Below are 121,896 nucleotides of genomic sequence, written 5' to 3'. Positions count from 1 at the left end.
TTTCCAAATGGATGAAAATTTATTTATTTTAAGGAGAAAAGATACATACTATTTATTAATGAGTACAGGGAAAAATAAGCAATATGGGAGCCACATGCAAGTCTGAACCTCTTTAAATGGTCTATAATTACATAAACAGCTGAAGTTTTTCACCAATATAAACGTCATGGATACTCATCCTACCACATCAAGTATTTAGCCCTTTGGATGTAGAATGTGCTTTCCATGGTGGGTAATTAGATCTATTTTAAAACCCAGGCTCAAAAACAAAACCAACAAGTCTTGTCCATTGGAGATTTTAATATATTTATTTGAAAACCAAGTTCTGTGAAAGAGCACACTAAATAGTCATACATCTTCTTTTCAACCAAAGACTTGGAGTCGAGGTTCTTCAGGTCAGCACAGAGGCAATGATACATGCATTGAGTAGCAGATCTCAGAAGAACTTCCATTTAGGCATTTCCAATATGAGCCTGGAGAGTTGTCCTCAGATGAGCAAATGAGATCCTGGAAAGGGGAAGGGATGGTGGTAGAAGCAGGCATTATTCTTAAAAAAAAAAAAAAAAAAAAAATTTTTTTTTTTTTTTTAAACTTCTAGCTGTTGAATCTAAAATCAGCCCCCAAACCTTCTACTGTGGTTCTAGTATGACAGTTTGTTCCAAGATAACAGTTTTAAAATTCCTAACACATGAAATATTCTTATCCTTTGAAAAAGTAAGAATAATTCAGTTTCCAGCTATATACCTCTAAGTCATTCTATAGGTAACTGCCTGAAAACACACCCTCAGTGAGGTATTATGAAAAGCTGAAGGGGCTACCCTGAGTCAACTCAATTCTGTGATGGAGATAAGAGATCATCACATGTACTCTGTCTCGTGGTACGTGGGTTAAGTTTAGCTGCAAGACAATTTAAAAAAGCAAGCTTAGGAGGCAGAGAAGTTAATATAAATCTCCTTTTTAATGCTCACTCTTCTGAAGCATGACTATTTTTCCTACTATAGCAGAGTATTAGCCTTAATATTTGGAGATTTCTATAAAGTCTTCATTAATTGCTTGTCAATGTGTAACACTGACCATGCTATATTTGCAACCAGGCCTTCAAATGTATTTTTAAATTTTGTCATTCTGTAATAAATGACACTATCCTTAAAGAGTAGAATAAGAATAGGTTAGTGGAATTAGAGAAACTTGATTACATGTCATTCATATAAATGTCTTCAAATACATGTTGACTATTAGAAAGAAATGAAGGAATTAAGAATGATAATTTCATGTAGGTTATTCCAATCTTCCAAAACAAAAGACCCTCTTTGACACTGGCATAACCACATTTTTCGGCTGGACAAAGCTTTGGGATACAGTGTAATTGACACCAAAGTTCCTATAAGTAGTAAGTCTTACATAAATCAAATGTTTAATAGCTCCACTGAATAAACAGATATTAAAGTTTTAGTGCCAACAGTATTGCCAAAAGAGTCAGAAAGAAGAATCAGTGAGAAGTCTCTACCTGTGCTACTCAAAAGTGTGGTCTATGGACCAATGTTGGCTCACGAACTATGACTGGTCCACAATAAGAATGTACCAAAATGTACAGCAATTCCATCACTAAGCAAACTATGCAGTTCAGCTGGCTATTTTTTCAATAGTTTTTGTGGCTAAAAGAAGGTACTGATGGGCTGGGGTTGTGGCTCAGTGGTAGAGGGCTTGCCTAGCAGGTGTGAAGCACTGGGTTCAATCCCCAGCACCACATATAAATAAATGAAATAAAGGTATTGTGTCCATCTGCAAACCCCTCCCCCTCCAAAAAAATGAGAAGTACTGAGTAGATTCACATTCTGGAACGACCTCTATATTTCCTTATGGACCTATAAAAATAGTGTGCAGACCAGCTGCTATGAATGACAGAGGTAGAATACTAGACAGTAGAATCAAAGAAAGAAAAAGGGAGTTTGTGGTTATGTATGCAGAAAGGGGCTGAAATGGGGGAAGTTTTCTTATTGTTTAGGTCAACAAGGACTAAACACAAAAAAGGAAAAAGTGAAACAGTGTCCTTGCACAAAACATTTGTAAAGTCTTGACAAAGCGGTTTCCCCTCATAAGTATAATTTTGTCAAACGCTCACCTCTGGTTCTTAATCATCAATATATTCAAATGGTTCTGGGGGTTCTGGCTCTTGCTCCTCTTCCTCAATTTTTGGGCCGTGTGCTGCCACAGGTTCCACTAGCTCTTCAATGTCCTCACTGGTGTCCTTCAGAATGATGATGCCTCCAATAGAGAGCTGTAAACACAGGAGCGAAGCAGCATAAGCTATACTGATATTTCAAGATGTTCCAGAGTCCAAACTTGGTAAATGTACCTTAAACGATTTGGAACGATACTAGGATAAAGGTAACCATGACCTATAAGGAGTACTGGTAAGTATAACCCAGTGTCTCTGGATGGCATAACACATACTTGCTGCACATGGGTGCTGTATCCCGATTAACAACAGAACCTCCCAGCCACAGGGTCGACTCCTAGCAGAACACTTAATGTCCCAGTATGTCATTCTAATGCCTTCCTAATCAAGAGAGTGTTCTTATAGGAATTGGAGCATCTGGGATCTACTTGGGGTGCTGGGGGAGTACAAATGTGGCAAACCACTCAGTCACTCTGGGCCATGGGCTGGAAGATGGCTATTCTCTCTCTTGCCATCTCCCATGCAGTAGAAACAGTCTGGAAAATAACAATTTTTAAATAACAATATTTATCACTTTTGTAATAATATCCCCTGTGATTTCATTTCTGTGATAGGCCCTTTCTATGTATTATTTTCATTACCCCAAAGATATATTACTTAGGCTATCCAGAGAAAAAGTGAAATAGAAACCTTAAAGTATTTAAAACTTTATCAGAGATAAAGTTTTGAAAAATTCTGTAGAATTACTTTTTAGTGCTTTAAACTTTCATTAAAGATGCATAATTATTTTTAAAACAGCATTGGGAAGAGATTTAGTTTGTATGCTTATGAAGTACTCAATATTCTGTAAATAAATGTAATGAATACTATGCTTTATGTTGGAAATTTCACTTCATTGTTGAATACACTGTTACCATCTTTCCAGGTCAGAAAATACCTTTAAAAATCACTTTTAATGACAAGAAAAAAAAGAAAGAAAAAAAGGAAAGAAAAGATATTCTTGGACCAGTAGCATTGTTATTACCTAGGAGGTTGCTAAAATGCAGAAAAGGTGGCCCCACTCTGGATGATCAGAATTAGTATTTTAACAAGATCCCCAGTTGATACTGAACACACTGAAGTTTGAAAAAGATCCTAGTTTAATCTACACTATTTGTGAGATGTACACATTTTGGACAAAGAATCTATAAATGAAAAGCCAAAATTTTCTCCAGCCATTACAGATATCACAGACATCCAGGTGTTTTCATATAAACCTACAAATCCCTGTAACGTAAGCCAAGGAAAAACCAAATAGGAAACAAAAAGAAAGTAGGCTGTCGCAGTGATTCTATTAAGCCTCTCTCAATGTATTAGCAAAAGATAAATTCAAACACCCAACTATTACCCATCTCTGGTGTGCTCATCTTATTCCATTTGCTTGCCTGTGTCAAAGGAAATGGAAAGCTGCTCTCTCTAATTAAATCGGTCAACAGTGGCAAGGCACATCTGGAAAAAGCATATTTCTACCAAAGCACATTACTGGGAAGGAAAAGAAGCATGAGCACATTTGTCAAATGATTCACATATGTATGAACATCTCTGCAGCTGAACCTAATCTGATTTTTACTCACCAGGACCCTGCCCTGCCATGCTATAAAACTGATTGTGCCTTCATGAATCTCTAAACTACTTCCCTTCTCCCCAAACACACATCTACACACATTAATCTAATCTACAACTTTCTCTCTTAAAGAAGTTTGCTTTCCTTGTCAGGCCCAGTGGCACATGCCAGTAATGCCAGCAGCTTAGGAGGCTGAGGCAGGAGGATCATGAGTTAAAAAGGTCAACCTCAGCAGTTTAGAGGGGCCCTAAGCAACTCAGCTCTAAATAAAATATAAAAAATGGCTGGGGGCTAGGGATATAGCTCAGTCGGTAGAATGCTTGCCTTGCAAGCACAAGGTCCTGGGTTCAATCCCCAGCACCGCAAAAAACAAACAAACAAACAAAAGAAAACAAAACAAAAAATGGCTGGGAATGTGCCCCTGGATTCAATCCCTGGGACAAAAAAAAGGGGCGGGGGGGGGGGCTGGGATGTAGCTCAGTGGTAGGGTACTTGTCCTAGCATGGGTAGACGCCATAGGTTCAATCCCTTATACTACCAAAAAAGACAAAAATTTGCTTTTCTTGAAAACAATCCTCCTGTTCAAATCCTCAGTCTAAAACTGTACTTGAATCTCCTAATGGACCCAATGGAGATAAATCTTCTATTAAACAGAAGAAAACACCCATGTTCATAAGAAAACTTTCTATTTTTTGGAAATAATATAGCCTCCAGGTTATTACTACTAATTCAGGCTTGCTAGGAATGAAATAATTTGACTCAAATCCTGCAATATAATCAACATATTATACTGTTGAGATTTATTAACACTCTATATATTGCTAAGGAAGTTCACTGTCTTTAAGCAGAAAACAAGATATTCTGTTCTCTGGGAACACTAATGACAGTAAAAGACACAGGCCAGGGACACTTCCTGCTGCCAAGGGTTCCACTCTTGCTTTAAGATGCAGAGGGAGCAGAGTAGGAATGCTTCTCTATTTTCAAAATGATAGCTGCCTATTTCAAATGAACCTCCTGAGAAGGGTCTGAGGAACCTGTCACTGAGTGTGGGGGGTGAGTCACTGGGCACCCCTTTCTTCATTGTTCTTACTATGAACTTTTTTTTTAAACTGAGATATGATTCACACAACATAAAATTCACTTTCAAAGTGTTCAACTCAGTACAGTCATGGACTTGCATGACCACTTCCACTATCTAATTCACAAAACCCCAAAACCACGTACCAGAAACCCTGCACCTGTTAGCAGCCACCTTCCATTTTCTTCTCCTAGACCCTGGCAACCACTTATTCCTCTCTACAGATCTGCCTATTCTGAACATTTCTTTTTCTTCTTTTAAAAATATTTTTAGTTGTACATGGACATAATATCTCTATTTATTTATTTTTATGTGGTGCTGAGGATTGAACCCGGTGCCTCATGCGTGCAAGGCAAGTGCTCTACCCACCCCCAGCCCTGAACATTTCTTATAAAAAGAATCATACAATATGTGGCCTTGACCTCTGATGTTTGGCTTCTTTCACTTAGCATGTTTTCCACGTTTACATACACCACAGCATGTATCAGTATGTTTTTCTTTTTTAATGGCTGAATAATATTCTAGTCATATATCACATTATTCACTCATCAGTTGATGAACATTTGAGCTGTTTTTATTTTTTGGTTAATATCAAAGTGTTGACATAAACATTATTGTATACATTATAATATGGATGTACTTTTCTATTTCTTGCATATTTTTTAAATTGGGGCATTAATAGAGTTTTTATTTCACTTGGGTATATTCCTAGGAATGAACTGCTGGGTCATATGGTAAGATTACTTTTACTTTTTGAGAAACTGCCAAACTGCCTTCCACAGTGGATATAATAGTTAAAATTCCCATATGCCTGCAAACAACTGTTACTGCCTACCTTTTTTTTTTTTTTTTAAATGGGTATGATGTGGTATTTTCATTGTGGTTTTGATTTGCATTTCTATAATGACTAGTGATGTTGAACATCTTTTTACTTACTTATTGGTCACTTGTGCACTTTGCAGCAGAGAAATTTTTAATTGGAGGGCTGATGATGCAGATCAGTGTAGTTTGCTTAACGTGCAAAGCTCTAGATTTATCCATAGGTCCACACACGCACAGTTTTTAATATGATGAAGTTAAATTCATTCTTTTTTTCCCTCTTTTCTTTGATTTGCTTGTGCCTTAGATACACACAGGTCAATCAATCATACCTCATCTAAAAATCTGAACTACTCCTAAATCTGACTAAGTGATACAAGTGGGAAATTCCATACTTGATCACATGTGATAGGTTGCACTCAAAAAGCGGGAGTGCTTAAAATATTGTCTAAAAATTACCTTTAGGCTATAGGTATAAGGTGTATATGGAAAAAAAATTTGTTTAGATTTGAGTCTCATGTCCAAGACATTTCATTATGTATATGCAAATATTACAAAATCCAAAACACTCTTTCCAAGATTTTGGAAAGGGATAGTCAACCTGTGTCTAAAGTTATGAAAATTCTTTTTTTTCCCTTAAAGGTTTTATACTTTTAGCTCTTTGTTTCATTTAGTTAATTTTTGTGTACGATATGAGGGGTTCAACTTCATTCTTTCACACGTGGTTAGAAAATTGTCCCAGTATCATTTCTTGGGGGGAAAAAAACCCTTTCCTTATTGAATGATCTTACTACTCTTGTCAAAATAAACCAACCAACCAATGAACCATAAATGCATGAGTTTATTTCTGGATCCTCAATTAAATTCTATTGCTTTATATGTCTATTCTCATACCTATTACACATGTCTTGAGTACTGTTCTTTTGTACAAAGGTTTAAAACTGGGAAATGTAATTCTTCCAATATTGTTCTTTTTCAAGATTCCTTGGCTATTCTGGATTTCTTATATTTCCATATGAATTTTAGAATTAGCTGGTCCATTTCTGTAAAAATGATAGCTGAGAATTTGACTAGGATGTATTGAATCTATAGGTCAAACTGAGAATTTTCCCTTACCCCCAGCACTGGCATGGAACCCAGGGGTGCTTTAGCGTGAGTTACATTCCCAGTCCTTTTTATTTTGAGACAAGGACTCACTATGCTGCTGAGGCTGGCCTTGAACTTGCAACCCTCCCGCTTCAGCCTCTGGAGTCAGTGGGCATACAGGCATGTGCCACCACACCTGGAAAACTGACTACTGATATCCTTTAATCAATGAGTATGGGTGATCAGTCTACAATTTTCTTTGTCTGATTTTATTATCAAGGTATAACAGCCTCATAAAATGAGCTCCTATTCTATTTTTAAAAACAGTTTGTGAAAGACTGGAATTTTTTTTTTTTTTGTTTTTAAACACTTGGTAGACTTCCCTGGTGAGCTCTCTATCCTTGAACTTTTCTGATTTCTTTCTTTCTTTCTTTTTTTTTCTTTTGTGGTACTGGGATGGAACTCAGGCCCTTGTACTTGCAAGGCAAGCACTCTACCAGCTGAGCTATCTCCCCAGTTCTCATTTCTATTAACATCTTTGTTATAGGTATACTCAGATTTTCCATTTCTTCTTGAGTCATTTTTTGTAGTGTCTATCTCTAGGAATTTGAGAATTTCATGTAGGCTATCAAATTTGTTGATATGCAGTTGTTCCTTTGTTATGACTCTTTTTTTCTCCTATCTGATTAAAAGACTTCTACACAGAACAGTGATTATAAATAAATTGGTCACCATACCTCGCTTCTCATTTCTTTTAAATATTTTTTTCCTTATAATTCTAACTTCTTTACTTTTCAAAACGAAGTCTTACTCTATTGCCCAGGTTGGCCAAGTGATCCTCCTGCCTCAACCTTCAGAGTAGGTGCGGCTACAGGTGTGAACCACTGCACCAGCTCCTTATAGTCTTTTTATTTCTGTAGGGCTGGTTGTAATGCCCCTTTTCCTTCCTGATTGTAGTAAGAAAAAAAAAAAAGAAAGAAAGAAAGAAAGAAAGAACTTTTTGTTTTGTCAGTGTTTCATTAATTTCTGCTCTAATATTTATCTCATCATCTTCCTTCTGCTGGATTTTGGTTTAAATACTAGTTCTTTTTCTAGTTTCTTAAGGGGGAGAGTTATTTCTTTTGAGATCCATCCACCTTTCTCCTTTCTCCTTCTTTTTCTTTTTTTGGTAGTGGGGACTGAACCTGGGGCACTGAGTCCCAGCCCCAGCCCCCTTTTTTGCCCCAGCCTCCCGAGTCTCTGGGATTACAGGCGGGTGCCACCACACCTCCCTTCTCATTTCTTTTAATTAAGAAAAAAATTTTTTTTCCTTTTCAGACAGGGTCTTACTATGTTGCTCAGGCTAGCCTAGAATTCCTGAGTTCAAGTGATCTTCCTGCCTCAATCTCTTGAGTAGCTGGGCAAAATCTTTCTATTCACTGTGTATTATTATTACTATTTTGGACTTCCTTGAACTTGCCATCCTCTGTCCTCAGTCTCCCAAGCTGCTGGGATTGCATCATGCCTGTCTCATTGTTATTTTACTTTATATTTCTGAATAATTTTCTTAGAGTCGTAAGATTAAAATTACCATCTCTAGTATAACTAAAACCAATTTAAAGTTAACAGTATACAAAAACTTTTTGCTCCTAGTCATGTTCCCCTATTCCTTTGTGTTATTATTATAGTGAAAATTACACCTTTACATATTGTTTACACTTTACGACCAATTTGTTTATAATCACTGTTCTGTGTAGAAGTCTTTTAAATCAGAAAGAAGAAAAAAAAGTTACAACAGAAAAATGCATTTATAGCATCTCTCATATCTACCTATTTAGTTATATTTACTAGTTTTCTATTTTTTCACGTGGATATCAGTTATTGTCTAATGTCCTTTCAAACCAGCTCAAAGGGTTCCCTTTATTCATACAAAGAGGACTGCCTACAACAAATTTTGTTTTTGTTCATCTGAGGATATCTTAATTTCTCCTTAATTTCTGAAGGATAGTTTTTCTGTATATGCAATTCTTGGCTGAATCTTTTTCTTTCAGTACTTTGATATGTCATGCCAGGCTCTTCTGGTTGCTATGGTTTCTGATGATAAATCAGTTGCTTCTCTCTTGCTGCTTTAAAGATTCTATGGTTTTCAACAGTTTGGTTATGATGTGTGTAGGTGTGGATCTCTTGAGTTTATCATTTAGAACTGATTGAGACGAATGAGAAAACTAGATTTTCATCAAAACTAGATTTTCATCAAAATGCTCTCAGATATTTCTTCAAATATTCTTCTGCCCTTTTCTCCATCTTCTCTTTCTTGACTTCCAGTTAAGTGTGTTAGTGTGCTTCATAGTGTTCCACAGGCCTCTGAGGCTCTGTTAATTTTGCTTTGTTTTTAATTTTAGGTCATTCTTCAGAGGAGATAATCTCAACTGACCTGTCTTTGAGCTTGTCATTCTTTATTCTACATACTCAAATCTTCTGTTGAGCCTCTCTAGGAAATTTCTCATTATAGTTATTCCATTTCGTTCTAAAATTTCTACTTGGTTATTTTTGTAATTTCTACTTCTTCAATGACATTACTTGTAAAACATCGTTCTTATATTTTCTTTTACTTCTTTAGACACAGTTCCTCCAGTTTTTTTTTTAACACATTTAAAATAGTTGGTTTCTTCTACTTATGTCTAGGCTTCTTAGGGGCAGGTTTTATTTACCGTCATTACTGTGCTATATTTGTTTCTTTACATTTTTTATAAATTTTTGTTAAACACCAAACATTTAAAATAACATAGCAACTCAAGAAAATAGTATGTCTGGTTCTATAATCTATGTTCCTAATTATTATGTTATATTAGGAACTTCTACAGCACAAGTCAGTGGTAGAAGAGAGGAAGAATTTGTAGGGTTACACAGAGGGGGAAAAATACATTTCCTCCCAAATGTATATGAAATGGGGGAAAATGTTCTCTCTTTTGCTAAAAGGAAGTTTTTTAGTACTAGTAAACTTGATTTCTTGGCTCCATAACTCGGGTTTCAAGCAGATGATATCTGTTTCTTGATTGTTCACTGTCTAGCGCCTACCATCCACCATTTTCCTGCTGTTTGCCTGTCCATCACCCTGCCTTTCACCTACTCATCACTCACCACCCAAGGTTCACCTCCCCATCGTCTGACAGCAGTCAGCAGACTGACCACAGACCACCAGTAGAGCACCAGCTGCCTGCTGTTGCCTGGAAGTTCACTGTCACAGTACCTGCAGGTTGGTTACACGTGGCTGCCGCCATTTTGAGACAACAGCCAGGACATTTAGGAACCCTGGCCGAACTGATTGAGCCCTGACTCCAGGATCCCTCAGCCCGACCTATCACTCCCTGCCTCCGGGGCCCTAACATTGACTGACTGCTCCCTGCCACCAGGATCCCCAGACCGACTGACTGAGCCCTACCACCAGGACCCCCAGACCGACTGGTTGCACCCCACCTCCAGGACCTCCAGCTGACCATGCCCACACCCCGAGCTGCAGCTCCCCATTTGCCAACACATTTGGAAGCCAGAGTGGCCATCTTGGATAATCCTGGAAGCTGTATCTCCCTCCCATCTTTAGATGGGGCAAATCCCATTCTGAGATGCCTGCTGGAGACTGGAAGCTCATTGTAAGAAAAGGTTTTCAAAACCTATGGGTCACTATAAGCCTATAAACTGCAATACCCCAGATCTGCACTGCTAGAGGGGAAGATACATGAACAACATGAAAAAACTGATCCAAACAAATCTAGATTCTATATTAATAGAATCCAGTGACAGTATGATAGAAGAAATGTCAGAAAAGGACTTCAGATTATACGTGATTAAGATGATTCATGAAGCAAAGGATGAGATAAGAGAGCAAATGCAGGCAATGAATGATCATACCAATAAGCAGTTGAAAGAGCAACTGCAGGACACAAAAGATCATTTCAACAAAGAGAGATTCTCAAAAGAAAAAAAACAAAACAAATCCTTGAAATGAAGGAAACAATAAACCAAATAAAAACTCAGTGGAAAGCATCACCAACAGACTAGATCACTTGGAAGACAGAACCTCAGACAATGAAGACAAAATATTTAATTTTGAAAATAAAGTTGCCCAAACAGAGAAGATGGTAAGAAATCATGAACGAAAACTGCAAGAACTTTTGGGCATCATGAAAAGACCAAATTTAAGAATTATTGGGATTGAGGAAGGCACAGAGATACAAACCAAAGGAATGAACAACCTATTCAATGAAATTGAATATTTTCCAAGTCTGAAAAATGAAATGGAAAATCAAATACAAGAGCTTACAGAATACCAAATGCACAAAATTACAACAGATCCACACCAAGGCACATTATAATGAAAATGCCTAACATACAAAATAAAGATAGGATTTTGAAGGCTGCGAGAGGAAAGTATCAGATTACGTATAAGGGGAAATCAATACAGATATCAGCAGATTTCTCAGGCCAGACTCTAAAAGCTAGAAGGGCCTGGAACAACATATTTCAAGCTCTGAAAGAACATGGTTGCCAACCAAGAATCCTATACCCAGCAAAACTAACCTTCAGATTTTAAGAAAAAAGAAAATCCTTCCATGATAAACAAAAGTTAAAAGAATTTACAAATAGAAAGCCTGCGCTACAGAATATTCTCAACAAAATACTCCATGAGGAGGAAATGAAAAACAACAATGTGGGTCAGCAAAGGGAGGAACTACCTTAAAGGAAAATCTATTTAAAGGAGAAACCAAGCCAAGTTAAAAACCAAAAATAAGCCCAAATGACTGGGAATACAAATCATATCTCAATAATAACCCTGAATGTTAATGGCCTAAACTCCTCAATCAAAAGACATAGACTGGCAGAATGGATTACAAAGAAAGACCCAACAATATGCTGCCTTCAAGAGACTCATCTCATAGAAAAAGACATCCACGGACTAAAGGTGAAAGGATTGGAAAAAACCTAGCACACACACGGACTCAGTAAAAAAGTGGGGGTTTCCTCCTTATTTCAGATAAAGTGGACTCTGAGCCAAAGTTAGTCAGAAGAGATAAAGAAGGACATTTCATACTGCTTAAGGGAACCATAAATCAGGAAGACATAACAATCGTAAATATTTATGACCCAAACAATGGTGCATCCATGTACATCAAATAAATCCTTCTCAATTTCAGGAATCAAATAGACCACAACACAATAATTCTGGGTGACTTTAACAAACCACTGTCACCACTGGATAGATCTTCCAAACAAAAACTAAACAAAGAAACCATAGGACTCAATAACACAATCAATAACCTAGGCTTAACAGACATATATAGACTTTCCAATCCATCAACGAGTGGATTCACTTTCTTAGCAGCACATGGATCCTTCTTGAAAACAGACCATATGTTATGCCACAAAGCAGCCCTTAGTAAATACAAAAAAATAGAGATACTACCTTGTGTTCTATCAGATCATAATGAAATGAAATTAGAAATCAATGACAAAATAAAAAACAGAAATTACTCCAACACCTGGAGACTAAATAATATGCTACTGAATGAAACACGGATAACAGAAAATATCAGGGAGGAGATAAAAAAATTCTTAGCAGTAAACTTGCATTCTCTTTCAACGTTCTGTTGTCCTAGAGATAATATTCCACTGACTTCTCCAGCTAATAGCCATTGATAACTTACTGGTTTGAAAGGCTGGTATCTACAGGTCTCTGGCATGGTTAGGACTTTCAGCTGGGCAGGCATCACTCGAGCTGGGTTATCCAATAACTGGAAGTTTGGCTCAGGTTCTTTTTTCTTCTCTTTTTCTTCTTTTTTCTCTGCCTCGTCCTAAGGGGGAGAGGGCAAAGCAGTTCAACAGAGGCTTACTTCTGTTCCACATCACTGAGTAATGTTTACTGATCAACTATTAGGGGCAAAAGGTAGTGGCAGACATAATGAAAATAAAACTAAAATGATACCAGATTCAGATGAGGGAGGGGGAAACTCTGCTTGGGGGTGAGAATGGTTATTTAACTTGGGTTAAGAGGGTCTATATATTTATTTATTTTTTGGGTACCAGGGACTGAACTCAGGGCACTTGATCACTGAGTCACATCCCCAGCTCTTCTTTGTATTTTATTTAGAGACAGGGTCTCACAGAGTTGCTTGGCGCCTCGCTTTTGCTGAGGTTGGCTTTAAACTCACGATCTACCTGCCTCAGCCTCCTGAGTCCTTGGCATTACAGGCATGTGTCACCTGGCCCGGTGAGAGGGTCTATGTAATATTTAAACACATGATAACTGTTTGTCTGAAAGGGCCTTTTTGTCTCCTACCAGTCTCATTTTCTGCTGAATAATTCTACTCTTTTCTTCAAAACCTATTTTAATTGTCATTTTCTCTAGGAACTCTTTCCTGATTTGTATGCGTACCATCTTTCTAAAAATAGGTAAGGTTTCTAGAGTTTTGTAAGTAAGAGTATATAATTCTATATGCTGGAATCAGGATGATTATTTGAAAGAAGTTAAGAGTGAAGATAATAATGTTCAACTAAGGAAAAATCTGGACCACAGATGACCACCTACCACTTCCATTTTCTCCTCTTCCTTTTTTTCCTTCTCTTTTTCCTTCTTTTTAGCTTTGGCAGTGATAGATAATACAGCAGTGGAAACCTGGAGAAAGTGAACGGGGTAAACTGTTGTGATCTTCCCTACATACAAACATATAAGCCCAAAGAGAACTCTCCTATAATAATTTCCTATTACCTGGTGGTAAGTATTAAAAAGAACAAAATACGAGAGAATAAATGGGAAAAGCAAGGAGGACATTTATTAGCATAACTTACTAGGATTGTCACCAGGTGACTCATTAGCTCCTGGAGGTGATATCCATCATAATTCTATTTTTTTCTAATCTATTTCTTATCTTGGATATGAATTTGCTGTTACGTATTTCTGAAAGCGATCTGGATTGTTCTTGCTTTAAAGGGAAAATACTGGAAAACATAAAAATTTCCTCCAGTCCAGCTTTTTTTTAGACCCAAAATGTGGGGGTGCAGGGAGATATGAGATAGTTGATGAAACAAAATGTTGTCCAAAGACTATTCACCACCTGTCACCCTCAAATGTGTGAATTACAGTTATTCCTACTTACATACAAAATTTATGGCAAATAATCAACAAGTGGCTAATCGGAAACATCATTCTGAAACAAAGGACTTTCATATATACAATGTGTCATGAAAGGATAATTGTGCTCTGTAAAACTTGACAGGCAAATGCAACTCACTAAATACACTGTTATTTAACATGTTATCAATGAGTGTCTGCATACACCATTGGTAAAAAGTATAAACTGGTGACATCCATTTTGAAAGCAAATTTTAACCAATACCTATAAAAATAAATAGGTTGCTTTTGATCATGCAATTTGACATCTAAGATTTAAACCAACAGATTTACTTGCACAAGTACACAAGTATCATACACAAATCTTTCATCCTAGCCTCATCTGTATAGTGACAAATTATAAATAACCTTAATGGGATATCAAATAAAGAACTATAAAACAACTGGCACATACATAAAGGCATTGCTCTGGAGCTTTGGAAAAAAATGAAATCTTTATATATTGAAAGTATTATATATTGTTAAAGTGAAAACAATAAGCTATAGAACTGCATGTAGAGAACAATCCCATTTGTTGTATAAATAAGTTCTGAATGTGCAGAGAAAACCTTCATAGGATTCACAAGTTGTGACTCTCGAGGACTTGACTCTTGAGATGGGACTTGGATGACCAAGAGAAGCAAAGAGTTTTTTATCTTTTTGTGTAATGTTAGACTTTAACATGTTACTTTAAAAACATAAATCATTTTTTAAAAAACCCAGCTGAAATACTCATGTCCTCTATATGAACAAACGCTACTCAAAGGAAAAAAGACTTACCTTTTCTTTTTCTTTTTCTTTTGGTACTTCCAGAGGGGCAGGGTATGCAAATGTGGATGGTTTACAGTTGGATTTATATTGAACTTTTGGCATCTGAAGGAAAAAGAGAACATTTTGCCCCCTCCATTAAAAAAAATCATTATTAAGATTTAAGTATTCTGTCTTTAACAAGCATACAGGTGCTAAGGGAGATCAGAGTTTTCATATAGATTAAACATTCAATTATAAAACTAGTCAATGTTGTCACCTTTCTGAAAGATGTCTGTTTTCTTTTACTGAGTTAGTTTTTGGGTGCTTCTACAGAATTATCTGCAGTTTCCAGTATGTTCCTAAAGCTCTGTGCCTTCTTTCCTGACATCCTGCCCTGCTTCAGTGGGTCAAGTCCTAATCATGTTATTTCCTCGGTAAAGGGTTCCGCCACCAAACTTTAACCTCCCCATCTTGCGCAGCACTGACAACTAATCCAAGTCTATACAGAAGTTTCCACACCATGTAATCATGCCTTATAAAAGTCTAACATGTGCCTAATGGCAAGTTAGCTTCATATTACCTACGGAGCAGATTTAAAGTTCTCTAGCCTGCATTTTTCTCTATTACCTAATTTGTATCAGTGGAAAATGGCAATGAGCACCATGTTTACAAGGATAAGGAACCTTATCTTTACCACTGTAAAGAACGAAAACAGAGCCAGGTGTGCTGGTATAGGCCTATGATCCCAGCAGCTCTAGAGGCTGAGGCAGGAGAATTACAGTAGGCCAGGCTCAGCAATTTAGCAAGATCTCAAAAAAAAAAAAAAAAAAAAAAAAAAGGACTGGGGACCTCGGCTCAGTGGTAAAGAGCCCCTAGTTTCAATGCCCAGTACAAAAAAAGATTACATCGGATGTGTAATTACAATGTTCAAAGTTAGAGATTGGGAAACCAAAATATTCTTGTTTTGAGAAAAAAAAAAATTCACAATGTTTATGAATGTACTTTTAGTACCGAAACACTTGCTGAAGGATAATTGGCTATACGGCCATGCTAAAAAATCAATACAATGAACACTCAGTCATTTTTAGCCTAAAAAATTTCCACTCTGAAAATTTAATGGAACATTTTAACAACAGTGATGACCAGATGTCAGTTGTTTAAAGGTCAAAAGCCCTTGCCCTTTAAAGAAGAACAAGATGAATCATCAGGTCACAGGACTGGGGAAAGACCCAAATACAAACCCAATTAGAAATATGATTAAAAAATGTGATGACGAAGCATGAAGAACCTTAAGTCTTTGACCTGTTTCGTTTTGTCTGATTCCAGATTCCACACCGTTGGTCTCATTTTCTGCCACTACCAAAGGGACAGCCTCCTATTTTGCTTTTCCTTGTACTATAATTCTTTCTTCCATCTGTCAGTCTAGTGTCACATAAATCTGAAACGTATTTGGCTCAATCCTTCACTTCTTATTATTAAAAATTTAGGTTAGGTCCTTATTCTTCCTTGCCCAGATTATTGCAAGAGCATTGTAATAGGTTTCCACTGATTCCAGAATGATCTTCCTTCCTTCCCCTTTCTCTTACACCACTGGGGATTGAACTCAAGAGTTTCACACATGCTTGGCAAGCACTCTGCTGCTGAGCTGTGTCCCCAGGCCTCAGAAAGAGCTTTCTAAAATGCAAGCCTCATGTCATTTATCTGTATGAAATCCTCTGATAGCACCTGCAGCCTTTATTAAACCAATCACTCAGGGGTTTATAAAGCCTCTTCATATTTTTGTATTAAGACCCCTCTAACATTTGATTTTTAAAACTCCTTCTGACACACTCCACTCAATGCAGTAATGACTCAACTTGAAGGGAAGACATGCTACAGATGAGATCCTAACTCATCTTTAAAATTTCACAGAAACCCTTACTGAGTGGGTGGTAGATATGAATAGGATACACTACAAAGCTGAGGTTTCAAAAACTTACCTTTAAGTCCTTGTTAAGGCCAATGACACAGGTAGGGGTATAAGCCAATGACAGAAAGTGTGAAAGAGGAAACCAGAACCAGAACTGGGTAAAGACAAGGACACCGACCACAGAAGGCATATGAGTGTGCCCAGTCCTGGACTGTAGAGAGATTGTGACATTATGACCACCTGTGGGGGGAAAAAAGAGAAATCATGAATAGCAATCCAGTAGGGCAATACTTCTAACTATTGCACTAGGGAAGCATCTGATAATTATTTTAAGGCATGGTTCATATAATCTAGAATTATGAGCTATCTGAGGGTCTTCAAGACTGGAAGTGTTATACTTTAACTGAACACAGGGCAAATCTAGAACTTCTTTTTCTACAGGCAGAGGTTTTCTGAAAAGTAATCCTGAGCTGGGTGTGGTGGCACAAACTTGTAATTCTGATAACTCAGGAGGCTGAGGCTGGAAGATGGCAAGTTTGAGGCCAACCTCAACAATTTAAGACCCTATCTCAAAAACAAAAACACCTACCACTTGTGAAAAACAAAAATAAAACAACACAGAACTGAGATGCAAATCTTTTAGTATGCGTAACACATGCTATAAAAATGGGACTTGTCTGTGCTTACTCAGGATCCTAATTTGATTTCCAGTGCCAGATTCCTGTTGTTTACAAGTCACGACTCTTAATCTCAGCATTAAACCAAACCGCATTTAATTACATGTAATTTTTATAAAAATCAAGATCCTACTGTTCAACCAAATAACTGGGATTGTGTTAATGTCACTGGGATTATAGGAATGTGCCACTACCCACAGCTTTTTTAAAAAAAGACATACTTAAAAATTTTGGGTTGTGCTCACTTGTAATCCCAGCAGCGCTGGAGGCTGAGGCCCGACGATCACAAATTCAAAGCCAGCCTCAGCAACTTAGCGAGGCTCTAAGCAATTTAGCAAGACCCTTTCTCAAAATAAAAAATAAAAAGGGTTGGGGATGTAGTTAAGTGGTTAAGTGTCCCCTGGGTTTAATACCATGTACAAGAAAAAAAAAAAAAAAAAACTTTTGGTATTCTATAGTTACATACATTTATTATCTGCTTATATTCTCCTTACTCTTCCCCATATTCACTGAATGCTTACTCTATATTGAGAAATGTGCACAAAACTAGAAATGATCTTGAGGACCCTTTGTTCTAGTGCAAGAGACAGATAATTTAAAATAAGGCAAATGCATTGTGACAACTATAAACTGGTGCTAGTGAGAACACAGCTAACCTGGTACCTGCCTGGGGAGGGGTGGACAGGATAGAGGAGAGGGAAAGGCTGCGTGGAGGGTGTGCTGTTTGACCTGAGACTTGAAGCCTTAGTTCAGTGAAATCCACTTTCTTCGGATTCAGAGACTAAACTAGATTTTTGTTCTAACATCTGAGACTTTATCTTATTGATTGTAATACCAGCTTAACAGAATTCAACAATAAAACTTCTTAATCTCAATCCCTGAAGGGACCACAGCAAGTAAGGTCTCATAAACTTCAACTTCATTCCCTGGAAGGTGTCCTCTCCAGATCTTCTCTACCTTGCCTAACTTTACTGAGGCAGTGATTAGGACTGCAATTTTTCTAATGCAGTTATAGCATGTTTTAGGTTGGCCTCAAACTTGTGATCCTTCTGTCTTGGCCTCCTAAGTCATTGTTACAGGCATGCACCACTGAGGCTGCACCTCCCTCAAATTCTTAATAAATAACTACTACAGAAAAGCCAGGAAAAATCTGTAGTGTTGAATGAACAAGTCAAGGGTTGTAGTCTAAAAAACAAACTTCAAAAAGTGGCAGCTAAAAGAAAAAAGTTTAGAGTAGTAAAATGTAACTTCTAAATCCTGATTTAAAACTCATTACCAAAAGAAGTTAATTTGAAAAGGCTATGTATTGTATGAATCCAACTACATGATAGTCTGGGAAAGGAAAAATTACAGATTCAGGGCTGGGGATAGAGCTCAGTGATACAGTGCTTGCCTAAGAGTGCACAAGGTGCTGGGCTCGATCCTCAATACAATGACAACCATACAACAAAACAAAACAAAAACCTCCTATGAATACAGTTCAGTTAGACAGTTTGAACATTCAGGAGGTAAATAACATGGTAGCTAGAGTTAGTAGTGTACTGTATGCTTGAAAATTGCTAACAGAATAGACCTTAAATACTCTCATGTGAAGCAATGAATGTTAGCTTGATTAAACTGTTGTATAACATGTACGTATCAAAACATGTGAGGGCTGGGGTTGTCTCAGTGGTAGAGTGCTTGCCTAGCATGTGTGAGGCACTGGATTTGATCTTCACCACTACATCTAAATAAATAAATAAATAAAATAAAGGTCCATCAACAACTAAAAAAATTATATGTCTATATATAAAATCGTGATTACCTTTGCAAATATGCAATATTTGCAAATATGCAATTTCTATTTCCCAACTATATCTTAATAAAAATAAAATTTTAAAAAAGATAAAGCATGAAAAGGGGACATTAATTTTGTTTCCACAGATATTGAAAAAAATAAGAGGATATTATGAAAAGTTTTCTCTCAATAAATTCTAAACTGTATTTAAAAATAAGGGATGGGAGCATAGCTCAGTTTAAGAGCAAGGCCTGAGTTCTACCCCCAGTACTGAATGAATGAATAAATACTGAAACAAAACAAACCAGAACTACAGAGACAATTAAAAAGGTCAGTGGTTACCAGGGGGCAGTGGGAAGAGATGAATAGGTGGAGCACAGGGATTTTTCAGGAAGTGAAACTACTCTATATGGTATTATTATCATAGATACATGTCATTAAACATTGTTGAAATCCACAAAGTATGTATAACACAAAGAGTGAACTCTAACGAAAACTAGGGACTTCAGTCAATAATAAGGCATCAATACCGATCCAGCAATTATAGCACATACATCCCACTAAATGGAATAAGGGAAACTGGAAAGGGACATGGGGACATATGGAGAACTGTACTTTTTGTTCAAATTTTTCTGTAACCCACAAATTAAAACAAAATAATTAAAAATTAATTGCCAAAAAAAAAATTGCTGATAAAACCCAGACAATTAAGTGTTGAGACTTGGTAAAACTAACTCAGGAATGAAAAAGTAACAATAAAAGAAATGGTGGTAAACACCAAATCCATTAAAATATAGAACTTAAGACCATGTACAACTATAAGAATTATGATTTCTGAGAACAATATAAATATAATAAAAAAATATTGGTAGGCAGTAAAGAATGAGGAAAAATTATGAGATATTAATATCTTCAATTTTATATGTGAGAATCAATACTATGTTGAATTCAGCTGCAAGGAAATGTGTGTAAATTAAAGAGAGAAAAAGAAGTTCACTTCTATATTAAAAGCTTAAGCAGAAAACTTTTCTTAGGGAAAAAAGAAAAAACAAACAACAAACAAACACCATTGGACAAAGTGATTAAAAGAGTGGAATATTTGTTTCAATAATTAGAAAAAGCACCACAGTCCTAAGACAAAAGCAAATAATAAAGAGTAAAAATAAAGAATTTAGGGGGAAAATGGTAGAATCAGCGCATATGTTTTAAAAAAATCTGATTAATCTAATTAACAAAAAGAAAATAAACCAAATTAGAAAAGAAATGATTGTTTAAAAAAGACCATATATGAGATTATCAAAAATTAGAAAAGAACTCTGAAAACTGTGATATGATAAAAACATTCTCAGTAAGCAAAAAACCCAAGAAATTAGCAACATAAAATTAAGATAATTTTATCAAAAAATTATCCTTCCAAATCTCCTTCAGTACAAATATATACACATTCCTAGGTGATTGAGAAAAGAATAGACATAATAAATATGGCTAAGGGCTGGGAATAGCCCTCAGTGACCCTGGATTCAATCAATACTCAGTACCAAAAAACACTCCAAAGCAAACAAATCCCACAAACATGGCTGTTTTAATTAGAAGAAACATAGGTGGCTAATATGAAAAAGTGATTCCTTAATAAAAGAACTGCTACCAAAATCCTGAGATGCTTTAACTTACCTTTCAAATTAACAAAAAATTACTAAAAAGGATATAAGAAAAACAATTACATGTTAATGTACTTCATAAGTAGGTATATGCTCTCAGTCTAAGGTGCTAATGGACACTATCTTTTGAAACAAGCCATAGTATAATGGTGAAAAATGTGAATTCTAGAGACAGATTTGCAAAGTGTGCTGAGTATTTATTAGGCAAATATTCCATGTATCTTATTTTTAGGAATGATTCTGGCTGGTAAAATCTGTCTAAAACATAATCTTTTTTTCAAATATTTTTCGATGTTCAATTATGTGTGAAATGCAGACTCCAATTTTCTTCAGAAATAATTTGCCTCAGACTAAATTCCTAGTGTCACATAGCTACATTTGAAATCAATCAATCAATCAATCAATCAATCAATCAATCAATCAGTCAGTCAATCGGTCTGGAAGATTTAAAACCAGTTACCTGCATCCAGTATGCCCTGGGCCAGAATAGCGCCAAACTTGGCCATGACATCATCATGTTTATCATTGATGACTTTGGAATACAGCTGTCTGAACTGATTCACCTAAAGAAGCAAGAAAAACAATTATCTAATTTTATTAATTTGCTGTGCCATGCTAGAGAAGTCAATAAATTGCTGAAATGATAATGAGCTTTCAGTTGCACAACACTGGGAAAAAGAGAAGGAAATGGACCAGACTTGAGGCTGTGAACACTTTCCTGCTAGAAACCATGGGTGCTATGACGTCTCTGCTATGGTATGGAGCACTGGTTCTGTTTTCAATCCTCATTCCACAGTGGATGAATCAGGCTCAAGGGATTGCTGAACGCAATTTCGTTCTGTACCACTTTTAGTCAACAGGCCTAAACAGTCCAAGCGAACATTAGAGCTTTCATTGCACTTTGAATCACAACTATGCTGTTTACATCAACCCTGAAGATTTCCTAACAGGCACAGTCCTTCAGTTCCATCTTAAAGTGAACCACCCCTCACCAAGGCTGTGTGAGGTAGATGTATTTACATAGTCAGTAAAGATTTTCTTTATGCACACTTTAGTTTTCTGAAGACTTGTCAGAATCGGCACTCTTATCAAAAGGCACATACCAAAATAGAAAATGTGCTGACTCATGTACACTAAGATTACTGGTCTTTTTGTTTTGCTTCTTTATGTTTTTCTGCATTGTCTAAAATTAATATGGATTACTTTTATAATTAAATTAATATTTATAAAAAATCTTTATAAATAAAGTAAGTGATTCCTTTAAATCTGTTTGGGTGGCAATAAGGAAACTATTTTATGCTTCTTCATGTCTAGTACTTCTTTGTATTCCCAACAGTGCTTTTCTCAAATGGTAGGCCCCCAGGAAAAAGCCAGTTTGTACAAAAGCACAGGATCATGGAGCTCCCCATATCTGCCCAAAGCAGGAAATACCAAATTTGAGTTTCCTAATATAATGACTTTATCTGCATTACACATTTTTTTCAGAATCTCTTCCCCTCTTCCTCTGTCTTGGTTTGAGAGGCCACACTGTGATAAAGTGACAGAGTAACAGAACCAGACAACCCTGGCTTATGAATATTTCTGTTCTTATAAGCTTCTTGAGTAAATTACTAGCTTTTATGAGCTTTAGTTCTTCATCTGTAAGGGGATTATAGCATCTATCTTTCCTGACTCTTATAAAGACTATGTAACATATGTCATGTGATATGTAAAAGGTATGTCAAAGTTCAGTAAGCATGCATGTGTCTTCCAAATGGGGTCAGAATCCTACCAGTCCTCCTTCCTCTTTTTTTTCTTCCCCCTAGTACTAGGATTGAATCTAGAGCCTCTTGCACGCTCTACAACTGAGCAACATCCACGGTTCTTTTTATTTTATTTTGAGATGGGGTCCCACTAAGTTGCCAGGCTTGGGATCCTATTGCCTTAGCCTCCTGAGTTGCTGTAATTACAAGCCTGAGTCACTATGCCTGGCCACTAATCCTTCTCAACTATTGTCTCTACAATCTCAATACTGCTAACAAAATTATGTTCCTTAAACACAGTTCTCATTTTTTATTCATAGTCTATGAAAAAATTTAATAGTGAAAATAATGAACTAGCTGTCACTATCTAGCATGTGATCATTTTAAAGTCAATTCTCTAAGCCTTAACTTTATAAAACCCAGCATGATTAAATCATCACAAAATTCCCTTCTTGCTTTAAAAATCCTGAAGTTTGATGCCTTTGTTCTGGTTCAACAGGTCAAATTCCTTTGATTCTGAACCTATTTTAGATGAACACTTACATTACCTTATATAGGATGGAAATTTTATGTGCTAAAGGTTTATGAAATATTTCATGAACTTATAAAAAGAAACACGGGACAAAGCACTATATGTACATTACAGAGGAGAATCTGAATAGAAAATTGCACCCACAACAATAGGAAAACATTCAGTAAAATTAAAAAATGGATTTTTAAGTAAATGCAAACATATAATAGATTCATTCAGTTAATATTAATTCTTTTAAAAAGCTAGTTTTTGGTTATCATTAATAGATTCATTTTTGTTAGGTGCAGTGGAGCATGCCTGTAATCCCAGTGGCTTGGGAGGCTGAGGCAGGAGGATAGTGAGTTTTGTGAGTTCAAAGCCACCTCAGTGACTCTGTGAAGCCTTAAACAACTTAGCACAACCCTGTCTTTAAATAAAAAATTTTAAAAAGGTGGGGCTGGGGTGGGGATATGCCCCTGGGTTCAATCTCTGGTACAAAAAAAGGAAATCATTTTATTTATTTATTTTTATTATTATAGTTCTTGGTAAAGAATCATTACTTTAGTTGAGTAGGACAGTGTCTTAAATTTGGAAGACAAGTTAAATCACCTAGTTTACTCCCTCTGTTTAGATAAGGTGAATAACTTGCTTGCTGCCCATTACAATTAACTAGTGGCATGGTTTTCTAACTCAATTTCATTAACAGTATGCCCTCCCCACAAATGAAAATAATTTGTAGGAAAAAATAATATTAACTTTCCATTTTATAATATGATAAACTCAAAAAGGCAATTAAAATCAGCCTACTCTGTGATCCAAGTGTGCAACTGTACACGAATTTACCTTCGCTAAAATCATGTATTTTAAATATCTGTCATATTCTAAACTCTATATAATAAATGCTGCTGGGGAAAAATTCTACTCCTAGATGTTAGGGAGATAAGTTCTTTAGTGTCATTTTTGATGAATCATGATGGTCCACAAAAACCTAATCTATCCAAACCACAATTCATTTTAGAACAGCAGAAGCTTACCAAGCTTGGCTAACATAATCTTACTTCCAAAAATGGTACCTGTTAATGGTGGGAGAAGCTTCCCTAGGGCAGAAAGAAGGCCAGATGATCTCAGACAAGGGGGAGCACCAGATCCCTCCCTTACGTTGTAATTTTTAAGTCTAATTTTATACATGGTACTTAATATGCATCTGTTCAAATAACTGCGAGAGGTGAGTTTCAATTTAATAAGAAAAACAAGATAGATGCGTCATAAAGAGGAAAGTTGGGTTCCTGAGAGAACACAATACTAAGAACCTACAAAAAGATACTATTCTAGTTAAATGTGAACCTCTAAGAGCTTTCTAAATTGGGTTTGTAACAATGCAGGGGTGTGTGCATGTTCCTGAGTCTATGTTTGTGTGAGTCAGGGAAAACTTATAAGCAAAGCAAAGATTTACTGCAATTACTGAAACTAAGGCCACAGTGTGTAGAGCTAAGTGTTAGGGATGTGACATACAATACTGATTATACAAAAACATTTCCTTTGAATTTTCTTCCATTGTGAATCTCACAAAATATCTATGAAATTTCTCTTCTGGATTCCTTTCACGGCAGGGTATGGCAGGGGCATCACTTCTGGTGAAGTTAATGCAAGATCTCTGCTTCTTAGCGGTTTCCACTTTATTTCATGAACTGCTTTGCAAATCTCCAAGTAGGACTCCAGAGACTTGAGAATTTACTTCTCTACAGAGATTAACAGCTTTTCCTTTTGGACAAAATATGCCAAACCACCCTCAAGAATATCAATTTGGTCTTGTTGGCAACTATCAGATAAAGCAAAGATGGTATAAATGGTAGTCTAAGAGGTTCTTTATCATTTGCTTAATAACAGAAAACAATGAAATAGAGCTTAAACTTTAGCCAAGTAACAGCTTTACTCTAGGGATAGTGTTTATTGAAACGACGTTTCAATTTTACACCATCATACATAGTTTTGCCTTCATAGTCAGAGGTGTACAGATTTACATTTGCTTCCCCAGTTTATGTTAATGGCATGGTTATATCAACTCACTTCAGCATTCCTAATCAGTACCCAAGATTCTGATACAACCTGAAGATAGGAATGTGCCCCATGACCAGCTAAGGTCAATCTACTTAAAAAGTCCAATATAACTTGGATAGAACCCTGGGCCTCATGCACCCTAGGCCAGTGCTCTACCACTGAGAGACACCCCTAGCCCTCTTTCACTTTTTCTAAATGTGAAACTTAAGATTCAAATGCTTTTTCAAACTAAACGGTCTACCTGCAAAGGATTCTGACATTGTTGGCATCTGGGTTATAAATGCAAAAAAAAAATCAATGAAATCCTACAATAAGGATGGGAAGATAGTAAAACATTTGTTGATGATATAAGTAACTTGAAAGCAACACATGAGATCAAAGTGAAAAACTATCTCCCTCTGACTGAGAAGGTGCAATCCATGGCCTAAACTTGCTTGTTTAATGACATTCCTTGTTGGACAACCTCCAAAAGTTCAACGGCAGATCAAAAGCAGATATAAAAGCTACCCATAGCTGCTGTATTTACAAAGAAAAAATGTGGTCTGTGTTTAGAAAGGTGCTTATGTTCTAGAAGATAACAGTATATTAAGCAGTATATTATATATTAGAAAAACAGGATGAGAGGTCACACTCTGAATAATATAATTTTTAGAAGTCTTTGAAAATGATTTTGAGTGACGTAGAAGCACTGGATAAATGAAACAAAAATCATGGGAACTGCTTAGAAACTGAAATTTATTTTTAAAAGTTCTATAAAGTTAGAATGAATAACCAATGCAGTTCTGGATATTTCTCTTTTCTATCTCTCCAAACTTAATATGCTGAAATGAGGTTCTGTATCTGCTTGATGAGGCAGAAAACAGAAAGGCAATTGCTTATTTCTGTTACCAATTTTTAAACTTTCTCATATACAGGCAGAACACAAGGTTGTTAATGCTCTAACTTTTAAGTTAGCATAGTTCTATTTAACATATCAAACATGGTAATTTTAGTACATGCAAATAAGTTAAATGCATTTTCTGTTTTAAGACAATGAGAAGTTTTGGCTGAAGTAACAGGATACGTTAAATATCGAACACTAATATGAAGTCTATAAGACTGCCATGAGGAAACTTTTAAATAGATTTCTTAAAATCTGTTATGGAGTCACCTGAAGAGGGTTTCCTAGGGGAAGCTGGATGGTGAATCTTTCTTCCACATTCTAAGTCTAGAGAAAGGGGCTTCAGAGGGGGCACGCAGAGTACTCAATACTTCAGGCGTCACTCAACACTGGAGTCTGACATAAAGTGAGAGGCACCAGCACCAACAGCCTAACACATTCCCACCCATAAGAAGGGCAAAATACACAAGTGTTTCTATAGAGCAGAAGGTATCAAGTGAGAAAGAAAGCCATCTTGCAGCTATCTGAAACCCTGCCCAAGAGGATCACCCTGGGGGGTAAAGACAGTCCACAGAGAATATGAACATATTTTATTTATTTATTTTTTGGTACTGAGGCTTGAACCCCCAGCATTATTTTTACCACTTATCCACGCCTTTAATCCTTTCTATTCTTTATTTTAAGACAGGTTCTTATAAAGTTGCTGAGGTTGGCCTCCCAAGTCACTGGGATTACAGGTGTGCACCACTACGTCTGGCTTGGATATACTTATTTTTAAACTGAGATTATGTGTACTGAATAAAGTGACACTAGGATTTTTTATAATCCTAGAAGGATGGATCAAAAAAGTCATGGACTGACTGAATTTGCATCCTGTGTCAGAGTAACGAGTCATCCCACTGAAAAAAATTTTAAAGGACAGTGAGAGGCTGTGACTTCAGTATTTACCATATTTGCACTTAAAATGTCCTTAAAGGAAAGCAAGTCACTAAAGAAAGCCCAAACCAGCTCTTTTCCTTTTCCAGAGAATTTGTTTGCTCACCTTTGGACAAGTGATTTCAGTCTGCTGGATCATGATGAGAGCAGAAGCTATGAGAGCCCCTTGTCTCACATAGTTCACAGGGTCATTTGTCATTGGTTCTAGCAAATTAATTGCTTCCTGAAAGCATTAAAAACAACAACTTTAAGTTGATATAGTCAGGTTTTCAAATTAATATCAATCTAAGTCAGTATTTTCATCCAACAGGATAGTAAATTTAAGACTACCTGAACAAAATAATTTAGAACTGAGTGTCTTTACATTTCAACAAAATTGATCATAAGTGAAAAGAAAGTTTTAAAACCTGAATGTTCTCTTCTTGAGGCAAACAAATTGTAAAGAAATTATGAGAAACATTATTTAGAGAAAATGGCACTAACATTTGTTACAGTACCTACTATTTTTCAGGCACAGTACTAGATATTTAATATATTTCATATCATATAATCCAACTAAAAACAAACGAACCAACAAACAAAAAAACCCCAACCAACACAAACCAATATTTATGAACAAAGAAATTGAGAGTTTCAAATGTTAGGCAACTTGCCCAAAGTTGCAAGTATCAAACCCAGGCCAGTATGGCTCCAAAATGTGTATTATGTATATAGTCGACCTCCTTCAAATACTAATATCTTATATGAAAGGTAGCAACTTAGATGCTTTTTACATGACCTAATTTTAAAAATTAAATCAAAGCAAACAACACAAATAAAAAAGATTTTACTTAGAATGATTAAACAAATTAAATAGACCAGAATGGATTCCATAATACTCCACAAGACCAACGGTAATGGGATTTTCCAAACTGTTTACCAATATTTCCCTAATAATATAATCATCAGAATACTGATTTTATGGAAAAAATAAATAAATAAAAAGAAAAGAGATCCGTGGGTTAAATAAGTGGATGCCATGTATCACCCCCTCTTGAAGATTCAAAATGTATACATGTATCAAAGGCTCTAGGCATGTACATTTCACAAGGCTGGAGCATACCTTATAATCAAGAAACCACACATTTCTCTCAGCATTTGTCCACTGTACTTGATCAAGAACTCAACTGCCTCATACAACTCCTATTTACACCCTTCCATGTGGGAACTGACACTTTGCAATGTAAAGTCTCTTTCTATAAGGTCCTAATATAGGAATAAATCTGGAAGGACCAGCGAAATGGGTTTACGCAATTATTAAACTTATATCTTAATTCAGAATGTTACTTTTCAAGTATCCTTCATTCTAAGACCAAAAAAAAAAAAAGACTAAATTTAATCCTTGTTTTAAGAATGACTTTAGATCTTCCACATGTAGACTTACGTATTTTTAAAAACGGAGCTCTTAACAAATAATAAAAAATATATACCAGAGATGTGTATTCTTTCTCCCCACTTCACTGAAAAATATGATTGCATTGTACAGAGGAATGTTTTCAAACATATATGGCTGATATTCTTTGTGATAAAAATATAATTAAATTTCTGAAGTACAAGTTATATCATAACTTGGCTTCTGAGTTGTGTAATACAAATTCAAAGGCATATTTGTAATAAACTGATGTTTCAGGTTTTTAATAAACAAAAATAATTGAATACCAAATCCCAGTCAGATATGTACTGGTACCTAGACCACATAAATTATCTAGAAATAAAGCAGACTTGGTCAGGATGAGTAATAAAATTTTTTTATTGAATTAACATGTCAGATGCCATGTTTCAAAGAACATTTGCTCCTAAATAGCATATTAAGTTTAGAAAAATCTGGAATGAAAAAAAATCTAATTTACATTTAACTTATGAGGCCTGACATAAATGTCAACTAAAGACCTGAGAGGTAAAATACTTAGTAAAATTCACATCCACTCAAATGTTCTAGAAAGTAATTTGACAACATCAGCAAGAATCTGATTTCTAGGAATCTATTCCAACTAGTCCAAGACACAGGTAAAACAAATAAACAAACAAAACCCTGTTGATTAAGCCATGAATTTCTTTATGAATGTCATGATTCAACATCTTGCCTAACCCAACTCTTTATTTTGTAACTCTTGAGAGGAATTAGCAAATACCAGGTTACCTACTAAGCTTGGAGGTGGGAAGAGTTGGGGACATATCTCAGTGGTAGAATGCCTGCCTAATAAGTACAAGGTCCTGGCTTTAATTTCTAGCACCCTGGGGGGTGGGATGGCGGGTAGATGAGAAACAGAAGTAGTATAAATAAATGATTTGCTTAAAACAGAAACATTATCAAATGAATGGATTTTGTTGGTTTCATATAAGAAACTTGATTTCCATAATACAAATTAAACACAGAAAATAATCAGAGCGGTTCTTTTCTTTCTTCTTTTTTTAAAGAAATCAATGATTTCATATATATTTGAAATTCAGTGTCACATCATGTGACAGTTTGTTCTTAGGTGGCTTTGTTCAATCCTGAATAGCAAAGTGAGGAAGTACTGGAAGGCTTTGTGAGGCAAGTTCAGTCATACAGCTCACACTACACTTGTGTTTTTACAGCTGTTGCATAAACTTTCCTGCAAGGCAAAACAGTCTGGCGCCAGGAAAGGACTGACCCCATTGGCTCTGAGTTTTACCTTGTTTCCTGTACCAGCGCAGCAGATCCCCAGGGCCATTGCAGCTCCATAGCGCACATGAGGGTTGTAACTCTCTGACAACAAAGAAACAACACTCGGACACTGTTCAGGGGTCCTGAAGAGAAACAGAGAAAATAAAGTCAGTGTTATAGGTAACATATTATAAATCAAAGCAAAAGAATTTTAACCAAGTTTTTTTTTTTTTTTTTTTTTTTAAAGTCAGGGAAACAATAGATATTTAACAAAAAACTGCAGAATTAAAAATCTCCCACAGGATTCTAATTACTAATAGGAGAAATTAATTTTCCATGTTCAGAGAATGTGTACAAAGAAAGAAGACCATTCCAGGGACTCCTCAACCACAGTTCTGCATTCCAGCCATTCCCAGGTGCCCTTCAAGGAGGGGAGCAGCCACGTGGAAGATAGCACCCGGATCTACAGCCACTTTCCTATTTCCTAGTCACTCCACATTTTGTACCAGCAGACAACAGTCATTTACAGAGACTCCTAGACGTTTCCAGAGCTTCATGAAATATTTAAATAACCCAGTATTACTCTAGTTCCAGACCAAACTGGTAAGTAAGCCTTAGTAATGAGGAAATTCTGACATTTCTTTTTTTTGCCTTTAGGAATTTTTTGTTGATAAAAATAGAGAAAAAAAAAATTATTTTTCATCTCTCCATGTTTGCAGCAAAGACAAAACAGTTCAAACCTGATTAATGAAGTATTTGACCTCATCTTTTACAAAATTCTCATGCCAGTGGCTATCCTTGCTAAGCTGCAGGACTAGATTAATAATGAGAAGAGAGTGGCAGAGCAGTGCCTGGAAGGTGGTAACATTGTGATCTTCAACCAGGGGTATCTACATGCATGCTCAGTCACGAAAATTCATCAAGCCGTAGGCTAATGATTTTGTGCACATTTCTGGGTGTGTATTAAGCATTGATAAAAAAGTATTCTTTTAAGACTATCCTGTTATAAATAAAAATAATTATTATCACAAACCAATTCATATCTAAAATTCTAAACTGGGCACTGTCCTCTAACCTCAAATTCTAATTTCAGTAGAATAGTGCCAGGTTTACGAAAGTCAGGTCTAGTAAATGAACACTGTGATGTGAGGGAAGGCTGGATTGCTTCCACCCACATGAGCCTGTCACTTGTAAGTCTTCTCTGCCTGATCATGCTTCCTTGTGCAAGTAATATTAATACAAACAATATGGGAAAACAGTATGGTGAAACAAAAAGTAATGTTATAGGAAACAGAGGAACTCAGTTCTAACTATGGCTTTGCTAATTTGTTGGTAATATGACATCAGGCAAGTCACTTTGGTTTTCTTTATAATTAGAGAGAGATTTTCTCGATTATTTTGCAGGAATAATACAAAAGTGGGTGAGCAAATAACTGAAAATATAGTAATAACACAAGCTTTCAAGTTAATGCATAATGAGATAAATAAAACTTATGTATCTAAAACCATGTTCCATTTCCTGTTTTGTCTCTAAACAGTTGTGCCATTTTAGACAAGGTTTAATCAATCAAACACTTTGGAGGTATCTTTCCTTATCCAAAAGAAGAAATGGGACTAGAAGCTCTCTCTAAAGTCTGTTCCAACTTTTCAAATGTATGGTTTATAATAATGAATCAATTATTACAAATTTAAATCAATGTCTGCTATTACAAAGACAATTTTTCCTCAATGAGTAACATTTCTGTGAACTAAAAATGAAATTTAAAATGGTATTGTGCCAAAGAGGAGGTTGGAGAGTTATTCTACAACTTATAGTTGATACCACCTTCATTTAACTTTTATTTTCACTTCTATTAGCCTAAGAACTTAAAGCTCTTCCCATAATTTGACACCCAAATCCTTTGACAAAGTCACATATTTTACTGTGTCTTCAATGTTTTTTTCATTTCCTATAAATTACTAGCATAGTATTAAGTACTATTGATAAAATAAATTTTATTACTTAGTAAAAGGTAAAGAGTCAAACTAAATTCATATTTAGACTTAACCAGCACATATTTTCTAATAATTAAAGATCTAATAATTAAACACTGGGAAATATGTCAAACTCTCTCCTATTTTTGTTTTCCCTTCAATTTATAATTCAGCTAGATAATCACTAGAAAGAATTAACATATCTGTGAGTACTCTTCATAAGGGCTGGCTGAGTGTTCTTAGTTTTATTTAAGTAATTTGAAGTTTAGAGAAGGAAGATCGTATAAAGGGCTCAGGAAGATCTCATAGGTGAGCTCTGTTCTGGGACTTGAAGAACAGGTATGATTCAGTAGCAGAAAGAAAAATGTCATGGATAAAGGAAGGAACACTGGAAGATGAGAAGCAAGCCTGAGGAAAAGTGAGTAGATGAACCATATTGTTTTTTTGTAGAGGATTAATGGGATGTGACATTAGAAATAAAATATGAGGAATACTGGCACAATACGAGAAGCACGATAGTACCTAACCTTTCAACCCTTCCTTTACTTTGTCAAATTCAGATTTCATTCCAGGTAGTGTGTCACTTACTAGCCGCTCCCCCGCCCCCCAATATTCTACTCTTTCCTATCCCCTGCCTGTGCTTATGCTACAACCTGTTTAGTCTTCTTAATTCTAGACTCTTAAAATCCCATCCATGTAAAAGTTTGGTCTAAGTGACAGCACAGGTATGCCTTATGGGTATACCTGCCCTAGCAGGCTAGTTGTTCTGAAGACCAAATGAGATAATGTATATGAAATATCTTTTAAAACTGTAAAGTCCTAGACAAACATACTATTTGTAGCACCCTCTGTATCTTTAAGACCTCACAGTTGGTCTAGTTGATTATGTGTTACAGTGCTTATTACGTACAAGGTAGTGGGTTTAGACAATAACAAACGTTTGGAAAAACTGGGTCCTGGCTTAAACTCCCTCAGGATTTAAGTGTGTGATTATCTACCAATCAGCTGATATACTGGTTCCAAATCACTTTTTGGATCAGAGTCATGCCCCCTTTCCAAATGTACAGGTAAACATAATTTTGGAAGTTTTTTGGAAGTCTAATTTTTAAATATAACATGAGGCAATGCATCCTTTAAGGTTTTAAAATCTAGTTCACATAGCATCTTGTAAAGAAAACGAAAAAACTACCAACCTTATTACTCTTGAACATTATTATCAGTAGGTACAAAATTGCAGGTCTAACAAGTAAAAACATTACTTAATCCCAAGTATATAATTCAGGTGTGTATATATGTGTGGTTTTGTTTTGTTTTACTTTGTCTTATGATACTGGGGTTCAGATCCAGTGTCTTACACATACTAGATAAGCACTCTACTACTAAGGTATACCCACAGTCCTGTAATTAAGCTTCAATGAAAAGAGCTGTAATTTTTTGCTTTAAATAAAAAAATGAAACACACTGAAATAAGTAAATTCTGATTTGTTATTTCAATAAAATTTCTTGGCTTGCAGCTAATAGCCATGTTTCCAATGTTATTATTCATCCAAAACTTCCACAGAGTAGGGACTGGGCAAGACCATGTGCACAAATCACTGATGTTATTATTCAACCATAAACTGCACATAAGAGTTCCTTTCTTTCAACATACTGGCTTTTTACTGCTGTTTCTTTTTTTTCTTTTCTTTTTTTTTTTAGGGTGCTGGGGATCGAACCCAGGGCCTTGTGCTTACAAGGCAAGCACTCTACCGACTGAGCTATCTCCCCAGCCTCTTACTGCTGTTTCTTTAAGAATATTTTGTGCAACTTCTACAATAAGTCGTACTAATAAGTCAAGATGTTTCTAAGAACCCCCCAACATCTGTCTTCACTAATGGAGATTGCAGCAGAAACACCGTTCTTTGTAGGGCCATCACAAAGGGAACATCTGAGGCTGAAAACTTAATTCAGGTAGAATTATGCATTTATAATCCTCATTAGGTAAGGGCCACAGGGTCATAAGATTGACACAACACACAGAAGAAGACACCCACCCCTGGTTAAATCCCCTGTACAACAGATTCCAAATAATCTAAGCAAAATTCTGAATTTCTAAGTGCTCATAGAATGTCTTTAACCAAATATACCAGATACCTCAGTCAACATACAGAATCCCATACAGAAAGAGGGGCCAGAAGGGCACCCATCCCCTAAACTGCCTCTCCTCCCGTAGTGACTATTCATCCACACAAAAATTCCATTCTCTCCCTCTCTACACCTAATCAGCCAGCAAGTCAAGTGAAACCCTTAAATCTTAGTTCTGTTTCCACTGTCTTGTTTCAGGCGCTGATTACCTCTCACTGGAATTAAAACAGCAATTCCTTAAATAATCTGTCTCCTTTTGCTTTTCAGTTTGTTGTGCTAGAAAGAAAACAGGCTTAAAATCAGAAAGATCTAGATTCCAATTCTAGTACAGTCATTTATTAGCAGGGTGACAAGCACTAAATCTCTAAGCCTTCACTGGTTTATCAACAGGACAAGATCGGCTCCATTTTTTGAATGCTGAGGAGAGCTGGGGGCGATGCAGAGTAAACCACTAGGCTGTAACCAGTGAAACCTAATGTATGGTCAGCAATTGGCTTTGGATCAGAATAAGGAATTTGTCTATTAATATGCTATAGCCCCCCCTTTTTTTTTCCTTTTTAAAGGACAGGGCAAAGATTCTTTCAAAACAATATAAAATAGGTTGCATATTAAACCTTGAAAGCTAGCTAAATTTAGGAATCCAACTTTCACATTTCAACTTTTTAGGGAGCTAATGGCACACAAAACACCAACTTACCCCTTGGCTGCAGCAGGAGCAGGATATTCCAGGAAAAACTGACTCACAGGAAAGAGCTTATTCTAGAAGTTACCTTAGAATTTAATTTTCCTTATAATTTTCACTTGCTAAGAATTATATTAAAGCCAAGCGTGGTGCACACGCCTACAATCCCATAATTGGGAAGCTACAGCAGGAGAAGCACCGGTTTGAGGCCACTTGGGTGACTGTGAGACCCTGTCTCAAAATAAAAATAAAAAAGGGCTGGGAGTAACACACACATACACACTTATATTGAGAATATATAAAATATCCTAATACTATTCTTAAACCAACCAAAGAACTCAAGGTCTTTTCTTTAGAAGAAACAATACCTGAAAGACAACAGAACTTAAATTTGGATTTTATTTTCCAAAGGACATCAACAATTTCATAAAATTTAGAAAAGTTTTGCCTGGAAACATAAATACTAGAGCTTAATGTAGAGCTTTACCTAGTTGATTGCAGTAAAGACTAAATAGCTTGTGAGGCAATAAGTTGAAGTGTATTTTAAAGAACCTGTCAGCTTCTCAATTCAGTAACAGTTACAATTCTCAGCACATTCTTTAGAAAAAACAAGTGTTAAGAAATGACAAATTCTTTAATAGATTAGCTCAGACATTCATTCTCTTCAAGAATACAGTAAAACCATAATATTCTTATATGTTTATTTCAGTTTTACCAGGCAGCTCCACAAAGACAGAGAAATCTTTCTAAGTAATGACTGGAATGCAAGCATTCACTGAAAGCAAAACTTGTGCACATTGATCTTTATGCTTACGTATATACACAGACATACAATGTATGTATGAAGTTTTTAGATCAACAGTTAATAAAAACAAGTAGACCTATGTGTACTGCCAGCCTTGCCCCTTAATACATAAGCAAACAGCGAGAGAAAAATGGAAACCGAATTCCTGATCCAATTAGCAGTTTACCAGAAAGAAAAACAACACACATTAAACTACACATAGAAATGCAACCACTGAAATCTATAGTGGGAAACTAAGCAGGAATAGTGGCCTGGTTTCTTTAGGAAATAAAATGCAAGGAGAAAAAAGAAATAAGAAGAAACAAAGAAAGGAAAAGAGGAGAAAGGGAAAGGAAAAGAGGGCAAAGCAAGAGAAGGAGAACCACAGATTAAAGACACTACATTTTTAGTAGTAGTCTATTAGGCATTCTTTCAGTTATTTTAGATAATTTTGACAGTCCCTAAATCTCAGCTTTTCTACATAAACATTGGACTCTTATATAACGTCACAAAATATTCCTCTGGTTTGTTATAATACCCTTGGATAAGCATTTATTAACAAAGCATTTAAATGGCTAATCTCTGACCAACAATAAGAGCTTATTCCTATGTTTCCACGAACGTATTTACAAAAATAAATATCTAGGGCTAGGGATGTAGCTTAGTGGAAGAGTGCTTGCCTAGCATTCACGTGGCCCTGAGTTCAATCTCCGGCACTGAAAATAAATAAAAATAAAATAAAATGTCTAGAAATGGTCAAGACACAAGAAAAAAAAGTGGATTTTATTTTAAGGCAGGAGAGAGAAGATGGAAATCATTCCTTGAGAAATCATTTCACATATCTTTGATACACTGAATTTAAAAGTATATTTACACAATTATAAATTTGTTGACTATTTATTTTCAACAATGGAGCTACATGTTGAGAATTTAGGAACTTTTCTTGTTCTATTTTATTCTCTGACTGGTTTTTAAAGGTGCTGAGATACTGTTTTTGAATTTTGTGTTCATCACAAGATGCATAAAATTATTTTCAAATGAGTAACTGAAAAAGAAAACAATTTTCTTCCCAAATATATTTTGTTCCATATGACTTCATATCCTAAGCCATTACTACTTACAAGTTTTTACTTATTAGTGTAGCATTAACTGAATACATATCACATACCATAAGGAGAGAAAAAAGAAAACAATACTGTGCCATAAACCTTTCAAATTTAGTATTATCTTTTAGTACTTTTAGTACTTTTTAGTACTTCTTTTTTAGCATCCTCCTGAAATTGAGGAACTAAAATTAGTATAGCTTTAGGCAAACTTTCAGCACATTTCCAAAAAGATTAATTCTTTTCAGGTGCTGTGAAAATTGGGGGGTGGGGGGTGTCTCAAAGTGAGAAGGTAGATTTACAAGCTTTATAGAATAAAGAAATTGCTACTAAACCATAATAAAAAATATGGTTCTTAAAAATCTTAGAACATATACCTAGACAGAGAAATCTATGATATTCAAAAAATTATTGCATCATTAGTACATTTTCCCCCATTTCTAATCAGCAAACCAAGAAGTCTTGTAGTATGAGCAGGATGCCATCAATTTACTGCAATTTATTAAAACTTCATTGCTTAAAAAAAAAAGAAAAAAAAAACTTTATTGCTATTTCCTTGATTTTATAATGGTTCCAAACATACTTTGCTACTCAGAAAAGTTCGATTCATTTCTGATATTTAAGTGTTCTGATGATATAAGTTCACTTCTAATATCTGATTCCTAGAGACAAGCAGAGTGTCGAGCAAATCTACCCCTAAAGACATTGGGCTACTTCATGGTCATCAACTGTAATTCCAGCTATAAAAATTCTTCTGATGAAAGGACATCACCACTGCACAACATCAGGCTGGCAGTGGCAGTGGAGACGGCAACCTGCACCACTGAGATAGGCTGCTATTGCCAGAGAGCAGCACAGGGTAGTTTGACCTCCGGCACAACCGACTGACTTTGCCTCACCTGACTCAGAGCGGCCTCCCAGGTTACATTTGCCAAAAATATTTAAAGGCAAAGACTGTTACAGCAGTCTGGGAAACAACAGATTGAGAAAGGAGGTATGTGGAGTACCAAGGGCACACCAGCAGAATCGAGAATACCATATGTGTGACCAAGACACATGTTCAGAAAAGGCCTAAGAAACCTTAACTTTCACCGTAGGCTCAGTATAAGCAGTAGGTGAAGGCTAAGGCTAAGGCTAAGGCAGAGTGGCAAATGACTTGCCCCAACTCTGGGTCAATTTGCAAAAACTGGAAGAGTATGCAAAGACTGAAGAGTGTTTTTTTTTTTTTTTCTTGTCATCAAGATGTTTTAAGGAACCTGTCAAAACACCAGCTCATCACTAAGTTAATATTAAGAACATGGACTACAGTTCACATGAGACAAAGAATACAGGTTTTATAAAAATACTTTAGAAAGTCATTAGGCTGCAATGCAAAAGTACCACTAACAAAAGGGAGAACCTGCCTTCCCAAGTTACCACATTATAATGTTTACAATGTCCAAATTTCAACACAAAATTCTGAGGCATATGAAGAAATAAAATATGGTCCATTCACAGCAAAAAAGGAATTAACAGAAATTGTGCCTGAAGAAGCCCAGCACTGGACCTAAGTCAACTATCTAAATATAAATATATTCAAAGAGCTGAAGGAAAGCAGGGGCAAATAACTAAAGAAAATGGGAGAACAAATACAAAATTACCAATAAAGAGATAGAAATTATAAAAAAAAGATCAAGTCAGGTACAGTGGAGCACATCTATCACCCCAGTGTCTGGGGAGGCTGAGGCAGGAGGATTTCAAGTTCAAAGCCGGCCTCAGCAACTTAGCAAGGCCCTAAGCAACTCAGAGAGACCCTGTCTTTAAATAAAATATTGAAAAGGACTGGGAATGTGGCTCAGTGGTTAAGTGCCTCTGGGTTCAATCCCCAGTACCAAAAAGATCAAACAAATTCTGAAACTTCAAAGTACAAGTGACATGAAAAATTCACTAGAGGGGGTTCAATAGCAAAACTACAGAGAAGGCAGTGAATTTGAAGATAGGTCAATTGAAATTATTCAGTCTAAGAAGCAGAAGGAAAAAAAGAATGAAGAAAAAAGAACAGAACCTAAGAGACCCAAGGGATATCATGAAGTACACCAGCAATAAGCATAATGAGTCTTAGAAGGAGAGAAGAGACAGAGGCCAGAGAACACTGGAAGAAATGATGACCAAAAACGCCTCAAATTTTGATTAAAGACAAGAAGTTCAACAAACTCCCAGCAGGAAAATCTCAAAAGAGATCAGAGAACAAAAAGGACAAAGTTTACATTCTAACAGGAAACAGACAATAAATAATAAATACATAAATAATTAAGTTTGTAGCGTTCTAAGGAGAGAACAACAAAACAAAACCGGAGAGCAAGGTACGGGGAGAAGAGCGTGGCAGAAAGTCACTGCGCGGTGTTGATTAGGTGGGGGGAGCAGGCATCCACGAGAGCAGACGCCAAGCAAAGCAGCAGCGAGGAAGAGAAGACAGGCGAGTGGTCTTCCGGAGAAGCCGCTAGGTGAATGCAAGAGCTCACGAAAGGCCCAAGGCCCGGAGTGGGAGCTCGCGTGTCTGGGGAGCAGCAAGGAGGCCGAAGGTTGAGGGGAGTGAGGGAGGGGAAGCTGTCGGAGAGGAGGGTTGTATCGTGGGGGTTTGTTGGTCAGACTAGGAATCTGGGCTTTTACAATGAGTAAAAAGAAGAGCCATAAGAGGATCCTGAGAAACAATGCTGTGATCCGACCTGTTTAAAAAGGGCCCTTTTGGCTTCCACATGAAAACGCAGGGTAAAGGTAGAGGAAGACCAGTTGAGAAGATGCTTGAGAAACAGCCAAGAAACGATGCTCGGGTAAGGTGGTAGTAGGGGGAGGGAAAGAGTTTGAATTTGGTATACATTTTTAAAGTAGAATCAACAGAATTTCCTGATGGATAAACACAGGATGTGAGAGAAAGAGACTCACAGGATGCAACTGCCATTAACTGATGTAAAGAGATTATGAGAAGAGCAGAAGTTCAATTTTGGACATTTTGAGTTTGAGATGTTCTTTAGAAATACTGAGTATTCCATTAAGTCCCAGGCTTTCAATTCTGCAAATATTTTAATTAAACGGACACAGGTACATTAAAACGAATTGGAAATCATAATATAGAGCTTATATATGTTATGTTAATGTATATACTGTTGTCACACTATTATGTAATTACATTATATATTATATACTGTATTTAAGTTTTTCCCACATCTAGTACCACGGGATAAAATGGGTTAAACATTACAGTGAAGGAAAGGTCTGGGCTAGGGATACAAATTTGGGAGTTTCAGTAGATGGTACTTGAAGCTATAAAAGTAGATATAACCAAGTACAGACAGAAAGAAAAAGTGATCAAAAAATAAGTCCCAAAGGAACTCCAACAATGAGGAGATAAAACAGAACAAACAAAGACGACTATGAAGAAACAGCCCAGGGGGAAGAGGAAGAGGAAATGCCCAACTGGATCAAACACTGATATGACATACACAGAGCAGGTTATGTCGTCCTTCTACACATGCAGAAATTAAAGTCCAGAGAAATTAAGAAAGTTGTCTAAAATCTCCTAAGCTTTAGGTATGTTGCTTGTCACACTTCATGACCCAGACCTAAGTCACGGGCTGGAAATAGCTCTAGGAGTTTTCTTCAGCAAGTTGATGGAAACATACAAAAGTGAACGAAAATGAAGAAAAAGATGAAATTAACTAAGGACAGGAACCTGGGGGCGGGGAATCTGCATATTAAGAGAATATAATAAGTGTCAGAAAAAATTCTATAAGAAAGACAAAGAGCCAGGACAGGGTATCTCTGAAACCCAAAGAAGATCGAGTTTTCAGAAACTGCTTAGTCAACAAATGCTGAACACTGCATATCATCAACTGGTGTTAGTGACTTTCTAAGAGTTGTTTAGTGCATAAAATTGTATTTTAAGAGTTATAGACTATGTGTGTGGTAAAAAGAGAAGACAGGCAATTCTCTAAAGATGTTTGGTGAGAAGGAAGGAGACTTAGGCATCAGGAAAGAGTTTCATTTTTATTAACTGGAAACCTGAAGCCTGCCAAAAAGAAGCTAGAGCTGAGGGAGGGTATGGATTCTCTGTGAGAAGAAGAGAATACCTTCTTCAGCAAGACTGCAAAAAGTTGAATCGAGAACCAAAGAATGATAACACGACCTCAAAGAAGAAGATGGATTAAAACAAAAAACAAAACCCAACTTTTTTTTTTTTAATCAGGGATTGAACCCAGAGGCACTTAACCAGAGCTACATTCTAGCCCTTTTATTTATTTATTTATTTATTTATTTATTTATTTATTTATTTATTTATTTATTTATTTATTTATTTATTTATTTATTTATTTATTTGCGGTGCTGGGGATCAAACCCAGGGCCTTGTGCTTGCAAGGCAAGCACTCTACCGACTGAGCTATCTCCCCAGCCCACTCCTAGCCCTTTTAAATATTTTATTTAGAGACAGGGTCTCACTAGGTTGCTTAGGGCCTAAGTTGCTGAGGCTGGATTTGAACTTGTGATCCTCCTGCTTTAGCCTCCCAAGCTGCTGGGATCACAGGCATGAGACACTGCGCCCAGTAAAACCCAATATTTTGAAGAGAAGGAAATGAAAGATGATAGAGTTTGTTTCAGATTTGTCTGTTTCCTCAAAATAAAAGGCAAAGTCAGTTATCAGGGAGAAGAGTGAATAAAGGAGCTTAAGAACAACAGATCAGGTTTGGAAGTGCTATTACCATTTTGGTTCTTTCACTGATCTGGTCAAAGAGAGTGGGGGGAAAGAGGAAGGAATCAAAAGGAAGCTGAGAAATTTGAGATGTGCTGTGAATCCTACTGAAAGGAGCTACCTGGTTTGCACCATCCTTGCAAAAAATTATAAATTACACGAGGGCAGAAAATCCTGTTTACTACTATACATCCCTGAGCATATGACACTCAACTAACACTTCACAAATGAATGAGTGTTCAATGGACACAACCCATGATATTAAAAATTCCTTAATGATTAATGTTTGATGAATATTATTATTGGTACTGGGGACTGAACACAGGATCTTATGCATGCCAGGCAAGCTCTTTACAACTGAGCTACATTCCCAGCCCTCTATTTTTTACTGAGACAGGGTCTCAATAAGTTAACCAGGCTGGCCTACACTTGGGATTCTTCTGCCTCCTCATCCTCCCAAGTAGCTGGGATTACAGGAGAGTGCCACCATGCACAATTTAAAAGCTTTTATTCTGAATAGACCTATGGGTCTGTACTTTTTAATTCTTTTTTTTTTTTTTCAGTTGATCCTATTTGATATTATCAAAGTACTTGTCCACCTTTTAATTTGTTTCACTAATCTGGAGTATGCAGAGAAACATAACTTATTAAAATTGTCTCAAATGAATTTATCAGAAAATTCTTTTGTACCATTTAGATTTACTTCCATGTGTAAATGTTATATTCCTTAAAGGGCACAGGAGAAACAACTGTGTGTGGGCATGGAGAGTACATAAAATACTTACGAATATGGACTTACAGGTTGTCTTTTACTTAAAGTGCATGGGGTTGCACAGCACAGGCTTAGTTATTTGCCAGCTCATCTACCCTTTTATATTATGCTCTCTTTCTGACTCTCAGCTGTTTCTGATACACTTGAGACTGCCAAATAAGTGGCTGTTCTAACTAGTTATATTCTTTAGCCATTAAACCAATTTAAAAATGCAAAAATTAAAAATACGAAGCAATGAAGGCTTTCATACAAGTCTTTTCACTGAATATAATGGTGCTGCTATTTCCAATTTGACATTATTTTCTTTTGTAGACCACTACCTGCCTGCATAAGCAGATATCAAATTGTGATCCAGAGTAAAGCAGTGTTTAAAAACATTTTTTGTATTTCTGAATAGAAGTTGTCACATTAGAATCCATCTGATTGCTTGTTATTTCATGTTTTAATCTAGAATTCTAAACAAGTATTTTTTCTAAAATACTGAATTTTTAAAAAGCATCAAACACTGAAAAACTTGTGAAGTTCTCAGAACTGAAATAAACTAAATATCGTCCAATGACTTTCTTTTATATATGTGTGTGTGTGTGTGTGTGTATAATATTTTAGTTGTAGGTGGACACAATACCTTTACTTTATTTTTATGAGGTGCTGAGGATAAAACAACCCAGGGCCTCATGTGTGCCAGGCAAGCACTCTACCCGAGCCACAACCACAATGACTTCCAATACAAGCTATGGAGTAAAAATTTCAAACAGCAAAAGGGTACAAATGTCATCACTGATCTAGAAGTAATTAAATTATTTAAAATTCTGAGTGCTCTATGATGATCTTTTAAAAAGGAAATATTTAAAAAAAAGGAAATATTGAAAATGTTAATATATTAAGCTAGTCTCACTGTTTGGAGAAAGCTTAAATAGCATACTATTAAGATTTATATGCCAATTTTCTGAAATAAAGCAGAAATATATCTTTATTACATATTATACTTTCCCCAATGTGAAATTCATGAGAGAAAAGCAGCCAATGAACCAACTCTCAAATTCAGAGGCTATTTAAAAATGAGCAGTGACAAAGTTTCTGCCAAAACCTATGTATACATGTGGAATTCAGATCTTTCTGTGCTCTTCTATATAAGGTTACAACCAGAGCAAATTAATTGTGTTCCACAGCAAAGGCTCAAGAGCTGGATAAGAATCTTGTTTTACTGCTAGAAATGAGAACTGTGGAAATCACCATAAGGCTACCAGGATAGAATCTTCATAGAGTAAAAGCTCTAGATTTTTTCCTCCAATGGGGAAAACAGCCCAGGCTTAATCCTAAACAAAACCATCTTAAGCTAAAATAACAGAGTTTATTATAGTCCCCCAAATATCAGAGCTCTTAAGAATATAGCTTGAATAAGGGTTATGAACTGGGTTGACACGCTTGCTTAACTGGCAGTTTTATGAATCACAGTAAATGTTGCCATGCTCTAAAAATGAATGTATCAAAGAGGAAATAACCTCCCTGGCATGCTTACAGCTATACAACACACTTGTTTCACTGCCTGCAAGCTCCAGTGCTGGAGGCTCAAAATAAGTCAATGGGAGGAGAATTCAGTCACAGCAACAAGTGCTGAACAGATGCTGAACAGACACATACTTGGGAAAGCCACAAGCAAATGAGAGGTATGTATTTACAGATAAATATGAAATTAATCTAAGGGGCTTTGTTGTTTTTTTACTTCATCTATAAGGACTCCCATAATCTTTTTTTTCTATTCAGGTGTTTAAAAACCAAAATGAAAAATTTACTAATATTAAAGGGGGAGATTTTTAACATGGGATTTGAAAATTTAATGAACAAATATCTTAATCTTGGTATTTGCCTCCTTTTCTCAAGGAACTGGGAAGGTTAAGGAAAAAAATTAGTACTTAAAACAACAAAAAGAACTGGTTCAAATTTGACAAACTTAGTGATTAAATTTAAAAATACTTGTTGCAGGAGCATGCTATGAAAGATAAAAATTTTAAAAGCAATTACTTGAATCCTATTAATATTTTTCCCTTTTCTCAAACAAAAGGGATCCATAATGCTTATAAAACTGACGTTTAAATCAGCACTAAGATAAACCCAATAAGACAACTCCATTGCATGTAAGGATTTCTAGCTGATGAATCATGTATTTTGACCTTTTGGCTTAGGGTCTTCCTAGGTGGGTGGCCAGTGTGTAGTCAAAATTCTATTTAGAACTATTTAGTGCTTTGACTTCTATACATTTTCTAAAGCACAAGGGTCAGAAAACACCTAGGTTTTTATTACAAATCACTGAAAAATTAATGCATCTCCTCTATCATGAACTTTGAGGCAAGTCAAGAATTTAATATTTTTATGGGAACTGACTGTATTGTCACAAAAGCACAATGGTCCTATTGAGAAGGGAGGGCTAGTTACTAAGTTCAAGTGTTTCCACTGCTTTTTGGAAATAATATAATCTACATATCTGTGTCTAGGGGGATCTCTCTGGCAATCAAGTTAAAATGCAACTCTACAACGGCAGCAAAAAATAAATAAAAAATAAAAAAGAAACCAATAGTATATTTTTTTCCCAGCTATTGGTATCTTCCACTGAGCCTTCTGAAATCTAAGCTCTAGGAAATACTAAAAGTTGGAGGTCTTAACTACAAACATGGACAGATGTGTGTTCACTCTCATCTTAAGAAAACTTCAATTTGTTTTTAAAGGAAGGAAACAATTTTGGCTCTGCTTGGTCTGGGTACGTGTACGGTGCCTTAAAGAAGTAGATGACCAGCTTAGCTACTGACCATGCTGAGCACTGTCCAGAATTGGATCGAATCACAGAAAAACAGTGAATGGCTCTCTCTTATAGAATGTCTGAGCAAAGCAGAATTCCTGAGCACGATCTGCAGAGTTTATTTGATCGCTTAATTTCTTCTAACCAGTCTGGATTACAGACAAAATCAATACCAGAGGAAATGAAACAGATTGTCGAAGAACAGGGAAATAAACTGCACTGGGCAGCTCTTCTGATACTCATGGTGATAATCCCCACAATTGGTGGAAACGTCCTTGTTATTCTGGCTGTTTCACTGGAGAAAAAGCTGCAGTATGCTACCAATTACTTTCTAATGTCCTTGGCAGTGGCTGATTTGTTGGTTGGATTATTCGTGATGCCAATCGCCCTCTTGACAATAATGTTTGGTAAGTATTTCACTTTGTTCCTGCCATCAAACCACAGAACTAGAACATACTATTAGAGAACTGGACAGTCATTTTATCCTGATTTTCCTGAAATAAAAGATGGACTTGGACTATTTAAGGAAATGGCTCAGAGTGTCCCAAGAGATAATCCATCTGTTTAATTTTTTATGATATCTGACCATCTGTGTTCTTAATAGATTTCTAATTTAATAAAGTAAGTGGACCAAAACCTGAGTTATTGCGATAATAATATAGTTTGATACTGAAATCTCTGCTGTAATAAAAAAGATAATTACATTAAAATAGACATGATAGTTTTTGATTTATGCTTATCATCTCTAGTCATAAAATCTGGGTGAACACAAAGTTCAGTGTCAGCATCAAAAGAATTTAATGTAATCAACAGTTGGCAAAAACTGATATTCTATTCATAAATTGCTTAAGAAAAATGATTATTTGTAGCAGATATGGCTTCTAAGAATTATATTTACTTACATAGTGAATATACACATTTCAGATTATAAAAGAAAACTTTATTATGCTAGAATGTACTAATTTATTAAATTAGATGGTAAAGAAAAACTTCTGTTTCAACTATAAGTAATAATAGATAGATATCTAAAATTAAGTACTGATGCCCCAAATATTATAGGATGGTGACGGGTTTAAATTTCCTGTTGTAAATCAACACATACCCAGGCTTTAAAGTAAATCAAAAAAATTTTGATACAGGACAAGCAATAATGAATAAGGTTCTACTGTCTTAATCAGATTTTCAAATCATTAGTACTTTCTATCTATCCCCATATCTTCTATAAATTTGTAATCTTTGGAATAATCTACTGCTATGTGTAACCATAAAAAATAATTAAGAAATCTTACTCTCATGGAGAACCTAAGCAATCTTATTTCTGGAAAGTTTTAAAGAAATAAAGTATTTAGGACTATATAAAATATATATACATGCAATTAAAGATCACACAGGCAAAGGATTCAAACTTTTATTTCCATACTCATAATAGTAGCTTCAAGGATAAAACCATACTCTCTATAAATGGTGCTTTGCTGGGCATTCAGAAAATGTCAAAATGCTTATTTCAGGCTACCATAAAAGTTAATTGAGGGGCTGGAGTTGTGGCTCAGTGGTAGAGTGCTTGCCTAGTATGTGTGAGGCACTGGATTCAATTCTCAGTACCACATATAAATAAATGAATAAAATAAAGGTCCATCAACGTCTAAAAAAAATTTTAAAAAGTTACATGGTTAAAAAAAGTTAATTGATATGATGAATAAATGAGATATGCAGAAGTGAATTTTAATTTATAATAGAAAAAGTTTCACAACATGAAAGTGAGCTAACAAAAAAGTTGATAATCCTTATATTCTATATAATAACACAGCAACTAAAAAATTTGTTTTTATCTAAAATTTTGATGCCCACCATACTCTTAGTAATAAATCAAACATACTTTATCATATTTCAAATACATATTTAAAAATATGTTGAATATCTTTGTATTTGTCTCAATTATGATGTATATTTAACAGTATTTCATTTTTCAAAATGTTTGCTTATTTTTAGCTATAAAACAAAAGTTCCAAACACTTTTACTATTAATTAGTTGTACAGTGAGTGGAACTAGTAGATATTTTAAAAAGTAAACTAATCACTGAACTTAACTATTTTAAACATTATTGTACTAATTCATTATTTACAACTCTATTACCATGAGAATGTGTATGAGGAGGATTGGGGGTGTAGCTCAGTGGCAGAGTGCTGGGACTAGCATATGTCTGGCCCAGTATGGCCAAAAAATACGAGGAAATGCATGCGGCCCTCTAAAAGCTTCCAAGGATACATTCATAAATCAGAAACTGTACATACTACAAATGGGGACCTGATTTCAAATAATAGGATTTTTTAATTTTTTTCAAACAATAGGATATTAGTACAGCTTTTTCCATGTTGATAAATACTAAAACTTTCTAAACTAATGCATTTACAAAAATTTGTGATAACTTATGCCTAAAAAAATAGTTTAAAAAAGTGATTCTTGTGTCCTTATACTGAAGGATATTTTACTCAACCACTGATTTGTATAATATTTGATTACATACTTTTTGAGTTTCTATTTTACCAAGATCATTTATGACAACTTTGGCACAACACTGTCTTTCAAACAGGTAATGCTAGATTTTCCTTCTACTTCTTCCTGAGAACACTGGATTATATCTTTACAGCTCTAGTTTTTCACTATTTGTCCATGATTCCTAAAAACTGTGGTCACAACTCAGTAGCTCATAACATAAAGTCTAAAAATATGTTAGAAATACTTGGGCAGCCAAAAAACCAAAAAACAGAATACCTTGTACAGATATGAAAAAAGAATGTTCACAGTTAAGAACTTCTCAAAACTTTTCCTTCTCTTCTGTCAAGTAAATGATTTAAAATACGAAGGGAGAATACAGCATTCATTCACTCATTACTTAATACAGCATCAGCTTTAACCACGACTCATGACCTATAAGTTGCAACGGGATCTATGGAACAGCTGAAAAGCTGTGTATAAAATGGCTGAAAGATGAGCGCTTCTGAAGTGACACCCTACAGTCTGAATTCTAGTTCTGTGCTGATCAAGGCAAACCAGTTAATATCTCAGTTCTATCAACTTGTCTGTAAAACGGGTGTGCAGAATTTTACATTGCAGGTGAGACTGTCAAGTAGCCTACTACAATCACTAGTAATTAGCGGGTAGAAGCACAGCATGCCAATTAAATGTGATTAAGATGCGAGTCTAACCAGAGATGATGAAAGACAGTCAGTTATTTAATTATACAGTGAAATGCTCCTCTGCCCAATTCTAAAGTAGTGGAACAAAGCAACTAAAAGCATTTCTTTTTGTAAGTGGAAGTTTTAAAAAGCTAAGAAAAACTGCTCATTAAGTATTAAATTACTTCAAACATTTAAAACATTATCATATTAGACATCTAACCCCAGATGTCACATAAACTCAGATGCATTGGAAAAGCAACAATGGAACAAAACAGAAGCTTTGTAACAATAATATAAGCACTCCTTTCCAGAAGACAGAGAAGCATCAGACTTCCTGAGATTTAAAAAAAAAAAATGTATAGTGAAAACTGTACTTCTTAAAGTTATTTAGGACTGTCCTGCTCTAATAAAGTCAAATAAACTTTGTACCTCTGTGAACTCTGTAGACACAGAGCTTTGGGAATGGCTTTTTAAAATAGAACCTTTTATGTCATCCAAAGGGAAATGTTTTATTCCCCAGATTAAAAGATGATACTAATTATTTTCTGAACAAATGATAAAATTTGGCTTTCCAAACTAAAAATTTGCCCAAAGGTTAGGCAGACTTCAGATAAAATCGGTCTGTCTCATAATGACACAGAGTTTCTGATTAAAAAACGTCAGGTTTTTATTCTAATTTAAAAAGTAAGCAAAACAACAAGAATATGCCCCACCCCCACAAGCAAACAAACAAAAAATCTACATGGCCAATTGTAATAAATATATATTATTTATATTTCTGTGACATAACAAATAGCACTTAGAATTCATAGTAAAAGGCATATCTTCATGACAAATTTAGAAAAAAACCCCACGTCCTCATCTAGTTCCCTACCTCCTGCCAGTTTAGCTTTAAGGTAAATCAGATGCACTGTACTCTTGTTACAGCAAGCAGAAAGACAAATATACTTATTTTATACTAAGGAAATGGCTTGTTTCTCAGTGGCAATGTTTTCATAGTTGGGTTATTTTGCTAGTTTCTGTCAAATAACAGTATTAACAGTTAACATTCACTGAGAGGAGTGCTTTCTTTATACCATATAGTTCTAAATAGTCCACACGTATTATTGCAATGAATCTCAACCCTAAAAACCCTTTGAAGCAATCCTATTAAGCAGGTATTATATTATTTTACAGAGGTCATAGGAATCGAGGGGTAACTAATTTGTCCAAGATCATTAAAAAAGTGGCAGAGATATGACATGAAGCTAGAAGGACTGATTCTAGAATGCACACTCAACCTCTATTGCTCTACTTTCTCAAACACAAATGAGAAATTCTACCAGTCAAAACTGTCATTGCCTGGTATACAGAGCCAGCATTTATATCTTAACTATATCTAACAGGAGGGCTACAGAATTTAGTTTTAGGAACAAGGCAGAACTCGGTATTTTTTTCAGGTAAAGTTATATTTCATATTGGGTATAGAATATTTAGGTCTCAACAAAAACTTGTATGAATTCTTGAGATGACTGTCTCTCTTCTTTTCTGAGGAAGGTATCAGACCTAGACTCACGCCTATGAAGTTGTTGGACCTTGTCTGGGAGACAGATACTTAAGAAAATGAGTGACAATTCTACCACCGCTTATGTATGGTGGTATTTAAAGTACACAGTCTTCAAATTAAATGCCAAAACATGTGTGCTAATATTATTTAGTTAATTAAGTAATTAACAGTCCATAAGCTAAGACCCATCTAAAATTCATTTTGCTTCTTTAATAGCAGCTCCTATAATATTTAGCCTATAATTATTTCAGGCACCCACAGAAATGATATTATTCAAACCTTACTGAAATGAATTCCTCTGAGTTTAATTTAGAAGCAGTGGAGGAGGAATGCCAGAACATGGAATTTTTCAGAGAAATCACGTTTTCTTTTTATGAGACAGTCAGTACTATATAATTTAAATATTTTCTTTCTTAGTTTTTGAGCCAAATTTAGAGCCTCAGAACAGCAATATTTAGTCTTTGCACCTGACAACTTATTTCCCTTAGACTGACTCTTAGATTTTTCTCATTTTCTTTGAATTTAAATCTGTGAAAGTGTCACTTGGTCACCTCAAATTTTAAGCAATGTTCAAGTGTTTTTGGAAATGAGTTGGTCTTAATACATTAAACAAATAAATGTAATCATAAATCCTTAAGACAAATTAAAATTTCTAAGAAAAATAAAAGTTTTAGAATGAACTTCCTCACTATACCAATTTAACCTTTATTCAGTTTTTCTCTGACCTTGAGTCTTCCAAATTAATACTAACTGAAAAGCAATTTTAGAATGAAAGTATCTGAACCAGTAAAAGTCTCTTTACAAAATAAGAATGTGTAGAACTGTTTTTAATTTCTAGAGATAAAATCCAGGGCCTAGGCAAGCACTCTACCACTTTATCCAGTTTCCTTTTTGTGCTTTTTATAAAAGGTTTCTATTAATTTAATAAATTTATCTATTACTTTTATGTTAGTTTCATTAGAAAACAATCTACCATTAATATTCATAAAACTTGGAATCTTAAAGATCTACCTCTCCCTAGTCTTAAAAACCCAGAGTCTCATTCTTTCTTAAAGAAAATTCTGTGTCCCATGTCATTATTTTTACTGTTAACAAAAAAGCACTAATAAAATTTCAATGGTCTGTGTATACTTTTAATCCTCCTTCAAATTTGGAGTTTTCAAATAAATTGATCCTATTCAAGAGTGAGGCTAACAAAGCTTCATAAGCTTAATTAAATCAGCACCAAAAAAACTTTCCTTCTTGACCCACAATTAGGAATATGTGGGTCAGATAGTTAAATTCCAAAGACATGTACATTTTATGAGTTCTCTCATTATGGTTTCCCACTCAAGGCTATAAGATTTATGACTAGAATTTTCTAGACCTTAATCTTCAAAAATACAGTACTTGCTGGGCACAGTGGCACATGCCTGTAATCCCAGCAACTCAGAAGTCTGAGCAAGGCACATGCCTGTAATCCCCGCAACTCAGAAGTCTGAGCAAGGAGGATTATAAGTTAGAGGACAGTCTCAGAAACTTAGCAAGACCCTATCTCAAAATAAAAAAATAAAAATGGCTGGGAATGCAGCTCAGTGGTAAAGTGCCCTTGGGTTCAATCCCCAGTAGATGGAGAAAAAAAAGTATAAGTCCATGATTAGAATAGCTAATACCAAGTTTAAATTATTAGGAAATCATTTTAAAAGATGATAAAGAATATGTGCTCAAGGATACAACACAATAATTTTCTGCCTTTTTAATCATAACTATGATCAGTATCTCTGATTACAGATTTTGAATGTATAGGCTGGGGTGTAGCTCAGGGGTAGAGGGCTTGGATGAGTGAGGCCCTGGATTCTTTCCTAGCACCACACACACAAAGACTTGAGGATTTTTCTATTTCCTCCTTAGAGTCCTAAATCTACAACTTCAGATCAGCTTAGAATGTATCTGTATCCTCACTTTAGTTTTCATTACAAAACTCAATTGTAGGTGACTCTTTGCATTCTACTTGACTGTTAGTTTGCTTTTAAGTTTATTTCAAAGAATGCAATGCTGCATTTGTCCAAGGGCTTTTTCCACTACTGTCAGAAAACCTGAATGCTATAGCCGAGGAGAAAAGGTGCTTAGGTTGTCTATGAAGAGTTTTCTCTGCTACACTTAATTTCTTTGTTTATTTTGAAAGTACTCCTATAAATTCCTTTTTATGAGGCTTTCTGAGTACCTATCCTGCACCAGCAAAGCCAGGTGCATCTTCTAAGACGGATACAACCTCTCCCAGAAAGTTATTTCTAAATCGTACTTTGCATAAAAATCACCTGGGGACCTGATTTAATCAAAGGGTCTAAGAAAGTATGTGTGGGATAAGACCCAAGAGCTTGCATTTCTAGTAAATTCCCAGATGATGACCACCTTCATTCACTCAACTGAAGAGCACACTCTGAGTAGTAAGGTTATAAAGAACATTTTCAATTTAAGTTTCGATAAAGAATTGTACTTTGTCCCCACACCCATATTCAAAGACTTAATTGTATCCAAAGATACTATTCTGCAAAATCAGTAATACCTCAAAGGTTGTATCCAGGCTCAATGAGTTTATAATTTACCACCAATATCCTTTCCATCCCCAATTCAACAGGTGGAATAGGAAAAGTTCATTTATATATAATAATTTACTTAATAGCATGAATGACAACTCCTTCCTCCTGATGCTTCAATTTCTTTTTAAGTTGTTGCTGAACATGGAACCAAGTACCAAGCAATCACTTACTCTTTTTAAACAAAATTCATAGTGACTTTGTAATTTTTTTCTTAAAACTATTTTAATATTCCTACACCAACTCTGGAAACAGAAGGCACTAAAAGTGGGTTTGCTACCTTTTTCTCCAAATATTTTTCACTGAGATCCTACTTGACTCTTGAAAACACCACATCTAAAAGCTCTTTCCCTAAAGAATAGTGGCTTTTTTGGGGGGGGTCTGGGATTCTCATCTTTCTCCATCACTGAGCTCTTTTATTTTAAAAAGTTCAGGGGGTGGAGGGTGCAGCTCAGTGGTACAGCACTTGCCTAGCATGCACAAGGCCCTGGGTTCAATCCTCAGCACCACAAAAACAAAAAGAAAATTCACAACTGAAAAGTCTCCTGATGATCAATAATTCTGAAACTCCTGAGAAGGTTATCTTGGTCTTTCTTTAATTACCCCATCACTTTCTGCCTGTCAAAGTTAGATACACTTGGAATAACCAGGAGAAGAAAAGTAGTTTACATTTTATCAGTGGACATATCAAAGCATAAAAGAAGCATAATCTCATATGCATGACATCTGTTTTCTACACTAAAATCTATATATATCTTTATGTGTGTGTTTGTAAAATGCATTCTAACTGAAATATCCTAGGGAGATCCTAAAATAAATTTTAGTAATTTTGAAACTGTAAACATGTATACAGTGGGTGTATATATAACACATAATGCATTAAATCTGAACACATATGGATATTTGTGGAAGTAAATTTATTGAAAGACTATGAAGAATATTTAATATTACTTTCAAGAAATTTTTAGTACTTCTAAAGTGCTTAAAACTATAGTTCTACACAATAAATGTTTGAAAATTTAAATAAATGTTTTAAAATTGTTAGATTAGTACTATGTCTGACCCTAAAATTTTCCTGTTAAGCCATTAAGTCTCCATCTCCAGTGCCTAGAGTAAATGAAGGCAAGCAGAAGGATAACAATTTGCTTTCCTTCAGGATAATGTGAAGTTATTCTTTTTTCAGTCTTTCTTAAAGCACTATTTCTGTCAAAAGGAAAAAAATCACCCCACTTAAATATTTCCCAAATGAGTTTACTATAAACAAGGCCATGCAGCAGGTTATTGCCAGAAATGAGCCAAAAAGCCAGGCCTCAAGGAGACTCTCGTTCATATAGGCTTTTTGGACATATATTGCATACTCAATATGGTAAAATAATTTCTTTTTATACAAGAGCAACTGAAAAATAACTTTATTTGAATAGTAAGGCTAAGTTCCAGTTGCAATGTATACATTTTTGAAAGGTCACAAATGGAACTGACAAGAGAGCAAAGGTCAGAAAATGCTAACTGCTACTGACTTAGAAAAAGGATTATAATTATTACATAAAATAGCAAATATATTTAAAAGGTTCCATCTATAGAAATAATGTATTTAGTATTATTATCTCACAACTGGAAGTTAAACATTATCTTGTAGTGGTTAAGTCATAAAATTTCAGGTAAACAAAAAAGGCTGAAAAATACGTATCACTTAGAGAAGAAACCATAAACTGAAAGTTGCCATACAGAAAAAATACTGTTCTTTCTTTCTTCCAGAGGCTATGTGGCCCCTCCCACTTGTTCTGTGTCCTGCCTGGTTATTTCTTGATGTTCTCTTTTCAACTGCATCCATCATGCACCTCTGTGCCATTTCAGTGGATCGTTACATAGCCATCAAAAAGCCAATCCAGGCCAATCAATATAACTCCAGAGCTACTGCGTTCATCAAGATTACAGTGGTGTGGTTAATTTCAATAGGTATGTGGGGAATGCCAAGGTATGGGTGGCATATATGGCCTTTGGTTCCCTTTGGATAGGAGAATGCCAGGTCTGGTAGGCCAGGAAACAGCACGAGAGGTCAAGGCAGACTACCGATGTACCAACACAAGGTGCTTACTTCATTACACTCATCATTCAGTGTCTAAACCCTACCATCAGTAAAAACTGAAGAAGTAGCAAAGTTCATGTCTTAAGAAAGAACAAACTCCACAGTGTTTACTGAGGTGTCATCCTGTTTGATTCTGAAGTGAAGGAAGGCTGTCTTCATGTTTGTCAACACGTCATTAAGGCCTAGCTAGCAAGAGGAATCCCATGATCACATTAAGATAACAAAAAATGAGATTATCTTAAATCACATCTAAGAAGATAAATAGGAAAAGAGAAAAAACAACCAACTCAAACATTTTGCAAGTAGGTAGCAGAGATCATAAATTCATCTTAGAAGCCAATATTTCAATATATGTATAGATTAGAGGCAGTTAAATGTCTGCTTTAGTGTTTTAAATGTGTTTAAAAGGTTTTAGATTAAAAAATGTTGGGCTGGGGAGATAGGTCAGCTGGTAAAACTGCTTGCCTCACAAGCACAAGGCCCTGAGTTCGATCCCCAGTACTGCAAAAAAAAAAAAAAAGTTTAACTAGTGTTCAGAAATGACATAGAAAGAAGTCACATTTCTTCTAAACTATTATGACTGTGCTCACCTTTAATGCTCAAATATCACTCCTATAATGGACTATTTTGGCACAAAGTAGAACATACGTTACTCAAAACTCTTGTTAATCAGAAAAACAAGCATATTTGCAACAAATACAATGCTCTGATCAGCAGACTCATGCTTCCTAGAAAAACATCTTAGAAGAGGAAAAAAATTAAGAGACAATGCTAAAAGGCAGGCAAGAAAATGATATTACTTCTTTGTAATCAGAGTAAGAACGTGCAAAAAATCAAGAAAGTAGGACAATGAAATTGACTTATATATTCCTGAAGTAAGGTACTAGAGTCAAAACTCTTGAAAAATTTGGAGGTAAATTCAAGGAGCGCTACTGCTATGGCATGGGAAGAAAGTAGGGTTAAGGAAAAGTCTATTCGGAATGGAGAGATCTGCAAGCAGCAAGAAAAGGCCAGGTTAAGGGGCAGAGGCTGATGGATAGAGCAGAACAGCAACTCTATACCTTTGAAAAAGAGCTAGAGAAAGAGGAGGATAGGAGATAACGGGTGATAAATAACAACTTTGAAGTGGAAAAAAAAAAAAAAAAACCTAGTCATTCATTTCAAATGACTTTTTTTTTTTTTTTTTAACTCACTGCAGAGTGAACCAGAAAGAGAGTGAATGAGGTTTGTGTGTTGGGGTGGGTTGGGGGGAGGGAGAGGACAGAAGCAAAGAAAAGAGAAGTGAAGCCTTTGTGAAGAATTAAAACATTTGACACTGAAATGTGACCAAATCAATGTGGTAAACAGCCTGTTGGTTAGAAGTGGTATCTAAACATAGTCTGGATAACATGAATACATAAACTGATCAAATTTCAACTGAGTGTCTATAATGACCTAGGTACTAAGAATATATGGCAAATAAGAAAAAGAATCCCTACAGTCAAGGAAGGTAGATCTATAAACAAAATACAAAATGATATAAAGTATGCAGGAGAAAAAGGAAGACTCCAGATTTATAGATTTGGAAAAGATCTTAGAAATCCGTCTTCCTTTTGTAGGTACACAAAGAGGAACCCAAAAGTTTTTTAAACAGTTGGCTTAAGGACTTTTATAGTTTTTCAGCACCAACGCCAAAATCAATGCTCCTTTTGCTTCTTCACCCTCTGCCTTGTAGAACCAATCACAATTTAGTAACTTTGAAAAAAGAAATCACAGATGACAGGAGAAGTTCAGTTTCAGAATCCTATGAAGTAGCTGGAGAGAGCTCACTTTCTTCTTTTGAATTTACAGTTATCCTAGTGGTATGGTTTGAACATGTCTCCCAAACTTCACTTGTTGGAAGTTTAATCTCAATAGTGTTGAAGAGATGATGAGATCATGAAGGCTCTGTCTTCATGAACGCTTAAAGCCATTAGGGGAGTGGGTTCATCCTTATAAAGGATGAGTTTGGCCCCTCTCTTGCTCTCTCTCTCTCTCTCCCCCATGTGATTGATACCTTCCACCATGTTATGATGTAGTAAGAAGACCCTCATGAGAAGCAGTCCCTGGATCTTGGACTTCTTAACCTAAGAACCGTGAGCCAAATAAACTTCATTATAAATTATCCAGTCTGTGGCATTCTGTTATAACAGCATAAAATGAACTAAAACACCTAAGTAAGACCTAGAATCAGTAAGTACAAAAGAGGGTAAGGGTATATAAAGTGTCAGTGAAAATTCAAAAGTTATTGCTCAACAAGCTGGACAGGAAGATAATGTAAGCCTTGATGGGTGGGTCACTGGAATGTGAAAATAGAGGACAGGCAGACTATTCGTGAAGATAATGTAAAGAGCAGCTTTCCAACAAGAAGCATAGAAGGATAAGAAGGAACTGATCAGAACTCATGATTTTTGATATGGGATCATTTTAAGTGAAGTCATAGATAGCTTCAGGAGTACAAATTATTACAGTTGAGTTCAAGATATAAAATGAAGGTGTTAGAAGGATGATCAATGGAATGAAGTCATGGAAGATGATGGAAGGAGAGCAAAAAAGAGGAAGACTATGGCAAGGTAGTAAAACCTTTAAGAGATGGACAAACATCCTGGAAGCTAGTCAGTGACCAGGATGGAAAAAAGAGTGGGATAAGTCAATTTAATAGACTTTAAAAGGGAAATGTTTGGGGGAAGAAAGAATAGTAGAATGATGACCCTGAACTAACATGGCAGAGGAGGAGTCCGCAAACTTTTTCTTAAAAAGTCAAGAAAGTAAATAATTCAGGCATGCAGATTCTATGTGGTTTCTTTAACAGCTACTCTGCTGTAGTACCACAAAAGCAGCCACGGACAATACACTAATAAATGGGTGTGGCTGTGTTCCAAAGAAACTTTTACAAAAACAGAATGTGAGCCAATTTTTCAAGCTGTAATATGCCGACTACTAGAACAGGATAAGTACAGAATCTCCTGAACGTGCGGGAAAGCAGACACTACAGCTGCATCACTAGAAAGGGTCTGAGGGAAATGTTCTTGTCAGGGGCTCACTGTCTACCATTAAAATGATGGGCAGATAATGGAGTGCTTTTGAATTCATATAACACAAAGCAAAAGATCAATTCAGACATTTAAAAAATATCTACTTCAAGGGGAAAAGATTAAGTCTAACCTTGTATTACCAATTTTCCAATAAGCTACTTCACTAAGCAACATCATATTTAAATACCCACTTCTTGATATTTAAAATATTAAGAAATTCATGTGAGGTACATTTTATTATTATTAGAGGAACTCTAAATCTTGAAAAATAAATTTCACAATTCACATGCTCTCAAATTAAATACCATTTTTTTTAAAAGAAAAATAAGCCCTTTAGTTTTACCGAAGAAGTTAAAAGGAAAGGACTGAAAGACATTCATGACTATACAAAGATTAAACTGCCTGTGTTAAATGAACCTCAAAGATAATAAGTAAAATGGATATCTATTGAGAATTAAGAAACTGAACAGCTGGCTGAAGTCCCTCTAGCTCAGCTATCCTGAATATTAAAAGCAGTTTCTCTTCTGAATTTCTTTTCCTTAACCTAGAACAGATCAAAAATAAAAAATAGGGGCTAGAGTTGTAGCTTAGTGGTAGAGTGCTAGCCTGGCATGTGTGAGGCCCTGGGTTTGAATCTCAGCAACACATATAAATAAAAAAAATAAAAATGACCCACTGACAACTAAAAAAGAAAAAAAAATTAAATAAATAAATAGCTTATGAAAACACAGAATGAAGACATCCTCTACTTTATATGGACATATTAAGCTTTAGAAATGCTCTCATTATAAACCTGAAATTACTAACCAATCTCTTTGTTTAAAGACAGCAGATTTGCTTATTTAGGTTCTGTCAAAAGCTCCATTGATACAATGCCTTGATAGATTCTATACTGTGTGTCCCAGGAAGTACAATGTATGAACCAGCATAAAGTTACAAGGATAAAATCTGAAAGGACCTGATCCAAGAGTTACAGTTTATAAAAATGACTCAATTTATCTCATTTCCTCTTCCATAGGCATTGCCATTCCAATACCCATTAAAGGCATAGACACTGATTCGTATAATCCAAACAATATTACCTGTGAGCTGACAAAGGAACGTTTTGGCAACTTCATGCTCTTTGGCTCCATGGCTGCCTTCTTCACACCTCTTGCCATCATGATTGTCACCTATTTTCTCACTATCCATGCTTTACGGAGGAAAGCTTACTTGGTCAAAAACAAGCCACCTCAACGCCTAACATGGCTAACTGTGTCCACAGTTTTCCAAAGGGACGAAACACCTTGCTCATCACCTGAAAAGGTGGCAATGCTGCATGGTTCTCGTCAGGACAAGACTGTGCCCAACTCAAGTGATGAAACACTTATGCGACGGATGTCCACAGTTGGAAAAAAGTCAGCACAAACAATTTCCAATGAACAAAGAGCTTCAAAGGTCCTTGGAATTGTGTTTTTCCTCTTTTTGCTTATGTGGTGTCCCTTTTTTATTACAAATATTACTTTAGCTTTGTGTGATTCCTGTAACCAGACTACTCTTAAAATGCTCCTAGAGATATTTGTGTGGATAGGCTACATTTCTTCAGGGGTAAATCCTCTTGTCTACACCCTCTTCAATAAGACATTTCGGGATGCATTTGGCAGATACATCACCTGCAATTACCAGGCTACAAAGTCAGTAAAAACTCTAAGAAAATGCTCTGGTAAGATCTACTTTCGGAATGCGATGACAGAGAACTCTAAATTTTTCATGAAACATGGAATTCGAAATGGGATTAGTCCTGCCATGTACCAGAGCCCAATGAGGCTCCGAAGTTCAACCATTCAGTCTTCATCAATCATTCTACTGGATACACTCCTCCTCACTGAAAATGAAGGCGACAAAACTGAAGAGCAAGTCAGTTACGTATAGCAGAACTCACAGGTTTCACCTGACATAACGATAAGGAAGGTGACGAACAAGACGTGAGTGCACCAAGAATTAGATAAAGAAGAATTCATGTCATATATCAAATCATTTCTTTAAACTAAGAATTAAGTGTTAAGATGATCTAAATTTCCTTATTTGGACAAAATTACTACATAAAAAAATAATTCTGTACAGCTACAAACAAAAATAATCTAGCACTCTGGTTAAATGTTGCGGTTTTCAAATGAAGTAAAATAAGTCAATAAACTTCAGACTTAAAAAAAAATGTCAAATTGACATTTATTTGGTTCCTAATAGTAAGCAAAGTTGTGTTAAGAATGAAATCTAACAAACAAGCACAGCCCTGCCTTCAAGGCCTTAAAGCAAAAGGCAGAATCAAAAGCAACAGGAACAAGAGATAAAGATAAGTGTATAAAATAATGATCATATCTGGAGGTGAGTTAAGAGTGCCATTTAAAGCATAGTTTAGTTACATGTAGTCAGAATTTTTGTTTAATCAGAAACTGTTTTGAAGGAAGATAAAGGGAGGGCAGTAGTCAGATATCACATAAAGCAGCAGAACTGCTGTTAAATGACAGTAGCAGGCATCTAAATCAGTAGAGGTGGGTCTACTGGAAGAGGAGGAGAAAGTAAATTAAATTGCTCTTGGGTGTCTGGATCATGTTATACTTCTTGAAAGTATTAGTGGACACACACAAACTGGAACCATGGGACCTCGATCTGGGATTTAACAGTAAGTGAGCTTATAAACTGAGATCACCACCGCTGCCTGTGTTTGCCCAATGATGCAGTTGAAATTTCATCAATCCTTTCCACGCCACTTACTGAACAGCTGATTTAATTTAGAAATATTAATTTTTTGAATCTCAGGTTTCTTACCTACATTTTGTGTAAATTCTCATGATAAGATGAATAAATAGCAGACTCTCAGTAAATGGTAGCTAATTCAATCTGTTTACTTTTGATTTTTTTTATGCTACCTATAAATGGCAAACAAATTTAGTTGAGTAGACCAGCAGTGAAAACAGTCCCTGCTTCAGCTTTTCCATTTAAAGCTGATTCATATTCATGCCTCAGCCTACAGCTCAGTCACTGACTTGGTTTAGGATAATGACTTCAAGAAATGTGTTGACCGTGGAGAATCTAAGCATGAGTAAACCAGGCATATATTCTGCCAGTGACAGAATCCTTTCCTAGAACATAGATCTAACACAGATCTTGATCTATTACCTTTACTTATGGGTTCTACATAATCTGCTAAGATAAGTACATCTTACAAATTTAGCTCTTAAATCAAAGCTAGAGGCACTGTTCTCTATTTAAGATTTTTCAGCAATATTAAAGATAGGTTACCTAAGATAAGAAGCAAAATAATTTCATTCCCAAAAAAAATCCCATAAATCTGTTAATGAAATCATTCTAGTCTTACCAGAATATTCCACAAATTGAAATACAACTCCAATATCAACTATTTCTGAAAAAAGCGCAATATAACTTCAAATTTTTACTACTTTGATATATATCTGGTCTTTCCATTTTATGAATACTTTAAAGAAATCTATAATTTGAAAGAAAATTCAGCAAACATCCCTAAGGTAACAAAGGGATTTTACCTCGTAACTTACAGTCAAAGGGTAAGACTACAGCTGTCTAAAATAATTTTGAAAAAAAGCTTTCATTCTATTCCATATTACTGTCAGTTAATGGAGAAGGAAAAACAAAGGCATAGGAAAAAGACAGAAAAAGACAAAAATAAAGAAAAAGTTAATAGGGTTCTGACTGAAAGGCATGGTGAACAAATCCCAGATCTATCATGAGACTATTTAGAATCTCAGTTCTATCATTTAGCTCCATGACACTAGAAATGAACTATTTTGGAATTCAATTTCCTTATATTTTTTAAAAAAGCAGAATATTTACTGACTTTTAAGCTTCTTCCATCATTACTCTTAGGAAAACAGTACTAAACTCAAATTTAAAGAACCAACTTTAACTCCAGTCCTTAAATTGAATTCATTTACTTTTCTTCAACTTTAAGTTTTAGAAAAGATCATACTTAAATCACTTCCAGTTCCTACTTCTTGAGAGGGAGTTTGGCAGTTCTAGCAGGAGAATGCAGCTACTCATATACCCTTGACCCAAGAAAGATCCTCTTCTTTGGGGAAAGCTGTCCTCTTGGACAGAGCATGCAGCGTTGGGAGGAATGCATAAGGAGCTGTGAGGGAGGAAAGGAACACCCACCTAATCAGCCAGATCAGCTGGATCCACCCTGGTGATCAGTGGGGTGACAGATGTCATAGCCAGAATGTCCTTACATCCTCTAGCTTCTACTTCTTAAAGAACCATATTATGAAGAGAGAACTCAGAAAGGTCCCTTTGAAGTAGCATGCTCATTAACAATTCATTAGCTGGATCTGACTATCCTAGTAATAGCAGAAAGCGTGGTAAAGTCTAAGAACAGCTCATGGGAGACATCTGCTGCTGAAACTGGGAATTCAGTACATGTGTGAGGTATGGGAAATTCAAGGGCAGAAATGAATTTTGATAATCTGGGAGAAGCACTGTTGAATTAAAAGGGAAGTTTCATAAAGCCCATCAATTTCCCATATGCCAGAATACACATAGTAGGCCACTTATTTATACTGATGTGAAATATAAAATCACTGACAACCGGAAGAATTTACAGGTGGCAAGGAAGGAAAAAACAACTAAGAGACAAATATGAGAAAGACTCTTTATACAATTTAACAGTTACTAAGTAAAAAACTAGACGAATGTTTTCCATAATAAAAATATCTAGTTCCCCATTAAGAATTAAAACAAACAAAAAGCCCATTCTTGACGGTAATGACAAACCATGTTTTTGTTTCGTTCTATTTTTCGATTGTGTCTAGATCTAACAAGAACAGGGAAAGGTTGGGGTCAAAGCTTGGCTGGATGATGTGAAAAGACGGCAGGAGGGAAACAGAACTACTCAACTCCTACTTTGCTTACATCTCTTCTCTCAAGGAGAATGATTTTAAAAGATCAAAATGAAAACCAGGTGAAGAAACTGGCTGCCTTAGATTTTAAATAAATCTCAAAGTTAAATAAATTATTTCCCTGAAATAAAAATACATTTGTGGATGCAATTATGGAATTCTACTGGCAAATGACAGAGAAGAATGGAAAATGGCAAAGGTACAAAAGACCTGTAAGTGGCTAATATTTCAATGTTCAAAAAGAGAAAATGAGATGGGATTCAAGAAATTAAAAATGTAGAGTGTGATGCAGATCTTCACAGAAAAAAAGTGGAATAGCTTAATATATATAGGTTTTGTCATATTTTAGAAAAGGCATCTGTGAATATCTGACACGTCTATGAAAAGTGCCATATAAGAAACAACCATACCAAACTAATCACGTATGCTACTGTAGAGGTACCAGCACTAGTAGATCTAGGTAAATGTTACATTGATAGGGTTCAGTGAGGTTCTCTACTGTCTTTGTGAATAATAATACAGTGAAGAGACTAGCAGTCGGTTCAACAACCTCACTGGAGAAAACTGGTATAATATGAAGTCTATTAGCATGCTATATAGGTCTTTATTTTGCTTTTGTTTCTGTTTTGCTTTTTTGGGAGTTTTCTGGTGCTGGGGATTGAACTGAGGGCTTCAAGCATGCTAAACGTGCATTCTGCCACTAAGCTATACTCCCAGTCAGGTTTTGCTGTTTCTTTTGACATTTTTATCCACAATACAAAGAAAATATTTTACAGTTTGCAGTAAATGGATGACTACCTATCTGGGATATTATTGAGGGGATCCTGTAATTCACAGTGGATTTTCAAGTATATAAATGTTGAATTACATTATATCTTTACAACAAAGCTTCACACCTAGAGAACCTGGAGAAGAAAATCTCTTCTAGAGATTAAAAGGATAAGAGACACTTGATTCATCTAACATGTATCATGGGAACTGATTTTATTGTGCAATTTCATCACAAATAAGCTACAGGACAGTGTTCAAATAGTGCTAAGTAAGCATTTTTAACCCTCCTTCATTGTATTTTAACATAAAATATTTTGGCTAAAAGAAGAACTATTATTTGAGATGGGAGCTAAGTAGAAAGTAATGAAACCTCCTGGAAGAAGTACTACTACATGTATCACCAATAATACTACCAGTTACAGTTAAAGTTACCACTACTAACACTTGTTTAGGTAGTCTTACCAGTTAGTGCCAGACACTGTTTTAAAAGCATTAAGCATACTAATTTGTTTAACTGTCAGAGAAAATTACTCTCTATTATGTATTATTATTATACCCCTTTTACAGATGAGGAAACTGAGGCTCAAAGAGGTTGAGTAACTTGCCCAAGAATCCACACAAGCAGACTGGTTTAAAGTGTGCCTTCTTAAAAAAAACCATACTATAAGCCAAGGGTATCTTCACATTTGCAAACCCTAAATAGTATTTGTGAACTGCACAAATTTTCATGTTTTTGCATCTAAGCAAGGCCTTTTATCTTCTATTTTCATTAAAGAGTTTTAAGAACTTTACAAGCTTGTGTAATGGGTAGTATTCCTGGCTGAATTACTAATATACACAAAAATAAGTATATTAATATACACAAAAATAATTCCAGTTGTTATCTGGAATCAAATAGTTGAGCAGAATGTTATTAAAATATGAACAGGATGAACTGTTTTACTTCTTATCAAACAAAATCCATGACATTCTTTGTTCTTTTTTAAATAAACAGTAATAAAACAAATGAAATATATAGAGTCAGCAGTTAGAAATAACTACCTGAATAGAATGAACCCAAGTGATTCCACTGCAGCCCTCCTGACATCATCATTAACATCGCTTACCTAGGGAAAAAGTTTAAAGATTATATATTATACCATGCATTCTATCACAAGACTAAACCGATGAGCGGCCCACATCACTTAAGTGTAAATTAGTCCTCATGAATATGTCTTCATTAGAATGCTTTCCCCCTCATTATATATATCAAACATCATGTTGTACACCTTAAGTATACATAGTAAATAAAGTGTTAAAATGACACATAAAAGTCTTTCCCTGATATAGAAAAAAAATTATTTGAAAATTCTATTTTATGGCTTATAAGCCTTTAAAGCTTAGTGAAGTATAAGATTCAGGGCAACTTCCTAAAACTATTTCAGCTGCATTATAGTCATTCCTTCAATATTTTTCCAAAAAAGTATGTCCCAAATTTAAGCAAAATACAAACATTTAGAACTTAACACATACTGCACTGATAAAGGAGAAATTACTCACTAATATTGTAGGGTGTGAATATCTTTGGGAATTAATTAGCAGCTCCAAATCTTTCTGCAAGGGAAGGTTTACCTTCTTCCACTATGATGATGATAGACACCCAGTAAGTTAAGACACATGGAATGTTGACTGTGTGACCAGGTAATTATTTATTCTCGATTAACTACACCTGTATCGAGAGGACTACAGATAATGCCCATTGGAAAAGATGGGCATAGGCTTTCTGTGCAATATGTCTTTTGTAATCCAGGATGTCCCTAAGGGGTACCTGGAAGCTAACTTAATGGGCTAGAAAAAGAAGTGGTTCCTTATTGTTCATTTGAGTCCCTATTCTAGGATGACTACATTCTTACATGGTCTGTCTACTAATGAGGGTGCCCCTGAAAGTGGGATTTTAGAAACTGCACTCAAGTGGCTTTAAAGACTTCCATTCATACTGGCATTACTCTTTCCTAGATCCTTCTGAAAACCTACATGAACCTAATGTTGGGTTATAGCCTATTGTGTCCAATGAATGAGAATCTGAACTGAAGACTCAAGAGTGGTGGTCATGTGGTATTTGTGCTGCTTTATCTAGATATATACTAGCCACCTGTAAACTTTCCTTTCTACCCCATTTCCAAGAAAGGACCAAAGTACTTACAGCAACATGCAGTAGGCGTCGAATAGCTTTGTTGTTGCCAGAGCCACAATAAGCCATGGCGACAGTATACATTCCAGACCTTCGAAGAATTGGGTCCTAAGAAAGAATGATTCAACACTAATCATCAACTTAGAACCATGCTATTAGGCGTTTTGGTACACATCTATAGTTCTGGCTACTTCAGAGGCTGCGGTAGAATGATCCCTTGAGCCCAAGAGTTGAAGTCCAGACTGGGCAAGATAGTGGAACCCAATCCCCCAAATCAAAACCAAACAAAACCCAAATGAACAAAACAAAACAGGAATTGCTACAGTTCAACAGGCACAAAGGCATCCACCAAGTAAACTGGTTTTAGATAGGAAACCTGAACACAAATTGTTTTGTGGTTATTAGTTTTCCAAATGAATGAGGAAATGAAAGATTCTAACACAAGAGGAAGTAATTGTTCTTAATTCACAATATTCTACACATCTACACATCATGTCTATCCCACTCCACATTTTCTAGGAGGTATAAACTTAAGTCAGTATCAACACCCACAGCCTTGGGGGAGTCAACTCCCAATTATCAGATAAACAATAAAGTAACTGACTTCTAATTTCATATTTTAACTCTCACTTTTACTTCATCATGTAACTCCTGGCTGGGCATTGAGCACTCAGTCAAAGAAACAAATTTCGGCAGTCAAACAAATTAATAGTAATTTTATAAATTAACTATAGCAGTGGTTGTTTTTATCAGATTTTAGAGAATGGTATCATTAACCACTGACTACCTATCATATATAATACCATTGTAAAAACAAAAGGCAACAGGAAAACCCTTACCACAATATGTGAGTATGGAGTGTCACTGTTTTCTGATCAAAGAATAATGAAGAAAACTTTAATCAGTGTTTTGCTTTCTTAAATTTTATTAGAACTTATATATCCTACAAGTTTTATGAACAAATAAACCTACTGGACATAACCAGAGTGTGCGAGTGAGAAGAGGATAGACAGGACCTCACCTTATCACGACACAGAGATTCGATGAGCGCATCGGCCTCTTCCATCCTCCCATACATCACTAAAGCAATGCCAACTGCAAGACCACGTAGAATCTTCTCATGCTGAGTTTCCTGAGCATATCCAACCATGTCCTCAATAGCCTGGGCATTTTTAGAGCCCAACATAACCAAACCTAGTGCCAGGCCAGCTGCTTCTCCTAAAGAATAAAGAGTAAAATATTAAAAAGCAAGAGTAACATTTACAAAGTCAATAAAATACTTTCAACAGAAAGCTGCACCAGTTACATCAATGATCAAAGGCAACCATTTGTCTCTGATAGCATTTTTTTGAAACCATCTGATAAAAAGAAAATACTATATGTGGAACTATATTTAAACATTTATGCCTGTCATCCTTTTAAGCTCTGACAGAATGTAAATCCTATAATAACTTCAAAGAAAACATAACGGCAGGAAATCCAAGATGGCGGACTAGAGGGAGGCTGCATTCCTTGTTGCTCCATAACTTAGGTTTCAAGCAGAGGATATCTGTTGCTCTGTGAGGTAGTTGTTGCTGCTTATCGATCCCCTGCTGTTTACCCCATTTTTCCACTGTGATCACCTGCAGCCTGTCAGCATATCAATTATTTTTTGAGTGCAGACTGCTCACTGGCAGCCGCTGATAAAACACCATTTGCCCATTTGCCTGACTCTTGCCTGCCTTTCACTTACTCATCACCCACCCACCAAGGTCCACCTGCCAATCGCCAGCTTCCTGCTGTTGCGTGGAAGTACACTGTCACAGTACCCGCAGGTTTGGTTACACGTGGCTGCTGCCATTTTGAGACAAAGCCAGGACCTGAAGGATCCCCAGCCTGACTGACTGTGCCAGGACCCCCGGTGCCATCAGTCCACAACCTGAGCTGCAGCTCGCCCATTTGCCAACACATTTGGCAGCCAGTGCAGCCATCTTGGATTATCCTGGAAGCAGCACCTGCCATCTTTAGGTAGGGCAAGTCCCATCCTGAGATGCCTGCTGGAGACTGGAAGCTCATTGTCAGGTACCTCTCATGCATCAGGCTACTGAAGACTGGGAGGTTTGAATACTATATGACTGTTATAGTGTAGATTTTCTTTTTCTCCTTTTTGAAAATTTTCAAGTTTCTATTCCTTTATTTTTCTTCCTCTATTTTCCTTCTGTTTACCTATTTCCTTCAAGTCTCTTTCTCCCTTTTTTCATGCTAACAACCAACTTCTTTTGATTACACGTTCACTCTTTCTATGATCTAGAACATCTATATACTCTTTTCTTATCCCATTAACAGTTACATCCTACACCCCTCCCCATCCTCTCAGTTCTCCATTAGAAACTGCAGACCTTACTGCAAATCTATTTGCTATACTGTAGATAATAATTGAACTCATCCTCTCTGTTTATTATGACAATATTGTTAACATCTTCATAGGGGCTATTTGGTTTAGGACTGCATATTGTCTCTACTGGGTGCTGCTAATATTGATCTCACCCTTAAAGAAGAGGTTTTGGAAACCTGTAGGGTCACTATCAGCCTATAGAGGGGAAGCTAAAATACCCTAGATCTGCACTGCTAGAGGGGAAGATATGTGAACATGAACAAACAAGGGAAGAAAATGTTCCAAAGAAACCTAGGTTCTATATTAATAGAATCCAGTGACAGCATGGTAGAAGAAATGTCAGAAAAGGAGTTCAGAATATACATAATTAAAATGATTCTTGAAGCAAAGGATGAGATAAGAGAGCAAATGCAGGCAATGAATGATCACTCCAATAAGTAGTTGAAAGAGCAATTGCAGGACACAAAAGATCATTTCAACAAAGAGATAGAGATTCTTAAAAAAACAAAACAAAACAAAAAAAACAGAAATCCTTGAAATGAAGGAAACAACAAACCAAATAAAAAACTCAATGGAAAGCATCACCAACAGACTAGATCACGTGGAAGACAGAACCTCAGACGATGAAGACAAAATATTTAATCTTGAAAATAAAGTTGACCAAGCAGAGAAGATGGTAAACCATAAACAAAACCTGTAAGAACTACAGGACATCATAAAAGACAAAATTTAAGAATTACTGGGATTGAGGAAGGCACAGAGATTAAAACCAAAGGAAGGAACAACCTATTCAATAAAATAATATCAGAAAATTTTCCAAACCTGATGAATGAAATGGAAAATCAAATACAAGATGCTTAAAGAACACCAAATGCACAACATTACAACAGATCCACACCAAGGCACATTATAATGAAAATGCCTGACATACAAAATAAAGATAGGATTTTGAAGGCTATGAGAGAAAAAGCATCAGATTACACATAGGGGGAAACCAATACAGATATCAGCAAATTTCTCAGCCCAGACCCTAAAAGCTAGAAGGGCTTGTTCAAGCTCTGAAAGAACATGGTTGCTGACCAAGAATCCTATACTCAGCAAAACTAACCTTCAGATTTTAAGACGAAATAAAATCCTTCCATGATAAACAAAAGTTAAAAGAGTCTACAAATAGAAAGCCTACGCTACAGAACATTCTCAGCAAAATATTCCATGAGGAGGAAATGAAAAACAACAAAGGGAGGAACTACCTTAAAGGAAAAAACAATCAAAGGAGAAACCAAGACAAGTTTAAAACCAAAAATAAGCCCAAATGACTGGGAATGCAATACAAACCCTGAATGTTAATGGCCTAAACTCATCACTCAAAAGACAGACTGCCAAAATGGATTAAAAAGAAAGACCCAACAATATGCTGCCTTCAAGAGAATCATCTCATAGTTAAGGACATCCACAGACTAAAGGTAAAAGGAAGGGGAAAAAACCTACCAGGCACTTGGACTCAGTAAAAAAAAAGCAGGGGTTTCCATCCTTATATCAGATAAAGTGGACTTCAAGCCAAAGTTAGTCAGAAGGGATAAAGAAGGACATTTCATACTGTTTAAGGGAGCCATAAATCAGGAAGATATAACGATTGTAAGTATTTATGCCCCAAACAACAGCGCATCCACGTACATCAAACAAATCCTTCTCAATTCCAGGAATCAAACAGATCAAACCCAATAATACTGGGTTTGATCTTAACAAACTGCTGTCACCACTGCATAGATCTTCCAAACAACAATTAAACAAAGAAACCATAGAACTCAATAACACAATTGATAACTTAGACTTAACAGACATATATAGAATATTCCATTCATTGAATATATTTTCTTCTCAGCAGCACATGGATCCTTCTCTAAAATAGGCCATATGTTATGCCACAAAACAGTCCTGAGTAAATGCAAAAAAACAGAGATACTACCTTGTGTTCTATCAGATCATAATGGAATGAAATTAGAAATCAATGACAAAATAAAAAAACAGAAACTACTCCAACACCTGGAGACTAAATAATATGCTATTGAATGAAGCATGGATAACAGAAAACATCAGGGAGGATATAAAAAAAATTTTAGAGGTAAATGAGAATGATGACACAACATATCAAAATCTCTGGGACACTATGAAAGCAGTACTAAGAGGAAAATTCATTACTTGGAGTGCATTCAAGAAAAGAATGAAAAGTCAACAACTAAATGACCTAACATTACATCTCAAAACCCTAGAAAAAAAGAACAGAACACCACCAAAAGTAGTAGAGGATAGGAAATAATTAAAATTAGAGCTGCAATCAGTGAAATTGAAACAAAAACAATTCAAAAAATTGACAAAACTAAAAGTTGGTTCTTTGCCAAAGGAAACAAGATAGACAAACCCTTAGCCACACTAACAGAGAGGAGAGAGAAAACTCTAGTTACTAAAATTCATGATGAAAAAGGAAATATCACGACAGACACCACTGAAATACATACACAAGGAGAAGCTACTTTGAAAATCTATACTCCAACAAAATAGAAAATGTTGAAGACGTCAACAAATTTCTAGAGACATATGATCCTCCCAAACTGAGCCAGGAGAACATACACAATTTAAATAGATCAATTTCAAGCAATGAAATAGAAGAAGCCATCAAAAGCCTATCAATCAAGAAAAGCCCTGGACCAGACAGATTCTCGGCTGAGTTCTACAAGACATTTAAAGAAGAACTTGGACCAATACTCCTCAAAGTAGTTCATGAAATATAAAAAGAGGGGACCCTTCCAAATTCATTCTATGAAGCTAATATCACTCTGATACCAAAACCAGACAAAGACACATCAAGGAGAGAAAATTTTAGACCAATATCTCTGATGAATATAGACGCAAAAATCTTTAACGAAATTCTGGCAAATCACATACAAAAACATATTAAGAAGACAGTGCATCATGATCAAGTGGAGTTCATCCTGGGGATGCAAGGTTGGCTCAACATCCGGAAATCAATAAATATAATTCATCACATCAACAGACTTAAGGTTAAGAATCATGATTATTTCAATAGATGCAGAGAAAGTGTTTGCCAAATACAACACCCCTTCATGCTCCAAACACTAGAAGAAAAAAAAAGGGCCATTGTAAAGGCTATTTATGCTAAGCCCACAGACAAAATCATTCTTAATGGAGAAAAACTGAAAGCATTCCCCTTAAAAACTGGAACAAGACAGGGATGCCCTCTTTTGCCACTTCTATTTAACATTGTCCTTGAAATACTAGCCAGAGCAATAAGACAGATCAAAGAAATTAAAGGGGTACGAATAGGAAAAGAAGAATTCAAGCTGTTGCTATTTGCTGATGACATGATTCTATATTTAGAGGATCCAAAAAACTCCACCAGAAAACTTCTAGACCTAATAAATGAATTCAGCAAAATAGCAGGATATAAAATCAACACACATAAATCTAAAACAATTTTTTTTCATAAGCAATGAATCATCTGAAAGAGAAATGAGGAAAATAACTCTGTTCACAATAGTCTCAAAAAAAAAAAACCTCGGGAATCAATCTTATCAAAGAGGTGAAAGATCTCTACAATGAAAACTATAGAATATTAAAGAAAGAAATTGAAGACCTTAGAAGAGGGAAAGATCTCCCATCTTCTTGGATAGGCAGAATTAATATCATCAAAATGGTTATATTTCCAAAGACACTATACGGATTTAATGAAATTCCAATTAAAATTCCAATGACACTTCTCATACAGAGAAAGCAATCATGAAATTCATCTGGAATAACAAAAGACGCAGAACAGTCAAAGCAATCCTGGGCAGGAAGAGTGATATAGGAGGTATTACGATACCAAACCTCAAACTCTACTATACAGCAAGAGTAACAAAGATGGCATGGTACTGGCACCAAAACAGACAGGTAGTCTAATGGTAGAAGATAGAAGACACAGAGACATACTCACATAAATACAGTTATCTCATACTAGACAAAAGTGCTAAAAACATACAATGGAGAAAAGATACCCTCTTCAACAAATAGTGCTGGCAAAACTGGAAATTCATATGCAGTAAAATGAAATTAAATCCCTATCTCTCACCCTGTACAAAAGTCAACTCAAAATGTGTCAAGGGGGCTGGGGATATAGCTCAGTTGGTACAGTACTTACCTTGCAAGCACAAGGCCCTGGGTTTAATTCCCAGTACCACAAAAAAAAAAAAAAAAAAAAAAAAAGGGTCAAGGATCTAGGAATCAGATCTGAGACCCTTGACCAAATAGAAGAAAAAGTAGGCCTGAATCTCCATCTCGTTGGCTTAGGATCAGACTTCCTTAACAAGACCCCCATAGCACAAGAAATAAAAGCAAGAATCAATAAATGGGATAGATTCAAACTAAAAAGATTTTCTCACTAAATGAAACAAACAATAACGTGAAAAGAGAGCCCACAGAGTGGGAGTACATCTCTGCCATTCACAATTCAGACAGAGCACTAATTTCCAAAATTTATAAAGAACTTAAAAAACTTTACACCAAAAATACAAAGAACTCAATCAATAAATGGGCTAAGGAACTGGGCAGACACTTTACAGAAGATATACAGGTGATCAACAAATACATGAAAAAGTGTTCATCATCTGTAGTAATTAGAGAAATGTAAATTAAAACCATCCTAAGATTTCATCTAACTCCAATAAGAATGGCTATTATCAAGAACACAAACAATAAGTGTTGGCATGGATGTGGGGAAAAAGGCACACTTTTATGTTGCTGGTGGAGTTGCAAATTGGTGCAGCCACTCTGGAAAGCAGTATGGAGATTCCTCAGAAAACTTGGAATGGACCCACCATTTGACCCCAACTATCCCACTCCTCGGTTTATACCCAAAGGACTTAAAATCAGCACACTACAGTGATGCAGCCACATCAATGTTCACAGTCACTCAATTCACAATAGCTAAATTGTAGAACCAACCTAAATGCCCTTCAATTGATGAATGGATAGAAACTGTGGTATATATACACAATGGAATATTACTTAGTCATAAGGAAGAATAAAATCATGGCATTTGCAGGCAAATGAATGAAGTTGGAAAATATCATGCTAAGTGAAATAGGCCAAGCTCAAAAGTCAAGGCCAAATGTTTTCTCTGATAAGTGGATAAAAATACATAACGAAGGGGGGTGGTGGAGTGGGGGAGAGAAGAATGAAGTAACTTTGGATGGTGTAGAGGAAGATGGCATGGGAGGTGATGGGGAAAGGAAAGGTAGTAGCCTGAGACAGATAGTATTACCCTATGTATATGTATGACTACATGAATGGTGTGAGTCTACATTGTGTACAAACATAGAAATGAAAAGTTGTACCCCATTTGTGTACAGTGAGTCAAAATCCAGTCTGTAAAAATTAAAAATAATTTAAATAAAAAAAAATAATAATGGCAATTTTTGGCATTTTAGCATACTGTCATCCAAAACCAGAATATCCTCATGATACAAGGAGATCACTCTCATAACTTTCTATTTGAAAAAGTTCTATAAGAACACACAGGCTATACCATTTCAGAAAGCCTATGTACCAAAAAACATGGTTTCATAAGATAAATCTGACGAATGGGGCAAAATCTACTCTCTAAGCAGAGAATACATTTGATTTTTAAGAGGCTATGAAAAGGGCTGGGGATATAGCTCAGCTGATAAGAGTGTTTGACTAGCATGCACAAGGCCCTAAGTTCAAATCCCAGCACCACATAAAGAAGCTATGAAAAGATAGGGGGAAAAAAATCACAATTACATTAATTCTAAAGCTTTTTGTCTTTAGAAACAAATGCTTACCTGTAACAGCATCATCCTGATAAAGGTTTGTTTTTAGCAAATCATACACATCCTGGCGTGCAGTTCCCATGGCAGCCAAACCAAGACCCAGACTGCCTCCATGTCTAACGATCTAGGGAAAAAGTATTGGTTTCATTGATTTGGAACAACAGTACTTAAAATCTAAGCTTTTATTCTAACTCCAGAATCATTTCAGGGACATTATATATATAGAAGTTAGTTCAATGAGAATGATCAAGGGATCTAATAAACAGAAGACCAGTGCTAACCTGAGCAATTTCAGTTTCAACAGAATGATGCGTGCTGATGCAAAACAGGAGAGTTGAGAAGTGAAAGGGAAAAAAGAAAGTGAACAGAGATCACAACGCTCTTTCAATGAATTTATAGGAGAGAAGAAAAACTGTACAATAACTAAGAAGGAGAGGCAAGTGTCAGGGTGAGGTTTTTGGAGGGACAGGTGACCTAAGTATGCCTGTGTGATGAGGGGAAGGAGAAGAGAAAGGTAGAGAAGGTACCTAAAAACAAGATTGTGAATAAAGTGGGAACAAAAGGGGCCAGAGAACAAAAGGGTCCAGAGGACAAATTGAAAAATTTGAAAAAGGAGACTTTAATGGTCATGTCAATTCTGAATGCACAGTATCCTTTTATTTGTGACAGCATGCCAACGATGTCTTGGGAATACATTCCTCCATTGCTTAGTCTGGGTGGGACTGTCATTTAGTAAGCTCCTACTTTGCCCTAACCAAAGTATGAGCCCTGTCCCAAGCCAGGCCAATAGAATGCTCATTTTCTAGAATTTTATACTCAAAAGGCAAAAATGTTTTAAGTTCATTCATCCTAATAGTAGGGCCCCGAAGAGATGACTGTGTTAGATCTCTGAAAGTGCCTGACTCTTAACCTTTGTGGGAACTGGTTCATCAGTTTTTTCATAATTATACAAGCAACTTCTGACAAACTCCTTGTTTAAGTCTGTCAGAAGAGTTTTCTATAACTGTCTATCGCTATTGGGTTTTGATAATCATAAACACTGTCTGATACAGGAGGAAATGAGGCAAAAGCATATCCACACACACAAGATTTGTGGAGAAGGGCTTAGTAGCTGAGATAGAACATCCTATTGGCTCAATCTTTCCACTAAAGAATGAGGATAGGGTGTTCTGGCTTACTCAGTCACTATCCTGGTGGCTTTATAAAAAGAGCCCACTTGAAACATGAAAGCTAAAGTCTAAAATCTAAAATTCTATTTCAGGGTTCCTTAGAATAACAGTAGGGCTACTTATTAAGTTTTTCCAAAAGAATTACATTTAAAAAATTATCAATGATCAAAACAAGAAAGAATTCTAATTTCTGAGACAGCATGTGTAATTGGGGGCTGGAGGCCGAGTTTTATATAAAATGATAGTGCTAAGATTCTAAGGTCACTTATTCCAAGTTGTCTATAAGTGTAAGAAATTATGTATGTTTTACAACATACTTTGGTATGGTACTTTGTTTTGCTTGTCACAGAATTTAAAGGACTGGAAAGCACAATTTTAACTTATGGGAAAAAAAAAGGGAAATTACTCTAAAAAGAAAAGAAAACAAAACAAAACAAACCTCTGAAAATAACACTGTTTTCGGTATTCTCCAAATCTATCAAATCTTTTTTTCACTAAAATGATTTGGCAAATATAATGTTTTCAGACTCCTAAGTAATAGAAATTTAGTTTTCCATTTTAATACTTACATCATTGCTAGCATTCTTTAGCTGATTAAGCAAATAATCAATTATGTCGCCACCATGATTGGCATGAATAAGACCCAATGCATAGAGACCTCCACCTTCCTGATAGGCTGATCCTGGAGAAGTATCCTTGGGAAGGTACGTTGCCATTAACTGTAATGCTTCCTTCTCATGACCCTGTAAATATGAGCCATAAAGATATCGGTAAGAGAAAGGGACAGGAAAACAGGCACAATATTTTCTGATTCCTGCCTTTCCTCAAGAATGTTCAATAGCTAGAGGAGACAGCAAAGCTCTTACGCATACAACTCATCACTCAAATGAGAATAGTCTTTGACTCACTCACATTAGTTATAAGACACTGTCTATGCTTCAAATTTTTCTTTGTTTTATGTTTTCCCAAATAAATTTTCCACAAATAACATTCCAATTTATCCTTTGCAAAATGGTTTAGATAGCCTCCACAGGAAAAGAATTTCTACCTTTTACTAAAAAAATTAATGAAATTTTTAATATCTTATATAGTCTTACTATCTTAGTTTTAATATCTTATTTTGTTCATCCTTCTCTGTAAGATGACTGATTTGACTTAGCAAAATGTGTGTGTCAATTAACTAAAAAAGGCTTTTATTTTTCCTTGACCTCAGAAAAACTGCTTCTGTTCTGATGCCTATTCACAATAAATAACACATATTACCTTATGAATCACACCCAAACTGGCTGTAGCAGTAAATTTTGCCCAATTAGTGGCTCTGGCCAACCATTCCAAATTATCTCTGTAAGAAAAGAAAACTCAGTAATACTATTTACAAATGAATTTCACAAAAGTTTTTTTTTTTTTTTGTTTTTGGTGGTGCTGCAAATTGAACCCGGGGCCTTGTGTATGCAAAGCAAGCACTCTACCAAATGAGCTATATCCCCAGCCCCCTTCACAAAACTTTTTAACACAGGTCAATAAAAGCATTAAAATTTTACCTTGAGGGCTGGGGACTCAGTGGCAGAGTGCCTGCCTAGCATCCTAGCATGCACCAAGCTCTAAAGTCAATCCCCAGTACCACAAAAATAAATAAATAAATAAAATTCTTTTTTTTTTTTTTTTTTTTTAACCTTGAACCATCTCAAATCATTTTACACTGTGGATCACAACTTACTGCTGATTCTACTCTACCTCCTAAGTTGTTTTTAATATTTTAAGAATTTTTAAAACGTACAACATATAATTCTATGAACAAAATCAAAATCTATTATTTTCAGAATTTCACACAAAATCTATTATTTTCAGAGTTTCACATATTTCCTTCAAAACCTATTATCAAGCCACCTAATAAAAGGAATTAATTTTACCTTAAAATGAGTAGGAAAATTAAATTTAAAAATTTCAGAAAATAACAAAAATATTTAAAACTCAGGACTGGTCAATAGGAAAAGCTTTCCACAGATATGTAAAGATGTCAACACTGTTTCTCTACTAAAGATCTGAAACCAAAGTAGAAATCTCCAATCATATTTACCTCAAAAACTGGTCACTGGTCGTCCCACAGTGCATAAAGGAGTTTGCTATAACAGTTGCTGTGTGACATACAGAATTCCGTACTGCATCCTACAAAAACAGATTTTTTGGGATAACTGGCAGAGCTTCATACCTGTGCGTGCTCTCACTCACACTCAAAGGCCCTATTTTGTGGCAAAAACTGACATAAACTGAACTGAAAGTCAAAATATGAATTTTGGACATTCTTTATAAAGACTAAGTAAATAGTTTATAAAAAGCCAAAGAGTTTTATTTGCAGTCTTACCTTAAGGTCAATACCAGATTTTCAGTGGGAATTTAGGTGGTAGGTTTTCTATTCTTTGTTTTCTAAACATTTTAACTTCCTACTTCTCTTTAGCATTTTGGCTAAGGTCTCCAAAAGGTTGGGGTAACTTAAAGAAAAATCTACAACTCATGGCCACCAAAATAATTTTATTTTTAGTGGGACTATGTTACACAAACTAGCTTCAAATGACTGCCACAAATACAAAGTTTTTGGCTCTTTTTTTTTTCTATTTGAAAAAATTATTTTTAAAGTTTCAAAAAGCACTTTCATATATGCTTTGATCAAAGAGCTATTCAGTCATTGAATACAGCTATAAAAGAAGAATAAATGTCTTTGGGAAGGGATACTAGGTAAAAGAGGAAAAACAGAGAAAGAACTTTAAGCTATATATCTTTTTGTGTTGAACCAAATACAAAAATTACCTCTTCAACAAATAATAATTGTCAGGAACAATATATCAGCAAAGGTTGTAACAAGATAAGAACCTCTACTCTCAGGAAGTATACATGGTTCAGTAGGAAATAGAGACACATGTTTATGTATGTCTGTTAATATCCTGATTGTGCTGTTTGTTCAACTGTTACATGTATACATTCAAATAAAAAGTGTTTGGGTTTCTTTGATACTAAGGAGTCAAGCCAGAGTGTCATACATACTAGGCAAGCACTGAGCTATATTCTTAGTCATAAACCACCCCAAACCAGTCCACTTATTTTTGGAGACAGGGTCTTGAAAAGTAGACAAGGCTAGATTTGAACTTGAAATCCTCCTGCCTCAGCCTCTGAAGTAGTTGGGACTACAGATGTATACCATACTCCGCAAGATAAGAAGTTTGTAAGGGAAAAAAAAACCTAAATTTCACTAAACTTCCCAAAAGAGACTAGCATAAAAATGGATGCTTGATCATTGCTAATTCCCTTCCCTTTCTAAGAAGTTAAAATTTTACTCAGTTTGTTTTTGTAGTTGTGCTGGGATTGAACTCAGGGCCTAACTCAAGAATGCTAAGCATGTACTTTCCCACTGAACTATACCCTGGCCCCTTACACTGTTACTTCTACGAAAACTCAGACAGTGACTCCCTTGATCAGGAATAAAATACAACAAAGTATTCAAAAAATAAAAGGAAAAAACCTCCATTATGGTTGAATTTCCTACCTTTGTGTTTTTTAGAATCATGAGGTCTGTGTTGTTATTTCGTATTAGGAACTGCAGATGTAACTCAATAGCCATTTCGCCATTTAAAATTTTAATCATTTTCAAAGTCTGGTCCTTGGGCTCTGGACTCTTCAAAACAATGAAAATCACATTATTGAAAATTCATTAAGCCAACTTTATCTCATCAGTCCTAAAGCAGTGAAATTAAAAGTCTACGCACATATATACACAAATTCATTTTAATGGTAAAATCTAGAAAATTAATTTATCATTATTTGAGAGAAAGAGATTTTTTTCTTTGGTAGATGCCAATGAAATATACCAGCTTGATGAAGAATACAATTCAGGGCTGGGGAGATAGCTCAGCTGGTAGAGTGCTTGCCTTGCAAGCACAAGGCCCTGAGTTCGAGCCCCAGTACTGCAAAAAAAAAAAAAAAAAAAAAAAAAAAAAAGAATACAATTCATTTCAAACTAGCTCCCAATGTAAAATAGTTTAATATTAAAAATAGAAAAATATTGGGAAAGAATAACTACCAATGACACACAGGACAAATTACTTTAAACAGTGTTTACTTATTCTTTAGTTGAGAAACTCCCTGCTGGAGAAAACTGAAAAAAATCTTTAATTGACAAATACATATAATCTCATGAACTACCAAGCCATTAAGACAACTCTTCATGAAAGAGAACGGGTGACGTTTACATAACCGAGACTCAGATGCCAAACACCCTGAAGGAGGAAAATTTACATCTCTGCTCCACTATCTGCCCCACCCTTTCATGCACTGTGAGCATTAAAATAGCACAGATAACTAACCTGCCCTCTAGATAGGATGCCATTTGTTAAATGCCATGTTTTTGTCTCACCTTGTGACAGATAATTTGAAGGTTTTCTGGGACAGAGATCATTCTTTAGTAAGGATCTCAGGATTTTATTTCTTCTAAGTGCTCTTTTGGATCAGGCTGTTTTTCTTTTTTATAAAGGGACTTTGGTATCAAATTTAACAAACTTCAGAAAAACAAGTATGTATCACTTATTTAAACGAATTTACAATACAACGTGTTAAATAGCAACCTCAAGTTCAAAACGGATACTCACGGCATCTGGTGTCTTTCCTGAAAGTGCACTACCTGTCTTTTCTTCTGTTTCCATCGAGTCACTAAAATGAAAAGAATCAACAATCAAGAACCTGATGAACTGTTTCTAAATAGAACATGCAGGCAATCTGTTTATACCATAGATCCAAACCATGTCCAAATTAAATATTTTGTAAGAAAATAATGTTTACTTCATGAGTATTACCAATAAGAAATAAGAAAAGATTCTAGGCATCTTTAAAATGGAAGAAGCCCAGTTACTTAACTTTCCCCAAATAAATTCATTAAAACACAAAGCAACTAGGTCAGGAAAATCCATGGATAACAAATACAGGGTGCAAAGTATCCCTCCCCATTCCCAAAATGGTCAGATTAAGATAAACTACCATAGGCTACAACAAATTTGAAGTAAACTATTAGAGACCACGAGAACTATTAAAACTGGACAGCCACCACTTCCTTCTAGATCAAAGTACCATGCTGAGGGGAAAAAGCTAGGCAGAGAAAGGAAACATCAGCCATCTTTTGTTTAAATACAAATACAACAGAAGAGAAAGTTTTAGAAAGCAGCGAAAATTTATTTCAAAACAAAAGACATTAAGAAAGTGATATGAGATTAAAAAAAAATACCAGAATTTGAAAATTTTGGAAATTAAAATAATGGAACTGGGGGAAAATTAGAAAAAAATAAAGAGAAAAAATCATTGTAGAAATAAAGATTAATTCAGAAGGAACATGACAGCAAATAAACACATAATGCCTTAAAAAAAGATGACAAGAAAAAAGGAAAAAACCTCAATTAAAAAGAAATAAGTCAGATGCTAAGATCAGGAACAAAGATAGGATATTTACTCTTGTCACTAAAATTCTATAATGTATTAGGAAGCCTGCAAGTGCAGAAAAATGGGGAAAGGCATAAAGATTAGAAAGAAAGAAGTAAACTGGTCTCTAGCAACAGATGATTCCAATGTAGAAAATTCTATAAAACCTATTTTTTTTAAATTTACAAAAGCTAAAAAGTGATTTAAGCAAGGTTACAGGATTTGACATTAATACACAAAAATAAAGTATTTCCATACTGTAGCAACAAGTTGAAAATGGAAATTTAAAAATGCCACTTACAGTAGCATCAAAAAACCATAATGTACACAGGAATATAAGAAATTTAAGGAAAGATGTGCAAAACCTCTGCACTGCTATTGACAAAATGCTGATGAGAAAAATTAAAGAAAACCTAAATAAAAGCACATGTTTACATATTATAGATTCAATATTATCAAGATTTCAATGTGGGACAAACTGATCAACACAATCCCAATCAGAATCCCCAGACTTACATAAATGCAAAAGATCTATAATAGCCACAACAATCTTGGAAAAAAAAAAAAAAACAAATTAAAACTGTAGGTCTGGGGCTGGGGCTGTAGCCCAATGGTGTAGTGCTTGCCCAGTGTGCACAAGGATCTCCAGCAGCCCCATACCCACAGAAGGAGATCTTACATTTTCTGACTTCAAGACTTTCAGTAAACTTTAGCAATTAAGTATTACTGACAAGAGAAAACACATCAATGAAAAAAGAACAGAAAAAAAAATCTACCAATGCATACATATGCTAAACTGATTCTTGTCAGAATCCTATTTCCTATTTCCAAGGCAATAGGAAAAAGATAATCTTTTAAACAAATGGTGATGGAACAACTAAATATTCATGTGGAAAACAAAACCTGTTCTCCTACCTCACACCATATACAAAAAGTTAAGCTGAGTTCTTCTAGAGACCTAAATACGAAAACTAACTTTATATAATTTCTAGAAGAAAACATAGCATATTAGAACATTGCATTTGTAACCATGAGGCCAGTGAAGAATTTCTCAGATGGAGTCCCAAAATTGAAAATTTGACTGATCAAAAATAAAAACTTTTGCTCATAAAAAGATGCCACAAAGAAAATGAAATCATATGCCAAAGTCTGGGGGTATATTCATAACACATATTTTTGACAAATGACTTCTATTAAAATAACAATGAAATACCACTTTACCAATGAAAGGAGCAACATTTTTAAAACACTGACATCAAATGTTGGTCAAGATGTAGAACAACTACATTGCTTCTGAAGAGTAAAATGGTACAGTCACACTGGAAGAGTGGCAGTTTCTTACTAAGTTAAATATATACCCTGCTATTAAGTGATTCTACTCCTAGGTATATACCCAAGAGAAACAAACACATCTATATCTACAAAAAGCCTTTGTACAAGAATGTTCACAACCATTGTTCTTTTCCCCTTTTCTGTAGTACTTGGGATTAAACCCTAAGACCTCAGTGTTTGCTGGACAAGTACACCACCAAGCTGCAACCCCAACCCTTTTTATTCTGAGACAGAGTCTTGCTGAGTTATCCAGGCTTGCTGTGAACCTTCAATCTCTCTGCTTCAGTCTCCAAGTAGCTGGGATTATACACTTACTTGGCTACAGCCTTGTTTCTGTTTGTCTGAAGTACTGGGAATTAAACCCAGGGCCTCATGCACGCTAGGAAAGATTCTGTATCACTGAGCTACATCTCCAGCCTAATACCTTTATTCTTAGTAGCCAAGAACCAGAAACAACACAAAGGTCTATAGGTAGATGAATGGATAAATATACTCTAATATATGGTACTCAGCAATGAAATCAATTACTGTATTTCACTGTGTAATCACTAGATTTTTATGATTTTTTTTTTTTTTTTTGCAAAAAAGTGGGCCACAACCATTACTTAAAAGTTTTAAAAAAATTGTGCTGGTATTACTTAAAAATCACTTATACTATATTGTCTTTGATACAAGATTAGGATACACAGAATACTCAAAATATACATTAATGTGGTGTTGACAATTATGTGGTAAAATACAATATTAATTCATCCCCCAAAAAGATGTATATTACAGACATTATTCTGAACAGAAAAAAAAAAAAATACATGCAAAACTAATCTGTGATGATGGAGATTAAAACAGTGGTTTCCTTGGAAGCAAGAAGTTAACCACAAAGGGCGCAAAGTTTCTGGGATGGTAACAAAGGTGTTGGTTACATGGGTGTTATACTAGCAAAACTCAACAAACTGTATGCTTAAGATGTATGCATCTCACTGTATTTAAATTATTACTCAATTAAAAGAAAAAAATAGAAGCAAAAAAGGAAGAGACAAATTTAGATGGTGGGCAAAGAAGATCAAACATTCCTATAAAAAGGAGGATTTCAAATAAAGCAAAAAAAAACAACACAAATAATAAAAACTAAAAGAAAACCTTTCAGAAGCAGGAATAATTCTGGTGTTTCTCAAGACCAGCAGGAAGGTCAGTGAGGTCTGAAGGCAGTGAGGAAAGGAGGAGGAGAGGAAGTGAGGGGTACAGAGGTCATACCATGTGCAGTTGTCTCAGTACCCACAGGGGACTGGTTCCAGGAACCACTACAGATGTGATCTGTGGACACTCAAGTCCCTTATATATAATGGCTGAGTAATTGTAAATAACCTGAGCACATCATCCTCCAGCATACTTCAAATCTACATATTACTTATAGTAATGTAATGTAAATGCTATATGAGTAGTGGTTATACTGTATTGTCTAGAGAATGACAACAACAAAAAGTCTGTACATACTTAGTACAGATTTAATGTTTTTCCCCTAAATATTTTCAACCCATGGTTGGTTGAATCCATAGATGCAGAACTTGGGGATACAGGGGGACAACTGCATAGCACTGCAGGCTACTTTCAGGACTTAGAATTTTATTTGAAATGTACTGGGAAGGTAAAACAGTTTGAAAGAAAAATGACATCTCGGGGCTGGGGAGATAGCTCAGTGGGTAAAGTGCTTGCTTTGCAAGCACAAGGCTGTGGGTTCGATTCCCAGCATCACCAAAAAAAAAAAAAAAAAAGACATATTATGACTCCATTGCATGGAAAACTTTGGAAGAAAAATAATAAGATATAACTAAGATACAAACATTTTAAGGAAGTGGTCTAAATGCATAAGGAAATATAGGAAACTAAGATCTAATACCATATTAACCTATTTATGTATTTAGTTTTAATAGAAGCACAAAAAGTTGAGGATGTTTCTTTCCAAATATCTATATAGCTAAGACAAATATCTTAAAGCAAGCCCTCCAACCCTACCTAAGACCCCCCCCCCCTTTTTTTTTGTTTGGGTACTGGGAATTGAACCAGGGCCTCCGGCATGCTAGGCAAGCACTCTACCAATGAATAGCTGTAGGTCCCTGACACTCTTTTTTTGTTCTTTTTTATATAGGGCCTTAGCAAATTGCCAAGACTGGCCTTGAACTTACCATTCTTCTTCCTCAGCCTCCCAAGTAGCTAAAATTACAGGTAGATTTTTAACTTATTTGATTAAGGAACAAACATGCTATCTTTCTGTACCAGATCATCGCTTCTCTTTCTTTCTAGAAGGGTGATCTTCATTACTGTACTTCTAGCACAGTGCAAAAGAGAGCAATAGCCTAAAAAGACCTCACAGTCTATGAAAGCTATAAATTTATTTATTATTAGAATATGCCAACTATGATTATATCTATTTCAAAAATAAAACAAAGATTGTTCAATAAGTTCTGCTGCAGAAAAAGATACTTATACCTGTCTTTCTCTGATCCTGCAACAGTACCCGTATTGGTGGATCCAGGCACAGAAGCAATAGGGGTGCCAACAGTTCGAAGATTCTGGATTACAGATGACAAAAACTGCTGGCTAGCACTTTCATACAAATCAAAACAAATCTGATAAGCCATCAGGAGGTTGTCTTCCTTTACCAGTTTTTCTAAGATATCACTCACAGCCTGAGGGTCATCTAAGAAAATTAAGCACTGAAATGGAGATAAAGAACATAACAATACAATAACTAAAAACTTCATATACAAAGTACTTAGAGCATGACAAACAGTTGACAATATAGGAGACATTAAAATGTAAGCACAGGCAAATTGGGGGCATACTATCTGCCTACTGTTTTATTTCTGAACCCAATACTCATGGAGTTTTCCTAAAAATGGAATGTGCTCATTTAAAAAAAAAAACTTCCATATAATTTCCATGAATTATATTATGCCTGGCAATTATCAGTATTCAATATTAGTTGCTGAATGAATCTTGGTTTCTATTAAAAAAAATTTTTTTTTGAACAAATGGGCATTGAACCTAGGGGTGCTCTACCACTGAGTTACACCCTCACCTCCCCCACCTTTTTTTGAAACAAGGGCTCACTAAATTGCCAAGATTGGCTATGAACCTGTGAATCTCCTGCCCCAGCCTCCAAAATAGCTGAGATTATAGGCATGTGCCATCAAGATCAGTTGCTTCTTTAATTCTTAACCATAATTTATATCCAAGTAATTCTCAACTTGTATTTTCTGTTACCATATACTGTAGGAATCATTCATTCACTGAACACATAATATTGTGTTGGACCAGGATAAGAGATCAAAATTATCATCTTGAAGCATTTCTTTTATTACTCTTATAATTTATCTGCCATATCTGCCATATTTAACAGAATCATCTGAGAGAGTTAGAATTTTTCTTCTAAGAAATCAATGTAAATTTTCTTGTTTCCTTGAGTAGCAAGTAACTCAACTTCAAGATAAATACATAATCAATTATTATGAATTAAAAACAGGAAATAATGGAAACAAATGACCAATAACGGGGATGGTTAAGTTAGACAAAGTACATAGACTGAATTACTACTACAAATCAAGAAAGAGTCTGACAAAAATTTGTTAAGAGTTATAACAAGGCAAAGTGTTCAGCTAATAGCTATAGATAACTGATAATTTGTCTCTAGGTAAGGGAACTTGGAAGCTGGAGTAAACAAGTAAGAGACTTTACTGATTACTCTATAGTTCTTTTTGAATTTTAAATACTGTGAATGTATTATTGTTAAGAAATATATTTCAAGGGCCGGGCATGTGGCTCAGAGCTCAGTGGCAGATTTTCAGCTAGCATGCATAGATTCTAACCTTGCATCATTAAATTTACTTATTAGAATATGCCATCTATGATTATTATTACATGAATAAATTTGTAAAAACAAATTTTTAAGTGTATAATAAATTTTCTTATAAAAATTTTAAAGGCTAGGAATAAAAAGCTAAAAAAATAAAGTTGACTCTAAGGAATGAAGGAGAAATACAGCAAAAAAAGGGACAGTAAAATACTATTATTTATATGAGTTTTAAAAACTATTAAAAATTTTTTAAAAACAAACACAACTCCAAAAATCTATATAAAGAGAGTTAACAAGAAATATAACATTAAATTGACTTTGAGTGATTTAAATGTAGATTTTTCCTCTTTCAGCATTTTATGTTTCAAACTTGGTTTAAAATGTATTTTCAAAAAGGGGGCTTTTCAATTTAAATTTGTAAGAAGTATAGAGGATACAAACACATGAAAGCACATACGTGATAGAATGCTCAAGCAGAATACAAAAGCCTAGGGTTGGGGAAGTAGCTCCATGGCAGAGGGCCTGCCTAGCACGTGTAGGATTTGAGCCCCAGCAGTGCAAAAATAAGAAAAACAAAAATCTCTAATTTAAAAAAATGAAAAGGCTGGAGATATGGCTCAGCAATAGAGTGTCTCTGGGTTCAATTCCCAGTACCAAAAAGAAAGGGAGAAAAAGAAAGAGAGAGAGAGAGAGAGAGAGAGAGAGAGAGAGAGAGAGAGATGTGAACCTATGCACACCTCCAGTCCAGAAAATGCAACACAGAGATTAAGGATCTACATGTGCCCGAACTTTGGGGAAAACATCTAGTATTAGCTTTGGGAAAAGTCCCAGGAGAAGGAAGGGATAGGTAAAAACTTTCTTTTCATTTTATATATTTTCTGTACAATTTGATTTTTTAAGTACCAACAAAAACAAATGAAAGGATAATAAAGAAAATATATCCAAATGTTTGGTTGTGTTTGAATAATGAACCCACAGATAATTTCTATACTTTGAATTCTTTTTAGCATGACATAGTATAGCATAAGTAACGTTTTTATCTTCCACCTTCTTTTTAAACCTTAATTTCCAAAATTTCCTTAAATGCTTATTTTGAAAATGAAAAATGCATATAAATAATACATTATAACAAAACAGACTTTAGTGTTATGAGATTTCATTTCTTATCAGTAAAAAGAAATATAAACCATACATCTTATCTTCATGAGGCTATTGATTGGATCGGCTGAGATACATGTATAAAGCCATTATAATAATGTAATAAGATATAATACAATATTGTATAATGTGGCATAGCACAGTGTAGAGTAATGTAATTCAGTGTAATTACCTGACAAACATTGATGAAATCAGGTTTCTCCAAGTTCATGTAGATTTTAACTAGAACTCTTAGTACTTTATTCCGAAACTGTTTATTTTGCATTAAAGACATGCAGAGCTTGAGGCTATAAGCTAGCATTCCTGGGACATCATTCTGAAAGATAAATTTTTAATTACATCATTATCTGGTTACTGAAGCATTATGTTTATTTAGATACAGGATTACTTTAATGTACCTTCTTTAGTCATTCAAAACAATGATTTAAAACCCTTAGATAATAAAAACCTTAATAATTTAAACCTTGTTAGAGAGAAATTTTTAATAAAGAATTACACATTTCCTTATCTTCATGAAAAATGGAATGAAAGCAATTTAATATTTAGTGGTCATGCAGGACATCTCTACATGAACAAAGTATACTGTAACAGATTGATGCTGTTTATTATAAAAAGATTGCTTCAACTGTCCACACACTAAGTGACGATGCTTTGCAGCTTGTCTGTCGAAAGCTCTTTGCATCCTACTTTGTTCCTAATTTACTGCCTGTACTGAGCAGCCAGAACTATCTCAAGCTCAGGCATTAGTGCTGCCACATCTGTCTGGTGTTCTATGAGGAAACCTTGACCTACACAATGGGTGTTTATGCTTGGGGTTCTTACTAGCACCCCCAATATTTGAGATACTGCCCTACAGAAGTTCTTCAACATAAATAAACATACTGCAGAACTACAGAAGTATTTCTCAAAAAGCAAGTTGTGGCTTATTAGTAACTAATTAAATCAACTTAATGAGCTGTGACTAGCATTTTAAGAAATTAAAGACAATTTTAAAACATCCGCATTATATTACATATAATAGGATAGGCTCAATATGCAGTATGTAATGAATGCAAAACAAATGAATTTTTTTACTCTCTTTCCCCATCCATCTATTTACCAGCACCAAAGACTGAACTCAGAATGCTCTACCACTGAAATACACCCCCAGACCTTTTTAAATTTTATTTTGAGACAGGGTCTTGCTAAGTTGCCAAGGCTGGCCTTGACCTTATTGATCCTCCTACCTCAGCCTCCTGAGTAGCTGCAATTGAAGGTGTGCATCATTGTGTCTAGTTTGCTGTATTTAAAAAAAAAAAAATTTTTGTAGTTGTAGATGGACAGAATGCTTTTATTTTATTTACTGTTATGTGGTGCTAAGGATTGAACCCTGTGCCTCACACATGCTAGGTAAGCGCTCTGCCGCTGAGCTACAGCCCCAGCCCTAGCTAACTTTATTTTTAAAATAACATGTATTACCCCTTTTCTTTCCTACCTACCTACCTATTATTCATTGCCTGTTTCCCCTCTGGATTCCCCAAACAGACTGTCTGATGTGGGTAGGAACTTTGTTAGCCACTATAACTCCAATGTCTAGAACAGTGTTTGGTACATGGTAGGCATTCGAAACCCATTTGCTGAATGAATGACTGCAAATATTTTAATCTTTTTCACATGAAGACAAGGAGAGTCTATAACTGCACAAAAATAAAACTGAAACAAAGACCATTCTATCATGTGGTCACTCATTTATTTCCTCATGTACATAAAATCTTACTACTGCTGCTAAACAATGACTTAAACCTTGAGGACACAGTAATGAAAAAGGCAAAAAGTACTTACTTGGTGGGAAAAGCAATTATTAATGCTCTAATAAAACAATTAATTAAAAACTGATTAACACTTTGAAAATATACAGGGCTCTATAAGACTAACAGAAGAACTGGACCTCATCTTTGTAGTAGAGGTTAAGTAGGAAAAGGATATTGGGGATTAATGGAAAATTCTGCAAACAAAAGACAGCTGAGCTCTGATCATGAATAGGAGTGATGCGAATAAAGACAGGAAAGAATATTTTTGGTAGCAGGGATAAGACAAGGTCCATCAGGAAAGGATAAAAGACCAAAATGGCTGGAGTACAGAGAGCCAGATCACCAAGAGGAAGAAGTGCTGAAGCAAAGTGGGCCTGCAAATCACTGTCCACTTAAATCAGCCTTACACCGTTGCGACCACTTTGGTGACTTAAGACTGTCTAAATTATTGTAAAACATTCTTGAATCTGGAATCTAGTTAATAGTTTTAACCATAATAAATTAATTCAAATAGTTTATCAATACATTCTTCTTTTTAAAAGGCAGGGTAATAAATACAACTTCCCCAAGAAAAATTTCAAAGGAATGAAGAATTGTGACACGATAAAAGCATATGTTCTATGAACACAAAACACAAAGTTCATATATTTAAAAAAAAAAAAAGCCTTTGGCAAAAAAAAAGCACCTTATTTTTTGTTTTAAATAGATTTTCTTTTCGCTACCCAGATTTTCAGCTTGAAAAATTTGCTTTGCTGATTTCCCATCAATAACAATTCTAAAATGACATCATCTACCTACCGACTCCAGTATGGTCTTCTCAAAGACATCTAGTCTCCGAGTCTCCAGAGCAATGCCGATAGCCTGCTTGTACTTGTGATCATCTAGACACCGCTGGAACATTTTATTCACAATGCCTTCCAGCCTCTGGTCAATTGGTTTTTTTTCTCCTTCAGGCAAATCTGCATTTTCCACACATTGTTTGGTATAGTGATCAATGCATTTTGCTATGGAGAAAATAAAATTGATAACCTTGTAAATTGGACTAAACTACCAGAAAGGACAATGTTCACATTTATAATCATATACCTGTGAGATAACTATAAAGTAATGAGGAAATTCAAAATGTTAAAACTTATGCTTTCAAATAAAACTGCTGTCTTTGCAATGGTTACAATAAAGGACCACGCACCCACTCCCATAAGGTTGACATTATTGAAAACATTTCTTGACCTGGTGCCACGGTATATGCCTATAATCTCAGCAACTCAGGAGGCTGAGGCAGGAGGATCACAAGTTCAAAGACAGCCTCAACAACTTATCAAGACCCTGTCTCAAAATAAAAAAGCCTAGAATGTAGCTCAGGGTAAAGCACTCCTGGGTTCAACTGCTGGTATAAGTGAACCTACCGTCCAAGTTTCAAGAGAGAGTCATGTTCCCTCATTCACCAGGTTTATTTGTCATAACTATATCCCAGGTGCATGTTATAACTAAAACCCACAGTCTAGTGGTATTCCCAGCTGAAGTCCCATCATAACTAGGAGAAAGTTTACTAGTCTTGAATTTTCTGGAGGTACTATTTATGCTACTCATTAAGATCCCAAGAAGACAATTCCAAATTCCATTTTGTATGCCCCCTCACAAATCTTAGTGACATTAAAAAAAAAGTCCATCCTATAAAACTTAGGAGCATGAATGAATGAATCCCTTCCTTCCACAGAAAAAAAATAAGCAGAACTGGTCTCTTGATTAACAATCATCCTCCAAAACTAAGATGACACATAGTATTTAGAAACAGAAAAGGCATCTCCTATCTCATAGCACTTTATAACAAGAGTCCTATAAATAAGGACAATTTGTAAAATGACAAACAAGCACTTGCAGATTCCTGCTGGAAAAAAACTACAAACATGAATCAAAAACTTAGCAAATAACAGAAAAGAGATAAACAGGTGTATTTAACCACACTTCTAACAATGTGAAGAAAGTGCTCTGCTTTAAAAATGATGTGGTCTATCCTTTACAACTATCTGTTCTTCTCATAGGATTCAAAGAGTTGAAAAAAAAAAAGTGAACAAAGAACCCCATTGGAAGCCGGCAGTAGCACACACCTGTGATCTCAACCATGTGGGAGGCTGAAGCAGGAGGAAAACCAGTTCAAGGTCAGCCTGTGTAATGTAGCAAGACCTTCGGCTCAGGGACATCAGAAGTTATCTCTTTCAACCCTGTTGTGCAGCATTCCCAATTTCTGACAGAGAATATGAATTTTTTCCTCATAAGGATCTAGGTAAATAATGCAGATTTCCTCTTTAATCTGCAATGAAAAATACCTACACTGTACATTCCTGACAGGGAACATGCTCTTGAGCTCTCTGAAATTATGATTCCATCTAAAGGGCATTGAGTTCCTTCTTTTAAATAATACAAGACAGAAGTTTCTCAAATATTCGAGTATTTTTTAAAGCTACAAAATCTCAGAAAAAATGTTACATAGTTGTTTGAACTTATAATTCTGGTTGAAATGTAAGAGAGAATCCAAAACTCTGCCTGTGATTACCCCGCTACAGTGTGACTCTGGGAAAGTTCTCCAGAGGCGAGGTGTTAAAGGCTTGGTTCCTAGTGTGGTGCTATTGGGAGGTGGAAGAACCTGTTAAAGGTGGGGCCTGGTGGGATGTTCATCGGTCACTGGAAGCATGCCTTTGACGGGAACAGTGGGACCCTGGCCCCTTCCTTTTCCTCTCTCTTTGATTCCCTGACCTAACATGGGTGGTTCTACTCTACCACATGCTCTGTGCATGATTTATAGACTTGTCACAGACTCGGAAACAACAGTCAACTGATCCTGGAATGAAAATTTCTCAAAATGAAACAAAATAAATCTGTTTTCTTCAGAAGTTGATAATCTCAAATATTTATAATAGTTCAGAAAGCTAACCACCCCATCAGTTTAAAAATAAACTAAATTTAACCTCTAGCACTAATATAATAAATGTAAAAATTGGTGTAATGTTGGACTGAACCTACATTTTAACAGAAGTTAAACATTCCCAAGCAATGTATAATTTATACATCAATGCAGAGTTTAAAATGAAACTGTTTGCTACAATCAGCCTTTGCTATAGCAATGCATGCCACGGAATCTGTCTGAAGTAAAATTTTTCTTGTTCAAAATAAATAAATAAACTGGGCCTGGTGGCACACTCCTATAATCCTGGTGACTAGGGAGTTCTTTGAACCTCCTATTCAATAGCCACGTGTCTTTACATGTCAGAATCCAAGTTTTTTTAATTCATGTAACAGAGCTATCCCCTTCCTCACAGGGCAAAAGTGGAATCAATCATGATATGCAGAGTGACTAGTACCCAGCCCTACCACAATACGGATATACAGTAATGGCTTCTCAGTCATCAGTTTCCGTAGTGTAGTAGTTATCACCTCTGCCTAATAATAAGAGCTTCTTAGAAACAACTACATAAATTTGCATCAATCTTTACGCAAATGGTATGCTGTTACTCCATCTACAAACAGAAACAACATGTATCCCATTTGTTTACAATAAAAATGAATTTTTAAAAAAATTTGCATGAGTCTGTTACTCATAATAACTTGATTTAATCATCTCACTGAAATGTAGCTCACTGGACTAAAGATAACCATAACTGATGAGATAATCAGTACTCAGTTGAAGGCAGATCTAAAAACTCAATCTGCATGAAATTATCAGAGAAAGATTATGAATTTATAATTAAAATGAAATTGGGCAATATCATATTAAAAAAAAAAAAAAAAAACTATGTATACTAGGACAAAAAGGAAGCCAACAAGATAAAGCCTTACCAGATATAAAATAATTACCTATAATAGTCTCCACATATTCAGAGTTATCGTTGACATTGAAGAGGTCACCTGCTCCAAGAGCATAATTCAGAGACTCCTCAAAAGCTCCCAGGTGATAAAACACTTTAGATGCCACTAAGGCTGCAAACTGCCGACTTCGGAAACCTTCATCTTCATACAAAACTTCTCTGAAAGAAATTAGGAAGGACAGACCCTGTTCCTTAAAAAATCCCAACTCTAAATATTCAAGCCACAAATTATTCATAAATTTCTATACAAATTACTGAGCCACAAGACACATCCACAATTAAAACTGATCTACCTTATTCAAATTTATAGGAATAAAGCAAGTTCTTACATTTTGTCTACAGACTCAGAAATTTCTGCCCAGAAGTCATTGACAACTGCATTCAACTTGTGTAGTGCAAATTCCTGTGAAAGATAAAAACCAAAATTCTATTTTAAAATACAGTAACCATTATATTTCCTTTAAAATTTTTAACAAATCAATGGTCAAATCTGCAGTAACATTCACTAAAACTTTTAATCTATCAAAAAGAAATTTACTAATACATTTTCTTGAGTTTATACATTTCCTTTGTTTTCAATCATAAAACATTAGACTAACCGTGTCATTCCTTGTCATACAAGACTTCCTAATTTAAATATAAATGAACGTAGGTGTTTATAGCTACTTCCAAGCACATTCCAAATTTTCAGCAAATTAAAAGAATTTTAAATATATGATACAGAAGAAATAACTTTTTGTGTTTTCTGCTGATTAAGAAACTGTAGGTTTACTCAAGTGTTATTTTAAGATTTGCTTTAATTTCATTAAACTCAAGGAAAACAAATTGCTATTGCCAAGATACTATCTTCTCTAGCTAGATTTCAGTGACTGTTACAGGTTGTGTAAGATGGCTCCTTCAAATAGTAGAAGATGCAAAGATACCACAAAACTCAAAAAGATTCACAGAATTCACAGTAAGCCTAGAGATTTATTCTTTAACTAATACCTTCAGCTGTGGTTCTTCTTCATCCAGAAGAGAAATAATTCCAGCTATAAGACAAAAGGAATATCATGATTATGAAACAAGCTCACTCAGATAAAAATTAATGTTTGGTCAAAAACAAGCATTTCTGGGCTGGGATTATAGCTCAGTTGGTAGAGTGCTTGCCTGGCAAGCACAAGGCCCTGAGTTCAATCCCCAGAACCACAAAAAAAAAAAAGAAAAGAAAAAGAAAAAGAAGCATTTCTGTCATTCATATGACAGAAACGTAAGCATTTTTTGAGGGGTGATTTCACTAGGGGAATGACTGTTTTTCTTTAAAACTGTAGAGTTGAGCCAGGTGTGGTGGTGCATACCTGTAATCCCAGAGACTCAGGACACTAAGGCAGTAGGATTTTGAGTTCAAAGCCAGCCTCAGCAACTTAGTGAGATCCTGCCTCAAAGTGAAAACTAAAAAGGGCTAGGAATGTGGTCAAGCATCCTTGGATTCAATCCCCAGTACCAAAAATGAAACAAAACAAAAAACTGTAGAGTTTATATTTTGAAGCTGAAGAATGTTATCAAACCTTTATGACACCATATCTATCACATCATTTGCCATTTGATGGTTTGCAAAGTGTGGTTCCTGGGCCAGCAGTATTAACCTTACCTGAGAACTTGTTAGAAATGCAAATTCCTTGTTCTGCCCCAGGCCTTCTGAATCAGAAAAGATAGGGTTTGGGTCCAGTGATAAGGCCTCCCTGTGATTCTTGAGTTCACTATAGTTTGAGAACCACTGATCCAATTTACTGACCAAAATGAGACATTTTTCCCATCCATATAATTTCAGAATAAAATTATTCAGACAAAATAAGAGTTAAAAAATTATTTAGGAAAAAGGGGCATATTTGGTCATTAACTCAACAGAGAATTATATTTCAATGATTTTTCAAGTTGCCCATATTAAGGTATCTCCCTCCTATCACGAGTGACCACGACTTCACTAAATAATGAACCATCTTACTTATTCTGATTTCATTACCCAAGTATTCGCCACATACCTTATCTCAGCCTCAAGGTACGAGCACTGACATAGGATAGCAAAAGGAGTAACTATCCTCTCCAAAAGACCAGAGTTTCAAATATAGTCATGTCAAGGGAATTATTGAAAAGAAAAAAAAAAAAAAAAAAGATATGAAAGATTTTGTCCTTATACCATAGAAGAAGTCAAACTCAAATATTTTTTTCATGTAGGTCTTAAAAATCATTCTGGAACACTGGGTTGAAACTGTGACTTGATTAGAAAGAATCAAGGCAATTTTAGTTAGGAGATGTAGCCATTTCTAAACAATAAATATAGGTTTGCCAATTAGGGAACCATAAAGGAAAGGACACAAAATTTAACAAGCAAAACTAGAGCATATTACTATTCCAAAAGTATAAAAGCAAAAAGAACTTGGTAATCTAGGTTTTTTTAAAAAATATTTTTAGAGTAGATGGACATAATACCTTTATTTATTTATTTTTATGTGGTGCTAAGGATGGAACCCAGTGCCTCATATGTGCCAGGTAAGCACTCCACCACTGAGTTATAGTCCCAGTCCCAAGTATTCTAGGTTTTGACGTGTCCAAAACAGACTCAACAGACAGCATGGAGAAAATTTAAAAATAGAATTAGTGGAGGGCAGGGGAGGCAATCTAGTGATGTGGAATAGATGATAGACTAGAATGCTTTAGGACCAGGAGAGGTGGCACACACCTGTAAACCCAGCTACCTAGGACACTGGGGCAGAAGGACCACACGTTCTAGGCCAACCTAGGCAACACAGTGAGACCCTCTCAAAATAGAAAATATAACAGGGCTGGAGACATAGCTGAGTGGTAGAGGGCTTGTCTAGCATGTGTCAAGCCCTGAGTTTGATCCCTACAACCGGAGGTGGGGGATGGGGTGTAGAACAAATCAGTACAGGTAATACTAAAAACGCCATTAATTAGCTACCATCAATCAAGGGTGTATTTGAAAATTTTTTTTAAAAAAGAGATATTTTTATACTCTCTTTTTAGTTTCACTGGCAACGTATTTTCTACATGGTTGTTCTGGCTTGGAAAGTCAGCCTCCGTGTATTTATTACAACTAAATCAAATACTCTATACTCCACACACTAATATTTCCTATCTTAAAGAAAAAACAATTTCCCTTTGGATGGGAAAGGGAATGGAAAAGGCTTAAGGATGGCAAAAACTTCTTATGCAATAATACAAACTCATAGTACATCTAAAATTTTTAATTAATTTATAGTAATATTTGGATGTTTATTTTTATTTCTCAATATGACGGTATGTTCCAGAAGACAGCATAATAGTTCAAAGTGGTTGTCTGGGGATGGGAAAGGAAAAGAAGGGTAGAAAACTATTGTTTTAAAGATTTCCAGCACATTTCCTCTATATGCCTATATGTATTAAATCCAACCCACTTAATTTCCCATCTCCTTCTAGTAAATAAACACCTCTATCTCCCCATTCCTTGTCATATGAAAACACTTGAAAAAAAAAAATTAGCAGTACACACTGACTTCTTATTCACTACTGTTTTTAGTGACTAGCAAATGTCTAGTGAGTAAATGAATGAGTAAACTGACACACCAGAATCATGACACTGACTTGTTGAGCACCTGGGACATATCCTAAGCTCTAAAGGACAGGGAACAAAGTTACAAAGGGTTTGGAGCAGAAACTGACAAGTAATCCAAAAAATTAAAGAAAGGGCAGTAACAAATATATACTATTTATCATCATAGAATTTCAGGGTAGGACCTCAAAAATCACTAGATCTGCCCATCACAAAGAGGTCTGAATTCCATCTTCCTGCCAAGTTTTTTTTCAGCCTCAACTTGAAAAAAAAAACTCTAGGGACAGACTTATTTATTTGATTAATTTCTTCATTCAAGACATACTTCTGAACTTCTGTCATAAGCTCAGCAGTGTTCAAAGAATTGTTAAAACAAGTTTCCTACCCAAATCAGCACCAGGGAAAGACAGTGATCAGGAAAACTAAACAAAGTACTTACTGAATTGGGAGGGAGGAAGGTGGCTGCCAGGGAGGAGAGAGTAAATGAGTTTAACAGAGTAGCCAGTTAAGACTAGCATTTGAGTTAAAACTAAAGATTGAGAAGCTAAGAGAAACCTTGAAAAAGAGAAGTCTAGAAAGGACATAAAATGTGCAAGAGTCTATAGGTAGGAAAGAAACTGAACAGAAAGAAGGCCAGTGTGACTCGGGCATAATAAGTCAGGAAGAAAGTACAAGATGAAGTCAGCATCAGCTCATGTATTTGGCTGAATAAAATTAATTTTAAAAACATGAATTTCAAGCAAAGAAATACTATGTGATCAAAGTTTTAAAAAGAAAACTGACAACAAAGAAAGATGAACTTAACATGGGTACTGATGAAAACACAAAATGTTAAGTTTTTAAATAATAATGAGCGAGAGATGGGCCGAGTTAAAAGAAACAGTGGAAATGGAAGGATCTGATCTAGAACAAGGCCTACATTAACAGGTGGCAAGAAATTTCGTGTTTGTCTTTAGAGAGTAAGTGGAAGAGTTCTTCATATGAACTAAAATTCATCTTCCAATCATTTGTATCCCTTGGGGACAAAAGTCCAATTAGAGGTATAGGTGACAGCTCTTCAAGTGTTTGAAAATACTATTATGTCTCCCAGCATCTCCACCAATTTTCTTAATTAATCTTCGTTAAAATTAGTTTCGTTAAAATGTGGTTTTGAGTTCCCTACCGTATGGAATACTGTCTTCTGCCCACCAGCTTGTTACAACAAAATATTTGCGGGACAGTACAGAGTAAAAGGTAACAACAAAGGGTATGTAAGCAAGAAGGGGCGCGGGACATGGTGATGGTGGGGGTTTCCAAGGCCTGGACCGCTATATGCAAATCAGTCTGTAGTGGGGAGCCTAAAAATCTCCACTTAAGGTTGATCTACACAGCTTATTCCACTTCCAATGTCACTCCGTGGATTTACTCACAGAACAGTTTAGGTGTGTGGCATCTCCCAGGCTCATGAGCTCTTTCTTGAACGTATACTTTCTAAGCACCTAGGCTCCAAAAGTTAAGCTGACTCCCGGTGGAAAGCTGTCCCGGTGCTTAATCAAATACCCTCGGAGCGGACCCAGAAGTGACCCACTCCAGCCTCTCTCGGGTTTTACGCCAAGGAGGACGACTCTCGCCCGGTCCAAAAGCACCCAGGCAGCAGTTGCCGTCTGACCGCACAGGGGTCCCATCCCACCCCAACCACCAGCGGAGGACTAGGGTCAAGCGGCCAAGAACCGGAGGCAGCAGGGAAACTCTCGGGGTCGGGACGGCCCCGGGAGCCCCCAGGTCCCGGCGCGGGGGTGTGGCTGGGGAGGGATGCAGAGGCGTTCCACCTGGCTCCGCTCCTCCCAGACCAAGGGGCCTGCAGTGGCGGGACGAGACTCCCAGCCCCCGACGGGAGGTGCGTCTTGGGCAGCGAGGCCATCGAGGGGCCGCGCAGGCTGGCGCTCCGCCGGGAGGTGCCCCGTCACCCGGCCTGACTCAGCTAAAAGCCGGCGCGGCGGCAGCGGCTCCTCCCTTGGCGTGTGGGCTCCCGGCCGCACTCACCGGCCGAGGTGATCATGGTTGCGTCCCTCACTCGCCGGTCCGCTCGCTCGCCGACCCTGCAGCACAGTGTATCTGTCAACTCAGGGCCCTCTCGCTCCGCGGCGCCTCTTGCCTCCCCCGGTGTGCTGCTCAGTCACTCGCCTGCTCAGGCCGCCGGCTCGCTTCTTGCCTAGGACCCTGCCCGCCTCGGAGCTGCCCGCTGCCCCGCCTGCCATCTGGCGCGAATTCTCTCCTGGTCTGTGTCTTCCGCGCCGCTGCCGCCCGCCATCCCGCACAAAAAGGTACAAAAGAAAGTGTCGCTGTTTTCGATAACTCTCCTGGAGACCAGAGCTCCCGCGCGCTGAAGACATTGGTCTGTGTCTGACATCAGGCTTCAGAATGGCCACCCCTGCGAACGTAGGACCCCACCGACACCCGCCATTGCCGAGAGAAAGGCTGCTAGGGAAGGTGTGCGCTTGCGCACAGCGCCACCTGTGGTCTAGGAGGTTTCATTGCAGCAATTCCCTACCAAGCCTAAACTGAGTTTTGAGGGTTTTTTGTTTTGTTGTTGTTTAGTGCTGAAGACTGAACCCAGAAATGCTTAACTACTGAGCCACACCCCCAGCCCTATTTTATATTTTATTTAGAGACAGGGTCTCACTGCGATGCTTAGCGCCTCGCTGTTACCGAGGCTGGCTTTGAACTCACAATCCTCCTGCTTCAGCCTCCGAGGTGCTGGGATTACTGGAGTGCGCCACGGCACCCGGCTATTGGTGTTGTTTTTAATAAAACAAAGTCTGTCTTCGAAAGAAATCCTTAGAGAAGTGCTTTATTGCCATAATGAATCCACAAGTAATCAGTCTATTATCACTTGAACAACGAAGGTTTGTATTTTTAGAATAGTTAATACTGTAGATTTTCATGTTTCAAAAATCAGAACTATATAGACTGGGGGCATATCTCAGTGGCAGAGCCCCTAACATGCTCGAGGCCCTGGGCTCTATCCTCAGCACCAAACGGGGGTGGATTTGAAAACGGGTGGCCAATTTGCCATATCTGCTCCTCAAGAAAAAAAAAAAAAAAAAAAAAAAAACGTTCTGTATGTGGAGACCATCATATCTCCAGTTTGGATGTTGTCCTTGTCATGGCCACCACCTAAACTGAGTCTCATATGAAACTGTGTGGGCAACAAGTGGGTGGCTAAGGTCACCAGGCTCCTTGCCCTTGGAGACTCTGCTGGGGTTTCTTTCTCTCCACTCCATTCTGCTCTCTTTTTTAGGCAGAGTAATCTTTTTACTACTCAAGCTCTGATTCCTTCTGCTCCTTAAAACCCTCAGTCTCCATCTTGGACCCTACTCTTATGCTTCTCTTCTGTGTTTCTGTCCACAGTCTCCTGCTTGTTCCCCATCCTCGCTTAGAGTACAATACCTTCCATTGCCGTGGTCAAGGTGGAGGCTCCTAAAATACACTCCTAGAGCCCTGCTCTCTCTCCTGAGCACCAGACACACACACTTACTAGATCTCTCTGCTTGGCTGATTCACAGGCTCCTGAAACTCAATGACCTCGAAGCTGCATACACTCTCTCCCCACGTGTCTCCTGCCTTAGTCTGTGTGGGAAAAGGGCATTCATCAGCCTCTGAAGCAGAAATCTGGGGGTGCCGTTGACTCTTTTCTTCTCTCTCAGCCAGTCAGCACCAGATCTTGTCCCCTTAATATCTCTGGCACCAGCCATCTCCCATCCTCACTCCATTACCCCAGAATTGTCTCCCCCTCTTCTTTCCTGATTGCCATCTTGTTTCCAGTTCATTCTTCACAGCCAGCCCAAACCAAGTTAGACCACCCTCTTCCCTTAGGACTTTCACCACCTTTAAGGTCCACCCTTCTGCCCTGTCTGGCCACACTGCAGCCATCTTGAGCCCCTGCAGCTCCCTGAGCAGCCATGTAGCTGTGTGCCTGCTCTTTGATCTTGGTACCTGTTTTCCCTCTGACTTCAAGGCCCTCCCCCTTACAGCTTGGTTAATGCCACTGGTTTTGAGGCCCAGTAAAGCAGTACCTCCTCTAGGAAGCCTTCCTTGACCTGCCCCTCCATGTGCTCCCTACAGACTTTACTTCCCACAGCTGTAATCACATTCTGCCCCCGTCCCAACTCAAGGGAAAGGCCACGTCTTATTAATGTCACTATCTCCTATAGCTAGCACAGTGTCAGGCACATAGTAGGTGCTCAGCAAATGTTTGTTGGAGGAACAATGGTTAGTCATTGGCACAAGGCTTACTCAGAACTATGGCTGTAAAACCCCTATCCTCCCCAACACTCTCGAATGAGATCTACATTTTTTAGGACATAGTGAAATCACATACAGAACTTCCCCATCCCACTGAAACCCCTGCTACTGGGGGTTGAACCCAAGGGGCACTCTACCACTGAACTACATCCCCAGTCCTTTTTATTATTTTGAGACAGCTTCTCCCTAAATTGCCCAAGCTGACCTTGAACTTGGGATCCTCCTGTCTCAGCCTCTGGAGTAGCTGGGATCACAGGTGCGGGCCACTGCAGTGGGTTTTACAGAAAGAATTCTTGACAGAGTGCATTCCGCTCATAAACAACTAACTCCCCTCAAAGTCACTAGTCTCACAAAACATCTCAAAGCCTCATCGAGGTCACCTGTGTCCTCACCCAGGTCTGTATGGGGTGGCCGGGCTGGCAGCCGGTCAGGAAATCGTGGAGATCGGCCAGAGCTTGTGTCTGCAGCGCCCACTAAGGCTCGAGATGCTCCCGGAGGACGGAGAGCTCGGGAGCGGGGGCCCCAGCGCGCCTGCAACGCCCGCGTTAGAGGGACCAGGGTCAGCAGTCTCGACTGCCTTTTAAGCCGCAGTGATGGATGGGTTGGCAGTGGCAGCCCAGGAGCCCCGGAATCCAGTCCCTGCTGGGCCCTTCAGACACTGGGGACGAACCCTGCGCCTTCAAGCCTCCCTACCTGGGAGGACCCACCCAGGTGGACCCACCTACCTGGCGGGCCCGGGAGACCCCCGCGCACGCACCCGCAGACAGGGCGACTCGGCCCGAGGTTGGGGCTGTTTCTGTACAAAACGCCTACCACGTATTTTTAGAGTGAACGCCATTTATTCATCGGGTCAGAAATGTGAAAAGCAGCCGGTGACACGGGCTTCCCACGGCGTGTGCCTGGTCGGGGAGAAACGTCCTCATGGCTGAAACCGGTCAGGGTAGAGGCTGAGGCAGAAACGGGTCCGTGAGGCTTGGGAGGAACTAGGTTCTCGGTGTCTAGGAGGGCCGCTCCCATCTCGGCACCTGGAAGACGGCCCTGCACAGGAAGCTCCTGGGCACCTTGCCAGAGTCTGGGGCGGCCAGCAAGCTGGGCAAGTAGGAAGTGGGGGTGGGGGGGCAGTTGCCCTGTTACAGCTTTCTAGCGTTTTCTCCGTTTCCTAGTGTATGCTAGTGCAATGGAAGAATTGAATTCTAAATTTAATTTTAAATAAAATTTAATTAGTGGAAATTGGCCAGATAATCAATTCTGTTACTGAAAACCGTTAAGTATATCTGGAACAATTTGAGGATGTGAATGTATTTACAACTGCATATTTAATGAAGTCTAAACACAGATCAAGTATAGCTGATGAAAATTTAATATCTGAATTGGGCTCTAAATGTAAAATTCTCACAGGATTCAAAGCATTAGCATGCAAAATAATGCAAAATGCCTCATTAATAATTCACGGTCGAAGTAACATTTTGGGTAAAATAAAATACACCATTAAAATGAATGTTACTTTTTTCCCCTTTTTTCAAATGTAGCTACTAGAAAATGAACAGTTACATATCAGCCTTGCCAGAGATCTCTCTCAGCCCCACTCCTCTGGATGACAGGTTGGCAGTGGCAGCCCAGGAGCCCCAGCTGGCCCCATTGAGGCCTGGCTCTCAGCCTGCTCCACGGTCTTGCCTGATCTCTGGAGCCACTGGACAAGGCCGGATCAGGTGACAGAGGCTGAAGGGAAGACCCATTCTTTTCCAGGAGCAAAAGGCTGGCAGTGACCATCCTGACAGCCAGTTTTGGAGGCAGCAACACAACAGGTCAGTAGGGCGAGGTTTGTCTGGGGCTAGAAACACCTGGCTCTGAGTTCTCATTAATCAGGCAGGAAGGGAAAAACTCAGGGTTACAAGATAACTAGTTTCTCCAACCTGGATTCGAAATGAAGGTTTGGTCACAGCACTGTGCTAAGCACCCGCTCTCCAGCCGGGGTACACAATCCCCACTTAAGACTTAGAACCTGGCTCCTTCCTGAGAATCTGAGTTTCATCTGTCAAGGCACTGGAAATCCTACGTCTGCATTTCAGGCAGGAGTCCCAACTGGGACTGGGGAGCTCAGGAAGGAGCCAGACAATATTCCCACCTTTACCAAAGTCACGATCCCACAGCAGCCCTTGCGTCCAGCCCCACTAGGAACCAGATTACCATGCACTCTTCTCCCTACCTCCCACCCCTGTGAGATTCCTGGTACCCTGTGAACCACGCATGACCCAGTGGGGTCTTCTGTGGCTCTGCTCCCAATTAGGCAGCCCTAAGTATAACTGTACAGAGGACTAGGGCTCAGGGGCTGAAGGCATGTGTGTAGGATCCTGGTTGTGCACTGTGCCCTACCCCACGACCCAAATTCCAAGGTCACACAAGTGGCAGGCTGCCTGGCCAGATTCCACTTCAGTCCCAATCCTTGATCCATTAACACAAAAAAGCAGGCCAGAGGGCTTACGCAGCCCTGGTACAGATACCAGCCAGCTTCCTCCACTTGCTCATTATGCTGGCTGAGTTTGCCACACAAACAGGACAAAGTCCAGACCTCCTGACCATAGGCAGCAAGAGCCCTGCAGAGTCACTGTGCTGCACTTTAAAGCTTCCAAGTTTACATTGTCATTAACTTTCCCAATGAGGTTTGGTCCTTGGTTCTACCCTGGAGTAAGTGGCTCATTTACATGATGGGTTGGGGGCTTCAGCTCTTGACCTTGAAGTTTTTGCTTTGACAACTGAGAGACTCCTCATGGAGACAAACACTTTGAAAGAAGAGAAACTGACACGAATATTACAAAGGTTTCTCTGAGACTAGGTTAAAGTTGGTTTAGTTCTGGTTAAACACACATGTGTACACAAATGCAAAACCTCTGTATATTGCTATCTCTGAAAATAAAAATCCCTTTTTAAATATTTACTTCTACTTTCCAGCTACATATTTCCCAATTCCAGTCATTACGTCTATGGAGCTGTCACCCAAGACTAGGTCACTTTCAGGCCACCAACTATTCAAGAGGCTTTGGCCATTTGCTCAAATCTCCTGCTCCCAGGGGCCTGTGAGGAACACACTATGAGAACAAAGGGAAGATTCACTCCGTTTTGATTAGACACCAGTGAGGTACTGTTTGGTTTTATTAGAAACATGGAATTATCCATTCAAGTCAGAAGCAGCAAACCATTGCCACATTTAGAGATTAGTACCAGAAAGCCCAGACTCTGGCTTGGCTGGTGGACCCTTACCCATGGCTCCTGGGAACCAGTGTCTCTGGCATCCCACAAGCCCACTCTAACCTTCGTGCTTCTTAAGTCCTTCAGGGAAGAGACCCACCACGAAGATCACCCCTTCTAGCACCAAACTATTCTGTCTGCCAGGAAACAGCATGGAGACTGTCCCTTCAAGTATGGTGCATGACAACCACATCTAAAGGGAGCAGAGATGGATCCCAGCTATCAGTAGGGAGGAAGCACCCAAATCCCAGAAAACAAAGACCTTTTCTCAACTATTCAAAAAGTAATGAAAAAATAATGTACAAAACACCTTTGAGCCAGACTGCAAACTCAAATGCTCACCTAAACCAGCACCAGGCAGGTGTCAGGGGAAAGAAGATGGGATGGGTGGGAAGGGTGGGAGAGGGGATCACAGCAAACTGGGAATGAAGTCATGCCCCACATCCACCCAGAAAACTATATATATATATATATTTTTATGTGCAATCTCCCAAGTTTCAAATATTGGCAACAAATACAAAACATTTTTAAACTGTGGAACTTCTGCCTTAGACAAATTGCTAACTTAAAACAAACCCCCTTCCTCCACCAGATAAAATTCCAACCAAATTATTATAAAGAGATCAAGAAGAAATAGAAAAATATAGCAGCTTCAAATAGACCAGTCTCTCCCCAGTTAAAAGTAAAATCAATGAATCAAAATTCCTTGAGTTCATGCTTGTGTAAAGGATGCCAGCTGGATCTATCTACTGGGGAGACAATCCTGCATTATTAAAATGATATCACTGCCACCAAGGCCCAAGTAAGATGTCTTGCCAGACCTCACACCGTCCCGTGAGGCCAGGAAGGGGTAGGACTAGCTCCCTGTTATGGGGAAAAAATTGAGGCACAGAGTAGGGAAGGACCTTCCTTAACATCACAGAGCCCCTCGGGCGAGAGGTTTCCGCTTCTACGATTTGGCACCATCACAGAGAGAGCTGAAATAACAACTGGAAGGTCAGCAGCGCTTGCAGGGTGCGAGCCAAAGAGCAGGCACGACTGTCTGCTGAGCGAATCTCGGGAATCTCGCAGGAGCGAGTGGGCGTGGCCACTTCCCTCGGGGCTTCCCACCGGGGAAATCAGGAGCTGCCCTCCTGGTCGGTTCTGAAGACTGGATTTCTCTAGGGCTCAAAGAAGACAAGGGAGGGATGCTGAGCTGCCTGCATGAACACATAGCCTTGCCGGCTCTGCAGGGAACATCATCTCCCTGCTGACTCACAGTCTTGGAGGAAAGCTTCAAGAATCTCAGGGCTGAGTCTGCTTTGACCTTGGGATAGGAACTGAGACCTAGAGCAGACTGGAGCATCCCTGGCCCCCGCCTTCCTTCGGGTGGTGCTGTGGGCAGCTGCCAGCATTCTTACCCTACAGGACTTGGCACAGAAAGTCAATATCAACATGAGAAAGAGAGCAGTCCTTTCTTCTCAGAGGCATGCCGGGCTATTTCTGTCCTGGCCCTGCAACACAGGGACCATCTTGGCTGTGGCCTGACAGGCCCCAGGGCAACAATGTGGTCTTTATTTCGGCTTGTTCTAAGAGCCAAAGTCCCAAGAAGCCTGACCCTCTCTGGGGGACTCTTCCTAGAATTTGACAGGGAAAAGGGACTGGTTCCTGCAGTGTCTCAAAGGAGTCACAGTATTGAGTGAACCAATTCTTTGCTGTGGAGACTCTCCTGCACATTGCAGGATTCCCACTAAGTGCCTCGGGTGCCCCACAGTCAGTGACCCACCCCAACACACACATTTCCAATGCTGCCTGGAGGGGCTGCCCAGAGGGGCAAGTTGAAAGCCAATGGGCTGGCAGCCCCTCATACATTTGAAAAACAGAAGTCCCAGAGACAAAGTGATACACCCAAGTCATGGCCCACATCTGATAACACATCAGAGTTCCTTCCAGTTGCACTCTCTGCTTGTGCCCAGTGTACTGCACACACCCTGGGGTGCCACAGTTCTGCAGAGCCTTAGGGAGCCACCCGTCTCCACAGCTTGGAGTAACTGAGGCACAGTGAGCTAAAATATCCTTCCTGTGATCACACAGTGAGCCAGTGATCAGTGGGGAGTCAGTCCCAAGGGACAGGTTTCCCAGGCCCTGCTCGTCTTATCGAGTCCTGCTACCTCGCTGGCAACAGCGATTGGGACAGCCCCCTAATAGCAGGGTCTTCACAGTCACCACGAGGCAAGGTCGGCTTGGGGACTCTGTGAGAAGGGCCAGGCCTCAGGTGTAGGTCAGAACCAGGGACAGTCCAAGGGTCCAGCTTTCATCTGGCTTCTCCAGTGGGCTCAGGGTGTGTGTGAACAACTCCACAGGCTTTGGACCCACTCCCTCGGTCTTCACAGTCTCCATTCGGAAATATGGCTGTCAGTGCCAGCTCTTCCTCGGAGTTCTGGAAGTTCTCTGGAACACAGAAGGAACAACCCAATCAGAAGACAGAGTTCATGAGTCCGTAAGCAAGGACTGAAAGGGAGGAAGTTTCCCTAGTGAGCGTCTACTTTCAAAAGCCAAACGAAATACAGATCAAAACCCTTAAAAATGCACAGGCCCTTTGACCCAGCAGTTCCACTTCCAGGATCTTATCCTGAGGAAACCATCAGGAATGATTAGTGGAACTGCTACCGCCGCCTTGCTTCCAGGTTAGGGAGGAAGCAACACTGAGGACGGCCCCGCAGAGAGCAGGGGAACTCGCAGGCTTTGTGGGGCTCCCTGAGCTCCTGGATCAACCGACTCTGAAGCCAACTCCACCTCCAGACCGTCCTTCAGGTGGGATAATGAGTTCCTCTACAGCTTACGCTGTTTTGAGCCACGGCTCTTAGCCCGTGTCTGAAAGCATCCTGATTCTGATTCAGTGACTCAGTGATTTTGGATTCAGCAAAGGGACAGGGAGAGGAAACTATGGCTCACACACAGGGTGAGATTCGGCATTAGAAACGACACACAAGATTCCATAGAACTAAACACACGCGAAAGATCACAGTAAATTAGGGAAATTGGGATGTGATCTGTGGGTTAGGCAATGTCCCTATCTCCCTCGTGATACTGCACTTCAGTTTTGTAAGCTGTTACCACAGGGGACACTGTGTAAAATGTACACAGGCTCTCTTTCTCGCTTCTTGCAATTACATGTTAATGGGCTGGGGATATAGCTCAGTTGGTAGAGTGCCTGCCTCACAAGCACAAGGCCCTGGGTTCAATCCCCAGCACTGCAAAAAAAAAAAAAAAAAAAAAAAAAAAAAAAAAAAAAAAAAAATTGCATGTTAATCTACAACTACCTTAAAGAAGATAAAAGATGTTACTGACAATGGAGTCATAATGTTACTGATGAAAAAAACAGATTCCAAAAGAGCATGTATAAATGTTAAGTATAAGATCTTATATTTGTCATTCTTACTATAAATGTATGTACAGTTGGCTCTCTATACCCTTGGGTTTCACATCCAGATTCAACGAGCTTTAAAAAAATTTCATCTGTACTGCACATGTACAGATTTTTTTCTTGTCATTATCGACTAAACAACACAGTATAGCATTATATGTTATAGGGATTATAAATAATCTTAGAGATGATTTAAAGTATACAGCAGGGGGGTTGGGGAGATAGCTCAGTCAGTAGAGTGCTTGTATTACAAGCACAAGTCCCTGGTTTTGATCCCCAGTACAGCAAAAATAAATAAATTAATTAATTAATTAATTAAAATATACAGCAGGGAGCTTGGGGGTGTGGCTCAGTGGTAGAGCACTTGTCTATCCTGCATGAGGCCCTGGGTGCTACGAAATAAATAAATAAGTAAATAAAGCATTCAGCAGGATGTACATAGGTTATATGCAAATAATACGTTTTACATAAAGGACTTGAGCATCCACACGTTATGGTTTTCAGGTGGGGTCCTGGAGCCCATCCCCTTGGATCCTGAGGGACAACAGTACATAAGCCATAAATGCAATTTTCCTTTTAATACATTGAGTTCTACATGTGATTTGTTACATACTACATGGAAGGAAGTTATTCAAAATTTATGTACAATTGTTAATGACTCCTTTACTTTATTTTCTCCCTGGTTTCGAGATAGATGCTAGATGATGACCAAAAAGTTAAAGTTAACATTTTTGTGATTGACTATTTTGAATACCTGCTGCATTCTGCAGATTAGATATTACCTAGAAGTAAATATTAAAATTTAAATAACACAAAGAGAGAAAGGGAAAGACAGACAGACAGACTAAAGGAACGGTCTACCCCAATATATTGAATCAAGTGAATTTTTAGTATTAATTTTTCTTTTTAAAAAAATTTTTTTTTAAGCTTTCAACTGTGATAGGCCGAATTCTAAGACAGCCCCAAGATCTCGGCCCCTTACACTTGTCGCTCTCCTACAAACCCCTCCTTGGGTGTGGGTGGGCTCTGTGAATATAGTGGCAGAGACAGGTGTCGAATAGGGAGCTTCACATGACCAAGGGGATGGTTGAAGCTGTGTGACACCCCTCATATTAGAAACAAGGGAGTAGCTATTGTTGGGGGGCTGATGGGAGCGAGAACGAACAGCTCAACTGATAGCAAGTCAGGGGCCTAATTGATGTGTGTCCTTTGAAGCCACCAACTTTTGTGGTGGTTTCTTTTGCAGCAATAGAAGGCTGATATATCAATTATTGCTTGCTTTTTAAAATAGGGGACACAATGTCAGTTTATTTTAAACTACTGTCCATTGTCTTTCCTTGCCCCTCTCCTGTCCCACACTGACCCGTGGGTCCAGGCCACCAGAAGTCCCTCGTGGGGCTACTGCAGTCCCTGCAAGCTGGGCTCCACCTCTGTCCTCTCCCTGCCCCACAGTCCAGTCACCTTTTATACTGCCCTTCATCTGGACAGCCCTGCTCAGAAATGACCAGTGGCCATCTGCCCTTGAAGAACACCAGGGCCCCAGCGTGGTCTAACTCTCCCCTGCGCCTCAGCCCTGGGCATTCCGAGGGCTGTCCTTCGCTGAGTACAACATCTGCTGTCAAGCTTCTGCGCAGGCTGCCCCCTCTCCAACCTTCCCATTTCTCCTTATAGAAAGACCTCCATTCCTGGCTAATGTCACTCACTCCATGACACTCCCTGGATCCTCAGGGGAGTCTGGCTGCACTGCCCTGTGCTCCTCACCTGCATTACAGACCTCCTCATCCCTCCTTCACCAGGTGACACTCCTGGGGCAAGAGTCCTGCCTGCCCACTGCCTGGAGGAGAGGGCCCTCACTTGGCTCACCCCCTTGCCCACATGTATGCAGCAGGTGCTCCATGGATGCTCTGTTCTTAAGGCCCAGCCCTCAGGAAGGTCCAGGAAGCTGAAGCACTCACCCTGAGGGGGGCCTCGGGAGGAGGTGGCATCCTGGTCCTTCCTCTGGCTCCAAGAACCCCAAGAAAAACAAGCCAGCAGTCCTGGGAGGCCGGGTCTCTCCCAAGATCCTTCTGCTAGAAAGAATACAAAGCCCCAGAGATCAAGGTCAGAAGGTTCCTGCTTCAAAAGACGGGGAGACTTTCTGTTCAGTGAACGAAGAGCCTCAACTGTTACCTGTCCTAGTTTCAACTGTGATCATTTCATTTCATCCTCACAAATACCCTGTGACGTGGGTACCATGCTGGGAAAACCACAGCAACAAAAACCAACATGAAATTAATTACAATGACAAAGCACCAAAGAGAACACTCACAGGGCAGAAGGACCTCCCCGATTTTTAGTTCGAACAGTTGCTTAACAGGAATAGATTTAATCTTTTTGGTAATCACATATAAAACAATTAGAATTTGAAACAATGTTGATTCTAGTTGTCTTATTAAGATTAGGGTACCATCTCAGTTATCTGGAGATCACCTGGGATCTTTAAGCATCTGGAATCATTAGGAAGTATTTTTTTTTTCTTTTTAATAAAAAGATTTGGACCCAGGTGCGATGGCACAAGATTGTAATCCTAGTGATTCAGGAGGCCGAGGCAGGAGGATTGCAAGTTCAAAGCCAGCCTCAGCAACGTAGCGAGGCCCTGTCTCAAGATAAAAAGGGTTGGCAATGTATCTCAGTTGTGAGTGCCCTGAGTTCAATCCCCAGTACTGCAAAACAAATAAATAAACAAAAATAGAAACTAAGAAAATAAAAAGAACTGGGGAAGTAGCTCACAAGTAGGGTCACTAGGTTCAATCCCCAATAAAGGGCCAGGGGGTGGGTCTTGGGCTGGAGGTAGAGCTCATTGGTAGAGCACTTCCCTATCATTCTTAAGGCACTGCAAAAACAAAGATTAAAAAAAAAAAAGACCTGTTTACAGTCTTTCTTCACAGCCTATTCACTCTTTATATCCAGTTCTGACAAGACAGGGTCTTTAGGCTTTCAACCCAAAGGCAGCTGGCTTAGACACTGCACACTGTGCAAAACGGAACTGACACAGGACAAGAAACTTAAAAAGTAAGGATCGTCCACAGGCAGTGAGGAAAGTAATCCAAAAACTTATAAGAACTAGAGCGTCTGCTCGGAAAACCTGAGCAACCTGGGTCCATTGGGCGTCAGGGTCATAATGCTGTCCGCTGCAAAAGCTGCAAAGAAATGGGTGGGCAACGAGTTCTAACTACACCATGTCCCTTTACTCACTAATGAAAGGCTTCATTTTGTTCGGTGTGTTTTAGGAAAGTAGGAGAGGGTTTAACATAGAATGGGGCTTTGCAAAGCGTTAAACTTCCAAAAGTGTTTATTTAAAAGGAGACGAAGAGTCATTTACCCCATGCCAGGCAGGGGGTCAGGAAAGGGAATGTAAGTATGGTTAAACCCACAAGGGAGCGGTGACAGAATCAGGTGGTAAGAGTTCGGACAGCAGGAAGGCAAAGGGTTCTGGGATTTCACTAGTGAACTTGCCAACTGGAGTGCAATTTTCCAGGAGGGCTTCCTGGAGGAAGAAGTCCAGTTTGAATGGAGAGATGAGACTGGCCAGGCAAAGAGGAGGAGGGGAGAAAGGCTTTTCAGGCCCAGGCAGCAGCCTTGGGTACAAAGCTTAGGAGGCCAGAGCAAGCCCCCATGGAAATGGGAGCGTTCCAGAGACTAAAGGCTGGAAGAATTTTCTAGGCATCAGCTCATTAGGGTGCATAAAATTTGTGTGAATTGCCTTCTTTCCCTCAGAAGAAGAAGGGGCCAAAAAAACAATCAGAACAAGGCCCCACAGGAGGCATTTCCCTTTTCACATGCAGCCCAGGGGCCTCAACAGAAAGTGGCTGAGGGTGGGGGTGGGAGGTGAGGTACACTTGGGCTGAGAAGGATAGCGGAGAGCCCGGGTCAGGCAGGCTAGACTAGCAGGAGGGTTTGTGACTTTTGTCACATTACAGGAACCAGGTTTCCTGCTGAGAGAGCAAGCCCTCCCGGTGTCTGGCATCTCCCAGTAGCTGGCTAATATCCAACAAGATACCCCAGGAAGCACAACACAGCCTCTCTTGTCTTCATTAACCCTTTAGGAGGTGGAGACTGCAGGGTTTGGAGGGCTGCCCAAGCTGGACGGGGAGCTGAGTGCAAAGATCTCCCGGTTTTGCCAGACTCAGCATTACTTAATGTCCCCATTTTAACCCCCAAACACTGCAGAGTTCCTGTAAAACCTTGTGAACCAGGATGGAGGAGATTGTGAATTCTGACCCCTCTGTGGATGGCAGCAATCCCCGATGGAAAAAATCCTCACTCCCCTCTCTACACTTTAGGTGCAGGAGGAAGGAAAGGAGCCCCCTGCAGCGGGTGTGCAACCTGGGCCGAAACCTGGAAGCACTAGAAATTCCGTGTTTTCAGCTCCTGGCAGCTCCCCCAGCCGACAAGTCCCTTCCCTTCTTCCTACCGCTTCCCCACCGGACTTCCCTGGAGCTGCTCGGTGGCACAGGCCTCTCTTAGAGGTCTCACGCATCCTGGCTGCGCTCAGCCCTGGAGGCTCCGGCACCCCACGGTCTGCTTCCCCACACGGTGTCACACCACCCCACACTTCTTCATCCCAAGGCTTTTCCATCCTCATCCCCGGTCCTCATCCCCTCACCAAACCTGCCCAGTCCAACCCTTCTTCCTACCGCCTTCCGGCCTTAGGCTTGTCCCGTCACCTTCCTAGTCCCCCGCATCCGGCGAGCCCTCCAGGGCAGACTTGACCCCTTGCCCAGGGCCCGCCCCCTTTAGCTGCTAGGCATCTCCCCGCACCCGGTTTACGTGGGTGCACAACAGGGGGTGCCGACCTAAAGGGGTGGACTTGGGAAGTGTCCCAGGCGACGCCCGCCCGCCCGAGTCCGGCTCCGCGAAACCTCACCTGGTCGCCCGGGCCCCGCGGCTTGCAGGGCTCTGCAGGCGGCCGCCTGGACAGCCAGGCTGGAGGCCGGGCGGCTGGGGCAGTAGGCGGCTGCCTGCACCGGGCCACCCGCCTGGCGGCCGAACACTGTGCGCAGCAGCGCCTCCAGCAGCCGAAGCCCCGGCGCCACCGCGTCCTCCGGCCCCGCCTCGGCCACCAGCACCCCGACCAGCGCCGCGCCGGCCCGCCGGCGGCCGCGCACGTCCCGCAGCATCTCCCGCAGGCGGCGCCGCGGTTCCCGGGCGGCCAGAGACGACGCGCGGCAAAGCACGAAGACCAGCGGGGAGCGGATGGCGCGCGCCGCCGCCGTCCCCAGCGCCCTCTGCGCCCCGCACGCCGCCCCGGGCCCCGCGCCCTCCGGCGCCGCGCAGCCCGGCTTGCGCGCGGCCGGCTCGGGTGGGAACACGGCCCGGGCGAAGTCCCGCAGCAGCGCGCGGCTCTGCTCGCGCTCCCACAGCTCGCCCACCAGCAGCACCTGCCCGCGGCCCCCAGCCGCCTCCACCAGCGCCTGGAAGGGCGGCTCGGCGGGGCTCGCGGGCCGCGCCTCCAGCGCCTCCAGCTCGCGCTCCATGCTCCCTCGCCGCCGCGGCCCGGGCGCACCGCAGCCCGCCTCTCCCGGCCGCAGCGCCGGGTCGGGAGGACACGCCCCCGGGGCCGTGCCCGCCGGACCCCCAGACCGCAGGCTACCGCTCGGGCTCACCCGCCCCCAGCTGGTGCGCGGGGGCGGAGTGGAGGGAGGGGGCTTTCTTCTCCAGCCCTCTGAGGGTGGCTCCTCCCGCAAACCCCGGACCCACCGAGGGAAACGAGAGTCTTTCGTTCATTCATTCACCTTCCACCCGCCCACCTAGCCAGCCAGCCAACAAATACTTACAGGGCACCTACTAGGTGCAGGCTTAGGCAGCCCAGGGTGGAGGAAGACCAAATTATCATGTGAACAAAATTGTCACGTGAACAAGATGAGATCGTTCTAAGACCTGGAGTAGATCGTCGTTTCTGAGGAGTACCCACATGATTTGGGGGCCGGGCCTGGCTCCCTGTGCGGCGCTGGTTTTGGAGTGGAGGTGGAGTGTGCGGAGAAGGGTCAGGGGGTGGGAGAAAAGACACTTCTGCTATCCAGCTCTTCTTTGGGGTCTCGAACCCGCTGGAGGGCCCACTATTTCCATCAGTACTTATTGGGTAGGAGCACAGCCCTAGGCATAGGGAGGAGTGAGAAAGACCGGGTGGGGTAGGGGTGGGGGTGGGTGGGTGCTGAGAACCCAGAAGGCAAACTTGCTCCCTGTGGGGCAGAATCTAGGGGAACAGGAGTGGGACTTCCGTGATGCTCAGATCCACCTGCGAACTGTGGGTAGACCAGGTCAGAAGCAGGACCATTGCTTCCTTTCATCCTGAAGGTCTAAGTCAGCTTTGTCCATCAGAACACTCTGTGATGGTGGAAATGTTTTGTTACCTGCACTGCCCAGGGCAGTAACCACAAGCCACATGTGGCTATACTGAGCACTTGAAATGAGGCCAGTGCAACTTTTACATGTTATTTAATTTCCATTAAATTTAAATAGCCATGTGTGGCTAGGGCCTAAGGCTTTTTATTTCTTCATCTATTACGAAGTAATACACTGTAGGCCCCTTTGTGTCGCCAACATGTTAATACTCAGCCCTGTCCTTCCCTGTACAACCCTCTTCTAGTTCCCTATAATTATGCTAAAACATTTCCCCAGAAGGGTTTTGTGTGTCCCTAAAACAAATCTTTCTTGAACACCTACTCTTTGCAAGCAGAGGAGATTTGAAGATGTACAAGCCAGTCCCATACGAAATGTAATCATCCAACAGTTCTTTTAGCCAGCGTTTGAAGGGAGGGTCCCATATCTTTTTCAGGGTCCTCATTAATGTGACTTTTGAATTTTTAAAAATTTATTTCATTGGTGCATGGTAATTATACACAATAGTGGGATTCATTATGCCACATTCATACATACACAGCATTTGTGATTCTCATTCCCCAGTGGCTTTCCTCCCTTCCCTTTAATTTACATTCCCTTGGAATTTCTGCTCAAAGCTGAGATCAGGGCCCCAGATTTGGAGTGAGAACCCCTGGGCTGGAGTCAAGGTAGAGTTCCAGCATTCCACCTGTATGAGTTGAGCTACTGCATGCACTGTGCCCAGTGCTGAGGAGGCAACTGTGAACCAGCAAGTTCCTACCCCTGAGAAGTTGCCATTCTAGCGGAGGTTGGGGAAGAGTGACAATAAACAAGTAAACACAAATGGCAGCTTCAGATGGACATCAGTGTTATGAAAAAAATACTAATGCCGGACTGACAAGGTGGCAGTCTCCTTAGAGTGCGCTGAGTGCCGCCCTGTGCACAAACCCTGCCCGTGCTCCAGGAGCGAGAGGGAGGTTAATGAGGACTCAGACACTACCGTAGAGCAGCAGAAACCCCCACCTATGCTCCATCCCACAGTCAAAAAGTGGGCTGAGTGGACACCTTACACCTGTGCTCTTGTCTCCTTGTGGATCATTGCCCACCCCCACCCCACCATGGCTCTGGAAGGCAGGAAACAGCCACGCCTGCCGTGGATGATAATGTCAGGCTGGGGTTTGAAGCATCGGGTGATAAGACCTGGCAGTCCCTTCTCTGTACTTCAAGGTTCAAGAACCCATGGATTCTGGTGGCAGGACTCGGCTCATGAGAAGAACAAGCAGCCAGGGAGAGTGCTCTGAAGTTCTCTGAGAGGAACTTGCATAGAGTGGGAGGCGGCCTGCAGGGCAGACAGGTTCATGTGGTAACGCCACAGATAATTCCCACCCATCCCCATTCCCAGAGTTCCCTGGGAGGGAGTCAAGGAAAAAGGCAGGTGTAATTTCTTCAAGGAGTACCAGTTGCCGGCTCTGGTGGCTATTATCCAAGGAAACATGAACTCACTTGGAAAAATAATTAGGCCTGGAATGTATAAAACAAAGCAGATTAAAAGTGTCCATGGAGGGCTGGGGTTGTGGCTTAGTGGTTGAGCACTTGCCTAGCACGTGTGAGGCACTGGGTTCGATTCTCAGCACCACATAAAAATAAATAAACAAATAAAGGTTAAAAAAAAAAAAAAAGAATGCTTTAAAAAAAAAAAAAGTGTCCATGAGTGGAGTGCATGGCGCATGCCTGTAATCCCAGCAGCTCTGGAGGCTGAGGCGGGAGGATCTTGAGTTCATAGCCAGCCTCAGCAAAAGTGAGGCACTAAGTAACTCAATGAGACCCTGTCTTTAAATAAAAATACAAAATAGGACTGGGGATGTGGCTCAGTGGTCAAGTGCCCCTGAGTTCAATTTCCAGTACCCCCCCCAAAATAAAAGAAAGGGTACATGAATTAAATTTTGTTTCAGCTTCTAATAGAGTCTAAGTAGTGATATAAACACATTATTTTTCTTTCTTATGGACACTATTCAGTGGGTACCTTATGACTGATACAGTAACTGTCTTGGTAGGTCTTTGAGGACTCAGGTTTGATTCCAGGTTGCTGTTCTCCTGTCATATCTTCAGGATCCAAACGTGCAGCTAAAGCTCCAGCCATCACATTGCATTCTGAGCAGCTTGGTAGTAAAGGACTGAAGAAGGCATAAAAATCAAATTGATGTCAAATTTCTTAACAGCAACATCAGGTCTGAGAAAAAGTTGAAAATAGTTTTGAAGTATTGAAGAAAAATAACTTAAAACCTAGATTTGGATTTCTAGCTAAATTATCAGGCAGATACAGATCTTAACACATTTAGTCCTTCTTTGAAAACATGATTAGAGGAAGCCTTCCATCAAGAAGAAAATAGGGCTGGGGGCGCAGCTCAGCAGCAGACTGCTTACCTGGCAGGCTCAAAGCCCTGGTTACATCTCAAAAAAAAAAAAAAAAAAAAAAAAGAAGGAAAAGAAAAGAAAAAGAAGTCTAAGAGTGCTTCGTGGTAGCAAGAAAGAGGGAAAGGGGGATTAATTAAATCCCTAAGTCAGGGATGCTGTGCCAGCAAGACTCAGGCCCTTGGCCCTCCCTCCTGACCGTAGTTTTTTCACGAACTGAGTCCTGCAGTTGGAATCCCGAACCCAAGGAATGGGAAGGAAGGACTGCCAGGTCTCTTGTTCTGTGCTTCAAACCCCAGGCTGACAGTACCATTCCTGCAGGGCACAGCTGTATTCTCTTCCAGTACCCTGGTGACAGTCCCCACCAAGTACAAGAGCACAATGCGAGGTGTTCACTCAGCCCATCCCCCCATTTTTAACACCAGGGTGGAGGATGTGTTGGGGGGGGGGGCTCGTGTTTTCATACTTGTTTCTAATAGTCCTCATTAGCCTCCCTCCTGCTTCTGTGGCAGCCTTGGGGTTGTGTGCACAGGAAGGGACCAGGGCCTCAAGGACACTGCTACCTTGTCCAGTGGGCACAAGCTGAGAAGGTGGCAGAGCCAGGGAGAGCCCTACCAGTGAGCTGAAAGGGAATTGAGTCCACCTGGGTGACCTTTCAAGGAGCAGGGGAAGCCAGAACTGTGGATGAGGGAAGCTTCGTTTTAGCCCTCTTTCACGAGGCTGATCTAAACCCCACACACTCTGCCTCCTGTATTTATCCTCAGCTCCCACATTTCCCGATAACAAATTCCAAACTTTCCAGGGGTGGGAAGAGGGACAGATCAGAGAAGGGGTGGAATGTTAAACAAAGGTTGGAGTCCAGGGCCAGTGGAGTTTATCTTTGTCTGTTATTTACATGGCAAAGGTTCTGGTATGAAATTAACAGGAAATTACAAAAAAACTTAAAAAAAAAAAAAGGCAGGGTGCCAAGAATATTCCTTCCGCCTCTGCATGCACATTCTGGGAAATCATCTGGTGTTTACCTGATACCTGACACAATCATGAATTTATCTTTATTATCTGGAATGTAATCCAGAAATATTCTTAGAAATACATGTCTTCATGCAATTTTATGATTCTATAAGAATTCTAAGGATTTTGAGTTTTTCAGCCTTTTATTTCTTCTTCTTCTCTTCTCTCTTTGGGCATGGACCTAGGGTAGATCAATATCCAAGAGTCTCTAGTTTATTCTGGAGGCAAATTGAGAAGACAAATCTGTAATGAAGTTCAACCTTCTCGGCTCCAAGTTCCTTGGTCACCAGCAGATACAATGGGACCCAGCAACTGGAAGATCATTTGCTTATAAAATTTAGGTATTTGTTATGATGTAATCCACAATCTTCTCAGCATTTTTTTTTTTAGAAAAAAGAATATAAAGACAATTTTAAAACCCACCCATTTTCCTACTATTACTAGAAGGTTACTAGCATTCTAGATTTTTAGCAGAGTTTTCGCTCAACAATTTTTATTATGTGTCAATTGCTGGATTAAGTCCTGGGATATGCAGTGTTTGAAGCTTAGAGGCTGTCTCTATGCCTCCCCCAGACCTCACAGCCCATAATACACTGGTACAAATAAGGTCATATAGCACATACTGTTCTGCTACCTGATTTTGTCACTGGGCTTATATTTTCTCCATACTTTTCCATGTCAACACCTATAGACAGACATCATGTCAAATAGCTGAATAATATTGTGTAGATGATTAGCCATCATTCATTTCAGTCAGTGCCCTACTACTGTGAACTTTTACGCAATTGTAAAAAGTACTTCTGTGCACAAACTTACAGGCACATACGTGGGCACCGGGTTTACCATTTCAGGATGCTCTTCAACCATCCTCAAATACACCCTTGTAGGAAACTGGTCCCATGCCAGACTTTTCTGGTTTAACGACTGCAGTTGTGCCTCGTGATCTTCCTGTGCACTGGTCTGGCTTCTTTCTTTTGGGTCTTGCTGATTGGATCTGCTTGCAAGACCATGGAAGAAAGTGTTTGGCTTCCTCTATATAATGGCCTTACTTTCTACAGCAACAGCATCATCTCATGTGTTGGTCTTGTTCAGTTTCCTCGACCTGGGGCCTCATTCATGCTAGGAAGACACTCTACCACTGTGTATATGCCCAACTCCTGGTCACTTGTTAATTATTAAATTGCCTTTTCACTTCTGGTGGTGGAAGAAGCCAACTCCCCTCCTACTCCTGTAAGTAGGAGTACTGTCTTCTGGCCTTATCCCAGCGCGCAGGTGTATCTCAGATACGGTGAGTGAATGAAGGGACAGATTCCAGGACTGGAAAGGCGGTGGGGTGAGGAACAGACAGTTCGCAGGTAGGCGGTAATATAAGGGAAGTAGAGGCGGGTCGGCTGGCAGGCCTGAGTTAACAGCATGGATAAATTAAAAATGCATGCCTCGGTTCTCGAAGAAACACTGGAAACGCCAAGAGACTTAGTTTAAAAGCTAATGGATGAAATAATGGCAAATTATAGGAGGCTCAGGAGGGAGAATCACAAGTTCCAGGCCTCCCCGGGCAACTTCCTGGGCAACTTCCTGGTCTCAAAGTAAAAATAAAAAGGGCTGGGGATGTGGCTTGGTGGTAGGCACTTTCTTAGCATGCCTAAAGCCCTGAGTTCAATTCTGTAGGACAATAAATAAATAAATAAATAAATAAGAAAAGTATTGAATCATAGTCAATTCATCCAAGAAAGGAGAGAGAAGGAGGAACAGAAAAAAACAAAAAAGACGTAAGGGACAAATAGAAAACTCAGCCATATAAATCATTATTCACTGTCAATGAAATAAGTTCTTTTTTTGTAAAAAACAGAGCTGGTGAGGCTCAAGAGAAAAATGTATAGAATATTCACCAAAGTAGACCATAGGTTGGGCCCTAAAGCAAGTGTTGACAAATTTCAAAGGGCTGGAAATATTCATGATCTGTGGAGAGAGACCTTGGAGACAAGAGACGTGCTGGGGTGCTCTGCTCCCACCTAACTCCAGCTGAATGCAGTGGCAGGAGTGGCCGCAACTCCACCTCCCAGAGCAGAAGCGACACCCTACTGAGCCCCGCCAACGCATAGACTCACAAGAGATAAGTCTTCATTGTTGTTTTAAGTCACTAAATTTTGGGGTGGTTTGTTACACTGGCAATAGACAATTTGAAACACAGAAGCAGTTTTGGATTTGGTGTGGTCTTTCAGAATTATCCTAAATGAGACTCAGACCCCAGCCATTAGGTTTGTGTTGCCTCTGGGAAGTGGTTTGGCATTGGGTGAGACAACTTTCTTTAGCCAAAGCAGTGCCCAGAGAAGAGGTGTGGCTGCACCCAGTTGGCAGCACCAGGCGGCATCTGGGGCGATTAGCATTCCGCTCTGGGTAGCACATTACGGCTTTCACTCCAGTCATGTCTTTTCAGATTTCCATGACTTTCCTCTGGTGGAATGTAGGATGCCAAGACAAACTTCTAGCAGGATGGACCTAGCTTAAAGGAGGAGTAAATAGTCAGACTGAAAACATAGTAGGTAAGTCAAGGAGTGTAAAGGACCATGATTCCTGGCCTTATATATGTATGCTCTCCTGCCACAATTGGCCACCTGTTGGTCGTCTTCTCAGATTCTATGTTTCCTTATAAAAATAGCCTGTTTTCCATTCAGATAGTCTGTTTTCCCTAATGCAGCCTACTTGCCTCAAGGGAAGACGATCCCAACCCAGCTCATGGTTGGTCCTGGGTGGCCTGAGCCAATCAAGGTTTATAGTCCCCTGGTTCCAATTATTGGTGACCATATGACCTAAGTTGGTGCAGTAGGAGTGATCATAGGACTCTCACTTGGAATGCCAGGAAATGCACAGGTTCATGCGCACTTTCTCTGGAGTTGTCAATGACCGTTGTAGCCCAGGTGCTTCTGGCAGCTGTTGGGGCTCAGAATACAACACCCCAAAGCATGGCACTTGGGCATGCTGAGGAAATCAAAAGCCCTGGGGAGCAATCCTAGACGCAAAGTTTCTTTGCCCTCCTCACGTCCTCCTGTCTCTTTCTGTGCCCTCTCCCCTGAAGTGAGTCGTGGAAACTAGAATTCTTCTTCCCCAAGGCAGGTGATAGAAACTAGAACCTCACTTCCCCAGAGCAAGTCACAAAATCTAGAAGTCATAGAGCATTCTTCCTTGAAGACCTTCATTCCAGAAGTCCTGTGCATGCCCTGGAGGAAGGAGTGCTACCAGAGGGGCCAAGAAGAATCTGAGCAGACAGGCCTTTCGGGGTTTCCCCCAGTCTGTTACCATCAGTTCACACCTTTTTATTGAGTCCCTTCCCTTCCCTTCCCTTCCCTTCCCTTCCCTTCTCTCTCTCTCTCTTTCTTTCCTTCTTCATTATTTTTGAATTGGGAATTGAACCCAGGGGTCTTTTACCATTGAGCTGTATCCCAAGTCCTTTTTATTTTGAGTCAGGGTCTTGTTAAGTTGCTGAGGGTCTTGCCAAGTTGCCCAGATTGGCCTTGAACTCGAGATCCTCTTGTTTCCACTTTCTGAGTCATTGGAACTCCAGGCATGCACCACCGGGCGAGTTTCCAATCACCTGTCTGCATAGCTGCCTATGCTTCATTAAATCTAAGCATAGAAACAGGCTTTCCTAGGTCTTTGAGTCTTCCTTCTGAAGGTTCTTGTGTCCTGCACAACTTCGATTCAATAAATGGGTTTCACTTTTGTCTGGTGAGCCTGCTTTCTGTTGTAGTGGTGTCAGCCGTGACCCTTCTGATGGGTGAGGAAAGGGAGCACAGCTTTCTGTCCCTACACAGCCATCACACGACCACAAGGCGAAACTAATTCTGTGGAAGGCAGATGCAGGGAGTGAGAAAGAAAAGGGGTTCAGTCTCCTCCAAGTCTGTTCCACCTGCGGACACTCAGTTCTCCCTTTGTCTCAACCAGATGGACCTACGTTTCCCTTTCTCTGTGAGTTTAACCCCCTGCCCCAGGCAGTATTCACCAAGCAGGTCTCAAGGTAAACCCTGCAGCATCTCGTTGCAGCCATTATGAAGGTCATCATGGAACATCGGGCAGCTGTGAAAATGAGACCTTGCATGAAAAGTTTCCCTCGAAAAGTGGGAAAAGCAGGTTATAAATATAGGGTGCTAAATCCTATAGAATCAGAGGAGAAAATGGCCATTTTAACCGAATGATCACTTGGTGGAGGGACGTGTGGAGACGGGAAAAGAAATCTGTTTTTGCAGTTACCTCTGCTCTACTCTGTCTGAGCTGGAAGGAGGAAGAAGAGGCACCTTCCACGGAAGGAGGAAGCCCACGAGTGGCTTCGGGCTGAGCATCTGTGTGACACAAGCAGGCTGGGGGAGACAGAAATGCGCCAGGCTTATCAGCTCAAGTCATGCGGTGGAATGCTCTTCCGTGGGGGCGGGACCTACAGCCCCTTGGTTCTGGAGGGGAAGGGCACAGGCAGCCCTCGGCCCCTGGAAAGGGGAGGAGTGGGCTCCGATAGAGGTTTAGCCAGCTCATGGATTGGAACTTCTGGTGGGGCAACAAATCTGTCTGGTTGAGTCGCTACTCACGCGGGACTAATGTGGCACCCAAGGGGTAGCAGTGAATCAAAGGGAGGAGGAGACCAAGGCCAGGGTGAGCCTCCCACCTTTGACTTTCAAGCCTGCCTTCCCAGCTCCAGCTCTGCCCCTTTTAATGCAAACTGTGTTTCTTAAGGAGCCTCTTGTGCCCAGGGAAACCCTGTTCTGCTTAACAGCTCTCAGGGCCCATGTGCGGCTTTAAAGTGTTTGAAAAGAGGAATCCGCTTTTGAGAAATTTGCATTTTCAGAAAGCTTTCAATGCGGGGCTTGTGAATAAGGGCTTTGCATGTTTGCCACGGCCTGTGAAAAGTGCAGGGGAGGAAGAGAAAGGAGAGCTGCGCACGGCCCCAGCCCTGCAGGCTGCGGAGGCCCGGCGCTGCCCTCGCCAAGAGCCCGCGGGATGCTGGGATGTGCACTTTGGGTCACTTACCCCTGGAGGTTTCCAGGGAGCTGCTTTGCAAGAGGTAACCCTGCAGCCGGAGCCCGCACGCCAAGGGCCCTGTTTCCCAGCTCTGCGGCCTCTTCGCCTCTCCTTTTGAAGAGCAGCAAGGAAGGCCCTTGGTGGCTTGGAGGGCGGCTGGCTGGTGGTGTTTAAATGGAATTCCTCCAGAGCTCTCAGCTCCTCTTCCGAACCTTCTTGCCTCAGGACTCACTGCTAAGTCGCCCTCTGGCTCCATCCCTAGGCCACCTTTGCTCTGAAAAAGGTACAGAGAAAGCCAGGAAGAAGGCATGGTAGCACCTCAGCCCCAGAAGTTCACCCAAGGCTCCGCCCAGCACCGGAGCCAGCTGTGGGTCTTTGACTCACTCAGGGTACAGCCCCTGGAGGTCACAGCGAGAGCGAGGTGGACGCGTTTGGTCAACATGCCTCCCCTGTTCCTCTCTTCCACCCACTTCAACCTGTCAGGAGACAGGCAGGCAGAGTCGTGGGAACATGAGGTTAAGGGGATCATTCTGTAAGATAGGCCTGCACACTTAAAAAAATTATTATTGTTATTTAAAAATATTTTTTATATGTTCTTTTTACTTACACATGACAGTAGAATATATTTTGACATACTACACATACATGGAGTATAACTCCCCATTCTTATGGTTATACATGATGTGGAGTGTCACGAGCAGCAAGGAGTCAATGAGAGTAAATTTGGTCCAAAATCATTTGGCTTTTATTTGATGCTGATCACACAATTATTTATAGTTATTCTAACTTTTAGTCACACCAATATCACACAAAACTTAACCATTAAGTTATTATAAGCCCCAAATAAACAAGACTCACGCCTTACTGAGACCTGTTCCTAAGGTCCACTCCTGTGTGACATGTCTTGAGTCGAAGGGCAGCAGCTCCCAGAGGTCAGTCAGGAAGACAGCTTGGGAGGTCTCGCTGGGGAGCTCCCTCCGGCCTGAGTCCTGATGGGCGAGGACGGTTGGACAGCGAAG

The 121,896-nt window shown here is 38.5% G+C and overlaps 3 protein-coding genes and 1 long non-coding RNA gene across 7 annotated transcripts; 2 read left to right on the top strand and 2 right to left on the bottom strand.

Annotated features, from left to right (window-relative positions):
* Positions 1-280: 280 nt before the first annotated feature.
* PSMD1 (proteasome 26S subunit, non-ATPase 1) lies at positions 281-97,351 on the bottom strand. The gene is made up of 25 exons (XM_079134832.1): positions 97,174-97,351; positions 92,550-92,593; positions 91,892-91,965; positions 91,552-91,721; positions 88,498-88,703; positions 86,082-86,225; positions 83,386-83,612; positions 78,750-78,810; positions 77,651-77,779; positions 76,190-76,278; positions 75,376-75,454; positions 74,682-74,855; positions 72,956-73,067; positions 65,745-65,941; positions 64,736-64,831; positions 63,595-63,659; positions 29,504-29,618; positions 26,914-27,030; positions 21,141-21,243; positions 16,639-16,808; positions 14,690-14,782; positions 13,328-13,414; positions 12,447-12,593; positions 2,123-2,278; positions 281-507 (listed from the first exon to the last, which is right to left on the bottom strand). The coding sequence occupies exons 1-24, from the start codon at positions 97,187-97,189 to the stop codon at positions 2,132-2,134; spliced, it is 2,862 nt and encodes a 953-aa protein (XP_078990958.1). The 5' UTR covers positions 97,190-97,351; the 3' UTR covers positions 281-507; positions 2,123-2,131.
* On the top strand, positions 42,286-63,582 carry HTR2B (5-hydroxytryptamine receptor 2B). Of its 3 annotated transcripts, none has more exons than XM_079134862.1 (4): positions 42,286-43,304; positions 44,130-44,838; positions 53,489-53,689; positions 57,891-63,582. In XM_079134862.1, the coding sequence occupies exons 2-4, from the start codon at positions 44,490-44,492 to the stop codon at positions 58,781-58,783; spliced, it is 1,443 nt and encodes a 480-aa protein (XP_078990988.1). In that variant the 5' UTR covers positions 42,286-43,304; positions 44,130-44,489; the 3' UTR covers positions 58,784-63,582. The 3 variants fall into 3 exon arrangements, with proteins under 3 accessions (XP_078990988.1, XP_078990989.1, XP_078990990.1); XM_079134863.1 differs by having other exon boundaries at positions 42,286-43,308; positions 44,361-44,838; XM_079134864.1 differs by lacking the exon at positions 53,489-53,689 and having other exon boundaries at positions 42,287-44,838.
* Positions 97,352-102,567: 5,216 nt separating the features above from the next.
* Positions 102,568-111,881, bottom strand: LOC306658122 (uncharacterized protein C2orf72). 2 transcript variants are annotated; one of them, XM_079134871.1, is made up of 3 exons: positions 110,994-111,881; positions 108,043-108,156; positions 102,568-105,111 (listed from the first exon to the last, which is right to left on the bottom strand). In XM_079134871.1, exons 1-3 carry the CDS (start codon positions 111,601-111,603, stop codon positions 104,975-104,977), a joined length of 861 nt encoding a protein of 286 aa, XP_078990997.1. In that variant the 5' UTR covers positions 111,604-111,881; the 3' UTR covers positions 102,568-104,974. The 2 variants fall into 2 exon arrangements, with proteins under 2 accessions (XP_078990997.1, XP_078990998.1); XM_079134872.1 differs by having other exon boundaries at positions 108,043-108,153.
* A 5,175-nt stretch (positions 111,882-117,056) lies between these two features.
* Positions 117,057-117,916, top strand: LOC306656805. The gene is made up of 2 exons (XR_013762648.1): positions 117,057-117,158; positions 117,811-117,916. It is a non-coding gene; the product is annotated as an uncharacterized lncRNA (long non-coding RNA).
* The last annotated feature ends 3,980 nt before the right edge of the window (positions 117,917-121,896 follow it).

Source organism: Sciurus vulgaris (assembly GCF_902686455.1).
Source record: "Sciurus vulgaris genome assembly, chromosome: 3".
In the NCBI taxonomy this organism is placed as follows: Eukaryota; Metazoa; Chordata; class Mammalia; order Rodentia; family Sciuridae; genus Sciurus; species Sciurus vulgaris.
This window is presented reverse-complemented; position numbering and strand designations above follow the sequence as displayed.

Bases quoted from the DNA above. Each gene is read 5' to 3' on its own strand.
- LOC306658122 (XM_079134871.1), bottom strand. From the start codon at position 111,603: ATGGAGCGCGAGCTGGAGGCGCTGGAGGCGCGGCCCGCGAGCCCCGCC. The intron at 108,157-110,993 runs GTGAGGTTTCGC...TATTCTTTCTAG, and splicing joins CGCGGGGCCCGGGCGACCAG to CAGAAGGATCTTGGGAGAGA. The intron at 105,112-108,042 runs GTGAGTGCTTCA...TCTGTGTTCCAG, and splicing joins CTCCCGAGGCCCCCCTCAGG to AGAACTTCCAGAACTCCGAG.
- HTR2B (XM_079134862.1), top strand. From the start codon at position 44,490: ATGGCTCTCTCTTATAGAATGTCTGAGCAAAGCAGAATTCCTGAGCAC. The intron at 44,839-53,488 runs GTAAGTATTTCA...TCTTTCTTCCAG, and splicing joins CCTCTTGACAATAATGTTTG to AGGCTATGTGGCCCCTCCCA. The intron at 53,690-57,890 runs GTATGTGGGGAA...CCTCTTCCATAG, and splicing joins GGTGTGGTTAATTTCAATAG to GCATTGCCATTCCAATACCC.
- PSMD1 (XM_079134832.1), bottom strand. The intron at 78,811-83,385 runs GTATAAGTATCT...TTTTCATTTTAG, and splicing joins GCAGGATCAGAGAAAGACAG to TGACTCGATGGAAACAGAAG. The intron at 21,244-26,913 runs GTGAGCAAACAA...TTGCTTCTTTAG, and splicing joins CTGAAATCACTTGTCCAAAG to GTGAATCAGTTCAGACAGCT.